Here is a 141103-nt window from a genome sequence, read left to right on the forward strand (position 1 = left end):
AATCTGACAGCATATGAATTTGTGCTGGTCTCCAGGAAAGCATTCACGTTGTTCCTCTCACCAGAGCTGTGTATAAACAAAACTTCCCCTCTCAAGATTTTGCTCAGACTGTAACAGCTCCCCTTGTATTTGGTAGGTGTTTTGCCAACATGCCTCAAAGACACTCTGCACTGGGTACCCCATAAGCCCCTTCAGGGCTTCTCTTGCTAGTGTGAACAGATGTGTCATAAAATCTTGATGCTCAAAAGGGTCTGGGAAGGACCAGGAGGGCATCATGTCTGTTAGTAAAGGACTGTCTTACCTCCCTCAATATCAGGCAGCTAATTCCACACCCCAGTCTCGCTCCTCTGGCCCTCCTCAGTCTGTCAGCTCAGCAGAGATGAGGGTCTGCTTCACTAATATAACGGAGCTTGAAAGTCTTTCCTGTTAAATCAATTTAGAAATTAAATACTGTAAAATCTGTCATATGATTACAGTGCTGCTGTAAAAAAAAAAGGCTATGTTTAAATGGCCTTTAGTTATATGCATGGAAAATTAGAATAGATTTTAATAAATGGGGGATAATAAAACCAGCGAACAAGGAGAGGTGCTATGCTGGACCTTGTTCTCACCAACAAGGAGGGGCTCATGAGAACGTGAAGCTCAATGGCAACGTTGGCTGCAGTGACCACAAAATGTGGAGTTCAAAATCCATAGGGCAGCAAGGAGGGCACACAGCAAGCTTGCTACCCTGGACTTCACGAGAGCAGACTTTGGCCTCTTCAGGGATCTGCTTGGTAGAGTAGCATGGAGTAAAAGCCTGGAGGAAAGGGGGACCCAAGAAAGCTGGTTAATATTCAAGGATCACCTCCTCCAAGCTCAGGAGCAACGTGTCCCAACAATGAGGGAGTCTGGCAAAAACAGCAGGAGGCCCGCACGGATGAACAAGGAGCTCCTGGACAAACTCAAAAAGGAAGCCTATAGAGGGTAGAAGCAAGGACAGGTAGCCTGGGGGGAACACTGAGAAATTGTCCAAGCAGCCAGGAATCAGGTTAGCAAAACTAAAGCCCTGATAGAATTAAATCTGGGCAAGGATATCAAGGGCAACAAGAAAAGTGTTTATGGGGACATTGGTGATAAAAGGAAGGCAAGGGAAAATGTGGGCCCTCTCTGGAAAGAAGCAGGAGATCTGGTTTCCTGGGATACGGAGAAGGCTGAGGGTACTCCATGACTTTTTTTGCCTCAGTCCTCACCAGCAAGTGCTGCAGCCACACCGCTCAAGTTGCAGCAGGCAAAAGTAGGGACTGGGAGAATGAAGAACCACCCACTGTAGGAGATCAAGTTCAAGACCATCTAAGGAACCTGAAGGTGCACAAGTCCATGGGACCTGATGGAATACATCCACAGGTCCTGAGAGAACTGGTGGATGAAGCTGCTAAACCACTCACGTTTGAGAAGTCATAGCAGTCTGGTGAAGTTCCCATTGACTGGAAAAGGGGAAAAGTAACCCCCATTTTTAAAAAGGAAAAAAGGGAAGACCTGGGGAACTACAGGCTGGTCAGTCTTATTTCTGTGCCCTGCAAGATTGTGGAGCAGATCCTCTTGGAAACCATGCTAATGAACATGGAAAATAAGGAGGTGATTGGTGACAGCCAACATGGCTTCACCGAGGGCAAGTCATGCCTGACAAATCTGGTGGCCTTCTACAACTGGGTTACAGTGTTGGTGGATACAGGAAGAGCATCTGATGTGATCTACCCGGACTTGTGTAAAGCTTTTGACACCAGTGTGACATCCTTGTCTCTAAATCGAAGAGGCACGGATTTGACAGATCGACCACTTGGCAGATAAGGATTTGGCTGGATGGTCACACTCACAGAGTTGGGGTAAAAGGCTTGATGTCCAAGTAGAGGCTACTTACAAGTGGCATTCTACAGGGGTCGTTGCTGGGACTGCTGCTTTGTAACATCTTTGATGGTGACATGAATGCTGGGGTTGAGTGCATCCTCAGCAAGTCTGCTGATGACACCAAGCTGTGCGGTGTGGTCAGTACGCTGGACGGAAGCGAGGGAATCCAGAGGGACCCTGACTGGCTTGGGAGGTGGGCCCATGTGAACCTCATGAAGTTCAACAAGTGCAAGGTCCTGCACCTGGGTCAGGGCAACCCCCAACATCAGTACAGGATGGGCAGGGAATGGATGGAGAGCAGCCCTGAGGAGAAGGACTTGGGGGTGTTGGTTGATGAGAAGCTCAACATGACCTGGCAATGTGCGCTTGCATCCCAGCAAGCCATCCGCATCCTGGGCTGTATCAAAAGCAGCATGGCCAGCAGGTTGCGGGAGATGATTCTGCCCCTCTGCTCTGCTCTGGTGAGACCCCCCCCTGCAGTGCTGCATCCAGCTGTGGGCCCACCAGCACAGGAAGGACACGGACCTGCTGGAGTGAGCCCAGAGGAGGCCACGGAGATGCTCAGAGGGCTGGGGCACCTCTCCTATGGACACAGGCTGAGAGCATCGGGGCTGTTCAGCCTGGGGAAGAGCAGGCTCCAGAGAGACCTCACAGCAGCTTCCAGGGCCTGAAGGGGCCCACAGGAAAGCTGGGGAGGGGCTTTGGACAGGGGCATTTACTGCTAGGACAAGGGGTGACAGCTTTAAACTGAGAGAGGGCAGATTTAGATGAGGTATCAGGAAGAAATTCTTTACCATGAGGGTGGTGAGGCACTGGCCCAGGCTGCCCAGAGCGGCTGTGGGTGCCCCATCCCTGGCAGGGCTCAAGGCCAGGCTGGATGGGGCTGGGGGCAGCCTGGCTGGTGGGAGGTGTCCCTGCCCATGGCAGGAGGTTGGAACTTGATGGCCTTTAAGGTCCCTTCCAACCCAAACCATTTTGTGATTCTGTGATTGATCATGAACGCCTGTAATACAAATTATGATGTTCTGTCCAAACATCACTTGGCATTATCTAGCAAGAATCCTTATTTGTATCTTGCACATATTGTGGCAGAACCTTCTATTTATCTGACCTGGAAATTTTGCCTGAACAGGCTGTCTATAGTTTACATGCAGAATTGGCAGTTTTCTTTCTCCTCTTGGCAGATATTTAATAGCCACGTATTGCATTTCTATGCTAGTAAACCTTTATTATACAAAATGTACTAGAATGTTATGAAGAAATATCTTAAATAATTAAGTAGAAACTATGAGTGACAAAACAAATGAACAAAGTGCAATTTGAGCTGTGTTATTCTTTCCCTGTTCTATTCACTTATTTGCTAATTTGCTGAACTTACTGAACTGCAATGGGTCTTGCTGTGATTAGAGAGAATTTGCCAAGTTCCTTTGTAATTGTTTCTTTGCAATTAACTAAATAATAGAATGTTCAGTGCGTTGCTCTCTGGGGAAAGGAAAGGAGCGGGCAGGTGCTTTTGCAATAGGATTTCCACGTCTTCCACCCATTTCCCTGGAACTCACCAAGTATAAAAAGATCGATACAACATGAGAGAGAGAGAGTGTGTTGCCTCAGGACTGGAAATGACAGAATTAACCTTTTCTTATGATTTGTTTGAGTTTGCTTAAAGTGCTTTTTATGCTGGTCCTGGTTGTGGCTATTCTTTGTTTAAACCCAAAAGTCCCTAGGAGAACTTCAGAGAAATGCAGTGAAGACCCAAATGTATGTTCCTGTCTGCAGCCACCTCCACCCAGGGGAAATCCTTCACGCTGGGAGAATTCAACTGGGAAGATGCCCAGCAACATGACTTTGCTGGGAAGAGCAAAGGCAGGGGACTGAGCTGTCGTGGAGGGAGCAGCAAAATCTGGGTGAGGCTGGAGAGCAGCCCTGGCTTTGTTATTTCCTTTGACTTTTAGCACAAAAATACAGAGGAAGCCCTGGGAGGAGAGGAATGGTAAGCTTAACAGAGGCACAGTCCAGCTCAGTGGGAAGCAGGCACAGCTTGATGTAAGGGCAGAGTTTATGGAGCAGCAGAGGCGAGCAGGGCGGAGGTGTTGCCTAACAGTGGCAGCTGAGTGCTGAGACACAGTTGTCTTGCTGACCTCCCTCTGACTGTCCATAATTTAGTCCCTAGTCTCAAGAGGGTACCTCATCCATCTGCTGGACCTGGAGTTCAAACTTGCCTTTTTTTAAAAAAAACCTGTATTGTTGGCTAAAACCTTTTATAACGCATGTTAGGTCTGACGGTCAGGAGAAGACTCCTCACTTCACAGTATTTTAAAAGCTGAATTATTTCATTTCATAGTGAATCAAAAATGCCAGGGGTATGGGACTGCTGTTCTAAAAGGTGCTCTCATTGCAAGTATCGTGTCAGCAGTAAGGATGGTCTGGAGTCAGAGAGAAGCTTGTGAGGAGTGAAAAATGGTACATTTCTAGGAGTGCTTTTGCAGACTGCCTGGTTGTGTCAGGGGGACAGGGGACAGCACTGCCTGCCTTATTTTGGAGGTTTAAACTAGACTTTTTATCTTCATTGTCTTTAATTCAGAACATTTCTCATTTGCCCATTTTGTCCAGCAATTCTTTAGCAAAGCCACTGTCAAAGCAAGTTAACAAATGCTAATACGGCTCTTAGGGTTACTTTTCAGCAGGATTACCAGCTAACAAGCTGACATTTGCAGTTTGCTCTGGTTGATTGTAGAACAGTTTTCCATGCAAGGGTGATTTACTGTTAGTTTTTATTCCTGGGATGTCACAGCAGTGGCTTCTCTGTTCATTTTACTTCGGCAAAACAGAGTGTACCTGTTTGTGTGGGGAGGGAAAAACACTATCCTAAACACGAGAGCTTTAATAACTGTCTTGTCATGTAATCAAGAACTACCTGAATAGAATCATATGACTCATAGGATGGTTTGGGCTGGAAGGGACCTTAAAGACGATCAAATTCCAACCCCCTGCCATGGGCAGGGACACCTCCCACCAGCCCAGGGTGCCCCCAGCCCCATCCAGCCTGGCCTTGAGCCCTGCCAGGGATGGGGCACCCACAGCCGCTCTGGGCAGCCTGGGCCAGTGCCTCACCACCCTCACGGTAAAGAATTTCTTCCTGATACCTCATCTAAATCTGCCCTCTCTCAGTTTAAAGCTGTCACCCCTTGTCCTAGCAGTAAATGCCCCTGTCCAAAGCCCCTCCCCAGCTTTCCTGTGGGCCCCTTCAGGCCCTGGAAGCTGCTGTGAGGTCTCTCTGGAGCCTGCTCTTCTCCAGGCTGAACAGCCCCGATGCTCTCAGCCTGTGTCCATAGGAGAGGTGCCCCAGCCCTCTGAGCATCTCCGTGGCCTCCTCTGGGCTCGCTCCAGCAGGTCCGTGTCCTTCTTCAAAGGATCAAATGAGAGATACCAAGCATCTGAGAAATACAAACACTGCTTTGTGGTGCAACAGGCTGAAGTGCCCTGCCATGGGAAGTATGGCTAGTGCTAGATCCTGCGGTTTGTCTCTTATGCCTAGTTTACTGAATTCATTTTACTTTTTATTTTCATATTTTCACATATCATTATAAGTAATTGTGGGGGTGAAATTAAAACTGTTGATGCCTCTGTTTCTCTCTAATCCCAAATCCTCATTCAACTATAATTTAATCCAGTTGCCTCCGCAGCAAATGGCTGTGAGAGAGACATGCACACCAGTGCTGCTGAGCCTGCTCCCTTTCCCACTTACCCCTGTCCCCTGTATGGCACCTCAAACTGCCGTGCTGACACTCCAGTGCTTATACCCCCATTTAATAGCATCCAGCTTTTTCTGTCATTTATTCCAATATGTTTTGTTTGGTTTGATTTACATCAATGCTGTCAAACATGATCTCAGTGCGGAGAGCTTGCTGCATCTGCTTCTATTCCGTGTCCATCACTTTGCTGACAAAGGTACTTGGACTTGCAGCCTGGTGGGTTTTTCTATCCAGAGGCCTGTGGCAGCCGTAACATCTGCAGGATGGATTCCAGCCTTGAGTGTTTTAGTGCCAAACCGCATGAACTCTGTGGCATCAGTGGCTTATGCAGAGAGATCTCTTGCCCCAAGCCTCTGCTCCTTGTCTTCGGGTTGTTTGAACCGGAGGTGAAATATGTTAGGTCATTGGGCTTTAAAATAATTCCTTCTTCATCCTTGCTGGCACTGTGGGGAAAAAAAAGAGGAAAAGGAAAAAGAAGAAAACAAAATTGGCTGTCATTTAGCTGTCCTCCTGCAGAAAAATAAAAACTTTCCTTGGAGAAGGCTGGAGGGAGTTGAGGTCTTATATCTTGTACTTTTGCACATAGTGCGTGGCTGTGAAATCTCTGTGTCTTAATGGTATTTGTGAACGATAAGATTTCTTTTAAGCTATGTTGATAATACTCATACAAGAATCCTGTCCTAGCCAAAAGCTATTAAAGATGATGTTACATCTCAGAACATAAGCAGAAATACGTTGATTTGGTCCTAATGTGTTAAATAGCTCATTTTAGCATTTTTGCTCTCTTTATTTATAAAATGTATCAGTGAGGACAGCATAAAGTCCTAGCTGCATTTGGGAAAAGAAAATCAGACTTGCAAAAGAGATGTCTCTACAGTATCTGCTGACCTGCCACCATTTAGGAGGAAAAAGCAGCTGGTATTACCGTGTTTTTTTTCCAGTGGGATACATAGCGCTCCGCTATTTTTTGTGTTTTCATGGGCTATATGGCTTCTAATTCTAAACAGTGCTAATTAGATGGGGGTTTCTCAAGCCTGTAAGACCTGTCAGATATTTGCTTGAAGTCTGTTAGAAGGCCGGATGGTCCTTTTCCCCCTTCCAACTCCGAGTTGCATTCAGTGATGTTTAAAACACATTGCTTTCAGTTTGTCAAACCAGCAGTGGGTGAGGTGTGCGGCTGCAGCGCTGGGATGGAGTGACTTTGGTTTGTATGACTGTGGAGAGAGCAAAGGCCCAGGGATGAACGGACTGACCAAGCTGGAACTCCTGCCTTAGGGCTGGGCCATACTACGTAGAGCTGGACTGAAGGTATTTGATGTATTCCTTTTAAAAGAAAACAGCAAGTATTTTTACACATTTCAGTTGTAATAGAAACAGTACAATCTTTCTAATGAAGCCAATGAATTTGGGATTGCTGCTGCTTACTGTTACCTTTGCTATTTTACAATGCTATCCTAAAGTTATCCAAACTATTTATGTACCGCTTACTGGTTTCTGACACATGCCCCTGAGAGGGTATGCTTGTATTTTTTACCTTTAAGTCTAAAAATAGTTTGGTTATGTTCTGATTAAGAAGAAACAAAAAGTTTTTGTCCTCAGGTCGGAGTGTAATCCTTGGGAAAGTTGTTCCCACGCGGCTCTGCGAGGAGCAGTGCTCGCACCATGACGGCAGGCAGGGCCTGATGCGGCAATAGGCTGCCGCTGCTTCAGCATTGAGGGGTTTAATTTGCAGTAGCTGTCAAAACAAGCCGACAGTCCCAAGTCCCTTGAAGCCGACAAGTGCTACAAGTGGCTTGGGCGAGGCTCTGGGGGCAGGCCCGGCACGCCTGACGGCTCTGTGGCACGAGGGAAGGCCCCGTGCGCTTGCACCCCTTCCCCGAGGCGCCCGTCTGAATCTCTAGGCACCTCAGTACTTCTAGAAATTTCCCCCTCGCCCTTTGGAAAAGCCAGGACCGTCTGGGGAAGCGCAGAGGGAGCCAGCGCCGGGGGAAGAGGCGCAAGGTGTTGGCACCGGAGGCCCGGGAGCAGCGCTTCGCTGCCACGCTAGGCGCCCGGGGCCGGCTCCCCCTCGGGCCACCGTGGCGGGAAGGTGCTGCCGTGAGGGCAGGGGGCAGCGTCCGACGCCGGCTGGGGGACGCCCGCCCTCCGCCACACGCGGCCCCGCGCCGCCATGTCGCAGCACGGGTGGCGGTGGCAGCGAGGCGCGGCTGCCGGGGCAGCGGGCGGCACCACGGGCTGCGCGGCCCGGGCCGAACCGAGCGGCCGCGGGGGGCGGCGGGGCCGGGGCGGTGCTGAGGGCCGGCGGCGGGCGGGGCGGGGCGCGGCGCGGCGGCGCCAATGGGAGCGGGCGGGCGGTGCCGGGCGCGGGGGCGGTGGAGCCTCTCGGCGAACAAAGAGGGAGCGAGCGGCGCGGCGGGAGGAGGCGGGGGGTGCCGGCCATGCGGGGCCGCCGGCCGGGCCGCGGCTGAACAGGGAGGCGAGCGGGCGGGCGAACGAGCAGCGCGGGCGGCGGCGCTCCATGGCCGGTGGGTCGGGGTGAGGTGAGGCGAGGCGGCATGGCGGGCGTCAGCTACTCGCCGCCCTGGTGGGTGAGCCTGCTGCACCGCCTGCCGCACCTCAGCCTGCGCTGGGAGCTCACCGCCGCCGACTTCCGACCGCACGACGCCGAGTACCAGCAGGTGGGTCCGTGCGCGGGGGCTGGGGGGGCTATTGGCGCAACCGTGGGCCGCCTGGGGCAGGGGGTGCAGTGGAGGAGGAGGAGGAGGAGGGGGCCCCTCGGGTGGGTGTCTGTGGGCGCCGTGGCCCCCCCAGTCGCCCGCCCCGTGAGGGGCAGGTGTGGGGCCGGCTCCCCGCCGGGCGGGAGGCGGGGTGAGCGGGACCCCCCGAGCTGCCCCCTGCTTGCTGGAAGCCCCGGTTCTTGGTAGAAGGTGAAAGGACCCCCGGGCCGGGCCCCGCGCAGCCCCCCGCCGGTAACCGGCTCCCGCCATCGGCCCGCAGCGCCGCGCCAGCACCGGCTGTTGCCGCCGGGCAGCGGGGGATTCGGTGCCCGGGGGCGCCGTTAGCATCAAGTGCACGGGAAGGTGCTCGCACAACACTTATGTGCCGCCGCTCAGCCTTTTTTTTTTTTTTTTTTTTAAATGCTGCTTAGCCTGTATCCTGTGCTTGGTTGGCTTGGCTTGTAATTAAAATGATTGTGGAGTGAATCTGTGTGCTCTGACATCTGTGTTCTCTGCTGTCGTCTTGGAACAGAGCTGCAGTGGCTCTGCTGCCTCGTTTTGCCACGGTCTCTGGTTTTGAAAACACCATTTTGCTTTTCTGAACATATTTGCGGTGTCCTATATATGCAGCCCGCTGTCATGCACGTGGGCAGAAACGCCAGGGCATCTGAACAGTTCTCATTTATCCTACAAGTAAAAGGTGTTGAAAATACTTCAGGAAGCAGCATGGTTTGCCTTTTAGCTTTACGCAGGTGAACAGAGCTCTGAGCTGAAGCTAGAGCAAAACATGAGCGGTGTGTTTAAAGACCAATGGGGGATGCAAAGAAATATCTTTAAACCTGTAAACAAAACAGGCTTTTGACCTAACTTTTGTATTTGGGGCTTCAGTTTGTTAATGTCTTCTAGTTCCCTTGGCTCAGCAGAGTTCAAGATGGCCACACGCAGATGTAACGCTGCACAGCAGTTTAACCGTATTTCCATGACCTCAGAGGGTAGCTGCCTTTAAAACAAGGGATATGAGATGCTGAAGATCACAAGTTAAGAGGTCATGGAAAGATGTTCTTGGGAGCGTGTTATCGTGAAACAAACACTCATTGACCTTTGAATAGAGAGCAGATGTACGTTTTTTTCACTTAAATTGTTTAAAGGCGCTCCTCACAGAAATCTGGGGCTGTGTTCGTTTGTCCGATAATTTTTCTACAATTATAACTTTCTGACTTAAAGCCTTCTGCTGTCCTTCTGTGTAGCTGCCTCCCCTCCCTTGATGATATTAAGGACTTCTTGCACAGCAGTAGATGGCCTTTAAAGTCTTAGCATCAGCTTGCAAGAGGATGTCTTATCAAATCCAACCCTGAACGTCTGTGTTACCGGAGTGTCTGTTGTCAGGAGGGTTGTTGGAGCAGCAGCAGCTTTGCTGGTTTCGGCGTCGGTGAGGGACAGCAGGCAAGCTCCAGTAACGCAGCCGTGGTATCGGTGTCGCCGGTTACATAACGAAGCTGCTGTGGCTCTGCAAGTTGACTTGGGAGTTCGTAGCCACGTAGATTAATTCTAATGCAGTGAAACAGGGAAACTTAATCCAGGAGCGGGAACTGTAATGCTAAATGCTCTCTCATGCTTTAAATTGGTCCGAAGGCCTTTTGGTTTAAATTCTAGCATTTTCTATTAGCTTTGTTATGATTTTTCATCTCTTGCTCTAGTTTGCAGCCTATGCTGGCATAGTCTCCCCTTTTCTTTGGGAACCTTTTGTATTTAGTGGCCAAGATCGTATCTGTCCTGAAAATAAGAAAGTCTATTTCTTAATTGAAATTATGCTTATTTTTTCTCTTCTTTGTAGGTCTTATTGGCACAAATTGTGTGTATTTCTGTTTTCTGTTCCATTAGTGGTTGATACCTTGGTTCTTAAGTATAAACTGTTAAACTGCATGCTTGTGTTTGGGTTCTGCAGTGGCTGAAGAGATGTCATTGGGGGATGCTAGCTGGGAGCTTGTGGGGATGGGAAAGGGCAGAGTGTCCCTAGTAAGGAAGGATTACCTTTACTAAACTGAAAATACCTCTTAAGTTTCCATGACTTCAAGTCATTGAGTAGCTAGACTGTTGTCATAAATAAGCATATGGCAGGGCTCAGTGTCCATTTTTACTCTGATTTGTTATGGGGAAGGAAGCAGTGTGTCCTTTCTGATTCTTCACTGCCTCTAGAAAAGATTTCCCAACCCATGACCAAGAGAAAACATTTCTCTCCTTAGGAAACTGTTTTCTTTAGTAACATCTTCGTGAAGACCTACTTTTTTTTTTTTTTTTCCTTGTACTCATGTTTTGATGATAGGGTTTGAACTCGTGCATCAACTGAACATCCCATTTCAACAAAAAGTGAAATACAGTGGCTTGGATTTGAATGTTGTCATATCACTTGTTGCTCCCACAGGTGAAGAGGCTGCTGATTTAACAGCCTTTCCACCTCCACCTAGCAAGGATTACTGTAATGTGCAAGCCCCTATTCCACTGAAGCAGCAGACATGCTGTTGTCCCCTGAAACCTGCCTCAAGCACATGTAGCTCACAGATAAGCACATGCTGCTGGTCTTTGAAGTCTAGGTCTTTGTTTTGTCTTCTGGGACCCTGGATGGTGGGGAATATCAGAAGGATATAGATCTAGTGGCTAGTTATGATGTTCTGTCACATGTAGTCTCTTATGTCAGAGCAGGAGGGACACCCACTGTGTACAAGCCTGCCTCAAGGTGGCTGTGTCCATTGTGTACCAACCTACAGGGGCTTCCTTCTTTTGTCTGAGAGCATGAGAAAAACTTATGGCAATGTTGCTGCCAGGGGCTGAGATCAATGCAGCTGCAGGCTTTGGCTGCATACCTTTTTCACCTGAATTGGTCTCTAAAATGCTCTCTTGGTATTACTTACTACTTATCTTCTCACGTTAGGTTGGAACAGTGTGTGCAAGTGTGGAGGAACAGAACAGATCATTCCCTTCTGGACAAGATTCTTTAAAAATGTCTATGTATATGTATGTTCTTCAGATGCTTCACTTCTCTCATGGCAAGCTGTGGACAGCAGTACAACTAGTTGTTTCCTTTTTCTGGGAGAATGGAGGTGAGCTTCAATGTAGCATGAGCTGGGGTTGTGATCCTTCTTCACCGGGGGGGTTGGCATGCTGGTGAGTCCTGTCAGAGCTGCTTCCTTGTGCTTCTTGCAGGGCTTGCTTCATAGGGTCATCCCTATAGAGGATCTTATCAGACCAGTTCTTTTCCTAATCCTCCCATGAATCATTTGGGTTGAAGATATCTTGATATGAACAGTTTTGTTCTGGCTGTATTCTCATCTGAGTCATACTGCAGTGCTCTGCAAAGCCTTTTCATTGTATAGTGAGTCACAAACTGGAGTGAAGGGAATGTAAAAATGGAGCAAAGCTCGTGCTCCTTCTGATGGCATCATGCTGATACCAGTTCTGGTCTCCATGCCTTTTCCTGCTGAATAAATGATGATGATCTTACCAGTACTGTCCACTTACTTTCCAATTCGTTAATTGAAACAGTAAGATGGCCCTGAGACTGCTGCTGTGCTAGTTTAATCTGTTTAGTAATACAAGTACTTCGACTTGTGACTTAGTTGCATGGCATTGAATGCACTTCATTTCTCAGGGTAGGGTTGCTTAAGAGCCTTGAGGTAGCGTGGAGGCTACATGCTGGAAAGAAATAGAAAAGCTGAATAGCTTTTTAATTCGGCACAACAACAGGTAATGGAATATCTGCTTGAGACTCTGTTTTTGGTACCAAAAGAAAAGGAGCCTACAACATTTTATTGTAGCCCTTAAGTCTCACTGTATGCTGGAAAGTGTACTATAAACAGTGAAGAAGGGGCTGTAAAAGCTAAGCTACAGAGCACCTTGACTCTAATTTCTGCTTTTCTTGATTGCTGGAAAATGGCAACATTGACCTGAATCTGTGTAAACACATGGGTTATGTGTGAATCGGGTTAGAATAAAGCAAAATTATCCAGCATCTGTGAAATTGTTTCCTTGCACCACACTCATGCTTTTTCTGTGAGTCAGAACTGCAAATGCATGGGTAGTCGGTGTAATGGCAACTGTATGTGCTTTGGAAAAAGACTGGATGATTGATTCATGCTAATTAAAATGCAGAACCAAGCTAAAGGAAGCATTGAGAAGAACAGGGGTATGTTCTAGTCCTTGGTTTTGAGATGGTCTCTTCAGTGTTGTCACCCAGGAGTTTGCTATTTTGCTATCATACATCTGTCAGTGCTTTTGTGTTGTAACATTCTTTTTTCTACTGCTATATATGTGTTGGGGGGGACCTAGCAGTGAAAGGTGCTGTGTAAGCCCAATGATGCTTCCCTTTTTTTGGCTTGCAGACTCTAATCCAAGGCATGTGTGTTTGAACCTGTAGCCAAAGGTTCAGCAAGGAATCGATTCTGTCAGGTACTTTCTGGCTCTGTGAGGCTGTTTCCCTACACATAACAACTAATGTCATCTTTGGAAGTATTTCTTGGCTGGAGAAGCATGATGGAGCCTAAACTGCCAAAAAACTTGGATTATAGAGATTGTTTTAGAACTTCCTCTACTGTACTGGCGTCTTATTTCAATTTTGAAACCCAGAGTCTTTCTGTAAATTGGAAACATGTGTATAAGTCAAGTTGGATGACGTGTTTTTGTCTAGTTGGCTTAAAGTCAGAGGGTAATGTGCCTTTCTTAAAGGGGTTAGAATGAAGGGCTCTTTCAAGAATAGGTGGACCACTTCCAAGGTCTGATCAGCTATCCTGCTGTAGCACTAGTTTGCTCATGTTTCCAGAAGGGTTGGGTGACCCTGGTTAGTAGAATGCAATGTTTTCTAATTAAACTAAAGTTGCTTTTAGGTTTTTAAGAACTGAGAGTAAATCCCCTCTTCCCTTTACTCATTGGTCTTGGTTGTATGAGTAACCACGCAGTAATGCCTCTTATCAGCAAATTGGTGCTGTAGTCTGATTCCTTTTCCTTGATCTGGAAGAGCCTTTAACAGGGAACTGCAGCATAATGGATAACCAAAAATTTAGAATAAAGACAATTTCTTTTTTACCAAAGATGGGCATACAATGGCTTCTGTTGACCATACATCCAGTCATGCAGCAGCATATGGTATGCAGACAGGCAGAAAATCAACCTTTGCCAGCTTTCTGTCTGCAGCCCTACTTTTTTGCTGACCCGTGCTGTGCTGCTACGTTTTCAGATGGTCTCCTGAGAACTGGCAGTATCTGGAAACCCTGACTGTAGATTACCTTACTCTGGTCAAAAAAAGTTAACTGTTCTCAGTGTAAGGTTTTAGCAGACCAAAGTACACACAGAGGGGTAAAAGGTGACTTGGAGAAATGTGAAACACGTTGTAGGGGGAGGAGAGAAGGAGATGCAAGTGAGTGTGCAAAGATGTAAACCATGCTTGCTTTGTCTGGGTAGGATCCTTAAAGTTAATCCTGCACAGAGAAGGTGCTTTTGCCAGGCCTGGTGAGCTTCTCAGTCTTGGGAGACCTCTGTGCGGCATATGGCGCTCTGAAGGTATCGTGCTGGTCTTAGCTGGAAGAGCAGAATCAGAGTTAAAAACATTAGTCTGGTCAGGTGGTGGCCTGCCACTGACGCCTTGGTGCATCTGCACCAAGACATTTGTCCTCTTAAATCCTATTTTATTTTTTTTAATGAGAGTTTAACAGCTTATGTCTCCTGGCGTGGAGGTTATCAGGTAAATCTTGGGGTAAGCGCGTACCTCCTCTGTGCGCTACCTGAATGTTGCACTTACCCTGTATGTACACAAGTGTTTTTTATCAGTTTGGAGGAGCTGACATTAAAGAACCTTATGTTTTGTATTTGCTTTGGAAAAAGGGAGTCAAAACAGGAACTGAAAATGCAGATGAGGGTTTGTAACCTTCAGTTTGCCACCAAAATGATGCAGGTACTTAAGAAGCTTATCTTGGTGTCTAGCTGCAAAGCCTGATCACTAGTGTTCTGGAGAAAGGACTATTCAAAATTAGTTTAGTCTTACCATCTCATCCCTTTATATTTTTTGTTTTCCCCCTTCCCCTCAATTCTTAATGCCTCTTTGAATAGAGGAAAAATCCTCGCTCTTCAGGTTAACAAAAAGCCTTTGTTTAAATGCAGATTCAATAAAACAAGCAGTGCTTCAAGCAGCTGTTGGTGTGGAGTTTTAATGCTTCGTATTTTTCATTATTAGGGAAAGTGAGAAATTCTTACCTAGAAAAACATATCCCGTTAGGCATGACTGGGGATTAAGGATGGGAAGTCAGGTGCTTTCCTCTGATTCAATCCCAAAGCTTTGAATGTGGATTTAGGGAGCTGTGCCACAAGTAGTCTTGATCGCTTACTTGTATTTTGGTATTAGTTTTAATTCTGAGCCTGTAAACAAAAACCTGTCTGTTGAGAATGAGAGATACAAAAGTTACGTGCCCCTGTCACATCAGGTTTCTTAAGTGTCTTCAGAACGGACAGTTGGAAGGACAAGCACCCTCCAATCCCTTGGCATTTCTTTCCTTTTTTTGTTTTTTTTGTTTTGTTTTTTTTTTTCTCCTTTTAGGGCAAGGCTAGTTTTACAGCCCTTCCCCCCCCCCCCCCCCCCATCAGCACACTTGCTGATGGAAAGGGTGAAGTCTAAAATCGGTGATCATGCTCTTTGTGTTGATGTGGCAAGACTGTTGTGGCAGAGCTTGCCTGGTCAGCTCCTTTCTGGGGACACTTCTGTACCTGTAGGGATCAGCACGCTGGAGACTAACCAGTGATGGCTAATGCTTCTTCTGAGGTTGTTCTTTATTTTCTTTGATGTCAAGTGAATATGCTTGGGTGGCTGCAGGCAAGCACTGAGTAAGACGGTGCTCACTCGTAATTGTCTTGAGATGGAGGGGAGTCAGCATCTTGTTTGCAACTAAGCTCTTGATGATTGTCATTTCTCCTCTTGATTCTGTTTTATCTTTCAGTAATAAACCTTCCACCAGTTAGGCTGAGATTTCCCATTCCCCTTGAGTGGGTAGGAGAACTTGGCTTGTTTTCAACTGAATGTAATTCCCATAGCTGGGGGAAGGGACGTGATGTCTGGGAATTTATTTGCTCTAAGATTCAGATGAGACTTGAGTAACTTGAGACTTGGAATATATCAGGATTACCTTCTGTACTGAACTCTAATTCTCACTTTTAAGACATAGATAAGACTCAAACATGCTGATATATGCTGGAGAGTTGTCTCTAATAATAAGAAAATCAAAACCCAGTAACCCTGCTCCTCTCTCAGCAAGGCTTGTCTGTACTTTCTGGGTATGTCATCCTACCAGTTCTTTGTTTTAGCTGATGATGACAATTAACAAGACAGGTGAGCCAAAATCAAGGAGGATCAAGTTCACACAAGATTTTTTGCCCTGGAGATGCACTTTCAGATGACAGTAGTTGTATTGCAGTGGTGAAAAAACAGGAATTGGTTATGTTTATCCACAAGCCAGAAATAACTTCTGCTGTGTGGTGAAGGGGTCTGCAGGTACCTAGTGGATTGTCACTGTGGGGCAATCCATGCTGATGCTATTTCTTTTTCCTAGTTAATTTAATATAGTAAGAACAAAACACTGCAAACCTTTAATTTCAAACTTCTTTACGTTTCTGTATAACGAGCCACTTGTCATTTTTGAGTTTGATCTTGTAATTGTGAGAGCTAACATTTGGTAAGCCACAAATGTGTGTTTCCTTCCAAAGTAGTCATTTGTGCGCTTACAGCTGCAAGGCTGTTCTCTTTCAAAAAAAAAAAAGTAGGTTAGCGTGCAGTACACAGACACAGCAGTTGGTGTAACTCAGTTGTATTACCTGTACCAATTTCCTTCTCTAAACACTTGGATATGAGGGTGACGTTTGTAATAATGTGTGCTTTCACGTGGTTATCGGGTTGCTTGCTTCAGCAGATATAATACGTGCCAGACTTCTTTTTAAGTTTTTATTTTAACAGATGAACATTTTTTTTTCCAATAGTAAGAGCAGCATTGAAATCATCCAGGGAAAAGAACTGACAGTCCCCTTCACCCTCACTTAAACTGGAGCTGCACCCTCAGATTGTGATTTCCTCAGTAGGTGCTAAATGCTTTTTCTGGCAGACTTCTCAGAATGGTGCCACACGTGCATATGCATGAAAGTCCTTTGTAGTGTGAAATTAGGGATGAAAGATATTGCTAATCAGTCCTAACAATGCTGGATTTATTCCTGGACGAGGGGAAACGGGAATGTGGGGAATGGATGTTTCACAAATGTATAACACATTCAGACACGTTGTTGTGCCAGTGTTGGTGTCTGTGCATGGACACCCTTTTCAGTCTGTAAAATGCTGCTGTTCATGCAGGGAATTTAAACAAGCCTTCTATTCAACACCGAAATTCAAAATAATGCCAAAATCCAAATGGAGGCACTTCAGTTGCATAATAGTGTCTGTTACAAGGAGGGCTCAGTGCAGTAGATGATGTAATGCTCCTGAAGATAAGGCCCAAGCTGGGGGGGAGAGAGAGAAGAGGGTGTCAGTGAAGGAACCAAGAGTATTGGTACTGGTGTCAGAGCTATCCATAGGGTGTTATTAGCAAACCCGAGTAATTCCAAAGGTGATTGGGTTCCAACTGTACATGTGGAAAAAATGACCCATTGCTTGGTACTGCCTGTTTTCTTTGATAATTATAATTGCTTTAGTGTTACATAGTAGATTTCAGAATTATGTGGTGGGCAGAGTATGACCTCACTGTACTTCATGCTCTTGGAGTAGACTTTCCTGCAGTTTAACTGTGTGCTCAAGTTCCTGTAGCTGATAAACCGGTAGTTTTGATACTTGCTGTAGTACCAAAGAGATGCTTTCTGTTGCAATGCTGAAATTGTTGTGCTTTGCATCAAGGCTGTGGCTGTTGCCTTGCTATTTAAGTGCTGGTTGTAACGGATGATGTTACTGTTCTGAGGCCTCTGGCAGTTTGTTATTTTCCTTCCTCCCTAAAATGATGTTTAGTATATACTTATTTTCTTCAGTTTAGGAATAATCCTCCTTTATGTTGCTTCCTTGCTGCAAGTGCCTCTGTACTCTGTTCTCAGACTGGCACGGTCAGAGGGGTGGCGTATGATTGCTTCCTCGCATACAGCCCCCTGCCCCCTTTCTCCCTTGTTTTACAGTATTCACTCCAGGAAATGCTGAGAAAGTAGAGAGTAATGGAATTCATGAAATTCAAGCTGTGCTTCAATGAAAACGTGTTTTCAATTTCTGCCTCCTTGGGAGCCTGAGACTGAACTGTAATTGTTGGCGCTGGGTGGGGGCTGGGGCCGTGGATGAATGAAAGCCGTGGAGTCAGCGCTCTGCAGAGCCTCTCGCCCGGCATCTCGCTGCTTCTCGGCGTTCAAAGGCTGGTGTGTGCTTTGTGGCAGCTTCAGGAAGCGTTTTTGTATTCAGCTGTCCAAAAGGCCTAGGCGTTTTCCTGCTGGGTTTGATCTGGCTGTCAGGGTCTGAATGACAGTGACACGTTGGACAGGAACATGATGGGGGATGCATCAGCTGGGGGTGGTTTATCCCCCCTCTCTGCTCTTGATCCTGCTCACGCTGTCCTTTGAGTGTCCTGCTGCTGATTAAGGGTGAGAATTATAATGGTGACTCAAAAGCCTTTGGTAAAACTCATTAATTCATTCCTCCTTTAATTAGATACCCAGCCATGGACTTATAATTATGCAGCTGTAATAAGCTGTGCTGCATCAGTTGCACAAATCGTAGATTTTTGGCGAATGCAGATGTGGCGAGCCTTTACTCGGTTTGGCTTTTGGTGAGGAACGTGGAAAGGCAGAGAAATGAAGCAATAGCCGAGAGTGTGTAGCGGCTGACTTCTGGCTGTATTTTGCCTTGTGGTGTTAACTAAGAGGAAAGGGTGGAGTTGTCCTGCTTATAAATATTTCTTTTCCTAGGGAGGTGTAATAATGTAACTTTCAAGGAGAGAAAAGAGGAAGGAGAATCTAATGAAAAGTTACACAAGCATCTTTTCTTAAAATTTTAGCACCTGAGGGAATTGTGCTTTTGGAGTAAGAATGTAACAGGAGCAGTTGCAGGCTCTGCAAACAGTGCCCCTTCTGCTGTTGGGAAATTGGGGAACAGATGAAAGTACCAGGTACACTTTTTTTTTTTTTGTCTTCTGGGGTGGGAGGCAGGGGGGAAATGAATAGTAAACTTCTATTATTCTGTAATCTCTTCTTGTTTCTGAAATACAAAGGAAGGTAATTTTCGGAACTAATTTATGTGGGTAAACCCCAGCAACAGATGACTGGGGTCTTCTGAGAGAAGTTTGTGCTACTTCTGGTATCTTTGAAATACTTGAATAGTTGTGTGACTTCCCGCCACCCCAGAAGTAGAGGGAAGGCTGAAAGGACTTCAGGGAAGGACTTGTTATTTCTACCCTATTGCAACTCACTTGTTACGATACCCGTAGATGCAATAGTAGACCCTGAAAACATCATCTCCATTTAGCTTTGGACTGACAGACTGTCAGGTGCAAGCAATATCAAAAGGCACAGACCTAGGGAAAGGCTAGGGATGGAGACTGCTGGCTGTCAGTAGGCTTGCATGGATACAAATAGAAAGACAGGCTTGCCTTTTTTTCTTAGGATTTGAACTTGAGTAAGGTTAGACAGACTGCCTTGGACTTGAGTAAATGTGAGCTGTTGCACAGGACTAGATTGGAGGTGCTTCTAGTCAATGGCAAGTATTAATGTTCATGCTCCCTTAAGAGGGAAAACGTTTCACTTGTAGTAGGAGGCAGGGGAAAAAAATGGATCAGCTGTGCTTTAGGTCTTTTTCTATCTGAATTTAGTGGAAAGCGCAGATAACGCATCCAGTGAGAATGGAATGATTTGCTTGACACTTTTCCTGTAGCAAAACAGAAGTCTTTAGATGAGAGTGCTATTTTCAAAGCACTGTACAATGCTTCCTGTGTGCCTTAGTATTTCAAAAGGTGACCGATGTCTTCTGCTTGTCCTTCTTTTCCTCTTCCCATGCACTTTGAGCTACTGCCAGCTTATGAGACTGAGTAGTGCATAGAGCTTAGGTAGGACAGGGTTTCATCCTTTGTGAGGCCAAATATGCTGGATCACTGGCTGTTCTTTATAAGAATTTTGGATATATACATCTATAGGCTAGACAACGGATGTTGAATCAACCTGAGTAGACAAATTAGTGGAAGCAACAAATTTACATGGTTAAAATAGCCTTTCATTCTCATAAGGACCAACCAGGTAAAGATCCTGGTAAAGTTCTTGGCTGGTCCTGGAGACCATGTTCTGGAGCAGTTTGAGTGCTCTAAGGGTGACCCTCTTGATCGCTGCAGGAGTTGTTTTTCGACCTTTTTCGGATTGACATGCTGCAAGTTAAAATCTCTTCAGCATTTTAAATGCTTTAATATTAAACGGTAAACTAAAGGTGATGAATGTGAAATGTGTCTAATGCTGTTGACAAAATTCTCTGTGTGAACAAATGGTATTCTGGGATGTACTTCCAATGCCTGTGCATTACAGGCAGCCCTTGGAGAAGCCATATGAGTGATAGTAGATGCTGGGAGCATTCTGCTGAGGTGTAAATAACAAGATTGGACAGTTTAGGCTAGCTCTGCTGTTTTTATTAGTGTAGCTTAGCTTTTGCCTCGGGTGACATGGAGGTTATGGAAGAAGGAGGAAGGGACAAACTGAGCTTGCCTCCTCTCCCAGCAGAAGATGATGAGAACATGTGGGGATCTGGTTACCCTAATGCCCCTTTGGTGTGTTAAGATACAAATACATGGACCTGAAGAATTAAGTCTGAAATTCTTCCAGGGGCAGCTGCTTGCTGGGTCACATGTGTGTCTCAATCCAGTGCCCTTTCAGCCTTTTTGGTGTTTGTGTATTTGTTGCAACTCTTAAAAGTTAGTTGGCTGCAATAGCGTTTCATTGCTGTTAATTTTGTTCTCCAGAAAATGTTGCTCTGAGAAGCTGCTTCTTGTATTTGGGAGCAGTAATAAGACTTTTTATAGTTATCTGCTAGCTATTGTGTCTTCTGCCTGTGATTAAGCCACCTCTTAATATGTTCCCAGTGCTGAAGAGGACTGCAGATCCAAGTTTGCTTGGTGAGTAGATCTGAATCACCTTCTGCTGCTGTCAGCTGCACTGCAGCCTGGGAGAAGATACTCCTCTTGGACCATAGCAGGGGCATTTCCAATAGGTGAAATGTAGTTCTGCAGGAATAACCTATGACCAGGACTTCCAGCACTGACTTTAAGTATCAGGCTTAGTTTACTTGTGCTGGCTTCAGTAAGTGATCTGGATTATTTGGTGTAATAAATGAAATATAAGGTTCCTAAGAAAGAACCAGTTTCAAGGATAGGCCTTGAATGCTCATCAAAGTTTGAGTTCAAACCAGGCATGTTTGTTTGTTTTCCCCTCCAAAGCTGAAATTTGCTATTTGATGTCTGGTGTAGTGAGTGCTGAGCTTTCCTTCTAACATCCATGCCCTCAGATGGGATCCAGCAGCGAATTAGTTCTTTTCTTCCTACTCGCAAACACATACACCACCACTTCTTTCATACTAAAACTAGTCCTACAAGACTTTGATCCTTGGAACTGTACTCAGCTAGCCTTTGACATGTTGTCTTCTGACGAGACACTGGTCACTTCTCCTGGGAAAACAGAGATCCTGAGTATTTTGTGTGTAGCTGCACTTGGACGTTGGTCAGTGAGCAGTCTCTCCCATGTGCTGTGAACACAGGCTAACTGTAAGCAGGGCTGAGAGCTTCTGGAAACTACAGCACAGTCCTTGGCTTTATTCTTGGTGAGGAATTTTTTTTATTCCCCTGTTTCACACGTCCTGTTCTAACAGAACTGTCACATTGTTCTAATCCTACAATAAAGAAGTATTATGTGGTGCAAGGTTTGACGTTAACTGCGAGTTATATATTCTTCTTGTAGTCCAAACATTAAATATACTAGGATAAGAATCTTGTTCTTGGTGCAGCTGTGGTTTGGATTATACAATGGCTCTTTGGGTTCTACTGCAGTATTTCTGTATTGCCTGATCTAGGTAAGCGTCCTGATGGCTGAAACTGCGCTGCAAGTGAGAAGGAGTTCAGAGGCATGCATGTGTACATACATAACACCATCGGTTGGGGGAACGATGCTAGCTGTTGCATGTGAGCGTCAATGCTGTCCTTGGGGTGCTGGCTCCTTGTACAATCCTGGCTTTGAAGATCTAAAGCTCCTCCAGTGCTGCTGAGTGGGGTCTCAGTAGGTAGGGAAGTGTCTTGTTTGATTCCCAGCTACTTGCAAGGAATGGGGTCTTTAAGCTATTTATGCTGCACTCTTAGCTGTTGTGTATTTAACTTCCCGGCAGCACCCAGATAACCCCCTATGCTTGTGCTCCTGGTGAATAGGCTTCCACGTGGGGTTACACATTTTAGGCACGTACACTGTCCTGTTCTGCTAGCTCAAGCTGGGTTAGTCATGCGTCTCACAGAGCGTGGCAGATTTGAGACTGTCTGTCTCTCTTGCTTCTGCTCTCTAAATCCTTGCTCTATAAAAGGCAGTAATCAACAAAAGGGCAGTTAGAGTTGTGGAGCTTGGTTATGTGATCTTGTCACTTCTTTCACCCTGATCTTTGGACTAAAGAGATAGTGTTTTGATATAGAAGAGTTTTCAGGGTCCTAGGGAAGTGGCTGGGACCGTACTGTTTAGCTGAAAGGGCACTGTGTAAAATAGTGGGAGCCAGTGATGGGAAAATGACAGGAGAAAACAAACTGAAAACTAGATGCTATGCTATTCCTGGTGGTCATATTCTGCATCCAGAAGCTACTGTTAAAGCTCCTAGCCATTATGTGTGGGACTGCACTATCATGTCTTCCAATATATGCAAAAACCTGCTCAAGCTCCTTCACTTACAGGTTTTCTACCTGAAGGTATAATCTAGTGACAATATAATCACTTCCATAGCAACCAGAGCATTGTAAACAGGATTATGGTGCCTAGTAAGGACGAAGGGCAGAAAGAATTTAGGAAGGAAGTATCCCCTCATGTAAATACCCTCATTAATGTGGAGCAGAGGAGGCTAAATACAGGGACGTGCAGAGAGGAGCATCCCGCTTCATGTGCTGCGTGGCACCTCGGGGCTGTCACAGGGAAACCAGGAAAGGAGGAAGGGCACATATGCATGTGTGTGGCATGAGGTTTAAACTAATGTAAGAAGGTCTTAAGAAGGCTGTTAGCAAGCCAAGGTAAACCCTACAGAGAGCTGTTACTGATCTCAAGGTGTAAGTACAGCAGGCTGCCTTGTCTGAGCTAATGTGATTAAAATCCTGAAGGCACCAGGGACATATTCTGGCTGTCTTTCTACCCATCTTCCTTCTTTCCACACCCCCTTCTCCAGTCTGGAAGAGTAAGGTTTGTCTGCTACGGAGTACTGTGTTTTCTCCCCCACTAGTACTGTCTATAGACTTAAAATGCTTTCTCAATACACATTTAAACTTGCTTTCTCTTTTCAGTAAAAACTTGAGCTGGCTATTTTATTGTTAAAGATGATGGGAAGAACCAGCAAAATTGAAAGCTTCTCTCTTGGCTCCATCTGCAGTGAAGACTAATGATGTCTAGTGACATTCTTCTGCAGACCTATAAAGGAAAGAGCTACTTTACTTGCACACAGTTACTGCCCGAGGAATCGTGGTGGGGTTTATGCTGCATAGATTTAAGTGAGAACAGTTACAGAATGCTTTGTAAGAGTGTTTGAGCAGATGCTCTGCTCTACTTTGCTCTGCAGTTTATGCACCAGTTGCTTTCATTCAATAAAAAGCAATATGAAGACATGAGAGTTATTGCAGATATTTGTTTTGTGGCTTGAGGTTATCTTATCTTGGGGCTGCTTAAAACTTTTCTAGTGAATTGCTCTTGCTTTTTTTTGCCATCTTTGGGTGATGTAACGAATGGTTTGATTGCTTCAGCGAGTCAAAAGTACTGCCTGGCTCTTCCCCAGAAGCTTCAACACCTGCTAAAAGGGTGAAGAATTCCTGGCAATTGCTGCCAGTCCTAAAGTGCTGTAAAAAGTCGTGTCCAAGATCCAGTTTTCTGTATAGGCTGGGAGTCAGATAACATTCCCCACTAATCTAATGTGATTGGCTGGAGCGGATCTAACTCTGTATTGTGGCCCAAGCTACTTTTCTTGTTGGTGTCTTTTCTGAGTTGCCGTTGTGGCAAGGTAATAGTGATAGCTGGTGGTGATACAAAAAAGAGGTGATGGAGCTAGGGAGGGCATGTCTGCTTTATAACTTCAGAGAATCTGCTGTGGATGTATTTTTACTACTGTTTTTGTAATTAGTGAGGTCTGCCAGCCCCACCTGGTTAGAGAATAAGCTTTGGTAAGAGATACTGGGAGTCCTACACTGGAGCTTACAGTTTTTGATTCTCTTTGTTCCTGATTAGGATGCTTTCTGAAAATAAGCTCACAAATGAGGCTTAAAATACTTGTCTACAAGGAACAGAAAGAAAAATTCCTTGTAGGGAAGGGTGGATCTTAAGTTTGAGATCTTTCAAGTGCAAGTTGAATGTCTGGTGCAACCTGGCTTAAAAATATTTATAAAAAGATTCACCTGGCTCCCTTCTGTGGCATCTTTTATTGGAGATTTCATAAACAGCCTGGGGAATTTCTGCTTACATATTGGTGAATCATTCTTTGTGGCAATGTTTCAAACAGCCAAATTGCTGATCTGCGCAGGTAACAAGGTGCTTGGTGTTTTGGAAGAGCCATTTTCAAATGCAAAGTTAACTGTGAAGATAAATGTAGGTACTAATGCTGAAGGTTATTATAAAACTAAGGAATGTGATTCACCAGTCAAGATAGCTGGCTAAAAGTCCACCCAGCCGCAGTAGTGAACTGAAAGACACTGAATTAAAAATAAACTAAGCAGGACATGGTTGGCAAGTAGCAAATAAGTAACTAAGCACCGGTTCCTGGTGTAGATCTGATGCAAATGTTTCAGGAACTGCAACGGTCAGAAAAGGTGATATCATTCAGCATTGGGGAACCTCTAACTTGGGAGTGCTGGTCTGGTGGCAGCCGTAACAGCTGTTCTTAAACAGCCCAGTTGTTGGGGTTTTGTAAAGTTTCTGAGAGCACTCCCTGGAGGATTGGTAAATGTTATTTTTGTTGTTTAGTGGAAGTGGCCCACCTTGGTGGTGTTGCAAACATACTGAAGTCATCGTAAAGCACCACAAGGTGCATGTTGGATGGCTTGCCGAACCAAAGGTCAGAGGTGCCACAAGGATGGTTCATAGCGGGAATGGCCCACTGCCCAGCTGCTAGTGGCTGTGGCCTGGATGTTGTGCTGGCAACTAGATTAAATAGTCCTTTCCAAGAGTTTCCAGGCCAGCAATCTATCCTCACTCTCTAGCTTCAAAATGCTGCAGTACACAAATGCATAATAGTAAGTGGATGAAGCAGCTAGCTGTCCACTGTATTTCTTCTTCCTTTGCTGGATCCCTCCTTGTACTTCCAGTTTGAATGTCGGGGACTGTGTTTCCAACACCAGATGTGTGGTTAAAAACAAAACAGCAGTGAAAAGTGTGTGCTCCTGGCTTTTCTTCCTGAAAGATATTGTATTAAAAAAATCTGTCATTCTTCTGCCAGTCAGTAGTTAAGTTGCTGGAGGAAAAGAGCCTGGTTTGTGATTAGGCGATAGTCACTCACGTGGCCACGTGAGGACCTGGTGAGCAGGGAGCGCCGCAGCCTGGTTCTTCAGCTGGGCTGGTGTCACCACTCAGAGTCCTGCTCTGGTGTCTGCTCTTACTCGTGTGCCAGAAGCAGACACTGTGACAGGGGTGCGTTCACAGCAGCTGTTTTGAGTGAAGAAGCCTTTCCCTTGAGGTCTGCCAGATGGCCCTGCAACACCTTGGACTTGACTTGTTAAGTCAGCTGTAGTGCTTCTGGCTTGTCGCGGTTCTTCATGGATAGAAAGGGTTCATCTCAAGCACTGGGTATTAAGCTAAAGGTAGCACTGAGAAGACAGGGAAAATGCAGTATATACATGGAAATGCACAGTAATTGCAGTATACCTAACTAGAGAACAAAGAAACGGGGGTTGGTGGGAAGCATAGCTCAGGACTGCGCTGTGAGGAGGGAACTATCAACTAGGATGTGAAAGAAAATGTACTACTTCGTACTTCTTTGTAATTTTGTCCTCTGAGTAGTGTTGCTGTTGCTATCTGAAGGAAAGTTTCAGTGTGTTTAAGTTTTTCGAGGTCAAAGACACAGGGCTTCTGACTAGTCAGACTGCCCATTGGTGGGAGGATGTGATGCTTTCAAAATGCAGATCTGCAGTGGTGAGATGAATAACCGCCTGGTGGGTGGAGAAATGCAGAAAGTCTCCATATCAACAGCAAGTGTCCAAAGTGGCAACAATTTCCCAGTGAACTACAAGGTGAGAGGTTGTAAGGGGTAGGTTGATCACAAGTGGGGAAATAAATTTGCAGTCAGCACCTTCTATAAAAGGCACAAATCTTGCTTTTAGCTTGCAGGGATCACTTTTCTTACTAGACAAAAGTTGGCATGTAGTGCACCTCTGCATCAGTAGTAGTATGTAAATTATGCTTTGAATGGTCTTAAAAGAACAGTGTTGGCAGATGAAGGCATGTCAAGATGATGGCTTGCCTCTCTGCAGTTATCAGGTGTGACAATAACAACAGGGGAGCTGTTTGCTGTTATCTCAAGTGCTGACACTGGGGGGGGGGGGGGTGTCGGCTTTGGAGCAGCAATCCCAGGTAATGAAGCATACTCGATGGCTGCGTCCCAGTGACACACGCACAGAGGGCTGGGATGGCACATACTGACAAGGCTTCATGGATCTATGAAGCTCTAAGCAGGTAAAGCTTCAGCAGAGCGTATGGTGTTGGTACCTTTGCCTCTAAAAGCGATCCAAGTAGTGATCTGCTGGGAGGTAGATGCTTTGCAGTAATTTCTTCCCCAGATGTAGCTGCTATGAAAACAAGTGTTGAAGGACTTATTTTTTCACAACGACCCTCTCTATCAAGGGCGCTTCAGTGTTCAGAAGTTACTGAATTAGCATAACAGGGGTGGCTTGAAGCAATGCTGATAAGAGCGGAGTGTTTCCTGCTAAAATTATGACCGAGTGACTTAGAATTCTGCTGTCTTGCACATTTTTCAATCGTTGACTTAATAGGAAAGTTTTGGCTGCCTGAAGTGTCACCACTTCCTCTCTTGCATCTGTAAATTGCAGAAGGGTTTGGTGGCATCCAAGCCTGCAGTGCACAGACTGGGGTTGGTGCTAGAAGAGGTCGCTCTTTGTTCTGGGAACTGTGGAGCATTACACAATGTTTCCTCCCTTGTGCTGCGTTTGGAAAGACTGTTCTTGCTAATAACCAGAAAAACAGGGTGTTCTGAAGCCCTGTGCAGTTGGGGTTTTTTTTTGTGGTGTTGTTTTTTTATTGACACTTTTTTTGCAATATGGTCCTTAGATATGTTTAAAGAGTCCAAGAGAAAACTTACTATTGCCACTTTCCGCACAAATTGGACATAAGTTTTGAAGCTGTTTAAAAACACCAAAAAAGCTATCTTTATATTGTGGAAGTCCATGCAAACAAATGGACTTTGCCAATTTGTACACGGAAAACCCAGGAAATACCATAGTTATATGCAGTCCAAACTTTGCTGCATGGTTTGTACTTGTTATCTGAATGTTTGCAAAATGAGTTCATTTCTGTACAAGGGGGGCAGATCTCTTCTAAACATCCACAAACTGCTTCTGCCAGGCAGGCAATGACAGATTTTGAAATTTGTGTTGGAAATTGTGCTTGCATAATGCACAGGAGAAAGTGATAATGCACTGCACACAGGTAACCTCTGCTTGTGGTTGAACTGAGCGTCTTGGTTCTGTAACTGTGTTCAGTTCAAATGTGCTGGAAGGTGGCAGCAAACAGCAAGGGTGGAGTGTGCTGTTGCTGGCATTTCCTAAACTGCCTAGAAGTCAAAGGTAGTACGCACCCAGTTATTTGTTGGTGAAACAAGGAAAGCAAAAAGCAAATGGAAGTTAGTATCCATCTCCAAAGAAGGTTGTGGTGAACACTGCCCAAGAGTGCGCAAGCCGCAGTGCGAAGCTGTTTGCAGCCAGATGCGGTTGATGAGGAGCAAGGTTCTGACTAGTGCTTTCTGGCATTATCCATAGCTGTGTGCTTAAAGTCTACTTACTAGCTTTTTCTAATTAGCTTTTTCAAGTCTTTTGCACAGAACTTGGCCCTGAGCTGCAGCCTTGAAAAGCTGAATTTTTATTTTTTCTTCTTAATGGCATCAAAGACTTTTTTTTTTTTTCTCTCCTGAACACCTGGGGAATGGCAGCAGCTGTATCACTGTTGCAGCGCTAAGACCTGAGTGCATTGGTGAAACTGATTCCAGCACCCATTTGGAATATATATATATATATATGCATATTCTTTGTGTCACAATGTTTCTGTACAGGAGAAAGAGTTTGGTAGTACTGTATTCTAACACTGAGCATGATTTAAAATCAGATTTGAGCTGCGAACATGGATGTCTGTCTGCACTAAGCCTCTTCAGGCAAGACCTCAGTGGAGACATAGTGCAAACCGTAGTTGCGGCGTTATGCCTCTGTGTAAATGGGACCTCAGCCTGGGGAATCCTAAAACTGATGTGATTGTTCTATCCCTTGTAAAGTTTGCAGCTTCAGACCCTTTAATCATACCTGTCTGAAGTGGAAGTTTGTGGCTCTTGAGGTTGTGGTCCAGGAGAGTGGCTGGGACACTTTGCACTCGGGAGCTGCTCAGTGGTTAAATCAAGGAACTGACCTGACTGAAAACAGGTTTCAACGCCAGTGCTGAGGTATGTCTGATTCAAGTTATAGTTTAACTAGCCCTGGTGCAAGAAGAAGCAGTCCTGCTAATTAGTGGCCAGGGTATTTGAATGGCTGCCCAGTAAACCAGATGGAGCACCTGATCCAGGTGTAAAACAATGTTTCCTCTTGTCAGACAAGTTGTGACCTTGGTCTGGCATAAACCTGGGGCAGGAACAAAGTACCTCTGCCTCATAGTACTTCAGTGCTAAGGGTTGAATGGGAAAATGTGGGACACGCAAGGCTTGTGTTGAATTATCTTCCTTTTGGAATATTTTGGGGTGTTGAGTCAACAAGCAGAATTCAGGAGCCAAATAAAAGGTTCCTGTCTGACTTATGTCTCCATGTGACCCTATAGTTCTTTCTAAACCATCACTGAAAAAACACACCTCTTGGTTTGGCTTACAAATTACCTGTTTCCTGCCCTTTATGGCTTCTTTCTGGTTTGGAGCCAGAAACAATGCTGAAAGCTGGTAGAACAAACTACTGTACCCCTAGCGAAAGGGGTCTGTAATAGCATTTTATTTCTGGTTACTTTGTGACCTGCAGAATTGTAGCTGAACAGGGAGTATTACTATTAAAATGCTAGCATCAACCCATCCTTTCCAGAGCTTATTCTTTCTTCATTTCTCTACCTAAAGATCTCTTGATCATTGTAGGGGTCTTGAGCTGTTCTTGTTGCTGCATGAGCAGCTGATCAATTTTTCACTTCTACAGCAGTAGATCATGTATAATGAGATGCTCTCATTGGGTGGTGTGGTGTGCGTGCATCTCCTCCTCAAAGTGCGTTAAAGCTTTGAACATGTCCTGTGTCATAACAGGCAGCCATGCTGTTGACATTGAGTGTCTAAGGTGGTGGTGTAATGCCACCTTACAGCTGGAGAAGCAGTAACAGAAATGACTGCCTTTGCTAGACCCCTGGAGTCCAGCTGTGTGTCTGTAACGTAGCTGCAGTTCCCACCTTCCCTGCAAGTTCCTCTGTTGCAAGTCTATCTCTGTTTTGGAGCCCTTTGCAGAGTTGTACCTCTTTAAAAGAATAATGAGGTTGAAAGCAAGGTGCAGGGCTGTGTGACTAGTTCAGGCTCATCCATCTATCAGGGAAATTGTTTTCTAGTGCTGCATACCAATAGAAAGTGTCAAGTCTAATAAATATGCTTGAGCCTCTTCATTCTCCCTAGAGCTTACTTTCTAGAGAGAAATAAAATATTGGAGATACTCACCAGGGACCAACCTGGAGTGGAGACAGGGCAGGAATATTTTAGTTTGAAGCTGGCTGGATAAACGGTCAAATGAACAAACAGTTTATTTTGCTTCTATGAAGACTTTATTTAACAAAAAAAAAAAGGAAGGGAACCGAACTTCATAAACTGAAGTGTCTGGGAGGGAACATCCTTTCAAATGTTTGGTGTGTTGAAGATAACGGCACCCTTCCTTTAATCAGTAGCCTTTTTTCCAAGTGCTTTTTTAACACAGTGCAGAGTCAGTAAGTCTGGGCTTTTAGGCATCTTATTTCTGTGCTCTGGTTGAAATAGCTCTTCCTGCTGGAATTGAAATAGGAAATGACCTGAGCTCCACATGCTGAACAAGAGGAAGATGGGGAGTGGCTTGCTGGCTGGAAACTTGTTAGTTCTGTTTATCTATTCAGTAGCTCAGAAATAATTACTTCTGAAATGTTAGGAATTTGGCTAGTGGGAGCATTTTTCTCTCCTATCCATGGAAGTATGATGCTGGGGAAAAAAACTGTAGTCTTTGTAAGATTTCAGTTACAGTAAAAGTTGTGGCTACAATGGTTATAAAACTTTATCCCCCAACATGACTGATAGAGTTGCCTTGCATCTGCATCAGGAATATTAGTCTGAACAATGATTTCTACATGTCTGCTGAACAGAACGGCACTCGGATGATCCTACGCATGGGAGATGGCTGGGCATGCTTTAACCCCAGTCACATTGGCTTGCAATGTCACATTGGTCACTTACAGTATTTAAATGTTATGCTGTTATACCTGGGGCTCCATGGATGAAATTTTCAGTTAACTTTAGGACAAAGAACATCTTGAATAGTTTTTTTTTCCATTAAAATATCAGCATACAGGACAATCAATATTCAAAAGAATTGCTTTATTTTAAAGGTCATTAGTTACGTTGATACTTTTGAATGCTTTAGTCTGAAGTGCATAAATATAAAAAGGACTTATCTTAATTTTGTGGGAGTAAATTTTTCCTAAGGCCTATTTGCTAGGGAGTAGGCAAAGGATTTATATCTTGGCTATGGCTTAAAGTTTGTCTTTTCAGTTGGGGGGTGGGGGCAGGGGGGAGAAGAAAAGAAAAAGGATGTCTCCGAAGGACAGGCTGAGGTGACCAACATGTCTTAAATATAAATTATGAGGTCTTCCTAGATGTAAATTATTTGCCTGGCAATCTGTCGGTGCTTTTATATTTGCTTTAGGGTGGTTGTGATCTTCAGACTGGCAGTAGTTCTCAGGGATGGCCGTCTTTTCCAGAGGGACAAACTTTTTAAGTTGAAGAACGATTATAGTAAAGGAGTTCTGCAATTAGTAGGCTTTTCCTCTACCTAGGAGAGCCATTTTTGTACCTGGAGAAATCACTAAGGCCAAAAGGACAGAAGACTAAACCTAGCTTCTCTAGAAATCACATGCTCCACTAGAGTGAGGATTAAAAATAGTTTGGGGAGCCAAGGTGGTCTTTGGTGCCTACAGCAATGAACTACATGAAATAAGCCGGCTTGAGTCCTGGGACATCAGAGGCTTACTTTGAGCTGACCTCCTGTTAAAGGACTTTAAAAGACAGCCCTTGCAATTCAGCCTGTCCAACTTGATTAGATTTTTATCTGGAGCCTGATTGAATTTGTGGACAAGATTATGAAAAGCAACATGACTGTCAATGAGGTGAGCAGTCTTTTAAGGGGAAATTCTCTAGTATCCTAGAGGGTAGTGCTTTTAAATTCTTACGAATATTGGAATCCCTTGATTTGGTTACAGGTTTTAATAGGGCATTCTTGCTGCTGTGCTATCAATGATACTAGTTTAATGCATAACTTGCATGGTGCTTGTTATCCTGAACTTGGTGTTTGATTGAGTCTTAAATATCCTGAAATTGGAGGATTTTCTTCCCGTCTTAGCTGTTACCAAAGTGGTTTTAGCCCCTGGGATCATAGTGTTTTAGGGAAAAGCTTTGATCCTCAAGCACAAAAGCAAAAATAGCCTTGCTTGTTAGGGTGGAGTTGTGTCTGCAGTGTTTTGCTGCTCCAGCAGGCCAGAATGGATAGATGATGACCTCTGGATAGCTTGCTTAAACAACAAGTCTTAGTATTTGTGTAGCGGCTATCAAAGTCAGACTCTCATTTGAGGACATAGGGATTTATAGCCTTTTTGTAAGATGGGAGGAAAATGGAGGAAAACCTTGTCTTCCTCCTGTGGATGGGGTAAATGATGAGTTTTAGAAGCAGCAATGCTGCCTACTGTTCCCTTATTTTCCTGGCTCTGTTTTAGTAAGTGTGGCATTGCCTACAGCTTGGAGACCCTACCAGTGGCATGTTGAGTGATTGTCTGAGCCCAGTGAGAGCCAGCCTACCCATCACAGTGCTGAATTGTCACAGCTTTTCACGTTGGTCCTCTTGGTTTTTTCTGTTGGTAAATGTTCAATTTGTGATGCTGGAGAAGAGAAAGAAAAATCTGACACCATATATAGCAGCAGTTGTTAATGGGGAAAGTAGTACTTTGTCAATACTGGGAAGATCTTGTTTGTTAAAACTATACTTTTTACATCTTTTTTTTTTTGTTGTTGAAGTAAAAGCAAGTTGATTCAGAAAAAAACAGTAACTTATAAGCTTGAGAACTATGCCCATATAAATGATTACAAACCTTTTTTGACTACTGCCAAGTAATAAAGAAATCTAATCCTTAGCTGTCTGCTTATTAAATGTCTTTACAACTAGTTTTGCTGTATGTAATTCAAGGGACCTAACAAAAGATGTGACAGATTTTCAAATGAATTTGTACTTTTTGTCCCTTAGGTTTAAGAATGTTTTTGTACTGGGTATGCTGGCAGGAGCTACTGCTTCTCTGACAAAGTATATGGGGAAGGTGCTGTATTTCTTGGAGATTTTTCTCTGTCTGAGACACAAAACCATTGCTGCTATGGTTATGTATGTGTGCATGCGGGGAATCTGTGATTTTTATCTTTAAGATATTAAATCTGCTCTTTGCTCTATCCCCAACAGAGCTGGCAGCATGGATTGCCTCAAGGGCCTCCCATTTCACTGCAGAGGTTGATCGTCTGGAGCCAGGCTTACCTGTTTGCCTTCATGCTAGTGCTTCTCATCTGCCTGAGTGCAGTGTGATCAGCTGAGGGGCAGGCGGTTCAGGGGAGGCAGTGACATAAACCATAGCTGTTTCTGCAGTGGTTTGACTTCTGGTTTATAAATAGTGGGAAGCAGGCAGTGGTTGTAGGCTGCATAAACAATTGCTGTAGTTACAGTTGTGTGATGGCAAAAGGGGAGGGATGCTAGTGCTTCTGCACCCTCTAACACGCTTCTCTTTGCCAGGGTAGAGGTGAAGGTGACAGTGTGTGGGACTCCGGAGGTTTGTAGCAGCTGGACCATTGTAAAAATCTAGGAGTTGTATGTGCCTATATTCTGAAATACTTTCTCTCTTTCAAAAAATTCCATCATCTTCCCCTGCCACATGCTTGTAGCTTACCTGGGATTTTGTACAGGCCTCAGTAGTAGCCAGCATCAACTTGTCACACTCTTTGTACGTTCACTATGCTGCCCTAAGACCTTGCTGTGGTTTTTGATTTTGTTTTCAGTGGCCAACTCTGGAATGTGACAACAGAATTTTGACTTGCTTTCTTTCAGAAGTGGTAGAAGTTGGGCTGTTTTGCTGTTCAGTTTTCAGCTGCTCTCCTTCTGTTAGCTCTGCTTTTCCAAGCTGAGAGTCAGCACTGCAACCAGGCGCTGTCAGTGAAGATACACCTGGTCAGAAGTGACTGCTCAGAAGACAAGCTTCTCCTGTACATGCTGGGAAGTGGGGCAGAGGAGTTCAGGACATCCTTTGCTTGGCTCTAACTCTGAGTGCTTCTGGAAGATAATGATTTTTGGGTCTGGATGGAAAGAATTTCAGACTTTCCTTGTGCTAGAGCCCACTTTTTTTGTGTGTGTCTTAAATTATTTTTTTGCTTGCATCTAATGGTGATTTGGTTTAGGTGGTTGTGCTAGAGGAAAGCTGTAACAAGCTTTCCTGCTGTGAGCTGTCGTGCTCAGACACCAGAACTAGCTTTACACCTCCACATGCATAGCATGCTTGATTTGATTGTGGCTGCAGCGGTGGTAAGCTCAAGAGCTGGATGAGCTGCTTTTCCACATGATGCCAATTTCTTTACTGTCCTGCTTGTCCTTCTGTGAGAAGCTGTGATCTTCTTTTGTAAATGTCGGTATGGTTTAGGACCCTGGGATTGGAGCCCCTTTTGTAGGAAAGCTGGGGCTGGGTAGCTTTCTCTGTTGTGACACTTTCTCCCTCGCTTTCCTAAATTAATGGGGTGAAACACCTACAAGAGCAGCACCTGTGCTGTGCAGTGCTGCCTTTTGGGGAGTATTAATACCTCTTGGGTGTCAGCACTTCTCTGACCTGTGTCAGACACAAGCACAAGTGCACATCTTGCCTTTTCCCTTCTACTCCATCCCTATTTCTGCAGTACCATCTTCCCGCTCACCAAGGAGAACCTGAGTTGTGGACTGAGATTGAAGATGGGATTGTCCTATACTGCTTTTGTTGAAATAACCCCGTGTGCCTGCTCTGCATCAACCCTGTCATTCATTTAACCAAGGTCCTGCCTCCTTTGGCTGTCTCTCCCTGATTGCGCTTCCCCCACGAGAGGTCAATCAATATTGCGATTAGCCGGAGCACGGGAGCAGTAGCCGTGCTCGTCGGGTTGGGCTGTGGGGATGCAGAGGAGGGGTTGAGCGGGGAGCTCTCATGCGTGCTGGCAGCATCCCACCTCCGGGGCTCGTTGCTGTGCAGTTCTGGAAGGCAGCAGCCAATGGGATGCATGAGCATCGATGCAGTTGGGCTTGCCGAATAATTCCCGAGATGCCTTGTTTTCAGTCTGAAGCATGTAACTTCTCTACTGCTGCTTTTTTTTTTTCTCCTTTCCTTACCTCTCCTTTCCTCCTAGCTCAGCTGTCTCATTTTATTGTTTTGAGGAATAACATCCATGCTGTTGTCTCTCACTTGGTCTCAAATGGTACTTGCTGCATTTCTCACGCCCACAGAGCAACTGTCCGTGCTGTTCAGCGTGGGGGAAGATCTGTCACCTTTTGGTGCTTTGTGACTCTGTCAGGCGGGGTAGGTCATGCAACTGGAGGCAAACCTGAGCTCTGAAGGCTTGTGCTTTGCCTAGCCCTCTAAGCAAGCTGAAAATAGCCCTAAAATGGAGTCATCAGCCATTTCGTGTGCATGGGCTCTTCTCTAGTTATGTGTGGCAGCATGAATGCTGTGTAACTGCAGAATTGTTTGGGACCCCCGTGCAGGAGAGATGCGGATGAACAAGCATGCCTGGGGAAGGCCACTGAGACGGCTAGAGCTTGGCATGTAAAGAGAGGCAGGGAAGCTTGGTGGGACCTTTCAGCCTGGAGAGGAGGCGGCAAAAGGACAGATCTGTGAGCAACCTTCGTACACTTGAAGGAGGGACTTGGAGAAGGCAGCACCAGGCTCTTCTCAGAGGTGTCCTGCAAAAGGACAAGTGACAACCACAGAAGTTGCAATGGGAAATGGCACTCATGCAGTCACTTATGAACGCTTTTTATTTGTAGTGCTGGAGCAGAGGCTGAGACAAGCTTTGGAAACTCTAGCCTTAGAGACACTTGAAACTTGCCTGGGCAAAGCTTTGAGCAACCCCATCTATTAAATTAGCCCTACTTTTAGCAGCAGGTTGTGCTATAGTGACCTCCAGAGGTCTCTTCTAGCCTATTGTTTTCTATTTTATGGCATCTATGAAATTGAGGTTTGTCTCTGAGATCTCATAGCAGTAACATGTTGTCTTAGCGGAGCAAATGCTATAAAACTGCAGCTTTAAATGTGGGCATTTAACATTTATGGGAATTAATCTTTCAGGACTTTGTGGTGCCTATTTTCAAGTTACTGGGAAAAGAGATGAGATGACTAGACAACTGAATACTGCTTTCCCTTTCCCCCTTTTCTGTGGGTTGCTGAGTTAAGGCTGAACGGTGCTGTGTTTTCTGACTTACCCCCCACCACTAGTGTGATCTCTGTTTAAACAGTATGCCTTACCTTCCCATATTCTTCATATAGTTCTTTCAAAATAGTCAATGCAAACACATAAAGAAACAGTTATTCCTATTTCATCTTTAATAAAGTCCAGTGGTGTGCAAGTGGGTTACAATCTAACTGTAATGAAAAGCTAATCATCAGCCTTCTCCACCCTCTGGGATCCCAGGAGGTTACTGGAGCGGCACACTGCCCCAGTTTCTCCTCCTTATGTATGTGATGATTGATTTGTTTTGTTTTGTTTGGTGTGTTAAGCATGACTCTTGATAAGCTAGTTTGATAGTTGGCTGCTGTGTGTAGTGCCAGCACTTGACAGATGACTTTAGAGGGGGAAAGCAACTTAAGTAGCTTAATAGGATTTAGCTATGTCTACACTGCCCTGCCAGAGCATGTTATAAACCACTTTAGTGTGATTCCTTCTTAAATATAGCAGTGACATTAGTGTAGGCAGAACCCCTAAGAGAACTCTGGGAACTTTCTTGAAAAATCAGGCTCAAGATGCAATTCAGAAGAATTGGTGAATGAATGGATACCTATGCAGGAGCTTGAGGAATCCCACCAGCACTGATCTCGTGAGCTGGATAGAAGAATCTCTGAAGGAGGGCTGTGTGTGTATTAGTTTACCTATAAAGTGCATTGATTTCTAGTGGAAATGATGTGACTGTTTTGGGAAAAGCAGAGCAGCTAATAAAAAAAAAAATGGACACAGTGGGGCAAATACCTGTTGCTTAACTGATGTAACTGCTATTACAGCAAAATAGCCCTGCATCCCCCTTATTCCCAAAACTTGGTGGTAATGGAAGCTGAAAGTGAGATGTGTTTGTCCTTAAATAGCTGATACAATCCCAGTACTTTAAAGTTTTGTAGGCCAATGGTCCATGACAACTTCCAGCTTTGCAGGCAGACAAGCCCCAAGAGACTTGAACAGCTTTGCTCCGTTGAAAGAAGACAGTTGCCTGTCTTCCCCTGACCTAGTCAAGAAATGGAGAAACTGTGAGAAGAGCTGCTCAGACCTGAAGCTGCGAAGTGGGATGCCCTCTGGACATGGACGTTGTGGCACCATAGTTGACTTGTAACTGCAGGTGTTTTAGTCTACACGCACATCTGCTGTTAGCTGTTTCCCTATTCTCATAAATGGCCTTCAGGAGGTGAATTTAAAAAGTGTATGCTCCCCTTTTTATCAGCGTGACAACTGGGCAGCAGAAGTGGAGGGGGAAGGCTGCGACTGCTTGCCAGAACGCTGCTCTTGAGGGGGAAGCATCTGACTTTACCCTGGCTGCTGAGAGGGCCATCTGCAGCTCGGCACTGCTTAATAGGGAGAGAGCTGTAAAGAAAGCATCTCTCTTCAAATTCTATTTCCCTTCAGTATAGCTGCCGGAGGCCCTGATCCCTTCTCGGCATTTGGCAAGGAGCCTGCGTGAGGCCTTTCTTTGCTTCCCTCGCGCGGGCTGCAGCACCGAGCGGAGAAGTGGTTAATGACGCTCCCAGCCTTGTCAGTGGTGCAGAAACACAGGCTCCAGCTGTGACTGTGGTGGGTCTTGGCTAACTTGGATAGCTTTTTGATCTGCTTCCTCTGTTAGGCTCTCTATGGTATATTTTTTTTTTCCCCTGGGTTTGAAGGTTCTCAATAGTGAATATTGGTTGTCTTTGTCCCTGAAGTTTTTTGAGCTTTTTTTTTTTTTTTCTTTAAAGAAAGAAAAGGAAAGACCCCAAAATAAAACCAAGGAAGACTCAATGTGGAAATGCTTCCTGCACATGAATGAGCCTCTTTTAGGGTGAGGAAAATGTACAGCTTTAAATTGAAGGAAGAGATTTTCTCCTTCTTTTTGTGTTTGGTTGCTTTTTTATTTTGGGTTTGTGGGGTTTTTTAACCCTGACTGCAGCAGTCTTCAAAGAGGAAGTTGAGTGAATTTATGGTGAGAAGTGTGGCACTTGTTTGCCTCTGACAGTTAAATGGCATGTTTGCATTGTTTGTGCAAGGAGGTCAGCTCAGGTCCACAGTCAATAGATGGGTCAGAGGTCTGTGTTTCCCCCTTTCCCAGCTTACGGGAGGTATCCCTATGGGATATTGCCCCTTTCTAGTTCTTTGCAGCCTCTCCGCATGACTGACATACTGCATTAAAGCTGACTTCAAATAACAAATTATTTTAAGGAAGTTGTCATATGGACTGCTAGCTGTAGCACAATGGGCTGTGACTTTTTAAAGATGTAGGGCTGTTTGCCTTTGGTTTTGCTCTTTATCCCTTCCAGAGGTCAGCTGTCAGGGCAGCTAGAACAGTGTAATTTGCTAATGTCATCAAGAGTGCTGTTTCTCTTGCCCTGCCATAGACTTAACATGTGTTGTGAACTACACCAAGTTTTTGCTGTGTAAACAGCATTTTGGCCTGCTTCAGTTGTGTAGACAAATGCCAATGAAGCTGAATGGGGTAAGTATCAATGGAAAAGCAGTGTCCCATTTATTGTTGTCATTTTCTTGTTTTTCCAAACTTCTCGCTCTTGAGTCAGAAGATTGACTTCAGGTTGCACACTGAGCACAAACTGGACATGATCTCCATGTTAAAGCACCAGCCTAGCCTATTCCCATCACTACTGTATAAAACCAGAAGCCCAATTACAGCAACTTACTTTCCTGTCCATTCAGTGATAATAGAAGCAGGTTATGAAGCCATTTGTGGTGGGTTTGTTATCTTGGCCAGAAAGTATCTCTTCCTAATTAATTTTTTTTTTTGGCATTTGAAGGCATCTGAGTTAAAGTGTATGCTAGAGCTTCTTGCTGTAGCTTAAACCTTTTCCTAATTAGCTGCTGTTTAGGAAAAGACCTCTTCATAGTGCTGATAATATGCAACAAGTTACAAATGTTAGCAGGCACCTTAAGGTCCCTTTCAAGGCTAATCTTAGTAACAATTTAATGTTGGAGTTTCCATGCCAATTTGGACTCTCTCTCAAGTCATTCTGCATTGCTTGTGGTTCAGTGCAGCAAATGTTATCCTTGAGTTCTTAGTGTGCAGCACTAGATGCATGGCACAGAAAACTCCTAAGACATAAATGTGGTTAAAATGGTGCCTGCAGAGATGTTGCCATTGAGAATTTTCTGGGCAAGATGTCATTCTGCAAACGAATTGGGTACAACCCCACTGGCCCAGTGATGATCATGTTTTCTGTGTTTGTCTTATCTCTTGGGTTTCCTCATACTGTCTGTGTTCCTCTGTGGTACAGTTCAGGATGCTCTTGTAGTCCTTCTGATAGTACTAATTCCTTGTTTCTGGGTATAGCTGACTTAAACTAAGTGTTTAATGTTCTTTGCAGATCAGGGTCTTGCCATAAATTATTGTTCTACCCTGAACAGTCTCCTTAAAAATGAGCTTGGTCAGTATGAGTAGACATTGGAGTACGTTATTTACACGTAGGGCTTGGGAACAAAGGTAAAGTTGCTGCTTCTGTTAGTCTTGTTGTTGTATTTCTCCCCAAAGTGAATGAGCTTCCCTACCTGTTTGGGCATGCCTAAGCAGATCCTGGTTACGGTCCCGTCAGAATTACTTGGCGGCAGAAGGTTGCAGTGAGTCACGAAGGGAATGGGGTGCCATGCACAGTCCTGTAGTGAAAACCCATGAAAGGCAGCATGCCCTAGCTTTCCAGAATCACTCCAGTCCAAGTGTGATGGTTAAAAATATCTTCTCTTAAATTTCCACATGAAATTAATTTTTTGGAGACAAATCTGGAAACTCAGTGTGGGTTTTTTATCACTTGGGTGGACTGGTTTTGCCTGGGTTAGAGTTAGTTTTCTTCACAGTAGCGAGCGTGGGGCTGTGTTCTGGATTTGTGCTGGAAGCAGTGTTGATAACAGAGGGATGTTTCAGTTCCTGCTGAGCAGGGCTTACACGGAGCCAAGGGCATTTCTGCTCCTCACCCCACCAGCGAGCAGGCTGGGGGACACGGCCGGTACAGCTGACCCCAGCTGACCCGAGGGATGTCCCAGACCATACGGCACCGTGCTCTGCATATAAAGCTGGGGGAAGAAGAAGGAAGGGGTGGATGTTTGGAGTGATGGCGTTTGCCTTCCCAAGTCACCGTTACACGTGATGGAGCCTGGCTTTCCTGGGGATGGCTGAACACCTGCCTGCCCATGGGAAGTGATGAATTAATTCCTTGGTTTGCTTGTGTGTGTGTGTGGCTTCTGCCTTACTACCAAACTGTCTGTATCTCAGCCCATGAGTTTTCTCACTCTTATTCTTCTGATTCTCTTCCCCACCCCAGTGGAGGGGAGCGAGTGAGTGGCAGTGTGGGGCCAAGTTGCTGGCTTGGGTTAAGCCCTAACATTGGTGTAGACGAGGGGCGGCCCTGCTGAAACTGTTTTCTCTGAGCTGCTTTGATATGCCTGCAAGTCACAAGCTGCATAGAGAAGATGCCAGAAAAACATAGTGAGAGGAAGAATGCTTGTGCTTGCATCCTGTTCAACTAAATGCATATGCTGCTAAAAAATCCAAATAAATCTTTGCCCAGCAAAACTTCTTAACTAATATAAGTGGTATGATACTGTATCACTGAAGACAAACAGCAAGTTCAAAATAATGGTAGAAGCAAGCAGAACTGCATTATCTACAGCAGCCATGCTTATGGAAATACTGCCATCCCTGATGACGGGATGGGATGGGCTAACCCTTTTGATGGATTGATGTACCTTTGGGAAGAGTTTCCACAACTGGGACAAGTTTTAATTTTCTGTTCCACTTTGGGGTGGCTCTGCTTATATCCGCTGCAACCTTCCCCTCTCTTCTCAGTCTCACCTTTATCCCCTTCCAAATAAAAATGATGTGTGGAAGCAGCCTGGCTGCCTGCTAAGGGGGTACTGCATGGTGTATGCAGTTTGTAGTGCCTTCCCTGCCAGACTTTTCCTGCTCTGCACATCAGAGCTGAGGGTTGAGCTCAGTGTCTTCAGACCTTGTAGTGGCTGATCTCTTCCAGCTTGGTTGGCTGGTTTAAGAGGACATGATTAAGAAGCTGCTGTGAGCCTAAATAGGCATTTAATCTTAACCAGTGCCATGTCCTTACCTATCCAGCCCTGGAAATAAGGTTTAGGTCCTGCCAGGGAACGGTAGACTTGTAGATGATGCATGTAATCATCTCTACTGAAAGACCCTATCTTTGTGGAGAACTCTTGAAATGCACAAGAGCAGTACGAATATTTGGGTTTCAAACCATATCTAATAAGAACCAGCAACAGCTAAAGAGCATCTAGCCTGCAATAAAGCACAGGGTTCTTACAGCTGGAGTCCTGAAAGAAAATCCTTGAGGCTGGCGTCCACAGAGTATGCACGGTCAGCATAGGTAGTTTTAATAAAAGATAAATATGCAGCATCCCAGCACTTCGCCTGATAGTGTGTAAGGATAGGCACAGAGGAGAGTGTGTGGGGGTGTCCCCTCTAAATGAAGTGTATTGTCTCCGAGAGCCCATGTTTGTAGGAGGGGGAAGGGAAAAAGGATGGAAATTGGATTAAGTCACTGGGCTTCAGGCCTAAGCATTTCCTGCCTTTTTTTTTTTTTTTTTTTTTAATACACCAGTACTGCCTAGCTCACATGCTGGGCTGTGCAAACGTGCCCTGGTCCCTGTCTGTGTGCAACAGGCAGCTTGGCAGTGCCACGTCTTGCCTTCAGGGAGTTCCAGGCCAGCAGGAGCATAGCTGAACTCCCACCACAGAGCCGGGGATGGGGAACTGTCGTGGCATGGGAATTTGTTCAGCACTTGGGCTTGAGCCAGGTAACGCAGGCAGGGCTTGCTTATTCTTGAGTTGTAGGAGCACTAAATTCATACTTCCCTTATAGCACGGGGTTTCTTTCCATTATCCAGTTTGCTGGAAAATTGCCTTGCAAGGAGATTGTGTTTTAAGACTTTAATGGATGATACAGCTTTCTAACCAAGGAAATAAAGCTGCTTCTAAAAGACCTCAGGAAGAGGAGCTACTGCTGAGGGGGAATGTGTGAGCTAATCTGTTGTGGGAAAGGAATGTCTTGGTGAAACTCTGCAGATCTGCCACAGGTGAGCTGGGCAAGCTAAGCGTGGACACAAGCAGTGCAGGAGACCCACTGAATTTTTCCAGCTATCCTTTCGGTGCCCTTCACCTCAGTGTTCCAAATATTTATCTGCTTCTTGCCTTTAAACAAAGTTAACTAATGGTCTTAAATTTGTCCAACTGGCAATACTAGAAGGAGTAAAGTTCTAAAGCTGAAGGCTTGTTCCCAGAAGGATTCCTTACACATTTGGCTGTTCTGGGATTTGGGGCAAAGACCTGCATGAACACTGATGCATCTGTGATGGCCGCCTTTTTTTTTCTTTCTTTCTTTCTTTCTTTTTTTTTAATGGAGCCCTGCAAGAGAATTTGCAGAATCCCCAGAAAGGAAATCCGCCTTTTCAGTGAGAATGCTCATTTGACAAGCTGCCAGTTCTGAGCTAAGCCTCATTTAATAAAGATTTAGTCTGTGGGGACCTGTCAGTGGAAACTGAATTTGGTGAGAGTGTCTCATTCTTTTAATCACTGTAGTGCATAGAGGCTTTCAGCCAGCATTATGGAGAAACTAGGGATAAGAACATCCAATTTAGAGGACCCCTTACCTCTGGGAACGTTTCCTTGCTGTGTAAGATGGAGATTGCTGAGTTGGTAACAGCTAAGGGAATAAATGGATTGTTATTTGACTTCAACCCAATAGGACTTCAGTGTTCACTGCTGATTAGCACGGCTTAGATCTGCATTCGTGGGCAGGAAAAAAAAAATCCAACCCAATTGTTAAGCAAATCCTTTCTGCTCAGTGTGTGCCATCTCTCTTTGGTTTGTGATGTGAGATGCTCTGATGAATTCTAGCACCTGCCCCCATGTAACCTGTGGAAGTTGAAGTATGCAGACGTACCTGTGCTACACACCATTTAACCACAGCTCTCCAAACTGGTGGTGATTGTATGGCATGTTGGTCACTGCAATAAAGTGAGTATCAGCAACATTGTGTCTTTTTGGCCACTGCATTGCTGGCTTCTCTGAATTGGACCAAATATAAAAGCAGTGTTGAAAGTACTTAATTACAAAATAAGGGTCAGAATGTTAGTATGGAGGAAACGATGAATCTTTAATCATCCTAGCCTCCTTCTCAGTCATTGCCTGCACAAGGGCACTTGAGAAATTAATCTGAATTAACTGGAACAATAAATTCAAAACAGATTAGTTAAACCACTTTAAATGCACTAAAGTGAATTGAACTACACTGAATTAAGGCCATTCTAGTTAAACTACACTAAAACCCTGTGTGAACACTCATTTGTAATTAAAGTGGCTTTAGTTCACAGCTCTAATACTAATTAACTGTGGGATGCCTTTACCTGTGTAGATAGCTTCTCAGTGTTGAGGAGGCTAGCCTGTTGGTTTAACCAACTTGGCTAAATGGATTTGAGCTGTCTAGTGATGCTAGGATATGTTTCAACTGTAGATCTGTTTTATTTTTATGTCTGCTGTATTGTTTTAAGGTGACTTAAAAAAAAAAAAAAAAAAAGCATGGCATAATATCTGGCATTTTCTCTTTTTCCAGAAAGGAAAACCAATAGCTAAAAAAAACAAGCTAAAGGCAAAATGTTGGCCTATGTTGCTTGCTCTAGTGTGGACTTGCCCTAAATATATATATATATCTACTGCAACGGTGTGCTTTCTCTGGGAGATGTCTGTACAAGGAGAAGAAATGGTAGAACCTTGTCCCTGTTTCCATGGTGCTCTTCCATGCTGTTGAGGGATCCCTCATGAAGGAGAATACATCTCCGTACCGTGGGAAAACCTCTTCCACAGCATGTTTCCTGCCTAGCCTTGCTCCTCTACTGTGTTGAGTGCAGTAATTGGCCTGGGAAGGCCTGTCCCCCGGGTGGAGGAGATATGGATGATTTAGTGCTGAGATCAGCAGCGGTTTCCACATCCTTCCCCCACGTTATGTTTGCCAATACGCAGTTGGCTTCATTCCCTACCAAAGCCTGCATCCTTCTGTGGAGTCTGTGGGATGGAAGGCATCCTGAGACACTTGAGCATCTCAACAGCCACCAAGTACAGCATTTTTCAGAATTGAAAATCAAGTCTCTGAACACACAGTAAGTTCAGAACAAGTTGAGGGGGTCATGTCACCAATGTTTAAAAAAAAAAAAAATCAGTTTGGTAGGACATAGTTACGCATCATCTATAAGTATGTAGGCTTCCTAAAGATGTCGTGAAGTCTGGGGGGAAAAAAAAAAATGGTGTAGGAAGTAGTGTAGGCATGATGCTATCCCACAGCAGTTTCTCTTCTTGCTAAGATGACTTCCGTCCTTCATGGAATAAATAGATGAGTGCTCCTTTGGCAGCAGCCCAGTTTGCTTCATTTGTTCTTCTGGGTGAACGTTTTTCTCTTCCCACACTCCTTTAACCTCTTCTCTCTGTTTTATTATCACAATCTCAAGTCGCTGCATGGAAATCCAGAAGGAACACTAGTTGCAGATTCAGTGGAAAGCTTAACTTTTGGCAAAAGTTAACTTTGAGGTAAAACTACATACAGTTCTCAGTCTGGCAAAGATTAAGGCAGCTGTGTTGTTGCAATGCTCAAAAGCTGTAGCTATTTTGTCCTGTGGGTTAGAATTACAAAGTTTTAAGGTGAAATACCTTATAAAACTATTGGTGGAAGATTAAAAGCAAAACTGATGCTTTTCAGGAACCACCTGAGTGCCTCAGCTTTGCTCTCAAATTTCTTAATGAGGTTTTAGTAGATTTTCTAACTATAGTAAAATAGCAGTACTGTCCAGAAATCGCTATCATCTATTCCATGCAAAGAGCTGCTCACTATGCCATGCTGCTGTTAGTACAGTTAAGGTCTAAAGAATGTGGTAATTGGAAGTTGGATAGGTTGAGCTGGGTAAAACTTGTACTTCATAAATACATGGATTATTTTGAGCCCATGTGTATTCGGAATGAACTTCATAAAATTCTTCTGCTGCCAGGACTTCTTGTACCAAGTAACCTTTGTGGTAGAGGGGGCACGGTAGTGTGAGGAAGGGTCCCCAAGCCAACACTCCTCTCTACAGCTGAGTGACAAACAAAGAGCACTTAAGGCAGTGCTAAGCCTTGACACTTACTGTGAATGCAACCTGGTGTTTACCTTCCACATGAGTGTTGTGGCTGGTTGTTTACCTCCTGCATTACTGTGTCATGGCTTTTTTTTTTTTAGGCTTTCCCTTCTAAGGAAATAGACTCAAATGTATCTTACATATCCCTTTTTTTTCATGTTCTTATGTAGATAGCTTCTCTTTGTGGCTGCTGGGATGGAATGGAGTATACACACATCCCTTAAGTGCAGTTTCAGCACCTAAAATTAGCCTTCCAGGACCGCGGTCCACAGATGCATTCAGTGAACTAATGATGTGGATCACAGTTTGGAACTTGCAAGCTGAAAGTGGCTGTATCCTTTGTATAGACATTTTTCATCCAGTAGACAAGGCTGTATGTTGGTTTAATTGATCCACAGTAATGTAAGGTGTGGTCTCAGAGACCAAGGGGTTTTGCTAACTGTAGGCTGATCTATGGGTGTATCATTAGGTATAGTATCAGCACCTATGGGTGCCCTCATACTATGTGGAAGCACTAACCAGCCCCTGGGTATTTTTCCAGGGGATGCTTTTGCCATTCACAGTGTTTCTTACTGTGGTGGTGCCTCTCTCTGTGCATGGGGACCTCTGTGTTTTCTGCCCCTTTTTTGCTGCCTTATTCCCAGCAAGAGAGTAAATACCATGAATTCTGGCAACCATGCTAGAGTTGAGAAAGTCTATTAACACTGTAGCAGGCTGTCGAACACCGTCCCTGTACAAGACTGAATGTATTCAGGTTTCATGGAGCCTTTCCAAGCTAGCAATGTTGCGTGTGGTTACTTCATTGTGTACTGCTATTAACTTTTATTTTGAAAGTGCTTCCTAACACTGTAGCTTTGTCTCCTGCCAGTCTGGCTGATACCACTTGGATTTACACTCATTTTCAGGGACTGGTCTGTCTCTACTTCTGCCATTAGCGTCAGCATGATGGTAAAATGTTGCTCCTCCAAGTTGTCCCCATTTTCCTGTAAGGGCAGTTCATGCATCATTTGCTATAAAGGTTCTGATAGCTCAGCAAATGTTCAAAGATGAAGTGATGCTCTTCTGTGGCAAAAGGCCCAGTGCATAGTTTTACATTTACTTGGGATAACGTGGGCTTGGATAACAGAGTCTCAGATTTACTGTTGCAGAATGGAGTGTCTGAGGATTTATCCAACCTCAGCCCCCTTTTTTCCTAAATACTGTCGTTTAATCCTGACAAGCAGGCACCGGCATATCTTTGGTTGCGACCAGGCTTTCACTGCCAGCCAGTCTCTGGGTCCTAAACTGACTCATCAGTCAGCAAGATTAATAACTGCTCTGCTGGATGATTTCACTTGTTGTCATGGCACGTATCCATTAATGGAAAACAAATATTCTCTGGAAAATGAAACACAGATCATGGTGTAGTGGCCAGCCAAGTCCCTTTGGCCAGATGCATAAATTAAAGCATAAATGAAGTGTCCCTTCAAAATGAGAACTTCAGGTTGCTTGCTGCGTGGCAGTCTTTTAATTATTTTTTTTTCTTTTTAGTATTTCTTTTTTTTTCCTTTTAATGGAGGCTGTTCCCTTACATCTGGAGCTGCAGTGTGAATTTTTGCTGATGAAGAGTTGCTGGGAGGATGTTTTCAGCTGAGTTCGTCTTTCCAGCAGTAATGCCTTTTAGCTTGTGCAGGAAGGTTTGAGGGTGTGAAAAAAGAAGTGCAGGAAAGCTTTGCATTACAGCAGCCTGACATGTTTAAAAAATAAAGAATATCCCCGAGGAGCTTTGGTATGCCAATGTGTTAAATTAGCATTGAGTGCTCATACATGGCAAGGCTTCAGAAGTGGGAGAACGTGGGGCTGCAAACGCAGCTTCCCTCTCGATGGCCCCTTTTTGCTCAGGAACTCGAATAGTGTGCACACCATCTGGCGTAATCATGGGAAAGGGGGATAGGGCTTTTTCCCTTCCACCTCCACTCTTTTCTGTTCAAGATCCCACAGTTTGCGTTCTACAGTGGGACAGAGTTTCTGCTGGTTAGTTTGGGAAAGTGGCACCTGTAAGCTCCCCCCATCCCAGTGGGCTTGATGGGCTTTGGGTGGGTTTCTTAAGGCTGGGAAAGCAAACAGTACGTGGCTACGTGGAGTATCTCTGATGCAGCAGTTAGGTTTAACTGGTGTGGATCTCGTTATGTATGGCTGATGGGACCTACAGCCTGCACGCACTGACGGTTCTTGGCCGGAAAGTATGTTGTACGGCTCGTATGGTTTGCCAGGATAATAACTCAGCAGGGAGTACCTGTGGAGCAGAGCTGGGGCAAAGAAGGGGAAGGAGAGCCTATGAAGAGCAAGTTACTACCAGACCCTGTTAGAAACAGTCTAACAGTTAGAGTTTTGTGTAGAATTTTGCTTTAATTGCAGCGTTCTTTGTTTTATTTCTTTGACCAGGAGGAGGTGGTTGTTTCAATCGGGAGGAAGTGTATGAATGTTCTGTAAGAAATTTCTGTGTGGGGAAAGAAGAGATACTGATTTTAAAAAACCCAAACCTTTGGTTTAGGTTTGGTGATACAGATCTATGTCTGTCTTCCCAATATTGGGGCAGCAGTAGGTGCCTTAGGTGCTTTCCAGGTAATTGAGTAATTTCTAATAAGTTGACATTTGTCACCGCTACCAAGGATTTATGAAAAAAAGCTTATGGATGAAATAATGTCCTTGTTCTATTCACATGGGAAAGTGTGGCTGGGTTTGGTGTTAGAGTGGATTTAAATTATTTTTTTACTTTAACAAAATTGTTTTGCATGGGTTTTTTTTATTTCACCTAGGATTATCTGAATAAAAAAAAAAATTGGAATGGAATTAAACACTGCTTCCTTTCCTCCTGGGAAAATCTGAGTAGAAATAAGTACAACACAGTAATTCAGCTTAAAGCCAGTATGTCTGTAGCATCCACGTTTGTTGTACCTATATATGTGGATGGTATATGGAGGGGTTTAGAATTTATTCTAGGTCTACCTTGAACAGAAGCATTGCATGGGGATTTGGTTTTTTAAAATCAATCTCACGCACGTATAATAAATTCCACCCCCTTTCAAACCCACTCATGCACTTGGATTTCTAATGAATAAGCCTGCATATTTATTCATGAAGATTAAAGAACTGTACAGATAGAGGCAGCTGGCTGAACTTTTTTTTTTTTTCCCTTTAAATCTGCTGACCTCCGCTCAGGAGTAAAGAGGAAGCCCTTTCTGATTCACTTAGGCTATTTGCAGACTGGGATCAACAAAATGGCTTGGCTGTTTATTGCTTAGGTGCAGAACATGGTTTCATAGAGTGTGATCCAGAGGGGAGAAAATGGGGCTAAAAATCTCCTGATTGCATTTTAAAAATATACAAAACAACTTGCTTTCAAGGTGTGCTTTCAGAAGTGCTGTCTTACTGCAGAGCCCTCAAACATCTGGGCCCCGATTCCCATCCCCTGCTGTGGCTGTGCCGTGGCCAGATGTGATGCCCATCTCTGTTTTCCACAGGCCCTGTTGCTGTTGGGTGGCGTCGCACTCTCCTGCCTTGCTCTGGACCTGCTTTTTCTCTTGTTCTACTCATTTTGGCTGTGTTGCCGCCATCGGAAGAGTGAAGAGCATCTAAATGCTGACTGCTGCTGTACAGCATGGTGTGTCATCATCGCAACCCTGGTGTGCAGGTATGGTCAATGCCTGAAAGATCTTCCTTCTTGTTTGGGATGGTGTTTTCGTACCTGGTATGCTGTGTCTGTAGTTAATGAATGTTGGCAGTAATCCCTCTTTCCAGTTGGTATGTTTTAAACATCTGTAATGGATTTTCTTACTTCCTACAACTTGCTGAACTGCCTCATGGTTTGATCCATGTGAAGAGTTACTGTCCTCCCCTTTGGTACTTTGCAAGTGGTAAATCAAGGACACTTGGGAGCTTATCGCTGAAATAGGATGGATACAGTTGAAATATTTATCAGGTTTAGACAGTTTTCATAAAATGTGGTGTCCAAAAAGAATGAATACGTGGGAGGGTAGATTAGGAAGAAAGAGGCACAGATGATTCTTTGGGGTTTGGAAGTATTGGTATTTGACGGGAGTGGGTATTGAGATTTTGCACTCTGTGGAGTCACTGCTGCGTTTCATTATCTGTATTAATATGCCATCACCAAAGTGTGCTAGTAATGGTGCTAGTGTTGGCAACACTTCATGTTTTGACTGAGCAATAGAAGCTTTTGGAGGTGAGGTGAAAAGGGTTGCTGAAAACCAAGAAAAATTTACATTTTGTTTTTCTGGCGTTTGGGTTTGGTTTGGTTTTTGTTGTCAACACAAATGAGGATCATCTTTCCTAGAAAGTTAACGATGGGGCATCTGAAAGCAGTGACATGTTTGCAGACTTCTGGAAGGAGCCTTAGACTTAGTTTGGTTTGACTTGGGCAGAATGAATACTCTGTACTCTACAGATGTGTGCCCAGAGGTTGAGCACTGTGTGTCTTACGATTCCAAGCATTGTCTACTCTTGCCCAAGACTCCAGATGGGTATTAGTTGCCTCTCTGCAGGGCTGGGAGCAGTCCCCTATTCAGAGAGGAGAAAACAATGAGACAGCTGTGGTTTTGCAGCATCTTGTGGTTCACTTTTCATATCAACGGATGGTAGGTGGTGGATCTGGTGTGTGATCTGTTTGGAAGCATGTTTTGTGCCGGCAAGGCTGAGCTGTTCAAGGGCTGGATCGTGCTACTAATGCGTTTGTGTGTTTGCTCTTTCGTGGCACATACTTAAGAGAATAGAAAACCCCTGACGTACTGGAACAAACGTTGCAGAGCACACATTGTGCTGTGAGTTTAGCAGCTGGGGATGGAACTGCCTGTAGAGGCAGGGGCTCAGTGTTGAGGAGAGCTAGTGCACTAGCCAGTATTGACATCTTGGCAGGGAGCTCTTCTGCTTTGCTGACTGGAAGTAGGTGCCTGGCATGGGAAAGCAAACCAGAGAACAACTTGCAAGGAAGAAATCTCAGCCTCCTTCATTTTTATTTTTTTTTTTTTAAGTGATCTTAAGAGCTTCAGCTGCATCCCTTCCAATTCACTGATAGTGCTGTGGTCCTAACCCTTTCTTACAGAAGCTCTAGCTGATGCTATTTATAGGTGCTGCTTCTGCAGGCTCTTGTTAGCTATTGTTATGCAGCATATGTGTCCACGACAGCTGCTGCAGGATGTGGTAGCCGTGTTTGGTTTTAATTGTAGAAAGGGTGAGAAGGAGGTATTTCGCACATTTCTCAGAGCATGTGAGAGACAATTTAAAGTTGGAAGGTCAGCATATAAATTCTGGTAAACTTGATGCGACTCCCAGTCAAGTCTGCAAGCTGGAAAACCTATCAGGCTCCCTCAAAATGGGAGCCACTGGTTCTCATCCTTGGTGTACTGATTGTTTTTGCAAGTATTAAATGCAGGAGTATCCTTAAAACTAATATTCTACCTGAATCTACAGTGATACCGGATGAATGTTTGTGGGATTTTTAAGTTTTAAATTTCCACTCTGAAGTCAGCGTGCTTGAGCAATAGCAGGTGGTTGCCGTCCGTTGTGAGTGAAAGTGCTGCCCTAGTGCTGCTGCTCTCCTGCAAAGCTGAGGTCTATTTTCTGCCCTTCTTAACAGCAGCTGGATGTGACAGTGCACTCTGACTGGTGCCTCTTGGTGTTCTGTGCTCAGCATCTGGCTGGGAATGCAGATAAGGCTTCTGACAAGTAAGGAATGTAATCTGTGCTAGCAGGAAGTCCCAGTTAGATGCCAACAGGTAAAGATTAGTCCACAGTATATATACTATCCTAGCTGTGCACTACATATAACAGAAGTGCCAGACCAGTAGATGCTGTTATGTTTCAGAGTGATGGGGCATAAGGCTGTTCTGAATGTCTGCCTGACAGCAGGATGACCTGGGAAGCAGTTTGTAGCATCATATGCAGGAGGAGAGAGGTAGCTTGGATGCTGAAGCAGCAAGAGTTTCCAAACAGCAGCTGGTCCTATCTGTCAAGAGTACTGTGAATCATAGAATCACGAAATGATTTGGGTTGGAAGAGACCTTAAAGACCATCGAGTTCCAACTCCCTGCCATGGGCAGGGACACCTTCCACCAGCCCAGGGTGCCCCCAGCCCCATCCAGCCTGGCCTTGAGCACTGCCAGGGATGGGGCACCCACAGCTGCTCTGGGCAGCCTGGGCCAGTGCCTCACCACCCTCACGGTAAAGAATTTCTTCCTGATACCTCATCTAAATCTGCCCTCTCTGTTTAAAGCCGTCACCCCTTGTCCTAGCAGTAAATGCCCCTGTCCAAAGCCCCTCCCCAGCTTTCCTGTGGGCCCCTTCAGGCCCTGGAAGCTGCTGTGAGGTCTCTCCGGAGCCTGCTCTTCTCCAGGCTGAACAGCCCCGACTCTGTCAGCCTGTGTCCATAGGAGAGGTGCCCCAGCCCTCTGAGCATCTCCGTGGCCTCCTCTGGGCTCACTCCAGCAGGTCCGTGTCCTTCCTGTGCTGGTGGGCCCACAGCTGGATGCAGCACTGCAGGGGGGGGTCTCACCAGAGCAGAGCAGAGGGGCAGAATCATCTCCCGCGACCTGCTGGCCACGCTGCTTTTGATACAGCCCAGGATGCGGATGGCTTGCTGGGATGCAAGCGCACATTGCCAGGTCATGTTGAGCTTCTCATCAACCAACACCCCCAAGTCCTTCTCCTCAGGGCTGCTCTCCATCCATTCCCTGCCCAGCCTGTACTGATGTTGGGGGTTGCCCTGACCCAGGTGCAGGACCTTGCACTTGTTGAACTTCATGAGGTTCACATGGGCCCACCTCCCAAGCCAGTCAGGGTCCCTCTGGATTCCCTCGCTTCCGTCCAGCGTACTGACCACACCGCACAGCTTGGACTGGTGTCTTCGTAGCTGAGAACTAGTTAACTCTGGTTAAGTCCAGCTGTGCCTTGTACATGCTTAACTAGGTAGTACTTAATCCCAGAGGGCTGTTTGTACTGTGGATCACTGCTTCCTAATGACTTGATGTTTCCTGCTGGCTCAGCAGGAAGACAAAACTGGTTATCAGGAGCTCTCCAACAAAATATTTCTCCAATGGGTCTTCCCAGTTTCTCTAGCCACAAAGCTTCAGGAATTACTTGCCCAGATTATTCCTTCAATACTTAGTTCATTTAATTTCTAGTCCAATTTTGATAGGTTTCTGTGTGGGGGCTTGTCTTATAAATCATCTTATCCAGCAACTAGATGTCCCTAACTCTCTCAGGATGGAGCTCAGCTCTGGAGGTGGGTAGGAAGCTTTGTGGTAGAGGATAGCTAAAAGAAATGGGTACAAATAGATGGTGAGAACTTGCTTTCTCAAGTGCCAGTAATAGCGCTTTCCCTCGTGCGAAAGTGCAAGGTAGTAATTAGTCAGACAAATTAACATTCCTCCGGAGAGCATGAAGTCTAAAAAGGGCTCTCCTTATGAAGTTCCTGTAATTAAAGATGACTTGGTGTAGTTAGATTACTCATTTCTAAGGATGTGATGTGAATGGCTAGTGTTCACCATTTCAGACTGGTGACTGGGTACCCAGAGGGGTTTTTACTGTGTGCATGTGTATTACAATGGGAGCATCTTGCCACCAGAAGGGATGTATATGCTCTCTGTATCAGATGAATGCTCTGCTGTTCATGTATACCTTGTCACCCAGAAAACTTTTTTTTGTAGGTCATGTTGCAAGCTAATTTGGAATTACACTTTTTTTTTTTTTTTCTGGTTCCTTATCAAGGGACGTCTTAAGCCCATGTGACTCTTGCATGCAAACAGCAGGGAAGCTGTTCTCCAGACTTGAATTCCTGGAGCCTGCAGTACTTTAAATCCTACTGTTGTACCTGTAGGAGTACACAGAAATCATAGCATGCTGCTCCTCCGTCTTGCATCATGCAACTTTTTGAAGAGCTGGTATAGCACACTGTCTCTTTCTAGGGTGTTTCTGTGGGTGTACACTGGTGGTGATAGTGTTAAGTTCAGGTGTGCAGTGTTTTCTTGACTTAACAGAAGTGGGTTTTCTAAAACTTATCAAAATGACTGGGTAGCCAAGTGACTTTTGAAATGCAGTGTTGAACAGCAGGGGCAACTTTTTAAATTACCTTGATGGATGATTTAAATTTTTTTTAAAATATTCTTATTCAAAAACATGAGTGAGAAGGAAGACAGGGGAGAGGCGGGGGTAGTGGAAGCAACAGGAGGCTGACAAAGGTCGATTTTGGAGGAGTAATTGAGGATGGGATGCTGTGGATTCAGGAGAGGCGTGTGTGAGTGCTAGGGAGGGGAGTGTGACAGAAGCAAGAATAGCAGAAGTGGAGATGACTTTCCTATAGAAACATTGAGAATGCATTGGAGTATCTTCCAGAGGGTGCTAGGGTGGAAAAAAAGCTGTGTCATTCAGGATTGCTGTTCTTGTATCCATGCTGCAGGACAGAAATGCAGCCTTCCCCATTGGGTGGTGATTTTGTTATCCCATACTGGGAGATGGATCTCTTGTATCTTGGGCTGCTGAACCTCCCGTGGTTTGTGCAAGAAGCCACGTGATTTGTCCTGACCTCAAGGACTTACACTGTTGGGTTAAGATGAGTTGATCTATTTTTACTTTAAAAGAACGTGCTTAAGTAGGAGGAGCCCCTCTGTTTCCCTTTAATCAAATAAAAGGTGGCTGAAAACCAGTGTAAATCCTTAAATCTGCTTTAAACAATAGCGACTTACACCGGTGTGTGTAGGCAGGGATTTGAAACAACTGTTGGTTTTAGGTGAAGCCAAATGCAAGCAGACAACTGAACAGCAACAGTTCTCTTCCCCCAGCCGCAGTTCCCCTGCTGCCTGCCCTTCAGCTCTGTCCCCCCAAGTCACACTGTGGGTCTGGGCAGCTGCCCCCAGCCTGGGCTTCAGGGATGGTTTCCTTCCCCCTCTAGTGTGATAGAAAGGGGGGGAACTGCCACACAAATGTACAGCTTGCTCCTAGGAGCAGGAATGGCTGTGCAAGTGGCCCTTGCTAGCACAGGGCAAGCAGAGCTGGCTTTTGCTGGGCAGTAATGGAATAATTAATGCTTTACGCGTAGTTTCCAGTGAATGTGTGATACCCGTGTCTAGAGGAATTTATGACTTGAATTAAATGGCTTTTATCTCAATTCCTGTTGCTCTAGTGTTTTCTTTCTGGAGTAGGGACTATGCCTGGAGGCTTAAGGGCAGTCGAAGCTGTGGTTCCTCTGGGGCTGGATAGGAAGCCTACTGGAGTAGTTCTGCCTTGAATAGGGTAACGAGTTTCAAGTCACTTTTCTGTCATTGCTACTACTTCATAAACCCTACCTTTGAGTAAACTGGCTAATTTGCCTAGCTGTGCTGCAGCTTTAAGGACAAGATGACTGCTGCTGCTTGAGTGCAGTTTCTGAGACTTTTCCACCAAAACAGTGCTGCTGTGCTTGGAATACTGAGAGCCGGGCAGCAGGTTTTGGGCGCTAACCAAGTCTTTGCTGAAAGAATGGGCTTCTAGTAGCTGTAACAGGCTGAATAAAAATTGCTCGCTATTCAATGTCAGGAATGTTCTGGAATTTATTTGGTGTCTATAGTAGAAACAACTGCTAGTGTTCTGTTGCTCAGGAGAGTGAAAGGGTCTCTGAATTTGTTTGCTCTAAGCCAAGGGGAGATTCAAGCCACAGGTTTGTAGTTGCCACCATGGGAGGCTGAGTTGCTTTATGCTGGGCATAGCTCTGGATCTGTAATCTCTCTAGTTTGGGGTGTGTGTGTGTATATGTATATGTGTGGCTTTTTTTTTTAATCTCCTCCACCCCTGTGCATCCTAGGCATGCGTTACCAGGCTCTGGTAATAGCTGCAACCAGGGAAGAATGCAGAGGGCTTTTCTCCTTTTAATTATCAGTATCATTTGCATTAGGAAAATGTTTGAGAAATGGCGTTCATGAAGAAAGCGGCTGATTTAGTATTAACACTAAATATTAAGAGTTACATATCTGCTGCCTCTCTTCCTGTTAATGATGTAGGCTGCTTACTGTCTCTGGAAGAAACTCTTCAGCTGAAGCTTTTATGGGCCAAGCTGTCTATAATTTATGGGGATTCAGTTGTTGGAAAAATCTGACACAGATTTTCATAATGGGTTCATTTCCAGTGCATGGTCTCTGCTTCTTGTATGCATGAGGAGAAAGTAGAAATGCAACCAGGTGAACTATCCTGTTGTGCTTATTCTTCCTGAAGTAGATGAGCCCAGGAAAGGGGGAAAGGACGACTGGTGTCTTCCTGCAGGAGGGAAGTGAGAGCCGAAACAGTCCTTCGGACTGCAGGTTGATATATATGCCAGGGCAAATCTGTGCAAGGGTCTGTTATCTAGACAAAGCCTGCTCTGGCCTGTCTGCTTGGGTTGATTTCCCAGCCGGGTGGTGATGGTGATGAAGAATGCCTCATGTCCTTTAGTGACCCTTCCTGTTAAACAAAGGCACTATGCTTACTTGTTCTGAAAGCTGTTTGGCTTGTTTCCTTCCTCTCTTCCTTCAAACCGACTCTGTGAGGGCAGTGCTATAACCCAAGCACGAAGTTGTTGGGAAGAAATTAAATGTTTTATCCAGAATAACTCTAGATTTACACCAAAACCACCACCACTTTCCACTACCACAAACACAACCTTGGTGTCTTGAGAATCCTCCTGGAAAAGATCCTGGGTGCTCTGAAGCTAATAAATGTGACATGAGAATAGGGAATTTGTACCTTGGTGATGTTTGTTTGCCCTGAGTTTAGTTGTGTGACCCCTTCACAAGTTCTTTCCCTTCTATTATTAGGGAAAATGGACTTGGGAAGAAGAACTGTGAGTTCTGCAGTGATGTGTTAGTAGAAGAGGTATCACTGATGTGCATGAGAACCTCCTACTTACAACTCATTTACAGGATCTTCCTCCTTTAAGTGAGGTTTAAGCTAATATGGTTTACTTCATAATTGGGGCAGGCTGATATGTGTGGACAGTTAGGGCAAATCAGCTGATAGGTGGTAATTTGCTAAGCAGCTGGAGTTGAATTGTGTCTATAAGCCTGAAATTTACTTGCTTTAAAAATAAGTAAGCTTTTTGTCCCAGTAAGTTATTAAGCCTTCTTTCTCAGTACTCTAATTGGTGTGTAGATGATGTTCATACATTTTCCATGCCGTCTCCTCTACACTGTGAAATATCTATCTAGAGGAACCACCACCGTGGGCAAGTAGTCAGTGCACTCTTTGTGTCCTGCTTTTAAAAAATGTAAGGAAACAATCTGTATTTCATGTCTGGAGAAGGCATGTGTCTCCTGACACAGCAATGAGGAGCCTCTTGCAGGAGCCACTGGAGAGTGGCTTGGCTGGCTGGATTTCTGGTACCCATGGCTAGATCTGAACTCTTAACAGTTCTCTTAACACATTTTCGTTATTGTACCATAAATGAAACATACGTATTGAGGAGGGGTGGTATTTTGCTGTTCATTTTATGGATGCTATACAGAGAATCGGTGGCTGTGTGGAGAACACGGGTGTACACTTACAGGTGAATTTTTTTAGTGGTTGCTGAGGAGCACAACTACCCCAGCTACCCTTTGGGAGGCATGTGGCTTCCCTTTCTGTGGAAAGTGCTGGTGTGACTACCAAGGGTGCTGCAGTGGTAAACCATGCATTAAATAGCTTGCCTTTTAGCTTTAACTCTACCCTTTCTTGCTTTCTTTCCCTGCAGTGCTGGAATTGCTGTTGGCTTCTATGGCAATGGAGAGACCAGTGACGGCATTCACCGGCTGACGTACTCGCTACGCCATGCGAACCGCACTGTGGCGGGTGTCCAAGACCGGGTAAGCACTAGTAGAGGCACGCTAGAAAATAGGAAGTGTGGGAATAAGCAGACTTGCTCAGCACCTTTTCTCTTGGATCTGGCTGTGCTGGTATCTCTTCCTATTTTTTGTTAGTCTCTGGGCTTAAAGATGTGCTAAAATTTCCGCTAACAGAATGGTGATTTCTTCAACTCTTCTAAAAATATTGAAGCAAACACAGCTTGTTAAATGAAGTCTTCTCTTTGCTAGGTTTAAAAACAGCTTCCGATCATCTCTTTTCCACACCCAGAAGAAGAGGCAGGCCAAAGCAGACAAATCTTAGTAAATTGTATCATTTTAGTACAATCAGTTGTTCGTGTGCTACCTCTCATTTCGTGGTATCATACTGCAACCCTGATGGCTGCAAAATGTGTACATGTGTTAAGGGCTCAGCTGAGGTGCCATCATTGGACTACTTGCAAACAATCTGTTATAGATGCTTATAAGTTGCTTTTGAAAGGTAAGTAGTCTGAGCCTCTTAAGACAGAGGACTGGTAATCTGGAAGCTGTCCATGACTCGCTAGTAAGAGTGAATCCTCTTCTACTATCTTCACTTCCTTGTCCTTCAATTATTTTTCTCTTTTTTCTTTGTTCTTTCCCATACCATAGGTACTAGATACTGCAGTGGCTCTGAACCAAACAGTGGAACCAAACTTGCTTGTCCTGGAGGAGATGTTCACGAAGCAGACAGACTACCTGCATGTTATCCAGAAACTGCAGGGTCTCTTGGATGATCTAGTCAGGCAAACAACTGAGATCCCCTTCTGGAAGAATGAAGAGCTGTCTCTGGAGGAGCTCGCAATTCAGATTGACCTCTATGACTGGTACAGGTGTGTAGCATGCTGTAGTGTAGTGGTTGTAGCATCTGTTCTTGCCTGTTTTGCAACAATTATGTGTGTGTTCTGAGTGGCTGAGCCAAAGGCTCTCTATATTACTGCAGGTGCTCTTGGCCCACCCAGCTGATTTGTTTGTTACAACAAAACTGCATTTGGTTTAAATCCAATTGCATAACAACTATTTTCTTAACTGTGTTTATTACCGGCTGAAGGGAAACTTATTCTTAATGTACAAAATCTGTGGCTTGTGTTCTAACACTAAGGGGGGAAAAACTAGCCACAAAGATAGGTACTGTTGGGTCCTAGTAAGTGTGTTGTAGTTGCATGACACATTATTTTTGTTAAACATATATAATAAAAGTTTGCATCAGCTGTACTCCACAAAAGAAAACGTTTATTCATACATGTGGAATAAATAACTGAAGCATTTTCTAATAAATGTCTAGGAAGTTCAAGAAGCTGCAATGCCTCTTCTCCACCTGATGGTGTCCAGTTGCATGTAACTTTACACTAGAACAATACTAGTAGTCTCATTTCTCAACAACTGTGTATGCTGGGTGCACTGTGTAAATGATTTTACCTGCCTTGACTCTAGAGCCAGCAAATATCCAGGGTTCTCTGAAGATGAGTTGCTACTGGTGCCTTTTACTTGGAGAATATGGCTATATTTTTCCCATGAGTCCCACTAGCTTCTTGACCTGCACCATTTATACACCAGTTTTCCTTTGCAGACTATGTTTTTGTTTGCTGCAGGTGGCTGGGGTACTTGGGCCTGCTCCTGTTCCATGTCCTGATATGTTTGCTGGTGCTCTTTGGGCTCATTAGAAACTCCAGGGCCATTCTTATGGGGTAAGTCCTGACCCAGGCACAGTGCCTAAAGGCGGCCAACTGAATGCAGGTCCCTGCTAGTTTAAACCTCTGGACTGTTGTCAGTTGATATCAAGGACTTACAGAACTGAACATATTAAATTTGCCTCTCCACGTAGAAAGACTTTGTAGAGTGTAGCTCTGTGGGTAGGATTAGGGCTATGTATGAGAGATGTTCACAGGAAGGTTCTTGGGCTATAAAATGCAATGGTACTGGTGTCCATTGCTTTCTCTCCAAAGGTGAAGAACTCATGTCGGTAGTTTGCTTTCCACTAGGTTAGCGTCGGTAGCCTCCAAATGTGAACATCCACCCTTAAATTTACAGGGTTTAAAAATCTTGCTTTAGTTCTCTACAGCTGTGAAGGCATTTGTTGGTTGACGATAAGCGTTGCATGTGTCTGCACAACCTGGTAGCATGCCTTTTTGCCTTTTGTGTCACGATCTGCTCTTGTTTACCTTTGGCTGTCACACCTGAAGAAATGTTAAACAGAACAGGCAATAATTTGTACAGTTATGAGGAGGATTCTCGTTGCCATGGTACTGCAATACTAACACATGTCTATTTTGAAAAAGCACTACAGATGCTACCATGCTTGGGCCTCATTACAAGAAAAAAAATACTGCTCTCCCTGTCCTGTAGTTTGGTGTAGCTTGGCATATTTGGCAAAGATACTGGTATCATAAACATAGTGACAGTTTGACAACTGACATGGCCAAGAGTTTATCCTGGTACATGGTGATGCCATTAATAATTGGAATGCATATTCAGATTTATTATTTGCCAGATGACTTCATACCTGGCAGGTTATAGAGACAAAAGTCCAAGTGTGTGCACAGATGGTAAACCCAGGGTTTAAATTAGAATTTCATTCCCTGTTAGCCAGAAGTTCATATTAAGGCATTCCCCAAAGGGAGCACGTGGCATAAAGAAGCAAGTGTATCACAGCCAAGCAAGATGGTGAAATGCCAATTTTAGATCTTCTAGCCAAACAGTCAGTTACTGACCCAGTCATCTCTATTTAAAGTAGAACAGCAAATGTGTCTTATTGATTACCGTGCTCAGCTGGAGGCACCAAGCCATGTTATCCTTATGTCACAACCACAGAACCTTGCTGATCTATGGCTGATAATTTTTATGTCCATTTGGAAAAAGCATAGTGAAGTCTTTAGTGTCTTACTCAAGTGTTGCACAGAGGTCAGTCTTGTGAAGCTCCATTACTTCTGCAAGGTGAGCCATAGATCCTTTCATAGAATAGGGATTACTCAGAATTAAAGTTGGTAAACCGAGGGATAGATACTTTTTTTTTAAATGGAGACGCATAGATTCAATTTCTTTAAAGCTCTAGTCCTCAATGAGACAAATGTGGCAGAAGAGGTATGTCCCTTTCTTACAGAGATGCTTGCACTATGTTTGAATAAAGAATATCTTTGTTATAAGCAGGTGTTTTTTTTGTTCAGGGTGTGGGTGGGAGGGAACCTACTTGTGTTTCAAAGCCTGAAGGAAAAAGCATCCCTGAGAGAGCAAGCCCAGCTTCCTTTACTTTGAAGATAAGGATACATAAAACGAAAATGCCTATTAGTCTGCATCCCCGTACCTGAGGGAGTTGGGGAGCACTTTTGCCTAAATATCTCTAGCATTTATACTGACAGCAGAGGTGAATAGCTAATGTGCTGGTTGGAGAACTGCAAAAGCCTTTCCCACTCGTGTGTGCTAGCTGAACGTCACTGAGACCACTGTTCTGTCATCCATCTGCCTTGTAGCTGCTTGATAGCAGACACTTCCCCCTATTTCTACTGGTAATGAGGTCCAGTTGTCAGAACAAAACGTTAAAATCTGTGCAGAGATGGACTTGCGTGGTAGTGGTGGGCACCTAAAGTGTTGCTCTGAACTGTTTGCCTGCAGGTGACTGTCTCTCTCCTGGGCTGTGTGGGATGCTTAGATGCTGTTCAGATAGATGCACACAGCTTGGAACCAGTCAGGTGTCCTGACAGGGGCTGAGTGTTCCCTCCCACTGTCTGTAGCTGTGCAGTGCTTACACCTGACGCCCTCACTTAAGCTAGGAACAGGAGGGATTTGTCCAATTTTGGATCAGTATGTTTTTGTAGGCGTTTTTGATACGGCATGTTTTTCTTGGGTATCTTTGGACACAGAAAGTGAAGTTCAGAATGGGAATAGGGAAAGCGAGGGGACTGTAGTCATCCATCTGCCTTCCCTATCGCCCCCCTGTGTCTTTGTGCCTTTGGATCTCCTGCTAGAATCAGGGTAAGACTTTGCTTCAACTTTTTCCTTCCCCTGCAACCCCACGCCAGGTACTGTGGAAACTAACAGCTGGACATAAACTTCTGTTGCTGCAGTCCAGGACACATAAAATGAGATGGTTTATCTGAAGAAACAGTGGTTGATAATTTCTTGAGATTGGTAATTGCTTTGGACTCCAAATAATACAACATGTGAAAGGATCTGCTTGAAATCAGAGCTTTTACGTCTGCCATCTGTCTGTCTCCCACAGGGTGTGCTTACTTGGGGTGTTTGCCCTCATTGTCAGCTGGGGATCCCTGGGTCTGGAGTTGGCTGTTGCTGTGGTAAGTGGCTCTAATCCAAGTCCCAGTGCCCCTTGCTGCAGGTTTGTCAGACATGAAATTAGTGTTACACTGTGCCTGTTTTGATAGCACATCTTGTTCTAAGTAGCTGTCCCAGCAATTTCCGTCTATGAAAAGTACAGAGCTCCTCCTTCCTCTGTGGTGTGTTAGCTGGCACTCCAGCACTGCTGCGGTTGTGTAAAGCAGTGCTAGTGGGGGTGACAATGAGACACTTCAGCATCTGAAACGCCCCTACAGTAAAGGGTTCCCTGATGTTAGCCTGGCTCAACTGCTCTTTAATACCGGTGTTCTTTGATACTCCTTTTCTTTTTTGTCTTGCATCTGTCTAGGGCTCCAGTGACTTCTGTATTAACCCAGATGCTTATGTCTCCAAAGTGGTAGAAGAGAATGCAGTGCTTGGTGCTGGTAAGTGCCGGGACTGGCTTTGGCATGCGGTACTGTGGCTCCAGCTGTCATACAGGAGCATGGCAGTGGCTGAGAATTTAAGGCTGCGTTTGAAACAGATGAGCTTGCATACAGTGGGAAAAGCATATGTGTGTGGAGCTCTGGAAACCCGATGTTTTTCCCTAAGCAGTATTTATACCTTGGTCAGAAGTGTACATGTACACTTGTTTGGTTTTTTTGTCAGAAGAACCTTTAGAACCTTTCTTCTCTCTTGGTCCTTAGGTGGAAATAACTGATAAGATGGAACAGCAGAAGTTCCTGGATTATTTTGCTTTAAATGATGCACTCTTGAATCTTGTTGTCCTCTCTAAGCAACAGAAATGTGGCAACAGCAGCGTGTAGTTGGTTGTCACTTTTAAAACTCGCTCTTGAGTCTGTATTCCTGAATCTGGAATACTTATTTGTATATCTGTTAACAACAAATATATTTAACTTTTTCTCTTAATGGTGGCTATAAGTAGTAGTCTCTTTAAAGCTCATTTAGAGGCTAAATACATGGAAGCTGCCGAAAAGAAGTATGAATTTCCCTTTCCATCATAAATGCAGGATTTTGACTGCTTTGTTTATCCTGTTCCATTTAAAGCAATATGCTTGCATCACAGTGGCATCCAGCTGAAGCACTGATGGATTTTTGGGTTTGTTGCTCCTAATTTAGACTGAAGTGGTTAGTGAGATGAGGGGAGCCTCCGATTTGGACCTCAGGGGGGCAAAAGTGGCATTCAGAACTGTGGGTTAACAAAGTGGTTGGGTGCCTGCCAGCAGAGGTAACACAAGTGCTAAAAAGGAAAAGGATTTTTCAGGACTGAGTTGGCTGCTTAGATAACAAAATTAACTTTTCTTTTCTCCTACCTCCCCTCCTGCTGGTACTTCCTCTCTATATTTCTGTGTGTGATAAAATGCAAATAAGCAATTACACTGATTTGCAAAAGGAGCCACTTGTGTTTTTCCTGGTTCTTACTTAGTGGAATCAGAGAATCTTTGCGTTGTGTACAGGTCTAGTGTATGGCTGTGTGCTTAGCCAAATGCTGCCTCTTACTGTGCAACTGATAGGAAGTCGGGTGTGTAACTATGGCTGAGGATGCAAGGTTTGGAAGCAATGAGAATTGTTTATGTCTGGAGGCAGCATGTAGTATAAAAGAGTATGTACAGGTTGATATTACCACTCTACAGCTTATTTTTGGAATGCCTTATTTATTGATTTCCTAGGAAGGAGAGGGTAGAGCCAGGCAGCTATCTTTGTAACAAAGAAATGCAATAAGGGAAGAGAATGAGTGCTTAGTGTCTCACGAGATAAATCCTCGCTTGGCTGTGAAAGTGACAAAGATGTAGCTTCAAGTACCAAGCTAGCCTCCTAGTTGTTCAAGGCAGCAAATGGGTCAGTGAGGCCAAGGGGAAATATCTGATGCTAATGCCAGCTGCGTGCTGTAATAATTTGGTAACCCAAATCAGCTCTGGAGCATGCTTGGTAACAATTAGATTGACCCTGGGAAACTGAAGGAAGGCCCCTTTGTGCTGCTTTTCCGTTCCAGTTGTCCTTGTCTGCTTGGCTCCTGCAGTTCTTCGTTAATCAGTATCGTTCGTTTAGAGGCTAACAGGGAGTGTGGGACTGACATTCTGTCCCTCCTCCTGCTTCCCCCAGCAGGGACAGTCAGCTCCCCCAAGTGAAATCGGGCTCTGTTCTGGCAGCACCGCCAGCTATAACAGTTGTTACGGCTCCATAAATAACAGTGAATGGGTCTAAGCGAAATGCTGAAGAGGAGGAAGAGCAGGTGTTGTCACAGGCTCGAGTTGGAAGGGTGGCCCCTTCCGTGGGTTGCTGGTGTGTCAGCTCCCAGCCGTTGAGTGTTCCTGAGCATCTTTTCTTGTTTTTCGGAAGGAAATCAGTCTTCACTTCTGAGTCTGCCATAGTACTAGGCAGCTGGTTGGGAGATGATGGAATGTTCTGCCTTCCCATGTGGATTTTCACTGCTGTGTCATAGTTTATGATCAGGAAACTACAGAAATAGCTCTTGGTCCCTGATGTTGGGACCCTTCTGTGCACCTGAGCAGGGAGGAAAATTATAAAATGAGGATTGCTCAATGACTCTTTAATCCCAATAATGGCTCCTCGGCAACATCTTTAAAAGTCTGAAATAAGTGTTGGTATCCCTTAATATGCTTGGCTGTAAATTGTAGCAGCTGCTTTGTGATCCATTGAGCCATATATACAACAAGAGTAATGAGCTCACGGAGACAAGGCAGGCAGCTGGGAGCCAACATTGATGCAGTCGTCTTGGAGGAAGATGCCCTGTTTGGAGGCTTCTGGTTCTGGTGCATAGACTCTTCATGTTCTCTGATTTGCTACTTTAAGATTGCTCCAGCTGGTTTCACCACAGTGTACCCAACTATGCATTTTTTCGGCTCAGAAAAGAGGTAACTAAGAGCAAGTGTCAGTGGATGGAGGGGCTCAGCTAGTCCATGGAAGAAGAATCCATTGGGAGTTACCCTATATGTAGGAATCTCACTTCTTTGGGAAATCAGCTGAAGTTGAGCTGAGAGGGCACTCGTGGTTTCAGTCTTGCTTAGGTATCTGCTTTTGGCCAGTGCTGGGGTATGGCATACTGGGCTGGGTGCTGCCATCTTTTTTTTAAGGAAATAAGAGCCAATGAGTAATCTCAAGAAGCTTTGTAGTGCTGGGTCAATTTTCCGCTTTAATCACTATTTTTAGTTGTTGTTTTTAAATGCAATGTGATGTAGTATTCCCAGCCCTGTGCTCTGGCATTCAAACTAGGACTGAGTCATCTGGATTTGCATATTTGCAATGCTTTTTTGTTCTTGGTGGTTATAGTAGTTTTCGCAGAAAAATAGCTGTGTTGGATACTGGGCAACTAGTATGTTAATATTCCTGTTTGTGTATTAATTTGTTTGCAAATTTAAATAGAATTAATGGAGCTGAGAATAATCTGATTAAGTGCATTATTGTTGTCAGGTTTTTAGCTGGAGAGATGTCCTTGTTTTGTAGATATTGTGCTGCATTATAAAAAGGGCAGGGGGGAGAAGGCAGGGCAAAGAGCCTTAATGCAGGTTTCATGGAGGAAGAGAGACTTAAATCATTTTGTAGAAGAGGCTGATGCATGTGCCTAACTCACCCGGTATTCATTAATTGAGATAAAGCCAACGGAGTTGAACAGTGGCTGTATAATCGTCTCCTGCTGCTAGTAAAAAGACTTGGTGCAGCCAAGATGTTTATTTTCCAAGCAGGAGGCTGTCTTCTAGTCTCATTCATTTTCATTGATATTATGTTATTATCAGATGACTTACTGCATAAAATTAAATAAAAAGGCACAATCTGTCTAAACAACAGGAAGAGCTCTCTCCAGATTCTCTTACTAGAAATCTGCGTGGTGACCAGCTACTCACTTCATCTGAAGGAACTGCAAACCTCAGGGGATGGATAATGGAGCCTTTTACTTTGGGTCCAGCCAGGGTGATCAGGTTGGGTGCTGAGACTTAACTCAGATACAGGCAGCAAGTGTTCTTGTCGCCCCCAGCCTCCTAATTGGCCTCTCGCTGATTCCTTCTCATCTCGGAAGCCCAGAGCTGAATGAACTGGAGAACTGACACTGCCACCACCTCCCTTTCCTTTCTAGAAGTAAGGTCAGGACAAAACCACATGTGGTGGTTGCACAGTTATTACTTGAGCTCATCAGGTGCTGCAGAAGAGTTTGCTCAGAGAAGCACGCTCGAGAATCCTGCTGAGGTTGGTGTTGAGAAGCTGTGTTTTCCTGTGTGGTTTTGTTGGGCTCCTGATTACCCGAAAGCTTTGAATGAAGGGCATGTGGGATGGCTACAAGCTCTTTGCTGAACGCTCACAATGACCGATTTCACCAGTACAAGAGCAGCATATATGAGAAATACAGATGTTATTGCAGGTACCTCACTTTGCTGTCAGACTGTTGCCTTAGGGAAACAAAGCTCCTGGTGGGAGGACATCTTACCTGGGCAAGAAAAGCCAGCCAAAAGATTCATTTTCCTTTGACACCACAGGTGATACACTTCAACTTTCTGTGATGATTGGACCCACAGAGACAGTCTCATCTGGCTGTATATGTAAAATCCATGCTGCTTAGAGAATGCTCAAATAGAGATGAAGAAGGGCTGGGAAAAGCTGTTCTAGGTATGAGGAATTTTTTTTTAAAAGTAGGATCTTTTTTCTGATGGCGCTTTACAGACCTTGTTCACCACCTTTTGGAGGGTGCAGAATGCCGTTTTTGCATTTCGGCTGGGCTTTGAAATGAATAGTAAGTCTCCATGGTTGCAGAAGCAGTAAGTAGTTCTAGCAGCTGAAGCTCTCTTTGGTAGTCAGTTCTACTTTCCTTTCTAGGAAAACAGATTTTGCGAAAATAGAGCATTTTGGGTAGTTCCCTTCCTTGCCTTCTGCTCCTACACTGCCTGTGTACCAAGAGAGTGGGTCAGGAGGATTGCTGCTAGCAACAGCAGGCATAGGCAGCTGCAAATGTGACCCTGCCTAACCCTTCTCCTGCAAACTAGACTGCCTAAAGGCTGGCTTCAAAAACCAGATCCAGCCTTGAGGAATTTTCCTTGAGAGGAAAAAGCATTGGTAAGATAATTATAGAAGGAAATTGCCTGGAGCTGTTAGTGGAGTGCAAATGATGGGTTTGCATAGCTATTTTTTGGAGGTTTGGTGTTGTACAGGATAGCTTCCACTAGGTTTAAAACTGCTGAAGGTGCCTCCTGCTCCTTCCTCTTTTTCCCAGCCTGGTGATAGGGAGGCAGGGGTCACGCTCCTCTTAATTTCCAGGCTTTGCAGCACAGGATCACTTTAAGGCAGCTTTGTTGCCTATTGTAGGTTTAGCTTTCAAGCACCACAGCTATTAGCACGCTGGGTTCAGTGCAGGGGAAAGCTGCTCCTGCTGGCTTTGCCATTTTGGAAAGCACTTTTTATGTACAGATTGTCATACTTGTCAGCTGCAAAGCCAGTGCTACCACAGTGAAGCCTTGTTGATCCTGCCTTCCAGGGTGAAGCAAGGGAAGCACTTATTTCGCTGTACTGCTTTTTGCTTCACTTGTAACCAGCAATCTTTATCCTGGGCTTACGAGCTGCCAACTATGATGATATTGGGAACTCTCATCTGTAATCTGCCCACCAGGGATGATCCTGAAGGCCCTCAAGAAACATTTCTAGAGCTGCGTATTAGCAGTATGTCATGCAACTTAATGCACTTATAAAGGTGATGTAAACTTGATACTGCTGTGAGAGCCTAAGAGAAACTTTAGTGGCTTGTGGGTTTAAAATAAATAGGTGACAGGATCACACAGCTCCTTTAGGTCACCCTGTGTGATGCTGTGGATTGCTGTTACTATGTTGTTCTCTCAGCGCAGGTGCGTTTTAATCCATATTTCTGTAGCCATCGAGTGTGATGTATGAGCCTGGGAGAAGCAGTTCTTTCCTTGGCTCAGTACTTGTGGATGGTCATTTGTGTGGTCTGCCCAAAGTGAGACGCACAGAGCAGCTCTTGATGCCCTCCTGTCTGCCCAGACTTTGCTAATTGCTGTTTAGAGCCTTGGCTGGGAAGATGTAAGTCATCCCGGAGAAAGAGTCAGTGGGAGAGAGATGGAGCAGCTGGCAGAAGCTGCCCCAAAGTAGGCTAATGAATTATAAATAACAGCTGTCAGGTTGCATTGCCAGTGTGCAGGAGCTGAGAGTCTGTGTTGTACCACTTGGTCTCCAGTGTGTTGGCTTGCCGAAAGGTGCGTTCAATATTTATGGGAAGCACGGCAGAGTCAGGATACAGTCAGGTCTGCTCACTTGTCGTTGTGCCTCTTACTGATTTGCAAGTTGGGACTGATTAGAATAGCTTTTGCAGCCTGGAATATGCATCACTGAAAGTCACAAAGAGAAGATCAAAAAGAATGGAGAAAAGGATGCTAGTGGGGGTGGGAAATGCAGAGTATGTGTGTTTGGGGGCTCTTGTAGTCTTTACTGAGCCAATGTCACCCTTGATTTTTCTGAGCTGGCGCGCTCCTCTTCATCTGAAGAGGAACTGTAAATGTTTGAGAAATAATCTAAAGGTGTTTGGATAATCAAGTATTTTAGAGCTCCCTCCCTCAGTAGTATTATTGAGAACGGCAGGGGAAAGCCTGGTATTTGTAATTCGTGCGTGCTGCAGTTGGTGTGGTGTTATGGAAGATGCATGAGGGCACCAGGCTGTTTTCATAAACATCTGAATGAGGAAGAATAAAACTGTTTTCGAGCTGAAAATAACTGATGATGCTAGCAGAGCAATGTCACAGACTTATCTGGAAGTTTACAAGTAAGTCTTCACTCTACCAGCGATAGCTGGTAGAGCTACTCAGTATTAAGACTAACTTTTGGGATGTTACCAGCAATGATCCGAGGTCCCTTGAACAGATAACGCGTCGCTCTTATCCTAATACACGGTAAGAGCTTTCTTGCCTGATCAAGTCTATGGTATTGACTCAATACCAAAAATACCTTTTTTGTGTAAGTCTAAATTTAAAGGATGCGAAACAAATAATGGCACTCTTTTAGTTAATTAAACCCTTGTCATCAAAGTTGAATAGTGTGCAAGTGACACCCATCAGAAAATAGGCTACTAGTTACTTGTTCAACCCTAATACATGTCAGAAAGACAAAAACTTGTCATCCATCCATTTCCTCACTTGTTTTCAAAGTGATACCATTTTTAGGAAATTATATTGCTGAAAGTTATGATTTTCTTGAATTAGGACTGACTTACATTCTTCTACAGAACACTGCCTAAACCCAGCCTTTCCTTGAACATGACAGAAGAATCTCCAGTTGTGAAGATGTCTTGTTTTGGTTTTTTTTCTTTTTTTCTTCCCCTTTTTATTTTCAATGTTTGAACTTGTGTATTTAGGAAGCAGTATATTCAGCATCATGCAGTAGCGCAAGGATGTGTGTATGTACCTCCTTTGGCCCAACAGCATGCTTCCACTGCTATTTTTGATAGCAGCCTGTATTTATAACACTGCTGCTAACTCTTCTGTGCTAATACTTTGTGGCTGTGTAGTGACCTAGCTGGTGAACTGAACTGGCTGGAAGTTGAGTTGTCTCTGTGCCCTAGGCAGCAGTCTGTGGTTGCTTTCAGTGACTGTAGAGTGTTATTTTGACACTTGGAAGTTGCAGAAATTAAACATCCAATTGAATTTATCCTAGACTGAGTACTTGTCTGATGTTTATACAGTGAATGGTGCTGACTTCTGAATGAAACTTTTTGGATGTTTCATCTAAGTGTTTAAGTGGATCAGCCCCATTGCCTTTTACTGTTGGGGAAAAAAAAGTTAAGATCTTTCTTTCCTCCCCAGAGGCAACTTACATCACTTTCTCTAGTGCCATCCATGCACTGTAATCCTACACAGAGAGCGGGAAGTGATTCCATTTATATTGCATTTTCATTTTGTGTACTGCTTTCAGAACTTAACGCCTCCCTTGTGGCAGTTGTAAAATACTACAAAGCTGGAACAGTGTATCTAACGTGACTTTCTTTTCTTTTGTCTTTGTAGATATTCTCCGCTATTACATTACCTGTAGTGCTGGATACCCCAACCCCTTCCAGCAGGTGAGTGTAAGCATCCTAGCTTCCTTCACCCCTTCTCAGCATCCTGCAGAGTATAGGTTAAATGCTCAATACCAGCATGCAGCAAGGTGTTAGCTTTAGGGAGCACTCCACCTGTTGGTAAAGCTTTGGTAGCTACTTTCCAGCTGTGCAAGGGGTGGCACTGTGATTTAGTAAGCAGTTTTTTCCAATTTCATCACTACCTGCATAGCTTCAGGTCCAGGGTGCCCTCTTAGAAGGGCCCACATGCAATGCGGTGAGGACCGTGGCTTTGTGGTACCTCTGTTTACATCGCACTCTTAAGAGCAGCGACATGGAGATGGAGCACCTGCAATTAATGCCGGGGTGGGAGACTGCCTACTTCCTGCTTTGAATCTCATCTTGCAGGTTCTTTTGGGTTAAGCAGTGGCAATGCTCCACTCCAGATATGCAGCCACTTCTGTGAGTGAGGGAGTGATTCTCACATATGTCTGTTAAATCCCTTGGATGTTGAAGGGTTTGTATCCTGCAGTATAAATGTGAGTCATTATTCTTTTGTGTGGGGGCTGAAGAACAGCACCTGGGCCCATCCCAAACTTTGTCCTGTGTATCAGAGGCCAGAATGAGCCCACACCACCCACCATTTGGCAGACACCAGCTGCTTCACTATTTATATTTAGGATTTTTTAAGTCTTGTCTTCCTCTGTTTTAAAGGGTGGGTAAGAACACTTCAAACTGTGGTATGATGCACCGTTGCCATCTGTTGCATTTCTGGTTGCTCAGTATACTCTGACATGCTATTGCATGTGAAATTCCCATGGATACTTTAGTGGGATGTGAAGGCTGCACCCAAATACAAAGAACTTCTAGTGTTAACATTAAGTCTTTCTCAGCCATCTGATTTAGTAGGAAAATCCAGCTGTGCTCTGTGGTGAGAACATGAGTGCTTTGTGTCTTTTCTTTCTCATTCCCCTCTGTCCTGGAGCCAGCCCCAGCTGTGTGTATGGTTTTTGTCTATGTGTATGCATTTTGTTGATTTGGTTTTTTCTTCTGGTTCCTCCTTTCCCCTTTTCATTCTGTCTGTACTTCTTCCAGGTTGGTAAAAGTAAAAACTTCACCCTATTGCAGCTGTACCCATGGCAGTTGAGACATTAACTTGTGCATTCGTACAGATGATGCTTCAGTATTTGGGGAATTAGGATTGAAGTCTTTTTCCCAGGAGTTCTGCTGGTGCATGTAGCCTGAATTGCTAAAACATTGCATGTTTTGTGTTGAGCAGAAGCTGTCGGGAAGTCACAAGGCTCTGGTAGAAATGCAGGATGATGTTATGGAACTCATGAGGTCAGCAAGCAGAGAGCATCCCACCTCCAAGGTAACTCTACTGAAGTTTGATCTCCCTGTGCTTTCAGGTTTACCTTTGTACAGAACCTAAGATCAGCTTCTGCTAAGCTATTTCCTTGCAGTAATCACTAGTTTGTTTCTTACAGGAGTATCTTACTCGGATCCAGGAGGTTTTAAATTCAACAGAGATCAACTTGCAGCAACTGACAGCTTTAGTAGACTGTCGGAGTCTGCATTTGGTGAGTACTCAGTAACTGGGCTTCAGCTGAGAACAGAGCGAGTGTAGAGCCTGTAGTATACTGATTATTTTGGAGTTTCAAATCTCTAGTGTGCCAGAACAGTTTACAACAGGTTTTGCTGATTGATTCCAGCAGAAAGGAAAATGGGAATTTGGATCAAGTTAGCTTTCTGTTTAAAGATCAATATAAGAAATGATAACACGCCTTTATACGTTACAAGCTGCAGCCCTAAGGTTTCAGGGGCCTTCAGATTTTGATTTTTTTCTATAGCACATAGCTTGTTGCCTTTCCCATGGGGTGGAATGCCTTATAGCTGTGGTATAGCATGGCCTATGAGGGCCATGTTGCCCTAGCTGTATCTCTGAAGGCAGAGAAACGGATAGTCCATGCTTGTGTTCTTGGGCAGTGGGACATAGGGAGGGAGCTGAGAGGCTTAATGAAGTAAGGTGGTTTTTTTTCATTTTTTCTTTTCTCTCGGGTCTTACTGTATGGGGTTGAAACTACTACCATGTTTAAGTCCGAGCTGGGCTTTGTGAGGGGAAATAAGGGTTAGACCAGTTATGAAAAACGCTTGAGGTCCCTGAAATTAAAAGGGAATTATGCTCTGGAAAAGAGACTACTATCTTAAGTTGTTTCAGAGAATGTAGTCTAGGGGAAGGGCTTTTGAATTAGAGCTCAATGTTAACTCTATGGTGATCAGGAAATTTTGCTCATTTCTCTCTCCAGGATTATGTCCAGGCTTTGACGGGCTTTTGCTATGATGGAGTGGAAGGCCTCATCTACCTGGTTCTCTTCTCCTTTGTCACAGCCCTCATGTTCAGTTCCATTGTGTGCAGCGTCCCACACACTTGGCAGCAGAAGAGGTATAGAGAGGGTTTAGATCCTGTAGCGCTATAGAGCTCTTTCCTAATGAAGACTGGCTATTGGATTTGTGCCTGCGAGCATATGCAGCTCTTTCCCATATGATCCCAGGAGTGTGAGGGATGAGGCTTTATAAGCACAGGTCCAACAGAAAAAAAACTGTTGGCTTTTGCTTTGGCTGTAGTTAATACTTACATCTGAAACTTATTGCAGTGGAGTATTATTGCAGTGGAACATTATGTGTGCAAAGTATTCAGTACACTGTAGGACTACAAGTCAAGTCAGAGTTGGACGATTACAGCTGTAGAGAGGGGTAATGCTTGAATTATGTGCCATCTCTGCAAAATACCTATTCTTTTGCATTGCTTTGAGGCATTTGTTGTAGTACGGAGAAGAGAACTGGAACGAGAAGCAGTTCACACTTGCCTTTTTGGCTTTGTTTGCACTGGGGTGACCGACTTGCATAGCTAATAGAAACCAGGAACTATCTTGTTGGCAATAGCACGGGCAGATGAGATACTTGCAAATTGGTGGCAGTCACCTAACAGCAGAGTACTTTGGAACTAGCATTAATGATGGTAACCAGGCTGATCAATAAGTCTTGAGCAAACCTTCGCTTCACTGACTGTCTGCTACACCACATGCAGCTATTAAAATAGTTTTGAGTTTTCTGTTTTTGCAGAAGAGCAGTAGACTGTGCAGCAAATCCTCTTCTGTGCTCCTGAAACATGACTTTCGTGGCCTAAGCCCATGCTAAAGGTTCGGAGTAAGATGGAATGTCCTGAACAATAGCAGGAAGCCAGAGCCTGCCAGGCCTGCGTTGCCAGCAGATGCGTCAGAATAGCACTTAAGAAAACGGCTGGCTGCCTTACCTCTTCCTCATGCAGCTGCAGAGACCTTACCGAGGGTGGTGGTCTGCCTGTATGAAGGAAAGTTTTACACGGTGGTGTGTCTTGTGCTGCCATCCACGGTGGGCTGCTGCCTGCCCTGCCAGCACCAGCAGGCTGGGGCTGCTGCTGTCAGCTGAAGGATTCCCTCTCCATTCCCTGGAGCACCATTTCGTCCCGTGCCTCCCGCCGGGAGGTGGAGGCTGTCACACTGTCCTGCCCGCAGGAGACACTGCAGGCTGCAATTCACTGAATAATTCTTCAGTGCCACCTTGTGGTACCGGAGCTGCAGGTGACGTTTGGGATGTTCCAGCCATGGCCATGCTGTCTCCCCCAGCAGCAAAGTGCTTCCCGTAGAGCCTTTTACTAGAGAGAATAGAAAAAAAAAAAAAAATTTACTAGAGAGAATAGTCGAGGGGAGAGAGAATAGCAGTGTATGTTATACAGGAGGGACAAGAGAGTACTATGGGAAGGGGGGAAGGAACCAGCTGGCAAAGAGCTCTGCTCTGCATTAAAATTGACTTAAAATCCTGGCATGTTTGAGAGAATAAAGCCTTTAGACACAAATATTGCAACTTAGTCTCTGTAAAGACTTTGGAGATTTTGCTAGAAGCTGAAGCAGACCCTCTGTAACCAGAATAGGAGTTCAGAGGAGTCTACAGAGACTTATCCTTAAAAGCTGTTTGGACACGGCCACAAGAAGTGGAAGGACACAGACTGCAGTTTTGAAGGATGCTTTTTGTAGAGTGCGTGGCACTATATTCCTGCTGCCTTTTTTGTTGTTGTTGTTTGTGCTGTGTATTTCAGGATGTGTCCATCCTTTGGTTGTGTGACTGGGCAGTTGCAGAACTGCGCTGTCTGCCAAGCCCTGAGAGAAGACTGTAGGGGATCACGCAGTGTAAAAGTCCAGATGGTATCAGTGGGAGGTCTGAGTCACTGTGGTGTAGGCTGTGTTTGACACTGCCGCCCTGAGGCATCCCAAATGGGTATAAATGTGGAGGTGTGGAAGATGGTTGGGAGGTTCCTAGGATTACCATGGTTTCCTGCAAACCCCACATGTGGGGTGATTGTAGGGTTCTAGGAGGAACTTTTTCTCCTTCTTGCAGAAGCTCAGATGATGATGGGGAAGAAGAATCAGCTGCTCAAGGGAGTAGACAAACACACGATAATCTTTACAGAGTGCACATGCCCAGCCTCTATAGCTGTGGGAGTAGTTATGGCAGTGAGACCAGCATTCCAGCAGCAGCACACACAGTCAGCAATGCTCCTGTCACAGAGTACATGTGAGTATCCCGACAAGAAGGCTGTTGTGGCTTGTCCAGGTTGCTTCACTCTCACTTCTGTTGTTGCTAAGTGCTGCGAGACTGGCACTTTCAACCAAGCAGCAGAAAGTGACAAAGGACTTTGTCCAAAGTGTCAAAAGGAGTGTCTTTGGCATGTACTGGGAGAAGGGAATAGCTTGAAAGTGCTGCAGTAGAAAGAGTTGTGTTAGAGAGCATGCTCCAAAATGTGAACAGCTTTCTCCTGCAGGATTTAGAAATCTGTCTAGGGAAAAGAAGTAGGAACGTATTGTCTGGGATCTTTATTACACAATGATTCTGATCACCAGAAGATGTAATTCCTCAGACAGAACTGTCTTGCCAGAGGATTTTAAGCTTCCTGAGAGACTGAGAGCCAAGACAAAATCTGCACGCTCTGTCCTTCCACAGTATTTGCAGTCAGCTCTGATATCTGTTGCAGTCTGGAGCTACCTAGTCCAGGTGTGATCTTCAGAGCTTTCTCTAAAAGTCCCTAAATCTGATCACACTTGGACTGCCTTCAGGACCTATCTCTTTTGGGCTGGCACATCATTTTGTTCTTCCCCTTAGACTTTGTCCTCATTTTATCTCTGTTCCTGCAGCTTGGCAGTTCTGATTCTGCAGGGAGGCAGATTTTCACATGGACCTATTTTTAAATCACTTGACATGGTTCAGTGTGGGCCCTTCTGAGTAAGAGTGTAAAGATAGTGCTCAATGTGAGGAAAATAATGCTAGTTTTGTGCCCTTGTCTGAAAAGGGGGGATCCACCTGGCCTGTAAGAAAAGCTTTGAGGGAGACTGACTTGATACGGTAGTTGTGGGGGTGCATATGCTCAGTCCCATCTCACCATCAGAGACCTTCCATAGAGAAGTGTGGCACGTGTCCCCTGTTACCATGTGTGTCTTCCTTTCCTAGGAGCCAGAATGCAAATTTCCAGAACCCCCGTTGCGAGAATACCCCGCTCATTGGCCGGGAGTCCCCACCTCCCTCAGTAAGTCTGTCTTTACTGCTCCTCTCTGCTTCAGCAGCTTTGGGGAATACACATTTACCGTTCCTGTATACTCTCAAGGGAGCTGATTGTGCAGCCAAACACAGGATCTGGCCCATAAATGGCAGCAATTTGAATAGACAAGCCATGTCTCACCTGCCATGGAGAATAAAACCCTGCTATGCTACTTTGGACATTGCACATAAAAAGACTAAAACTCATTCTGTTAACACTGGTAATCCTATGGGCCCAGTCCTAGCACTGCTGAAGTGCATGAGTATCTTGGTGCATGACTTCAGCAGGATGACTCACTTGCATGCAGTGTACTTGCTGTCTGTGGCATTGATTCCTCAAGTTTAAAAAGAAACTTGTTAAAACAGTACATTCAGAGTTATCGCTGAACCTCTCTCCTTAATCTGCCCTAAAGAAATAGCGGGATGAAACCTGTATTATTTTTTTGTTGAGATTTTTCTTTTAAATCTTTCTTTTACAACTGTTTTACTTTCTTTAGAATCTATTTTTGTATTTAATTTCCTATGGAGGAAAAAAAAAAAAACTTTCATGGAAGGTTTTGGTATTTGGAGTGTCCTGACAGCCTTTCTGTGTGCTGGATAAAACATGGACTTGCCTTAATGTCTGTGTAAGAACTAGATGGATCTTGCCCTCCTGCACTGGATCCTGTAAGCCTTACTTACACCAGAACTTGGAGAACATGCCATCGCAGTGCTCACTGACTTGGTGGTGTGATTACAGAGGATGAGTAATAGCATGCTTAATAATCAACCAGTCTTCAGGTATAGGTAAAGAAAATACACTTTGTGGTGCATGGTTCAAATTCATGGGAAGGGGAGGAAGAGGAGGTTGGATGAAGGAGTAGGAATTCTGGTGGAAAAGAGGACATCACATTCATGTTTTCACTTCAAAAGGACCTGTTCATCTTGCTGTAGAGAAAGTGGAAAAGTGGAGAGTTGCTTCTTGTCTCTGTACTTGGCCAGACCTCTTTCAGCCTTCACAAAGAGTTTAGCCTGATCCCTGGTGGTACTCTGATTGTGAGCTCTGGGAGCATCATCCGCTCTTGGCAGTGAGATGGTCCTCAGGATTAGAGCTGATGTGCTGCACACAGCACCGTGTGACAAATGCCTTACTGCTGGCGTTTCCCGTTGTAGGAAGGGCACTGTCCCTCTGGTACTGCCAAGGCATATGTTCATTCGATGGCTGTAGACCAAGGTCCTGCTTCCCCTTGCCCTACAGCTCTTCTGCTTCAGAGAAAAAAAGCACACTCCTTTCCTCAGGGGTTTTAGTTATGCAAGAAGTTTCCTAGTTCTTCGGTAGCTGTTCTCATTACTACCCTGAGAGGGGATCTGAGTCCTGCTGCCTTAGGCTGGTTTCTGAGAGTAGATAAAGATGAGTTTGTTGGGGTTTTTTTCTACAGTGACTTTACTTGGCAGACATCGATACAAGCTACAGGGAAGAGCAGGAGGAGAGTGCAGTGCTGTACCGATAGACAAGGGGAGCATCCCCCTAGATGGGGCAAGGAACAGGAGGAATGTGTTTTCTGGAGGGACATGGTACATGGGCAGCGAAGAGAAGAAAAATACTCTCTACTCTCATATTGGCAGCAGCAGGGAAGGGGGCTTTTGTAGGATTTTTGTATTCGCAGCTCTCCATAGCAGGTGGCTGAGACCATACTGAGGCAGAAGACACTGTAACTTTTCATAGCACATCATCTGTGGGAAGAGAAAGATGAAAAGGGAATACCAATGCACGTGTCTGTGTCTCTCTTTTGGGAGGGTGGAGAAGGGGATGACAATCTAGATAGGTTATGTCCAGTGGATGGACAGAGCTGATGTATTCCATTTAGCTTTCTGTGAACAGATGGTGAAAACTAAGATGTGATGATCCTGCTGCATTGTTTGTCCGTTACTTTTCCTGGCTTTTTGTTTGTTTGTTTTTTTCCTTCTCTCATTCCTTCTGTTTTCTCCTTCTTGCCACAGGGCTATTCCCTTAGGGTTGTAGAGCCCACCTTGTTGCTGACACACACCACAGCGTTTCACTTGCTTGCACTGTGTTTTTCATGCACGTTGAGGCTGCACTCTCTTTTTCTCTCTTTCTTGCGTCATCACAGTTGTATTTGGCTGCCATGGACAGTAGCAGCCATATGAGCTGGCAGCTTAAACCCTCGGACAGTGCACGGACATACTGGTAACAGCGCCCGCAAATGGAACAGGTACTGGAAAAAAGGTCCTTCTTGCTCAACCCCTTCTCCACTCCCAACCACTCCCTTCATCCCTGCACTGTTTATCCCAGGCCAGTGCCTTTTATTTCTTCACATGCCTTCCCTCTGCACCTCCCACCCCATTCCCTCCTGCCAAGGGTTGAAATTGAAACCAGTTTTTGCTCTGGTGCAGACTCAAGAAGCAGTATCAACCTTGTAAAGGCTTCTGGTGCACGTTGTGAGGGTTGCAGGTGCCCGTGCCTCATAAAAGCAGCAGCTTCAGCTCAAAGTCCGCACTTGAAAACAGCTTGACCACTTAGTACTGAGTGCTGCTCAAATGTGGAACTAACATTGCACTTCAAATGCAGAATAGAAGTTCTGTCATCGCAAGAAGCCGTTTTCTAGAAGAGAACCAATCTAGCAGCTTATCAGTCAGGACTGGCTGTCTTATTGCAGCTTTTGGCTTCCCTTGAGCCCTACTGCTGTTCTGTTTATCTTGGCTGGTCATAACAGCATGTGCCCAAAACCTCAGAGACTTACCTGCCACAAGCTTTTAGCTCTTCAGTAGGATTTTTAATCTGTTGAAAGATCCTAGCTGGTAATGGTGGCCTGTCCTGAAGAGTTACTTCATAGCCTATTAGTTCTGTGTGCAGCTTCTCCTTTTATCTTTGCATTTAAAGTCAGAAAGGAGCAAGTTAAAAAACCAAGCTTCCCTAAGGGTCCAGACATAAGCACTAAGCTCTGTTTCACTCTGTCTAAAAACCTTTTTACTGTTTTGTTTGTTCTGTGTGTGTCCAAATGATCCCATCCATGTCCCACAGGGCTCTCCTAGTACCATTTCACTGTCTGAATTCCTAATGGGCTGTAGTTGCCGATGATCTACAAGATAGCCAGTGTTTTGTCCCTTGCAGTGGTCCATGACAAAGCCACGTGCCTACAGAAAGTAGGTGGTCTGCATTAGGTCGTCGGGTTTTCTAGCTTGGTTGAGCGCAGGGTATAATTAGAGCTCCCAGGCAAACCCCCCTGGTATGAAGGACAGTGCTCCTTCAAGGGAACGACAGTCACGCAGTAACTGGAAGGTGCTGGTTCCAGTTGGAACAGAGGGCCCATTGCTTTAGCTCATGCAGTCAATGACCTGTATCTTGCATTCTGTTCCCAGAAACACATGTCCATAAAGCTGCTGTTCCTTCTTTTTCTGCCATCCTTGTTGGGACTTTTTGTCAGCCTTGCATTGGATTCCTTTCTGTCATGTTGCTGCTTGGTCTGCATTCTTGCTGCCTCTTGCCGTTTGTCTGCCTGCCTTGTGACATGCTGGGAAGGGTGCTGTCTGAATTGGGTGTCTTGATGCCCTCTGCCGTGGTGCATGAACGCAAACAAAACTTGTCTTGAAGCATGGTGCTGGCACCCTCGAAAGGGTTACAACCTTCTTCAGTCTTAAGTCTTGCAAAGACTGCTCTGGGGCGTCAGCTTTATGGTGGGTTTTCTGCTTTTTGGTTCCTGCAGGTGGTATTGTAGAGATGTTAGGTGAGTCTATTCCAGGAAATAAAATATTGCTGGGGGAGGCGTGGGAGAGTTCTAGTGTCTTCATTCTGGACTTGGAATCTCCTCTGGGCTGAAACAAGACCTGATCTCAGTCTGCGCTGTCTTCTGTTACCTAAGCTCACACCCGCAGTTTAATGTGGCTGTCTGCAAGGCTAAGAAAAAGGCATAGCATTCTTTCCAAGACACTAAAAACAAACAAACAGAAGCTCTGTTCTCTTGACTTGGAAAACTGAAGTTCCTTTGAATTCAGAACCCACTGGCTGCAATTGCCTGGTCCTGTGCATCTTGTACCTCCCATGCATAATGGTACCAAACCCTGTGTGTTTACTGTGCTCTAGCTATTTGAGAGGTGGATCAACCTTTAAGGACTTGAATCCAGAAGCTTTGGTCTTTATTGGATTAACTGAATAGCTCTGGCAGGGAATCAAAGTCAGGGTAGCTGAAGAGAGAGATATGTGGGGGTTTTAACCACAAATAGTAAATGGTTTATACTCGCAGTCATGGTTTCATATGGTAAGTGATCTTCCAGCATAGCTCAATTAGCTGTGAAGTACTCCTGGTTTGCACAGTTCACAGGAGTCAGTAGAACTTATGGTCTCTAAAATTAACTGATTATTCCCATTAACTTTTTTTTTTGCAACCAGTGATTCCTTTATACACAGGCTATAAGTTTTAAGCACCTAACTGGTATGTGCTGGCAAGCCATACCTATGAGGGTTTATACCTTCAACAAGGCTGAATGTGAAGGAGAGACTTTTTTTATTTTCTCTGAAGAAATGCAAAAATGAACTTGTGTGCATCAGCTGTGTTTGTCCTAGCTGACTGGTAAGTGACTGAGAGGCGTGCTGTGTCGAATAGCACAAGCCGCCAGGAGAAATGGTAACAAGAATTCTAGGTATTCTTTTTAGGGTAGTTAGCAGTGTGGGGAAGGTATGGGTTGAAACTTGTCCTCCGTGCTGTTTGTGAAAGGGTGAATAGGCACATAGGTACTTCCAGCGAGAGTATGGGATGAATGACTGCATTGTGCATGTTCTTTAACGTTCTATGAAAGCTCCTCTTTAAAGGAAACTAAATGCAACTGTGTACCTTATAGCCGTGTCAGGCACTGTATGCAGGTTACCTCACAACAGAGTCCAAAACCCCCTTAGCTCTGAATTATGCTCAGGCTTTAAGTACTTGGAATTATTTTTTGAAGGAGCTAAAGACTTGGTTATTTTAACTATGGGTAATAGAGTTTGGTTTCATATCCATGTGACTGGCAAGTGTCTGCTGATACATCTTCATCTGCTGGCCTGTCCAGATGTTGGGATCTGTGTATACCACAGCATCTTTCCTCTGCTTCCCAGCAGAGGATGTACTGAAGGACTTGGATGAGGGACTGCTGTCAACAGCATGTGGAGCAAAGCATTCGTACCTGGAGTCTAATACAGTGACTGAAGATCCCGCGCACGCTGCTAGAGCTGTGCGGGTTATGAAGGGCGCGCAGTGAAGCGTTAGCTCTCTACTTCTAGGTTTCAATCGTACTTATCATGGTCATTAGAAGTACACTTCAACAGAAGGAATATCTGGTTCAAACTGTAACAGGAGAAGGTACAAAGGTGCAAAAATCCTGAGTTAAGGAGAGAACATCAGCCCTAACTCTGACTACTCTTAATTGGTTCCTTGTGGTGGATTGCAGGTAGGTTTGAATGTAAAATGCCCTCTGACTGTCCAAATCTCATGTTCCTGACCACTCTGTTTTAGTGACACTTAAACAACTGTGGAGTGTTTTCTTGGTGGAGGAAGGAGCGAAGTCTTCTCAGCTTCTCCCTCCATGATGGGTGTACTTTGTACATCCTTGAAATACAGTTCATCAAGTGGCCCTTCTTGATTTTAATGCTCTAAAGAAAGTTGGTGTTGCATGTTGTGTGCTGAACCTATATGACTTGTCAAGGAAGATGCACAATAACCTTCCATGAGCTGAGATTTTATTTTCCCTAAGTACTTCTTACAAAACCTTAACACCTGGAATTTCTCTATTCATAATCATCTCCTATCACATGTCACCATACAGAACAGAAATGGAAAATGAGCGATCAAATGCATTTTTCCTTCTAAGACCCTTGTCTTAGCATGATGGTTGTCTGGTAATTTCAGCATTGCACTACCTGAAACGTGCCCTACTTTCTCATAAAGTTCTCTGACTTCTAAGCCTCTCTGAGCCTGTTGGGTTAGGGCATTATTAAAATACATGAGACTAAACTTGATTTCTGAAATAGTAATCACATTTAATAAACTGTATAGAATATAGTCCTTAAACTGGCTCAGCTTGGTATTTTCTACCTTTTCCCTTCTTACTGACAAAAAATAGATCTTAAAGAGAAAGAACAGATGTACCCTTTGTCTTCTAAATATAGATGCCATTTCTGGGCCAGAGTTTTATATTAAGATCAGTGTTCTGCAGAAAGTTTTCCAATTATGGAAGACACTAAAAGATGAGTGTGCAAATGAGCCACAGGTGTCTTAATCTTGTGCCTATGGAGTCAGCTCTGCTGAAGGAGCAATTCTCTCTTCTGTTGTGCAGAGGTTCAGCCTGGGTCAGTCTGTGGAGGAAAACTGATAAAATACTGTTAATTCTCTGAAAACCCCTTTGGACAGCTGAACTTTTGACAGCCTAAAGATGCCTCATAATGTTCTTTCCCAGTGGGCAGGATACATCATACCTCCTGGTGTGGAACTGCCGTTCAGTTGTCTCTTTGCTAGCTTAACCGGCTATTTTATGTGGTTTGGTTTTAAAGGTGGTAAAAAGTCAGTATGCTGCAGAGCACTCTTGGGAAGTAAGATGCGGGTATTACAGAATTATTCAAGCTCCAGCGGGTATAAAAAGAGGAATAAAATGTCTGTCGTCATTGCTTGGTTGTTACTATCATGGCAGCAGAATCCCAGAAGCAGTAATATGGTCCCAATGAAGGCATTGAACACATTGGTGTAAAGAGGCAAAGTCTTTTGTTCTTGCTTCTGGGTGTTATTTACATGCTTTTCGGCTCGTTATGCACAGCTGAATGGCATATGTTACCTTAGTAGCTTTTGGGAGCTGCTTAGAATAAAAAAAGAAAATAAGAAAAAACAAACCCCCCCCAACCCAAAGTAACCTTCCATCTTTCTGACTTGCTCATCTCACCCCCAAGCTGGAGTCTTGTCTACTACTGCAAGTACGCAGGTTGGATCCCAAGCCACAGTAGATTACCCATCAGATAACTGTTAGCTAATATCGTCTTGTTGGATTGGTGCCCTGTTTCCAGCCTGGCAGGGTCTGTTCTTCCCTGGGCATTGAATTGTTCAGAGATTCATTCTTCCACACTTTTTTCTTTCAAACCGCCCATCTGTGATGCATGCAGTCTTCTGATGCCCTCATTGCCATAAAACGCAATGCAAAAATGCAGCGCACATCCATTTTCTTCTCAACCTCCTTTTCTGGCATGGTTGAAAGCAATAACATGACTAAGAGAGGATGAAGGTGTGAGGTGGGTTTTTACATCTGCATCATTTCCATTTCCCTCTCTTCTCCCAAGCGAAGTATGGCATATTTTGACTCTGTGGCTATTGGATTTCCTTCTCGGTAGAGAACTTGGATGAATCGTTAGCCCATCTGCACTGACCTGGCCAGCATCCTCGCATTAGGCCGAGTATGTTACTCGGCAGGCTGTGCAGTGACTTGTGAATCTTTCCTTGTCAGACTGAGCCAGCATCTTCTTGATATGCTTGCTGTAAATACGGATAGCGTTTACGTGAGTCATTTTGACTTAATCTTCTGTTCTGTTTGTTTGTTGTTTGTCTTGTCTTCCTCCAGTACACCTCCAGCATGAGAGCCAAATACCTCGCCACCAACCAACCTCGTCCAGATGCTGGCAGTGTGCATTAAAATGAAAAAGCAAAAGCAAAAAACCACAAAACCCACATGTGCAGTCAGACTAAACAGTGTGCCAACTGCTGTGCCCCTGTGCTGTCCTCGTAGAACAATCCTGCTGTTCTGCCCAAAATCCAGTGCAGCTCCTCCTGTTTCTCCAGTCCAGACCACCCTTCCAAACCCACTACCTGCCCACTGGAGTGGAAGCCCCTTTTGAATTTAAGCCTTCACCTTGTTGTACCTGATGTGCCAGAGAGAGCAAGTATGTGCAGGCAAGAAACTGGGTCCACCTGTTTGGGGAGCAACTTACTGGAGTAGCCTATCAGAAAAAGTTGGTGAATATCTTCTGCTCCCTTTTTCCCCCCTTCTGTTCCCCGGAGGGGCTTGGTGAAAGATGGTAGTAGATCTTCACTTCTCCAGTGGGATCAGCAGTCTGTCAAACACTGAAGAAGCAGGGGCTCAGTGCTGATGACTAGTGTACAACAAGGGAACGCTGAGTCGATGCACCGTTTTGGTGGGGGTCCCCTGGTCCAGTGCCCTGTGTGAGGGAGTAGGGAAACTCCTGCCTCATGGTGTCACTGCATATCCACTGTAATTTGGGAGCCTGGGGCTTTTCTAGAGCAAACCATTCTACTACCCTGATTAACTTTTTTTTAAAAAAAAAAAAAAATTGACAGTTGCCACTCAATCTAGGATGTGAATTCTTGAGGAGGAGCAGGAGGTCCAAGTACCAGTCACCTGCCCTGTCCATTGCTCTGAACCTGACCTCTCTGCTCCATCAGGGAAGCTCAGGTACTGGCAGATGGCAGTCTGGGTGCTGCCTTTACAAGGCTGACACGCAGATCAGACAGGAGCCAGCCACCCACTTCGTGCCAAATTTTTCCAGGAAAAAACTTGTAAGACTTTATGGGGTGTATTTTTGCACTAAAGAGTTTCAGCTCTCTGATGCTAGATCTTAGGGGACAGTCAGCTTGCAAAAGCAAGAGGGACTGGAAGCACCAATGAATTTATAGCAAATGCAAGCTCTCCCTGCAGGAGTGACCTGTGAACTCTGCTGGACTTTTTATTTTATTTTTTTAAATAATTATAACTTACAGCACAGGGTTGCTGAAATGGCATTGGAGGAGGTTTTTGAAGCCTGTCCTAACAAACTCACGAGATTGTCAGTCTACCTTCCGTGTTCCAGAGTCAGAAAGCCAAATGACATCTGGAGAACATTGTGACTGTCAGAACAGGTTTTTATTGTATTCTCTTTTAATTTGTTTTGTTTTTCAAGGCACATTGCTAACCACTATCTGACCACATTAAGGCACATGTAAGGTATTTTTCTAGACATGAGGCAGAACAAGGCTTGCAAAGGGGCAGCTGGATGCCTGCAAAGGGCAACATCCTCCATTGGTGCTGTACTTTCCACTGAAGAGCGGTGCTGCAAAGGGCACCGACGGCTTCCTACTGGAAGAGGAGACTGCCTCTTGGGAGGTACTGTAGAGTACTGCCCTTTCAGTAGGGTAACTTTGATGTTCCTTTTTGTCTTTTTACCCCTGAGCAGGGGCGTCTTAGTGTAGCTGCTGAGCTTTACATTAAATAACTGGCAGAGGAAATAAAAGTGGGAAACGTCTCTCAAACTGGAGTTGAGCCATTGGCAGAGGCAGTTAGTCTTCACCTCAGTGATGTTCAGACTCTGTGTCTGTTTACCCCACGTTTGCTGTACGGGGCACAGAATCTACCAATCTGCCTTTACTCAAGTTGGTTGCCTTCTTTCAGTGAGGTGGGAATTGCTCCTAGCAGGCAGCTAACTAGGATGATGGTATCTGCTGTAAAATGGTACCAGCCCTGTGGAAGAGCAAGCGTTGAGACCCCTCTTAAGATAGAAACCACTAATAGACTGCAAAAGCTGGAGGCCAGCTATTGCTGTTCAAAGGAGCAAGGGAAACAGGGAGGAGGCACCACCAGGCAGACAGGAGGAGAAGGTTTTGGAGAAAACGTCACACTTCACCATAAATCTCTGGAAGCAGGATTTTCTTGCTCAGGACTTGAGTATGCCCTTTCAGACATGTTTGATGGGCTTCACACTGAAACATACCTCTGTGTTATCAAATAAAAAAGGGCAGGGAAATGTAGTCACAGGTGGTATGGAGGGACACTGTGGCTCATGAGCACCAGGTTTTCCACCCTGTCTTAAATCCTACCGCGAGAGCCGGGTGTGCGAGCATGTGGCAGGGCCTGAAGCACGCAACTGCTGTCTGGGGGGGAGCCTTCCCCTGGCTTTGAAGAAAGAAGCAAGAGCCATATTATCCTTATTAAGACTAAGTTGTTCTGCCATCATCTCTCCTTGCAAGGATGTTCTCGGGTTGCTACTTACGTTATCAGTTTTAGGGGAGCTGCCCTAAAATCTGTGGCCTGGTCCTACTCATTGAAGGCAAGTGTTTTGAAGGCTGGAGGGTGCGGGGAACCCTGTGAGAACAAGTGCTTCTGTAGATCGACTCCTCTGTATACAGACCGCATCCTGAGCCTGCGTGCGGCTGCGCTTTGGGTTGGCTCTGAATTGTCACAGTGGTACTGTCTGTGCCACCATGGATAACGGGGGGAGCGAGCCTCTGCCTTTTTGTTTGCAGCATCTAATGGAGCAGCCACCTTGACCTGCTTCCTTCCCAGGTCTGGCAGTGCCACTCCTAACACCCAGAACAACTTCTGACAATGTTCGGGGCTTGCAGCAAGGCACAAATGTGGAGGTATGTGCTCTGTGACTTCAAAATATAACTGGAAAGAACGTTACGGAGATAACATTTTGCTCTCTGGAGGCCAGCATAACGTGACTGCAGTGTGAGCTGTGTACCTTTGTCCAGCCAGCACTTCCTTTACTTGACATGGATATTGCACTTTTGTAAAGCATCCTGGAACTCTGCTGCCCCGCTGCATGCTGTGCAGAGCGCTGGATAGGAAACACAGACAAATGGGTTTCTTTTGGTTTATTATTATTATTAGTCTTTTTTTTTTTTTCTTTTCTTTTCTTTTTTACTGGAACCTTGAGCAACAGCGTGGCATTTCCGCAGGCTGGTCTGAACGGATCTGCTGAAGAACAGATGGCCTTTGCCTATTCTTATGGCTGAGACATAATCAGTCTCATCCATATGGTCACATTTTGTCTGAGGAGCGGACTTTCAAAAGCCAAAATCTCCCAGACTCTGTGCCTCCCTCTCGGGTGAACAGCAGGTGCTATCTGGCGAAGACTCATCTGTTCTAGATGGCATTCATGGTTGAAGGAGTCCAAACTCTTCAAGCTGAAGGAGGTAAAGCTGTAGAGACTGCTCTCTCTTCCAGTGTGTCTCTTTTTAACGTGACAAAATGCCAAGGCCATATCACTTGGTGTGTCCCAGCTGACCTTATTGGAATGTTACTCGTGTTACTGGTTGCTAACAAAAGGGTCCAGAATTCAGGGGAGATGAGATTGGCCTCTGGACAACCTCATTGACTGCAAAACAGAAGGCAGCTTGCCTGGTTGAAGGTGACTGCATCGGTGAAGACACTTCATGTTACTTTTTCAGAAGCACAAATGTGGTCATTGGCTTGTCTGGTTGGCTTGGTTTATTTCCACTGCATCATCATGTGTGAATGACACTTTCTTTTGGAACTGAGGACTCTTCCAAGCACACAAACATCTCCACAATGTGAAATGTAAATAGCATGTTGGACTCTCGTGTCCAGTGTTCAAGACTGCATTGTAATTGTAAAGGAAATCGAATCAAGACTTGGCTGTGAATTTCTTGTGCTGTCTTGGGAATATAACTGTAGTGTTTGTATCCTGTATGTATTATTAAACTGAGTTCATTTTATGTGCTGATAAAAGGGTTCAAGCTAAGATTTTTAGCGTACATCCATGTTTCCGAATGTGAAGGATGGAGTGCTCCCTTCCCCTCCTGTCCTTTTTTAAGTTTTCTCCATTTGATAGGTGTTAATTTTCAGTGTACAGTCATCTCAGCCAAGATGCAAGGATGTTCATTTGAGTGCTTTGAGGGGGACACAGTGCATGGGGTTTGAAGTGATCCTAAGTTAGGACTTCCATAGCAGTTCCCTGAAAATACATGGGAAGTTTGGCCTTTCTGAGAGTAAACTGTTTCTCGGGGGCTGCTTAGCCATCACTCATGAGAGCCTTGGGTGCTGCAGGGTGATAGCAGACAGGAGTGGGTGGGTACCTATAGGAGCAAGGTAAAGGTTCCTGTGTGGATAAACCCATGCTTCACTTGTGGTCCTGCCTTCTCTTCCTTCTAGCAGCAACTGAGATACCATGCTGAACCCTTTGAAGAAGAGAGAAGTGTCTTGGCTTGTTGATTCTAGCCACCCCACCTGATTCAGGAGTAGGTGAGGTGCGTGGGTTTTCCTCTAGCTAGGGCGAGGAGCTGTCTTTGAAGTACTTCCTACCTGGGGACTAAGGAGAAGCCAGGGTCTTCCCCAACTTGACAAGTCTGTTAGCATAACTCTGGGACCACCTCTGGGTGGGAGGGGGAAAGCCCTCCAGGGAGATACTAAGGAGTAGATCTAATGCCTTGAGAGAGGAGACCTGAAAACACTTAATCAGTACCTTTAACCAGGTGGCTTCTTTCGTCACAGCCCCTTTTCTAGAAATTCTTTGTGTGCATGCTATGGATGGCTTCCCTAGTCATTCCAGGAGGCCCAGCAGAAGCGTGGGGTGTTTTGAGAGCAGTTCCTAGATGGCTAGCAAGTGGTCTGTGCTTTCTGGGTGGGGAGTGGGATCTCCTGCCCAGCCGTGATGGTGAGTGATGCCCAGCTAGGGGAGAGAAGGGATGCGTTACTGGTGGCCTGAAGCTCCCGGGTGCTCACCCAGCCCCTGTGGCTGCGTGCATGAACAAAGTGGAACATAAATTGATGTACAACCAGAAAGTTCAAAATACTTCTTTCCTAAAGAGGATAACTGTAGCATGAAGCTCTTAGGTGCTCTGCATATTTGATACCACAATGCTCCTCACTATGCAATTCCCAGCTCCTTCCTTCCAGTTCCTCCTCTAATCTCACACCAAGACTTCTCCGGTGGCCTCTGCCCACAGGCCACTGAAGTCCCAGAAAAGCTTCATTTCTTTCATTGTCCTCCGCATTAGGTCCAGCTGCCCAGCCGTTACGTCGTGTGCCTCAGGTCCCTTGTTAACGGGAGGCCCCATGACTTTTATTCACATCATTCAGAGGGAAGTTTATTTTCTTGGACACTGTGCACAGAAACCTAATGGTGAACATGTACCTGGCCTTTCTGTAACTTTTCTGTTTTCTCTTCTTAACCATAATGGTTGTATATCATACCACTTTATATACATATATAATATATAAATATATATAATTTTTTTTTAAAACTTCAGACCTGCTAGTTTCTGTCAAGTGTTCCTGCACTTACCCAAAATGTTTTTAAATTGTGAGGATTAAAGAGGATTGAGCCCATTTTTGTATCTTTACTTTTAATTCTGTAGTTCTATTGATTGTAATGTAGCTATTTTTTACTGTAACTTTTTGGTTTGCAAATACTAAACAAAAAACCTAAATGTAATTTCTGTGGTTTCTATTCAGCTTGGGTTTCATGTTTTAAAAATAAATGATTTAAAACCACTCTTCCTATTTATTGATTGTTATTTTCTCTCTTGCCCTCTCCTTGCTCATAAACCTGCCTGAATTTTTGTTACCTTTCATACCTTGTGGTAGGTCTGTGAAGTGAGGATGGGTGCTGGAGCCGTGAAGTCTAACAGCTAGTAGAGGGTGGAAGGAGTAGGAAGGTGAGTGCCCAGTACTACAGAAATCAAATTATTGGTGTCAGTGCTGCTATGTGCGGTGAGGTGTGCGCAGGTAGCGGCAGGGCTGCTTTCTTCCTTGGCGTGTAGGTCTCTGCCTGATCTGGTGGCTGCTCAAAATCAGGCTTGGGGATTTCTAATCCCATTTGAAGACTGGGCTGTTGTAATTGAATTGGACAGCTTCAAAAGAACCTCTGAAGAAAAAGGATTGATGTGGATGTTTCCGCCAGGGGAAGCTGTGCTCATCATGCTTTAGAAACGTGGCTTATCCCCCTTCCCCCCTCCCCAACAAGGTCTGGAGCTGGGGGCCTGGGAGGGTTGGCAGGGGCGAGCCTGGATGGGGGCACAGAGCCAGACTGGTACCTGCTGCAGGGCTGTCCTCGTACCGGCGGCCTCGGGGGGCTACAGGCACTGCTGCAGAAGATGCTGGAGCAGCAGAGGGATGCATCCATCAGCCCGTGGAGATGGCCACCCCACACACTATGCCGGTGGTACCCCCCAGGCCCCCTCTGCTTATGCTGCACTGGAGCAGCAGCACACGCAAGCGGTTCATTTTCACCAGCAGAAGTACGAGTGTGGAAGACCGGTGCAGGAGGGTACACCCGCTGAGCCACTGCGAGGGTGTCCCTCTTCGGGAGGTGATGGAACGTATGTACGTGATGAAACGTATGTACGTGCCTTCGGTAGCATCGCATGGGGAGCCGGGGGAGCCGGTGCAGCTCGGCGTGGGCTCATCTTTCTTGGCTCAGCCCCAGGCTGTCGTGGCTTCCTTTTTACTTCTTTGATTGTGCTGTTCTCTGATCACGGGCCCGCTCTACCGCATCTCTGTCAAGCAGTGAACTAAAGCCGTTACCTCCCTGTAATCCTCTCAATCTCTTTTCTGCCCGATCCTGCCAGTCAAACCGAGGGGCTGGTCTCCTGCCCCACTCCTGCGCTGTTCTTGGCCCTGACCTCATTCCATCCTGGGCCAGCTGTGGGTCTTTGGGAAGCTCACCACCACCAAACCCCAGTAAAGCCAAACAGCATCTCCTGCTGCTGGATAACCATGCATGTGAACTTGACCCCTAGAACGAGGGCTGGGAGGAGCAGAGCAGCTCCTCGTGCAGGTGGATGGGTCTTCTGGGGGAAGAGGAAAGAACTGGGGGGTGGGAAGGGGTTTGGTGACAGCAGATAGCTCCAGCTGTGCTGATTGCTCTTGATCCGATTGCAGGTTAAAACAGAAAGCTCCTGTACTACCCAGCGGTGCTGTAAGGACCAGGCTGACGGTCCTGGATGTCACTGCTATAGTGGCAGAGCCAGCCTGAAGACCACTGAGAGGAGACCACATCTTGCAGCCCTGCGACCTGAGCTGGGCTCCTTGGCACCTCCTCGGTGCTGCTGGTCCTGCCCTGCTCCCCATCAGAGTATATGTGCCCAGGTATGTCCTGTCCCCTTGGAAGGACGGAGTAGTCTAAGCAATGATTTAACTGTCTTTGTTAATGCTCTAAATTTTTTTTAAGTGCTGTGTGGTGTTTGTATGGCTGGAACCCACACCCATGCTCTTGAGTCTTGCCCATCAGTGCAGTGCCGGACCACAGAGGACTGCTTGCTGTGCCTTTCACCCTCATGGCTGTGCATCTCAACAGACACCAGTTTTCCTCCCTTCACTAATAACTGACCGATTTGCCTCCCCTCTATTTTTTTGTCCACTTAAAGGAGGAACCCTGATGTGAGATGATTAAACCTGCTCTCTGGTGCAAAGGGCTTGGAGCAGTCAAGGGAATCTGATGGCATGAAAGAAAATAAAGCCACCATCAGAGATAGCACGTAAATATTTTACCAGGTTTATGGGTTCCCACCAAGGATGGGAACATGCAAAGGCCACCTGCCCAGTGCCCGTTCCCAGTGCTTTCTGGCCAGCCATGCCCAGCAGCCGCAGGCTTCGCTCAGCCTGCTGCACCGCTCCCTTTTCCAGCAGCAGCAGCAGGGCAGGGCTCTCCTGAGCAATGCAGAGCTGGGGGGAAAGAGAGGGGAGGGCAAAGTATGTGTTTGAAGAAACCTTGCCTTCTGATCAGCCTTCAGTAGTGGTCTGTTAGATCTCTGTCCTAGAAGATAAGGCAGGGAGGGATGCCCTGGGGAGATGCTTTCAAACGTATTTGTTCCTGCGTGTGCTGAGCTGTGCGCTGAGCTGTGCGAACAGGAGCGTTGCCTCTGGGAGCTGTCGGGGGCTGGCAGATGGAAAACCGGCAGGCAGAGCTGGTGGCCGCGGCGTGCTCGCTGGGATGCAGTTACTGGCTACGTGCCCCATCTCCTGTCGCCCCTTGGGGTGGGAAAGGGCCCGTGCTGCAGGCAGTGTTTTCTGCTGAACGTGGTACTGTGCATGCAGCATCTGCTGTGCCTGCTGAGGCTGGATGTGCCCAGCTTCTGCCATCGGGTGCACTTGAGAGCTGGATTCATGGCTGTCCTTGGGGAGGGTCCTGTCGGGACTCGGACTCCCCATGTGTCTGGGAAGGCAGCAGGCAGCTGAAATTGCATCTCATCTTGTCTAGCCCCTTCTGAAGCACCCTTGCCCCCAAGGAATGACCCCATCTCCCCCTCCCGCTTTGCCAAACCACCTCTGCTTTCAGGAGGCCATGGCCATCCCATGCAGGGCGAGCATCCGCTGGCCCACCAGCTCGGAAAAAAGGCTTGAACAGGGAGACTCTGATCTGTCTGACCGCATGGGGATGCTGAAGTCCTGCTCTTGGCAGTCGGAAGGGTTTGCAAATGGAGGCAGCCACAGGAGGCTCGAGGGGAGAGATGCTCCAGTCCAGCTGCAGCCCCAAGTCCTGTATAGGAATAGCGGGTCACACTGCTGTGCGCTTGTGCCATTGCGCGGTGGAGAGGGTATGGATGGTGGCAGGAGCAGAAGGACTTTTCCTTCTGTGGCTGATGCTTCTGTTGCTGCAGGCAGGACCGCAGGGCTGTTTGCCTTGGCTCTGCAGGCAAGAACGACTTTGCCTGGAGCAGGCACTGTTTCTCACCATGATCTCAGCAAAAATCCCTGCTCAGGGAATTTTTTAAATCCCTCCCCGGTCCTTGGAGGGGAGTGGGTGGAAGTACAGCTCCTTTCTCACTGTGAGGTGTTGCAGATGCTGGTGCTGGAGCCCTTCTCCCACCCGCTTCCTCTTCCCACCAGCAAAACGCCATGGGACCTGACGTTTGCACCCCATAAATCACTCGGTCACTCATGATCTGCACCAAACGTGGCTGCTCTGGGTCACTGGATGGGCTGCTCAGGCGGGGAGCCAGCATGGCCCCTGGCTCCCCAAGGGGTTTCAAACTAAACAGCCAATCCTGTGCCCCCCTAAATAACAGGGGGGCTCACCAGGCTGATGTGAACATAGCTGGAGCATCAGCCGGTGCTCACCACCGCAGTGCCACTGCTTTGCTGTGCGGTGTCACTGCTGCTTTCAGTCCCCTGCCCTCGACAGCCTGGGTTGGGGGGGATGGAGAGGGCACACATCCACCACGGAGGAAGAAGGGGTTGGGAATGGGGCTGTTGGGTGATGCCACAGCTACGCTCATCTGGCAGTGCCGTGGGAAGTGTTTCCAGCTGCTTTTAAGATGCTCAGTTCATCTCCTTCCACTCTTGTCTTGCAAAATGGCTGCAGCAGAGCTGGCCCTGCTGGGCAGCTGAGGCACACCAGAAGCAGCGGGTGCTGGGAGCTCTGGGGCAGCTGGAGGGAGGGAATTGGTTTATGATAAATGCAAGGCTGGTCTTAAAAGTCAGGAGAGAAAAATAAACTTTGGAGAACTTGGGGAGTATTTCTTTTAACCACCTGTGGGTGATGCAGGGGTGGGAAATAGTAGAAAGGTGAAAAAAAATAAAGAGGCTGTGGGTGATGGCTGGGAGCTGCATTTGAAGGGGCTACCCTGCACGCCTCAGCACCAAGTCACAGCCCCTCGCTCCAAGGCAGATGCTGCAGTGGGGTATTCAGTGGCCTCCAGCTGCACAGAGGTGGTGGGTGTAGCTCGTGCCTGCCCCAACAGGGACCCAGTGCTCTCCCATTCCAGCACTGGGACAGGCAACAACCAAAGCTGCAGCTGGAATGTTGTGTGCTTTGCTCAGGCCCTGTGATTCGGCTGCTTTTATGTCCATTTCCCACAAATATTCCAATTTGCTGGGCCAGAGAGGCTGGAAGTGGTGCTTGGAGCTGATTCACACAAGTTTTGTCATCTCCCAACACCCCCTCCCGCCCCAACTCTCAACTATTTCTCGCCGCTGTCAGTGCCAGGAGGGGTGTTCATCCCATCACTGCAGACAGCAGCTCTCCAGTGGGATGTCCCCACGCTACAAAGCTCCCGTGCTGCAGCTGGGCTGGGAACACAGAGATTCACACAAAGTCCAGGATGGCGAATGACCCAAATGCAAATTAAAAAAAAAAAAGAAGAAGAAGGAAGTGGGGTAGCCACAAAAAGGACTAAAACAGTGTGTTACTCTCTGCCCTCGATGCTGCAACCACCCAGGGACTGGGAACGCCTTTGGTTGGGCACGATGCTGGAGCATCCCTTGGCACAATGGTGTCAACAGCAGCGGTCCCTGCATAACAGCAGTGTCCCCATCAAGCCAGGCTTGTCCCCACGCCACTGCCAGACACCAGCACTCTCCAAAAGGTACAGCTGCCTTATCATCTGCCGCGAGCTGGCGGGAGTAAACAGGACGTCCCACAAGAGCACCAGGGTGCAGATGAAAGCAGGCTGGCCTGACGAGCCTGCCAAGTGTGGGAGAGCAGCAGGCTTTGCTTTTGTTTTCCTTGTGTTTATTAATGTGTGTATTTATTTACTTTTCGGCCCACGAGTAGGGAGGGAGGAGGGAGAGGCTAGGACCCTGGTGGGGGACAAACTGGAGAGCTAGTGTTCTGCCTGCCCCTGCTCCCAAAGGCTCAGTGGGTGGATTTTATTTTATTTGGTTTTATTTTATAAGCCTGTCCAGGTGTTGCACCGTGCCCAGCACCCTCCCAGCCTTCACCCGTGCCAAGGGGCTCCTGCTCCTTGCAGCAGCATCCCAGCCCCACACCACAGTCCCTGGCTCCCCACTAGCTTGGTGGGCACTTCACGCAAGATTTGAGTTGGTCTGCTGCAAACAGCATCCCTGCACCCAGCCCTGCCTGGGGTGAGACGGGTGCTGCCCTGTCCTGGCTGCATCACCCCATCCTTCACCGGGGGGGGGGCAAGGCAGAGCGACGGCCCCCGCTGCCGGGAAGTGCCCACGCTGCCAAACCCGCAGCCCCGTGAGCAATAGGAAAAGGCGTGGGCGAGCGGTGGGTGGCACAGCTTCCTGACCCCCTTCCCTTGGCTGACCCTGCGCCTGGGGCGGTGGGGCACCAAACCCTCCACCCACCACCCCATCCTTGGTCCCAGCCATGTGCTGGGGGAGGCAACATGGCCACTCGCCCTCCCCTTTCTCCCTTGAGGAGCTTTTTGGCCACCTATGGATTGTTGTTTTTTGTTTTTTTGGGGGGAGGGGGGCAGGTCAGAGCAATATTCATTTTCCTGGGGCCAAAGCCAGAGGACCCACTGCTGGCAGCACCCCAAGTGCTGCAGAGTTCGGGGGATTTTTGATTTTGGGGGGCTGTCTGAAAGGTGTGCGGGTGTTGGGAGGAGGGGTTGCTGCTTTAGCACACGCCGACTTCCTGCTGGGTTGTATTTTTAGCAAGGCCAACCCCTGATAACCCAGAGGTTCAAGCAAAACTGTGAATTAAATAAGTGTGCCTCAAAAAGAAAAAAACCCATAGATGCTGGGTGTGGAGGAAGGCGAGGGGAGGAGGATGCAGGTGAAAGCTGGTACCAGTGCAGCACAAACAGGGCTGGTTTTAGGAGTGTGAGGGAGCAGATCTCACGCAGTTGCCACAGCCCGTGGAAGCTGGAGCTTGTTACTGGCAGGTGGGTGCTGGGTGTCAGCCGAAATGGTGGCGGAGAGGGCCAAAGGAGGGCTGGGAGGGAAGGGGCTCGGCCCCCCACAGCCCCCAACCTTCCCACGCACACGCCTGCCGGCTGGCTGTTAACAACACCCTGCTAACAACCGGCTGGCACCTCGTCCCGCCACCTCCGCTCCCACCCGGAGCCTGGGAAAAACCAGCCCCGAGGCGCCAAGCCATGCCCCAGCCTTTTGGAGAGGGAAAGGAGGAGAGGACCCTCACCCCCGGGATGCAAATGGCCAGGGGATCCCGGTACCCGTGGGAAAAAGTGAGGGATGCAGGCGCAACCCCTCCTCGATGCATCCCTGAGAACTTCATTAGAGGTGATAACATCCGCAGGGTGAATAAGGGGTGTTCAGCACAGCTCATCCATAACAACACGCCAGAGCCCAGGACCAGGTGACTGTGGTCAGCAAAAAAGCTGGTTTATTGGTGACGGCTCCCACGGGAACCCCGTGGCAGCAATCGGGTTCAAGTCCCTGAGAACACACTGTCCATGCTGGTTCCCCATCCCACATCTATTGCCTTAAACACATCCTAGTTACAAAAAGCACAGAGTGATGTTCCAGATACTGGAACATATAAATTAAGGTAAGTGATAGTTACAAGACATCGCAATTTTTTTTTTCTTTCTTAAACAGATTATCAAAGACCGGGGATTTTTTTTTTCTGATCCACAGAAAATGTATAAAAAGCATTTTAAAATCTACATATTTCTCAATGTGTTTTTTTTTCTTAAAAAAAAGGCACAGTAAAAAAAATACTGGCTCAATAACATATTTACAATGCACCCATTATGGGCTATTTTCACTCAGCTTCGGGTTGGAAACGTTCAGCTCCAGCTCAGCCCGCTTACCCCAGGGCACAGGGCTGGTGGCAGCAGACAGGGCGGCCGCAGGGGGATGCAGGGTCCTTCTCCCTCTCCAGCTAAATCCTCCCCAGCAGGGCGAGAGCAACAGCCAGGCACTTCTTGGGTGCTCTGGCCACCCCAGCAGCACCCACAGCCAGGCCAGGGCTGGAGGATGCTCTGGCCCCACGGCGGCAGCGGGGAGCATCACCCCCACAGCCCCCGGCCAGACCTTGAGGTGCTGCTTTGCAAAGGTGCTGGGCTGCCCGTGTCCAGCCTGCCCGCACCCACTAGCCGGCTGGCGAGCAGGCACGAGGCGGCACTGAAGGGAGACCCAGTACACAGTGCCGGGAAAGCCCTCCTCCTGCCCCCCGTATTTATAGAAAGGCTTTACATTAAGTCTATAAATAGTGCATAGATCAATGCTGCCTGCAACAGTTCAGCCAGGCAGGAGGAGCTCTGGGAAACAGAGCCAACGCCAATGCTGGCTCGCAGCCCACCCCACCATCTCCTTCCAGTGCAGCCGCCGGGCAGCCAGCAGCCTTGCAGCACCCTGCAGCAGCGCTCACCATGGCCGGGGGGCTCCCCTGCCTGCCCCCTGAGCCGGGGAGCAAAACTCATCGATGACCCTTCACGTGAATCGGGAGCCGGAGCTTTGCTGCTGAGATTTTGGGGCTGGGAGAGAGGATGGGGCTTACAGGAGCCGCGGGGTGGGTGGGTAGAGGCCGGGGGGGGGGGGGGCGGAGCACACATACCAAAAAACTTAACATTTGAAAGGGAACAATAAAACAAAAACGGAGAAGCAAGCCCAGGGGAGGCGGAGAAGCAAGCCCAGGGGAGGCAGAGCCCCGCACTGCGGTCGCTCCCCACGCATGGCGTGGGGCTCACCAGCGTCGCGGGGTGCCCAAGGATTAAGTGCTCAGGACCCGACCCTCTGCACCGCCCTGGCCGGAGCGGGCAGCGGGCGCGGGCAGCCGGGCAGGGACACGGGGCCGCACAGCAGCCTTCAGTACACACACACTGTGCAATACCACAGCAACGACGTCTGTCCGTCCATCCGCCGGACTGACACACCCGCACACAGGTCCCGCACGCCCGTCGGATACCGGGGAAATTCGGGACGAGGTTAAGGGGACACGCGCCTCCTAGTAAACCATGTTGGCGGGGCACCACGGCGTGTCGGGGTACAGCAGGCAGTGCACGGAGCGAAACCTGCGGAGGAGAGGAGCTAGGCTGAGCACAGGGCAGCGGCGCCCTGTGGCACCCCGGCACGGGAGGGACAGGGTGCACCCATCTCACCTGGATGGGTCCTCCTCGACAGAGAAGGCTCCCTTCATGTGGATGGAGTTGCGCTTGTTTTCAAACATGCCGTAGCTTAGTGTCACCTGAGGGGGGGAAGCACAGAAGGGGTCAAGCAGCCGATGTGGCCACCAGGAGCAAGCCCGGGGGGCTGCAACATTCACCCCGTTTCCCAAAGGCTCCAGTCACACTCTGCATCACCCCGCAGGGACGGGCTGATGGGACCTTCCCCCTCCGCTGACGTTTGGCCGCGTGTCAGTCGGTATCTTAGCTGCGATGCCAGATATTTAGGTGACAACATGGGATACCTGTTTGTGGATCTCTGTCTTGGGCACCTGGTGGAGGTTCTCCAGGTGTGAGTGGAAGAGGTTGCTCCGGATGAGCTTCACCCCCAGCACAGACTCGATGATGTAGCCGATGGTGCAGTCGTCGGGCAGGCGGATCTTCTCCGCGGTGCTCATGAAGTGGCCCCCGCTGCGGGGAGACAGAAAGGGGCTGCAGAGGAGCAAAGCCCAGGGGACGTGCATACCCTGCAGGGTCAGGGCTGGGCCCAGTCTGTGCCCAGCTCTAATTAAAAGTCAATTAGGAGGAACTGAAGTCCTTCCCAGCTTGTTTCCAAGCCCCCTGCAGACACCCCCAGCAAGACAAAAAGAGCAAAGTGGTGGGACACGGTCCAACGTCCATCCCCAAAGGTGTCGCCGCTCTGTGCCCCACTGGGACCGTGACGAGTCCCCACGGTTGAGCAACGCCAACACTCTTACCTGGCCCACGGGCTCATCTTCAGTGCCAGCCCCCGGCTGATACAAAACCCTGCTCCGCCCGTGGCAAACCAGAAATGCACAGGGTGCTGCGAGAGAGGGGAAGCAGCGGCAGTGAGACCTCCTCCTGCCCACTGGGGAGCAAACCCCAGCCCAAGTTAAGCCAGCCCCAACCTCTCGCCCCCACCTCACCATCTTGTTCTCGCTGATCCTCTCCGTAGCCTGGATGGGCCGGTCCAAGCTGGGCTTCCCAATATAGATGTCCTGCGTGTGGGGGTAGCTGGAGAGCAGCTTCACCAGCGTCCGCACGTTCACGTAGTTGTCATCATCCACATGGCAGAACCACCTGCGGTGGCAGCTATGTCACACCGAGCCAGGGCAGCTGCCCAGACCCCACACTGAAGATACAGCCCCAAAAATGCAAAAATGCTTGCAGTGCCCCCCCTCGCAGCCCTGCCACCCCCCACAGCAGCCCCGGGCACTGCTTACTTTCTGCCAGACTCAATGAACTTGTCGTACTCCACCGCCATCTTGCAGGACAGGGCCTGGCGGCTGTGGGCAGCTGAGCAGTTGGTGTTGATGACGTTTCCTGCAGGAAGAGACGGGGGTCAAAGCCTGGCATCAGGGCATCCCGTGCCTCCCCGTGCACTAGAATGGTGGCATTTCACTACACACACCCCAGGTATGCCAGGGGGGTGGAAACCCCACAAATGTCCCTGATGATCGGTGGCCTCCACGCCACATCATTTTGGGGAAAGAATGAATTTTTGGGGGAATGGTTTTTGGGTCCATGTGAGATAAGGGAAGCGATGAGCAAGGGATGCAGATGCAGCAGATGCACCAGGGTTGAATCGTATCCCATGTGCTACACAATACATCCGTACATCACCTTGCCCAGCCCGGGACCATGCACCAGCCACCCTGGGAGCGAGGGGGTGTCTGTCAGCTGGCTGCTGCTCCAGGACATGATAGCCAAAATCCTGCCCTACTCCTGCTGCCTTTTCCCTCCAGCGGCCACCTGTTATTTGCTTTCCAGCTCAAAGGCAATCATGTCCCAGCCTGAAAAGGAGTCATTTGCATCGGGAGAATAGACCACGCTGACCCTGGCCCCGGGGAAGGGCTGCAAGGGAAATGCTCCCATCAAACCCTGGCTGCCTTGCCCATCAATCCCAGCTCAGCTCGCCCCAGGGACACAAAGGCCCTCACCCCTGCACTCCCCAGCAGCATCATGCAGGAGGTGGACTGAGCTGACCAGGGGAAAGCAAACCCCTCCCCAGGTGGGGCTCCTGCGCAGAGGGTGCTTTAGGCACAGTGAAACAAGCTGCCTCATTCTCAGCCCAAGCCCCTATGGCAAGGGCTCCCGAGATCAGTGTCTAACCAGTGCCGTTTTGGCCATTTTGTCAGAGTTCCAGGGCCAAGCTCCAAGCCACCCACGGTCCCCAGGCGGGGGCTCCTCAGGGGACCTGGCCAGGTCACACATGCAAAGGGACAAGGGCCACAGACTCACGTGCTTGCTTCTTCAGCTCCTCATCCTCCCCGTCTGTGAAGATGAAGGTCTGAAAGAGAAGACGAGGCACCTCTAAGGGCCAAGGAGCCAAGGCCACGTGGCTCTTAATGTGACACGACATGCCTGGGCAGCACTAGGGACTAGTCCCTCTGGGATGCTGGTGGTGATTTCTTCCCCCTCACCAAAACCCAAAGCGGTACCAGAGAGCCAGGCATCCCTGTGACATACTCGGCTTCAGACCAAGATGGGTGCTGAGCCATCCCAGCTGGACACAGCATGCAACGCTGTGCCTCACCAGGGTGCAACCAGCCCCTCTCAGCACCCACACTGAGCACCACCCTCTCGCCTTTCCCACGGGGCTGCAGCAGGCAGGGAGATTCTGAGCGATGTAAGGGCCATTCCCCAGCACGAGGCAGGTGCACGGAGAGGTGACAGGGAGCAGGTTCAGAGCCTGGCTCGATCTGAGCAGGGACTTCAGACTTTAGCTGGCACGGCCAGCACGCGTGGCCGGGGATGCCAGAGCAGCCGCCTGGCAGCTCTCCCTGCTCAGGCAGGTGTGTTTGCCCGCCGTGCTGGCTGCCAACCACATCCCCACCTGTGTCAACAGCACGTGGCCATCCCCAGCCACTTGCACAACACCCCCACAACTCCTCTCTGCTCCCTGTCCCCCCGCAGCGTGGCTGAGCCGGTGCCGGTGGGTGCCTCTCTCTCGCCAGCCCTGAGGAGGGGACGGTCCCTCCCTGCCCACCCCAGCAGGGCACCCTGCCTCCTCCCCGGGGCACCCGCACTGCCACCCGGCTGCACGTCTCTATTTACACAGCTAATTCCTGGCATATGCCACCCGGGAAGGAATATTTGGGGCTGGGGGGGGGGGGGGGGGCTGCTGTTGGCCTGGGATTTGGGGAAGGGCGAGAAGCCGGAGAGAGCAGGGGGTGGGAAAGGCATTGCCATCAATCAGCGGGCAGCAAACAAAGCTGGAGGAGAGAAACCACAACCAGCTGCCAAGCCCTATTAAAAACCAGACGTGTACAAAAGGGCAAAGGAAGAAAGACAAAAAGGCTGGGGGAAGACAGGAGGCAGCAGAGGGGGGACGATGGAGCCTGAGTGCTGGGGATGATGAATTACAAGTGAGCTGGAAATTGGGTGCCACCCCACAGCCCGCCAGCCCCGGGAACACGCTGGGGGTTTGTGGTTTGTTTGTGGAGGTGGGTACAATAAGGGGGTTGACTTTACTCAGCAGAGGAGAGTTAAGCGGGCAGCAGTGGTCATTAGCATACAGCTGCGCTGGTTAACCCGGCCGGCCCGTGTGTTTGCTCTGTGTTTGCTCCATCCTGAGCTGGGAGGCTGGTGGAGAGAGCCCAGATCTGTGGGAAGGCTGAATGGGAGGGGAGGAGGGCACGTTCCTGGGGACAGGGCTACAAGTGACCTTTGGGGCTTGAAAAGGAGAAAAGGGCGGGGGGGGGGGGGGAAGAAAAAATATAAGGATGGAGGAGGTGGGAAGGCAAGTTATCGCAAATGCACAGCCTGCCGTGCAGCCCAGCTTTTGGGGACCAACAGAGTTCAGCCCCTGGAGGAGTCAGGAATGCCTTGAGCAAAGGCTCAGGGGATGGGGGACCTGCCGATGAGGAGGGGACAGCTGGGGGACAGGGACTAAGGCCATCAGCTGCAGGGCCAAGGATGCCCGTGATCATCATCACGGCCCCAGGGACACATCACTGCTGGGGTGGGAGCAGGTCAGTGCTGTGCGTGGAGGAGGAGGATGTCACCCCCAACCAACACAGGGTCCAGCCAGCACCTTGGGGCTGGTCCCCATTTCCCCAGGTGCTCAGGGGTCAGGTAGCTGTTGTGGTACAGCTGAACCAGGGCAGCAGACCATCCAGGGATGCCCAAGACAACCCCATCACAAGTCCTTTCTCATCCACCCCAAGACACACGATGCCTCAGCACATCCCTGCCAGGCTCCAGCCCTGCCGGAGCTGGGGACACAGCCCCTGCACGGGCGAGACAGAAAATGTTTGCTTGATTAGCTCAGAAACGCCGTCCAGCAACTGCCTTCAGCAGCTCCAAAAATAACCCCGCAACTAATCCTCCAGCACAGCTGCTATAAATAGACCACAGGGACAATTGTTTATTACTCGCCTGCACCAAAAGGCTTCATCCTAACGAGGCATCTTCCCCTCAGCCTCTCCCCACATACTTCCCAGTAATTCTCCTGGTACAGGTGGACCAGGTGGCACCTTGGTGACCAAGACAGGGGCACACAGCCTTGCAAGTCACCTGATAGGGGCTACCAGTGGCCCACAGGTTCTCCACCTCCCTCCCAGCTCCACTACGATGTTCAATTAGGACAAAAAAATTAAAGCCTTTATTTTTTAATCAATTCATCTGCATTTCTTAGAAGGGGAGCTGCACCCTTCCTGCATGGCTCCCTCACCCAGGGCTGCAGGGGAGAGGAACAGAGGTACCAGCCAAGCCTGGGAGGAGGTACAAGGCCAAGGAAGGAAGGGGACAAGAAAACAGTGTCCGTTTGACAAGGAAAAACCATAGATCAGCCTTCAGCATCCCCAGTGTGGGGCAGCGGCCATCAGGGCAGTGCCCAGGTTACAGCGGTGCAAGAGGGATGGGGCCCTGCAGCCAACATCCCTGAGCTGTGACCTACTAAGCCACCATCATCTCCAAACCCACCAGCAGCAGGGCCAGCCACCACCCCACCACCCCTCCCAGCTTCTCCCAGGCAGAAAGCACCCAAATCCCTTACACCCTCCCCTCTCCACCTCTCTCCCACTTGGCCCCCATGCCAGCTGTGGCACTGAGGGGTGCCAGGACCTCTTGGCCACCCCTGCAGTAACTTTTCCTGCGGGGTGCAGGAGAGGAAGGGCCCACTGCCCCCCCCAGCCCCTGCAGGAAACCTCATTGTTCTCAAAACTGCAGCTTCAAGAAACACAGGATGCCAAATCCCTCCCGAACAATAGCTGCCACCGCTCCACACAGCCTGCACAATGCGCGGCCTCCACATGCAGGGACCGAGAGGCACCCAGGGTCCCTACAGCCGGAATGGGGTCAGCCCCCCCAGCTGCCTGCAAGGAGCCAGCCAGCCGCCGGCAGCCCCCCACCTCCTCCTCACCCTTGGGCAGGGCCCATTTCTTTTTTTCTTATTTTGTTTTCTGCCCTCCCCTTCATTTCTCCTTTTGCGGTGACTCATTTCCCCCTCCACCGACAGAGCTCGTGGGGTGCTCATGGCTGGGTGCTGCGCAAGGCATCCCACCAGCTGGGGCCACGCCGGGGTCACCCTGCCACAGCCTGGCCCAGCCAGCTTCCCAGGGTGACACACCTTCAGCAGACCCTGCTGTCATCCCCACCTTCACCTGCCAAAAAGAGGAACCCCAGGCAGGCACCCCCATGGCTCCAAGGAGGACAAATCCTGCCCCCATGCCAAGTCTCACTTCCCAGTGTCAGGAGAGGATGGAGCACCCCAGCACCCACCTACCAGCACCCGGGGGGGCTGTACCCCCTTCCACCCCACGGACAAGGGGGAAGCAGTCACCTTGGTTGGGTACAGGGGGAAGGAGGCAGCAAAGAGGTGCTGGGAGGGGGTGGGGTGGGCTGGACCTCCATCTGTGCAAGGGGCTTCAGGGGGAGGCAAGGGTGCTGCTGGAGCAGGGCTTTGTGTCCCCTGCAGCAGTTTTCCCTCCAGCCTTTGGGGGTAGGAGGGGAAATCCCCACCCTGCTTCAACAGGTTGGGAGCAGAGTGATAGCAGCATCCCCTCAATGGCAGCATCCCCGCGCCCACGCAGCTGTGGCTCTCCCCAGGCTGGGGGTGATGCTGGGGGTTGCGTGTGTGTGAGTCTGTGCTGGGACCCGCAGAGGCGGGGAAGGGGCTTGCAAGGCCGCAGGCCTTTCCTCCCCCCATTCCTTTCGGCAAGAGGAAGAATCTTCCACTGTAATTTTAAATGCTATAATTTTTTAATAACCTCCTCGCAAACAATGAGCTTATTGTGTGGGTAGGGTCCCCCACCCTCCCGCCTGGTGCTCCACGCACGCCGCTCACCAGCTCTGCAGCTTTTATGGACCAGGACAGTGACACCATTGGGGGCAGGCAATTAATGGGTGCCCACCCCCAAACCAAACCCCACAGGCTGCCCAGGGGGCAGCAGGGAGGGACCTTTCACACATGAGGTGAGTTCAGCAGTGCTCAGCAGGCCCTGGTGCACAGCCCAGGGCCGGGGGGAGCCGGCCGCACTGCAGAGCTGGTTTGGGATGAGCAGCCCCCCCAGTCCCAGCCACTCCAGTGGGAGCCCAGGTGGGACACTGTGCTGCCACACTCCATCACAGCCACCCCGGGGCTGGGGACCCTGGCCAAGGTGCTAGAGAAATCTGGGAGCCACCATCACCAGAGCACGCTCTCCAGAAGGCAACCCTATTCCCTCTGCCCCCAGAGAAGGAATTTTTCAAAGCCTGCAATTACCGCACCGGATCCCAGCCCAGGATCCCAGCCCAGGCCCCCGTGCCCAGCCGCCCCCGGGGTGCCCCGGGACAGGGATGTTTCTTATGCAACTCTGCCACTGCAAATCACCCTACTCAGCAGGAAAGCAGTGGGTTTGGACTTGCTCCTGTCCGGGATTTCTGCCTAATGGCCATTTTCCTCCGCCCGCCCCCCCCCCCCTTTTTTTTTTTTCCCCCAGTACAAAGTTTCCCCAGACTGCACTCCAGCATCCTAAGGATACCGAGACAGCTGGAAACTCTCCCCAAAGCAAGGAGGGGAAAACTCACAACTCTCCTCTAACAGCAGCTTGTCTGGCCTGGATTGTGCAACCCGAGGAGCCGATTTAGAAGGGAGCAAGGATCTGCCCTCCCCGTGCAGGGAGAAGCAGGAAGGAGAAGGGGGTGCCCTTTGCAGTGTCTTGGAGGGGACAGAGGGCAGGAAACAGGGACTATAGTGGGCAGAACAAAGAGCAGCCAAGGAAGGACACAATGGCTATCCCCCCTATCAGCCAGGGTCCAGCCTGGAGTTACCTGCTGAATTTAACCCCTTCTCACCAGGGTCTGCATCCCTCTTGCCCAGAGAGCTGCCTGGCTAAGGAACAGCCAAGAGGGTTGTTGGGGTTTGATGTGAGAAGAGGATCAGAGGAAGGAGAGACATGGCATGGGGGACTCCCACCCCTTGGGCAGGAACTCCCCCTTGTCTGCGAGGCAGCACACGTGCCTGAGCACCGGTAGTGAAACAGGAGCAAGAGAGGCAGGATGAGCAGTCAGGCCTGACTCAGACCAAGAGAGGCGTTTGAGCAGAGGCAGCGAGCACCCCGCAGTCACCAAGCCACCCTCCCGGGGCAGAAACCATGGGGCCAGGCAAGAAGAGGATGCAGGAACTGCACAGCCCCCTAGGACAGGGAAGCAAGGGAAAGGAGCCCCACAGCACCAACCCTGCACTCCGCAGGCAAGCGACCCAACTTGGTGCCAAATCCAGGGAAGCCCAGGGTGCCCCAAAGCTTCCCAGAGACAGTGGGCAGGTCAGCATGGGAAGACCAAAGCCGATGGCCACCAGCAGCGTGGCTTCATCCCCTCTGCCTCCACGTGTCCCTCCACAGCCCTCGCTTTGCTCCGCAGGAGTCTGTGCCGCATCCAGCTCTCTCGGCAGCTCCTTGTCCTCAAGTGCTGTACAAGAGCCGTCACTCAGCGCCTTGGCTTGTCAGGCGGGCACCTCGCTGGGCTGCAGCCCCCCTGGCTTCATGGCCCCCATCTCTAGGCAACCTGACCTGGACACAGCCAGCTCCGGCTCCCCCGTTCCCATGGAAAGTGCCACACAAGAGGCTGCGAAGCCTTTTCTCTGCGCCAGGAGAAAAGGGGCTTTGTTAGCTTGCCCAGGGGGACAGCGTGAGAGCCGAGCCTCGGGTCTCTGGGAATCCAAACGGACAAACGAAGCACAACAAAAAAAAACCTAGAAGAAAGCCGGAGCTCACAAGAGGGAGGGAAAAAAAAAAAGAGCAGCCATTCCCAGGATCATCTGTAGGTGCTCAAAGAGCGTTTTCCCCACCACTACTCGCCACCCCCTCGCAGTGACAGCAGAGCATAAAAGAGGTTTCCATTAAACAACTGTACCAGGGAGAAACAGCAGAGCCACTGCCAAGCCCAGCAGACCTGAGAAAAAAAAAAAAAAAAAAAGACAAGATTCACAGCAGAAAAAAAAAATAGCCAGATAATGCCTGGGGTAAGTTGCAGGACCCAAGACCCCACAGGGTCCTGCAGACGCAGGTGAAGGAGGCAGGGGCAGGTTGACACCCACCACCCCCTTCACCTCCCTCCTCTGCCACGCCAGATTTAAAAAAAAAAAGTTTGCAAGCGAGAAACACGATTCCAGACCAGGAGGAAACACGTGAAGACAGTAGGATGAAAAGGTTAGGACCAGGCATAACTTACTTGGGAAGCTGTCTAAGGATAGAAAAAAGCATCTTAGGAGCAGATGGCAAGGCAAATTTCCTAAGGAAGCAGCTTTTTTTTTTTTTTCTCCTTTTCAATTTTGCCTCAGTACTTGAAGGACAGAGTAATAGACTGCCAGGGCTCTGGGCAGGACATCAGGAAGGTCAGGAATTGGGACTGGCTGGAACTGCCCTGGCAAGGGTGAGCCAGAGCAGACCTGCAAGAGCCCCCAGCCACTTCAGTCCTGCCCAGTTCCTGGCAAAGGGACCAGGAGCCTCAGCACATCCCAATGCTCTCCCAGCCCTGGGCTACTAAAACTGGATGTCCTCCGGGCAACCCCGTGGGGGGCACCTCGCGGGGCCCTGCTAAACCTCACCCGCAGCCCCGGAGAGCACCCGCAAGGCTGCCGCCCCAGCGGGCCGGGAAGCATCCCTGCACCGTGCCTCAGTTTCCCCCGCGGGAAGCAACTCGGGGCAAGCCCTGCAGCGGGGGGCGCTCCTGGTGGGACCCAAAGGCTCCGGGGGATGCTGCGTGCGAGAAGCCCGGCTCAGGCTCCCCCCATCATCCAGCCCCCCCCCCCTCACCCTGCCAACGCTGCATTTCACACACACCTCTGCCCCGAAAGCGCCACAACAGCTCGGCCACCGTCGGAACACCGGCGACACAGGAGGGAGGGGGGCGGCGGCGGTAAGAGGCGGCGGCACGTGCCGGGTCACGCACCCCGCGGGCCCCCGCGACGGGCCGGCTGGCACCCGCGGGCGGCCCCGGCCTCTTACCATGTCGCGATTGCGGGAGATCCAGGTGTCCAGCAGCAGCTCCAGCCGCGCCTTGTGGAACTTCTTGGTGGTCTTGACGGCGATGAAGACATCGCGGGGGGAGATGTCCTCGGCCGGCGGCCGCGGGGGGCTCGGCGGGGCGGCGGGCACCTCCCGCCGGGCTCGGCTCAGCCGCCCGAAGTAGTCGGCGAAGCTGCGGAGGCCGGGGGGACCCTGCGCCTCCGGGGGGGCCGCCGCCGCCGCCGCCGCCGCCCCCAGGCTCTGCAGCGCCCGCTGCGCCCCGCCGGCCTCCCCCCGTGCCAGCCCCGGCCTCCCCGGCGGCTCCACCATGAGCACCAGGAGGCAGGTGAACATGGAGCCCACGAGGGACAGGAGCAGCTTCCTCCCGCAGCTCTTCAGCATCCTCACTCCTCGCCGCGCCGCCGCCGGCCCCCGCCGCGCCGCCGCCTTTAAACGGCCCCCGCCCCGCCCGGGGAGGGACGAGCCCGGGGCCGCCCCCACGCGGGGCGTGGGCAGCCCGAGCCCGGCCCCCCCGCCAGCCCCCCACACGCGTCCTGCCCGCCCCCGGCCCCTGCCCGGCCCCGCTCCCCCCCGCCGGTGCCCGGCCGCCCTCCCTCCCGTCCAGGCCCGGGGGGGGCCGTGGGGCAGCGTGCGGGGGGGGTAACGCGGCTCCCTGCCGCCCCCGCCGCGCCGGGAGCATCGCTCCCTGCTCCAGCCGCAGCAACGGGCTCGTTCCCCTCCCGCTCACCCCGAGCTGTCATTTCCCAGAGCCCTGCACCGAGGCTTGCTCCCAGCCGTGTCCCAGAGGTTGCCAGGAAAGCTGACCAGCCTGACCAAACTCCAGGCACTTTCCCATCGGTCGAGGCCAAGCGTGATTCCAAAACCCCAACCCAAACTCCCGAGAAACCACAGCACTCCTCTCGCCTCCACCAAGCTCCAGTTCGGTGGGTAAAACTGGGAGCGGGGTGCTGGGTGGTCTGTTCCCATCCCTGCTCTGGGACACCCAGAGACGCTCCCAGACCTGGCTAACCCCAGTGCAGCGCTGTGCTTTGGACTGATGGGCAGCCCCAAGGTACAGCGGTGTCTAAAAATAAATGCTACCCAGATGCCAAGCAAACCCCTCCAAGTGATTGCTAACCATGATAGCGATGTCCTGTTAAATGAGACACCGTTTTTCCAGCCAGGCGGTGGAAGAAGAGGCGGCTGCAGGGGAAAACTGGGTTGAAATCTGGTCTGGGATGTGCCACCAACCTGCTGTTTTGCTGATGCCAAACCCTGGGGCCTCTTCCCCCCTTTAGCTCTGTCTCTGGAGGCGCAGAGGTCTTGGGGTTTTCTCTCCCAGCATGTGCACAGCTACAGGGAGGTGGGTTGGGGTTTGGGCCTGGGCTACAATGTAATGCCATAATCAGGGGCTGCTGCATTTTTGGGCAGGGACCTAGTCCAACTTGCATTTTTCCTGCTGTCACGTGCTCCATTCATCTGTGGCACTGGATAAACAATACCGTAATACCAGGCAGGACAGAGCAGGGAAGCTGCTTCCTCAGGCAAGTCCCAGCATTTGCCTTCTCCTGGTTTTCGGCCATACATTCCCCTGGGTCAGCCCTTGAACCATGGCTCCAAGTTAGAAATGCTCAGGGAGGCTGTGGGTTTTGTTTTTTGCATGGTACTGCCTACGTCTGGGGAGAGACCTGTGCTGCCAAAGAAGCCTCCCATAATAAAAGGAAAAAAAAGAAGGCAGTTAGAGCGTACAAACACAGGAACAGAATCCCACACTCCCTGCTTCCCGCTATTGCTCCAGAGCCCAGCCTTCCAGTCTCAATTTGCTTCTTTTTTTCAGGCGCCCTTTGTCTCCAACCCGATGGCACAGCAACCGCGGCTCAAGAGGCAGCTGAAAAGCACGATCGGCAAAACCCTGAATGAAGAAAGAACGCCTTTCTCCAGGAGCCAAAAGGGAAGGAAAGGCACTTTTCCCCCGACCAGCTGCTCTCCCACTCCCGCAGCCCGGGAGCTGGCTGAGGACACGCGCCGTGGCCAGATGTTGGGGTCCGGGCTGGCACCGCGGGGCAAGTGACAATACGGGCTCTGTGTGCCACCAGCCCCCGAGCGATGCGGTGGGGTCTGCCGAGCTGCTGAGCTGCCGCCAGTGCCGGCACAAGGGCTCTCCCAGTCCCCTCGGTGCTGCCTGTAACCCCCATCCCAGGGCTGGCACTCGGCTCAACCCGGCCGCCCGGGGTCAGCAAGCCGCAGCAGCAAGGGGAAGCGGTTCTTTCAGCAACATTGTCCCACTAGTGAGACTCCCCCGGGATTGTCCGGCTGCTGGCTGCATCCCCACAGGCTTCCTCTCCAGGCGCCTGGCCTCCTGGCTCGGGCCTCGCCTGCCACGTGGATGTCCCCAGCGAGGCACTGCCCCCCTTGGGGTAATGGTGATGGGGTAAGCAGTTGCCCTGCTTACCCCTCAGTGGGCACAGGATGGTACCCAAGGGGCAGGGAGCAGGAGGCTGCCATGGGGAGGATGCTCTCAGGAACACCCTGTACCCAGTTTTGTTGGCATTCAGCCGCTCTTCTGGGTACAAAGAACCTAGCCGTACCCGGGGTGGCCCTAGCACCAAACAAATTTAGGTGCCCCATAAGTACAAGGGCCAGGAGAGAGGGATGGTGTCACAGCTGCTCTGCAGGAGAGATGCTGTGGCTGGACCAGGAGGGGCATCTCACTTCCTCCCCTGGAAAGGATCTCATTTTGGATATGGCCCATAACTCATCCCACTGGCATGTCTCAGGGTGAGCCCGGCTGTGGCTGTGGCGTGGTGGTGTGCTCCCTGCTCCGTCCAGCTCTGCAGGGATGGGTCTGAGCCAGAACCCACTGCCCAAGTCCCCCAAATCTCAGGGATATGCTCTTCGCAGAGGAACCCCACCAGCTCATTCCCACTGCAAATTAATCTCATCAAAACCCCGTACTGGTTTTCCACTGGACCTGGCCAGATTCAGCCCCACACCAATCCAGGGCTGAGGCCGCATGTGGGGCATCTCCCTCTCAGCCTTACCATGGTATTAGGTCGGTTTAAATTGGTTTAAACCCTCCACATCACCCCCGCTCGCGGCGTGACCCCGGCACTCAACAGGTGGTCCCTAAGAGGCTCCCAGGTTCTCAGGATGGCTAAAAATGGTTAATAAATCCCCAGTAATAAAGTGTTCAGGTCATCCGAAAGAAACGCCATGCTGGGGCTGCAAAGCTGCATTGTCCGCCTGGAACAATTTATGCGCTTCGTCAGACAGGGGTTAAAAGCTCTGTCAGGCGCCGACTTCCCCGCCAGGGGGTTGTGGGGGGTATTTTACGGGGTTGTGGGGAGTATTTAACGGGGTTCGGCCCGACGTGCAGCCAGGCAGCTGCTGCTTCGAGATGTGCAAGAGGGATGGCTGGAGGAGGGCGGCCCGGGAGCCAGATCCTGCCCGCAGTCCCCCTCTCACCCCCCGCTTTTTCTTTCTGGGATTTTCTGAGAGCACAAAAGAGACTTTGCATCAATTACTGGTAGGAAAACGGCAGCGCCCCGCGGCAGACTTCTGTGCGCCCCAGCCCGGGTTTGGTTAACTTCCCATTGTCTGATGGGCTCTGCTATTCAGGGCCAGCACGAGGGCTCAGTTTTTTCATCTGCTGGGTTTTTTTAACCACCCTGGTTACAAAAAACCTTCCTGCCCTCGTAGCAGAGGGTCTGGCAGTGCCATCGGGGTGGCTACAGAGAGTGAAGCACGCTGGTGCCTCTCTGCCCAGCACCTAAAGCCCCTGCAGCAGGTGCTCGTGATGCATCTCCTGATGCTGGACTGTCCTTGTCCCCATTGTCCTCATCGTCCCTCGACATGCTCCAGCTCTGGCACCGCTCTACGCCGGGACCTGCTGCAAACCCCGTCCACCCTCCGTGGCCTCAGACCCTACATCGTTTTCCCCCTCCACCTCGGGGGACTGCAGGTCCCCTCGGCAGGGAGGGGGGGACATGATGCGATCCGTGAGGGGCACTCTGAGATCCCACGGGGCCAGGGGGCTATACAAATGCAAAACGTTATTATTTTCTCGGGGCTGAAGCAGAGGCCTGAGAAAGGTTGAGTGAGAGAGGCAGCGAGCAGGGAACAGCGGGGGATTTAGCTCCTGAAAAGGAGCCGGGGAAAAAAGCGGGCGAAGAGCTTCATTGTGCACTGGGCAGAGGGGGTCACGAGCAAGTTAAACTGGTTAATGTATTGGAGCAGCTTCCTCCGAGCTGCTGGGAGCAAGCAAAGCCCTGCAACAAAAGGCCGAGGGAGCATTCTTGCGGGGAAAGTGGGCTCTCTTTAAAAGGATTTGATTTCTTTTCTGTCACTTGAATGGAATTTGGTGGTGACTCCTCCAGGTCTAAGAATCTGGAGCTTTGGCAGTGGCAGTGGCAGGAGGGGATGGTCCCCGTCCCCCCCTCCCCGCTCCCGCATTCTTCTCCATCTCCAAGCCTGCTGCCCCCAGATTACAGCCCCCGGTGTTGCGGGGGGAGAGGGGCTGGGGGAACACAAGTGGCCCCATAGACGCTCTGATCCTGAAAGAAAGCGAGGGGCACAGGGCCATCCCTGCCCAGCCTGGTTTCTCATGCTCCCTATTCAGCCCAGGGGAGGGGAGGTAGATGCGGGGAGCGGGGAGGCTGGAGGGGCGGCTGCCGCTGATTTAATGCCTCTCTTGGGGCTTCACTGTCAAGGTGGATCTCAGGGGAGGTTTGGCAGTGTGAGCTATGTGAGGGGAGCTTTCCTCTCCTTCCTCTGGAGTGTGAATTTTTAATGTTAAGACCGTGGAACCAAGGTAAAAACAGGAAGGAAAGGGAACCTGAACTAGTGAAACCAGCTGGATCCGACCCCGCTTTCCCACAGCCTGTGCATCTCTATTCTCCCAACAGCAGCTCCTGGGGCAGCTGAGGACTGTCCATGCAGACCTGGCTCTCTCACCCCAAAATCCCGGAGCTGGTGGGCAGAGGCACCCCCTTTTCATGGATATACCCACAGGGCCATGGCAGAGGGGACCCTGCTGCCCACCAGGGATGCTGGGCTGGATGCAGGCTGTCTCTTGCTGCAGGTGTCTCAGTTGATATCGACCCTGACAGCAAACTAGGGAGCTTTAGACCTGTCCTGGGCTGAAGCCTTGCTGTTGCACACTGCTCAGATTTAACTGGCAGTGTGGGTTTTGCAGGGGGTAAAAATAATAATTAAATAAGAGTTTAAGTGACTGGTGGCACTGCATGAGCTATTGCAGAGCCAGAGACTTCAGCAGTATTCAGTTGGGTGGGCAGACAGACAGCCAGACAGAGGTGACTGGGGCAGCAAGCTCCCACTGACTGTGCCCAGCTCACTGTGCCTCAGTTTCCCAAGAGCTGACATGCCTCCGGCAGAGATCCCATGGTCCCTGTCCCCTGGGCAGCTGCCTGTTTTGGAGATTCCCTTATGGGCTGACCACAGAGCCCATACGTGTCCGCCTGTACAGGGAGGGCCAGAGCACAAGCTGAGATCATGGTTTGCTGCAGATGACGGCCAGCCTGTCCCAAGCACTTTCAGAGGTGGGGTCAGAGGAGCCTGCAGCTCCTGGCCTTTAATTTCTGGCCTCTCTCATTCTTTCTGGCCCCAAGTTTTTTCACATTCCTGTTCTGAGTGACAGCCTCTTCCCGCTGCCTTTCTGAAGATGAGCCAGAAGCTGATGTCAGGGAAAGCATTTAGAGATTACCCCAAGGAGGCGGCAGGAATCAAGTCTCGTACTGGGCTGGGCTGGACTGGACTGGAGGAAGGCCCAGTGAACCCAGCGTCCAGTCTCCAGCAACAGCAGAACCGAAGTATAAGGAACAGCAAATAAAGGTAGGCTGCTCCCAGACCCCATCCCAAGCAAGCCCTGCGCTGCGCTCGGCAGCCACTGCAGTGGGTCCTGTGTGAGGGGAGCAGAGACAAGAACACTCTGTTCCTGCCCACAGCTACCTAGGGCTCCAGGTCTCCAAAACCTCCTGGGGAAAGGGAGCCAGCGAGAGGATCAAGGGCATGTATTAGCTCCCTGCCAGGACCTGAGCATCTCAGTGCCCACAGCTCGCCCCGGAGCAGCAGCAGCGGTAGCTCCCGCACCACCTGCACGCACCCTTTGCATCCCACCCAGCTCAGATCCACGTGCCACCCCAGCCCTGATGCGCTCCTGCCAAGGCTATTGCCAAGTGCTGGCTTCTTCCTTGCCCCTGGGGTGTCCTGATGAATCAAAGGTGCATCAGCGAGTCAATGTTCCCCCACCGCTTCCCCTGCCTTGTCTTACTGGTCTTCAAAAGCCCGTTCCCCACTGCACCCCTGGGAAATCGCTCACTCCCTTCCCACTCCCCCTGCAAAAGGGATTAAAAGCAACAGTTCATTTTTCATGTGATGTTAGTTTAAATAGGAATTTCGCTGCTCTGGCTTCGCCTGGTTTCCGGGAGCCAAAGCTGAGAGAGGGTGGTATTAGTGCTGTGCGAGGCAGGGAGAAGGAGGGAGGTGGGAGTTGAAAGGCGGAAAGGCGGGGGGGGGGGGGACATGCGGGGGTGAAGACGGGATTAAAACATCCCATTAGAATTTCTGTTTTTGGAAAGCTCACAAAAATGTTGACATGTAGCATGACTAACATAGTGCAAATGTCAGCCCAGCTCTGCGAATGGGGGCCCGCGCTCCCCTCCCAACATGCTGGCCCCCTTTTAAGGCAAAAATATACAATGAGCTGCACAATGGCCGAATTCCAGAGAGCAGCGCTAATTGTTCCTCGCTCACGTCGGCTAATTGCTTCGCTGAAACCATTCGTGCCTGGCCTGGATCCCACGTGTTTTTACCATTTAATTAGGAGAGAAAATCTGGGGCCAGGAAATGGGATGAGATAAAGGCAGGCAGAGATGGAGGACAGGTCGGGTGCCTTAACCTGGAGAGAAGACACACTATGTACGCTCCGGCAGGCGAGTGGGCAGGGAACAGCCCCTGCTCCACACCAGCCTCTGGCAGGATTGAAGCTGCGCAGGCACCAGGGATAGGAGTGGGAGAATGGGATTGCTCTTGAGGCTGATGAGACCAACTGTGAGATGGAGAAATGCAGCCAGCAGCAAATGTTTACAAGAAACACCTTCGTCCAGCTGCTTGGTGACTGCTTCAAGGCTATGGACAAAACAAGGGTGTGCATGGCTTCTTCACCAGGTGCCAGAATTAGAAGGCCTGTCTGTTTGCAGACCATGTGTAAAGCTTGAGCAGGACTCAGGCAGGGAAACAATAGATGGGGAGGAAATGCTTTTTGATGGCTGCTTATTGTCTTCCACCTTCTGGGGGAACTGGAAGTTTAACTATAGTCTTCCTCTTTCAGGTATTCCTGAACAGCTTCATCCTCGGAGGATGCGCCTGGACCACAGCATCATCTGGTGCTGGGCTCTATTGTGCTGAGGAATGTGCATGTGGTTTTCCCCTTGAATAGCTCCTCTGAGACTGCGGTGACCCAGAAACACTGCAGGGCCTCAGCACGTTCCCTCCGGGGGAGAAGGGTTTGCTTACGTCTCCTCCGAGGCACAGCATCTCTGCTGCCTCTCACCCTGCTGTTGTGCTGCAGGGGATGTCACTCCCCATGTTGTAAACAGGGCTGGGTGCACAGGGTTTAATGCCAGCACTTCCTTCCCTTTCTCCCCATCCGTCTTACTGAGCGCCACTTGCTCTGCAGCATCCTCTGGGAAGCCTTCATCCAGGCTGCACTGTTTCATAGGCAGGGAAAGCCACTTAACAGATACAGTCTGACACTGAAGTGCAGCATCTTCGGGGGTGGACCCTGATGGAGCTATCTATGACTCCTGGAGGCATTTTGTCTCCCTGTCAATGTAAACAGCAGGGGATTCCTCCACTGCCCATCCACACATCTTCTGGTGAGAGCAACCACCAAGAAGCCACCAGCCTTGCTTATTTGATTCACTGGTCTCATGCAAGTCTGTACCATCCCTCACGTCCCCACGAGTGCTCCCAGCACTTAGGATCACGGCAATACAATTTACACTTGGCAAGCTCGGTGTACTCAGTGGCCTCTGTGTCAGAACAGCTCTTGGCCTTCTAAGCAATCCTGCTGGTGGGTTTGGGCACTCAGCATAATCGTTTCAGATTAGTGTGAAAAGATTGTAGCACAGTTCAAAATGCAAATCTCAAAGTGAACCTGGCGCCAGCCTCCACTAGTGCTGCAGAACAGCCCCAGGAGCATTGCTGATGGGCTGTCACACCCTGTGAGCAGAGGAGCTGTGACATCTGTGGCTGGAGGCATTTTCTGGAGGTGAGGGATGTGCTCAGACTCTGCATTGTTCCAGACCCAAGGCTCTTGGCTTTCAGTCTCTTGAAAATAGGAAGCATTTTGCCCAACTGCAGATGAAGGAGGAATTAGCCACACAGAGCTCAGCCATGAACAGTTATGGAAAGCACTGGAAATGGGGAACCCAAACTTCAAACATTGCCCAGAAAATCTGCAGTTCTCTGTCCCAGTATAACCGAGGGTGATCTTCTCTTTGTGTTTCCATGAAAGCCCATAAGAGCACACCCACACCCTGAGGACAAGGATGTTAACAAACACTGGAATTTACAACAGCAATTTATTCAGAAGAAAAGGCTCCAGGTGAAAAGAACTGATACTTAAACAAGAGAGAAAGAATTTTTCATAGATGCAAATGTAATACTTGTAAGTCAGTATTTGCTCTTGCAATATTGGCGCACACAGAAACGGTTTTCCAACATGAATAGGTTTCAGCCCAGCTGCTTCAGGATTGTGTTGTTCAGAAGCATTCAGATCCACTTCTTAAACTTCATTAAAAATGGGCTTTTTTAAAGCCTTTGGGGAGCTAAGAGTCTTTTATGACAAGTCCTTCTAGCCATTGAAATCCACGAGCACTATGGGGTGGCCTCATGGTAGCTAACCAAGAACAGATGATCCTTTTGGGAAGAGAATATTTAAAACCCCCAAACATAGACAAGTCAGAACAAATCCATGTGGCATTAGGAGAGCTGAGAACATTTCTTCCCAGATCAGTCAGTCACAAACTCTCAGATGATACTTAGTCTGGGACTAGCCCCCCACCCCACACGTATTTCCATTTCCCTCCATGTGCTGGAACCTCACACCAAGATGCTCAACACTGGTCACTCATGTGATGTTTGGAGCAGTGCCCTTGCAGTTACTGCCAGAGCAGGGTGCCTGGGAAGCCCAGGTGACATCAGGACCTGCTGGCCAGGCACAGCCCATGGATACTGCAAGCCAATGTCCCTGCCTCAGCCCCCTATGCCTGTCCCACACACACACAGTAGGGAAGTTCCCAGGTAAGGGATGTGGAAAGATGCTCCCAACACCCAGGGAGGCTAAGAACCTTTTTTCAGACCTGGATTTATTTACCACAAAGAAGAAACATAGTCAAGACACTGGTAATTTAATTTTCCTATCTGTGAGGGGAGAAAATAACCCAGCCTTGTCACCACACCGGCTGCTCTGGGAGCAGCTGTCCCAGCCTGTGAGGTGCCCTGGGACTCATGAAGGGCCTGTGTTCCCTGTTATCCTGCTGTAAGGAGATGAGCCAAGAAGTCAGCAGGTGTAATGTAGGCTGGGAAACCAAGATGTAGCGGAGAACTGTGCAGTATTTCTCCATACCACCTGGGAAAACCTTAGGTCAGTGATCATCAAAACCTGGTAGCAAAAAATGAGGAAACTCCTTATTCCTGTTCCCCATGGCTCAGAAAGGTTTGTGTCAGGAAGGGTGGAGGCAACGGGTTTTGTACTCTTGGAAGGGACTAGGCGTCCTCGACAAAGTGATTGCTCCTCTTGTTGCTGCAGAACAGAGTCTGTCCTTTGTCCCATGAGGGTCTCCTTTGTCCCCCATTCCCTGACCTTAGACCACATCCAAGGATGACAAGGGGCATTTCTTTAGGGTTTATTTCAAGTGTTGCCCAAATAGAGAATTAACTGCAATCTCCATTTAGGAATAGCATCCTGGGTGTGGGTCGTCCACTCTGGTGGAGAAAGGACATTCTTCAAGAATCATTATCCTGGTTTTTACAGTCAGAATAACGTGACTTTTATTCTGGAATAAGCTGGTTGCTGGCTGCTCCTCTGGAACAGGGTGCAGGGAGCGTGCCAAGCCCATGGAGGGGATGCAGCCACCTGCCCCGTAGGAAGTGGGACGGCAGCCAGGCACAGGGTTTGCACACACCGCTGGACAGGCACCCAGCAGCAACAACGTCCTCCACTACCGACCTGGGCTGGTTTCAAACTGGCAGCTGAGAGGGAAGAGGAAACCATATTCTATCGTTATCGCTCACCTTGCTTCCCTTTCGTAACAACCCCATCCCTTTGCAAAACAGAAAAACACACCAGGGCTTTGCAGGGGCTGCTGGAGCCCATGTGCTGAGCTGAGGGCAGCCAGGGCTGGAGCTTCCCTAATCGAGGGCCGTGCACAGCCAAGCTGTCATTTCCCGAAAGTGGATCAAAAGCAAAAGAGAAAAGCTCAGGGAACAGCAAGACTTTGTTTCCCAGGTCAGATTCAGTCTCTGCAGGGTGGGATGCTGTTGCTGACACGTTTGCTCCAGGAGGCAGGACCATGTTCCTGCTGGTGGGCTGCCCCCAGCCTGGAGACCCTGTGGTGCCACCTAATCACTTTTCACCAGTAGCATAAATGACCAAGCATATGAATCAGAAACATGTGGGGAAAGAGGGACTAAGTTCCCGAGATGGTTGTCAACGTGCTCTCTCCTTGCACGACAGTTTAAGCTCCTGATGTCTCAATCCCCGGGTGTAACGGAGCGCCTGGCTGTCAGCGCTGCCCACCCTCACCCATTCATCCGGCTCCTGCAGAGGCTCTCGGGAGCGATGGAGCCAATTTCTCTGGTTTTCACATTGAGAAAATTCATGAGCTGGTTTCACATTTGTTTTTCTTTCAGACTTGAGGCTTTGCAGATATTAAAATATAATCCAGGAAGAATTTGCTTTGTGAGGGAAGAGTGTGGGATCACGGAGGGGAGAGGGGTCAGTGGGGGAGCGCAGGGAGGTGGGGGTGGCAAAGAGATTTTCATTTCCCCTCTGTGTCCCATTAGGATTGAAGTTTTTACCTCTCTGCAAACAATACTGGCCAGTATGGGACCAGTTAGAGGCTCTGGGGGAATCCAGGCTCCCCTGAGCTGGGACTTTCTGTTTGCAGCAGAAATTTTAGACATTGTCCATGGTGAGGGCAGAAGAAAAGCTCTTTGCAGGTGCTAAGAACTAGGGAAAATGGCTGAGACCATGGAGAAATAAGTAGGAAGGAAAGAAGAAAACATCTCTCCTAGTACCGACTTGTTGCTCTGCATTTAAAAAAAAAAAAAAAAAAAAGAAAAGCAAACAAATATATTTTGTTATAGGTAAACAGAGGAACTGGCCAGGCAGGACAGGAAGGCAGGGCTCCGTCAGAGCCCCGCACCGCACAGGGAGATAAACAAGAATCTTAGAAATGTGGAGAGAGGCTTAAGGTGATTGCTCACCGCGTGAGGAAATATGGGGCAAAAGCCAGATATCAGAGAGAGGAAGCTGGGAAAGGGCAGGCTGATATAAGCGATGAGGTCAACACTGCAAAAATAGTGCGGGAAGGCTTCCTGGAGGCAGTGAGCTGGCAGGGCGCACGTGCCCCGCGACTCCTCCTGCCTCACATGCGCAGGTGGCAAGGGCTTAGGAGCCCAATATTGGGTTAAAATCACTCAGTGGTGGTGATTTCAGCCCATCAAAGGCTCCTAAGCTGCTAAATCCCACATCCCAGCACCTGCAGCTGAGCTTTGTTTCCAAGGGAGTGCTTCCAGACTGACAGAGCTCCGTCAGCAAAGTCCTGTTGAGTTGCCCTAGCTGAGGTCATCACCCAAAAAGCATGAGGAATGAGCGGCTGCATCCACTCAAAACAGCCATTTTTCTGGGATGAGTATAAAACTGGCCCCGGCTTGCTGTCAAGGCGAGCACAAGACAGACAGACTGCCCTCCTGGCTTGGGTCTGATCTCCAGCTCCATTGCGTGGTGAGCTCATCTCTCCTAGACTGCAAGGCACACTGCTGGGAGAGCAGCCAAGTGACCTGTGGCCCTGCAAGCACTGGCAGCACGGTTTGTTTGGGTTCCTGATATGCCAGGGGTCTTGAGGCTTATTTTGATTTCATCTCAGTTTGGCAGTTTTGATGGATTCTGCCTTTCTGGTCTGGTCACCAGCAGTTGGATGTTCATACCGATCTTGCTCTAAGACAAACAGCGTCTATAAATCTCTGACTGAAGCCAAGAGAGTCTTGTCTTTCATTGCTCCGTGCTGTTCCCTCAGTCCTTTGAACCCCCAGTGCCCTTACAAGCATGGAACTCTTAATCGATGTCCCATCAAAAGGAGCAGAATAAATCTCGTTATCTTGTGAGACAAGGTCACACTCCCTGTGTGGCCCTCTGGCAACAGATGTGGCGGCTCCTTGGGTTGTCTTCTCTTTGCAGGAAGTCTTCTATCAACTCTTGCACTGTATGAACTTCTATATGTCTCCAAAACGCAGTTTCAGCAGTTGTCCGTGCTGTGACTTGTTCAGCGGGTCACACCGCTCAAGGCAGAGGACTTGCCATTACGGTCCACCCTAGCAATCCAGGAGACAATATGGCATGCTTCCAGCCTTGCCCCCAGGATCTCCCATTAGGATCCTATGCAGTATTGAGTAATTTCTCTCATTTCTTTGAAATATGACTGTTTTTTTTCCGTTACCTATAGAACAAGGGGTCTCTTTCAGGATGAGGCCACGCGTTACAGTCCCTTGTGCTCAGTTGAATTGGTTTCTCAAGCTCATTTGCCTTCTGCTCCTGCTGCTCTGCCTCCTCCCATGTTGCCAGTGATTTGTTACAAGATCGCACCAAAGCCTGACTCAAACTGGCTCTAACATCAACGAGTCTGGGTCAGACCTTGAGCCTGAACTCACAGAAAAGCCTGTTTCCCTGCCCCATTGCCCTGGCCCAGGCATGGACCTGCTGCTGGGGCCGGTGGCCCTGGGGTGCCAGGGGCAAGGGCAGCCATGCTGACACACACACACACGTGTGTGTGTTTGGCCCATTTTCTCCTCCACCCTCAGGCAGGGAAGAGGATGGGGACATTCTGTGGCTGCTTGAAGAGGATGCACAGCTGATAGTGACCGCATTTGTGACAATGTTTATTTGCATTTCCAGCAAGCCTTTGACAAAGCATGGCTCCTGCCTGCGCTGCCCAAGCTCTAGGGACCATGGGAATGCCGGGAGGACCATCTGCCCATCTGGGAGAGGACACAGGAGAGCCAGTGACCAGCCCACTGGCCCAGCGGCACATTCAGCTGGACACACATCCCCTTCAAGGGACAAAGGGGCTCGTTGAAAGGAAGAAATCATGTGTGGCCTACAGGAAGGAGGGGGCTGAAGAGGACTTGACTTCATCGGCAGCAGGGAGGGAAGATAAGGATGGAAAATCAGATTGTTTCCAGCTCACGTCCGGGCATTCCATGGGGAAGAGGCTATTGGATCCATGTGTGGTGTGAAGGGCCCGGAAGCTGGGGGGATTTGGGAGAGCCTCCAGGGGACCTTGTGAAGCCTCTTCATCCCCGGGAAGGTGACGTCTCTTGCCACAGTGGCAGTGGCACGAGGAGGATCTGAGCATGGCAGAGTGAAGCCAACCCCACCATCCCCCACTGCCTTCCACAATCTTGCCACAGTTGTCCTTCTTAGAGCCTGGAAGGGATTTTATGGGGAGCATCAGACTACCTCAGCCCATACAAAATACCATACAGGGCAGCTGGAGAGACACGCAGGAATGACTGCGCCTTTCCCCTTCTCCTTGGGCACCCTCCAGCCACGTCTGCTTACGGGGCCACCAGCAGCAAGGAGCTGCTGGGCAGAGGCGTCTGCTCACCCTCCCCAAGAACAGGGACCCTTTTCTGCCTGTCACCCTATAGCCATGACCCAGTTTCACTGAGGCATTTCTCAACCCCAGGCTTTTTCCTTTTCATCTCCTCATTCGCCATTCCCCTCCCTCCCCTCCAGCACCAGCATTTGATATTTACTTTCAGGCTGGGAGGGACAGAAGAGGCCTTTCCTTGCGTTACCCCTACATTGTTCTCTGCTGGTATTTGGGAACAAGTGTGACATTCAGGGGAGCTGGAGCGGACAAAGCCTGCCTGGAGGTAATCATACTGCAGGCAGCCGTATCGGGTATCCGTGGACGCAGGGCATCCAAGAGCTTTTGACTGCGTCTTTTTTAGGAAGAGCTTTCTCAGCCTCGGTATCTCTCAGATTGGGTTTTGTCCCCAGGGGAGCCTGTTGTGCCTCCATTGTGGCGCAGCTGTGGGAACCCGCGGCACGGCTCGGCACCGGACTGGTAGGACAATGCCGAAAGGCACCGGTGCTCCTGACCTATCCAATGGGCGGCTCTTCCTGCGGTCCAGAGGGACTGATCGCTAACGAGGAGGTTGTGTCGACATCTGCTTCCCGGCGCTTTCTCTTCTGTACTCAGATGTCCACAAAAGAGCAGGTATGGATGGAAGCCCTGTGCCCTTGGCAAACATCCCTGAGCCCATGCATGGAGATGGAAAGGCTGAGTCACACGCACACACACGCACAACTGGGGAGTGGACGGTGACTGGTACACCACGTACACATCTGGGTCTGTGCTTTGGATGTGCGAGGAGGAGGCAACACAAGGAAACCATTTTTTCACCTCTGACTCTGTGCTGGGGGAGCAGCAACAACCTCAAAAACTCAGCGATGACTGGGAAAATGCAGAGGAACGGCCAGGGCGGTCTCCGTTTCCTCCACACACCCCTTGGTGTGGCCAGGCAGAGCTAGTCCTGGGTGCAAAGCACCTACAATCTCTTGCAAAAAGTGGGAGACACTTGCCTGACTGTCTCTGACTATCTTTTGCACTTTGGGATTTGCAGGGATGCTAAATGCTTCCCTGTATTCCCTGTAAAGAAGAGGTATCAGTCCTCAGTTTCTGCTGCAGCACAAGCTGGTGCTGCCAGGTGTCCCAGCTGAGGATGTCCAGCCCTAGCCAGCACAGATGAGCCTGGCTGTTGCATGACCCTGCCTGTCCCAGGATGGGATGACATCTAGAGCACTGACAAGTCCAAGGAGACTGCAGTGTCTCTTCTTCTCAAAGAAATCAGCACTCACCCCTTCCCAATCCCATTAAAATGCCTGATTTAGTACAGATACTAACTGCATTTAGTCCATGTAAAGCCACTTCTGGCTTGTCTCTGCTGAGGAGCTGAGTAACCCTGGTGAAGCCTCGCTGATATAAACCAGTCACTGACTGATCCCTTATCTCCAGCCTTCTCGTGCTGACTGATTGGTTCCTCCTTCTCTCAGCTGAGCCTCTGGTCTGGATCCGTACAGACTTTTCATCACTTTTAAAATCCTGGCCCAATAAAACATTAAAGCACTTGAACATGAATGGGACTGTTTACTTGCTTAAACCTAAACATGGGATGTGGTTGGATCAAGACCTTTCCTTTCCTTCCCAGTGCTTCCTCCTCTAGTGTCCTGGCTGCTCTTCTCAGCATCATCTGTGGTTTCTCTCTGCTACGGTGCAATGTCACGGAGAATTTGCAGTTTCCCATTTGTGACACGCTGGTTTTGCCTAAGGTGACAAATGACCTCCTCCCTTAGTGATAAACTGATTTACTCATCCCAAACTGCATCTGCTGGTTGGTCACAGTCCACCCTCAGAGCCGACGCTTTCAGTTCTGCTCAGCATCTGCACTCCAGCTGTTTGCCATTGACTTTCCCCTGTTGTCTTTAGCACCCAGCCACTGGCTTCCTACTGCACTTCAGCTCATTGCGTTTCCTTTTGTTATTCTCAGTTCTTTAAATGGAGCTGGCTCCTTGCTCTGTCTTCTGGGAAGAGCAATCCTCCACCAGACCGTGAGGCAGCCCTCAGCAGCTTGGTGTGATTGAGCATGTTGAATTTGGTGGGAAATCATTAGGATTTCTGGGGATGCTGGGACAGGCAGGTGGGAGATGCTGCTAGTGTGGCTGCCAGCCAGAAGAGCTGGCTGGGGAGGGGACGTGACCTGCTGCCATGTCCCTGGATGGGGAGAAACATTCTTGGATGGGGAGAAATGTCCATGCAGCAGCTGGGCAGTGTGGTGGCGAGGCCAGCACGAGGCTGGTCTCTCCCCGACGCCGCGTGGGACTGGCTGCCCGCAGCTGCTGCAGCCTGCACGAGCGTGCAGCCCATCGGACGTGGCCCTGACCTGGGTGTCTGGGAGCAGGTCCAGGTTTATGTGAGCCAGGCTGGCTGCCGAACACACGCATCCTCCGTGCAAGGAAAAGATGTCTTAGCAAGGGATACAAAGTGCACGATGGGCAGGTCCCTGGATGAAGCCACTTCCCTCCAGCACATCTGGAAAATTGCTCCCATCCTCTGGTAAACAGACTTCCAGAGGAAGATCTGTGCTAGTGTTGTCCTCCCTTTGGGACGTAGTGGAGCCAAGGTAGGAAAATCCAGCGGGATGGGAGGATATAGGCTCTCCTAGAATAACTTACAGCTGTCCTGGAAGCTTAGAGACCTGGAGGGCTGAGGAGCATGTGGGCAAAGTCATGGATTTCATCAATTTTCTTTATTCTTGGCAAGGGGCCTGGGGAAGACATGGTTTCTGCAGGATGACAGGGATGATGGAGGTCCTTGTTGAGCTCAGCCTTTTCTTCCACCTCCACAGACCCAGAGGAGCTGCAGCACAGGGGAGTCTCTGGGTTAGGCTCAAGAGAAAGCCTAGAGGAGCCAGCACAGCTGGTCCTCCTCCTCCTGAGCAGAGGAGGTCTCAGGAACCCTCAGTGATGTAGTATCTTTAAAAATCATTGCTGAACAGCCGGCATCACTGAGAATGGGTTATTGGTTTAAGAAGCTGGTGAAAAGAGAAAAGAAGGGGTGTCATGGTATGTAGTCCTCCAAGGAAGGGGAAGGAGCCAAGAGAAGGACCCTAGGTCCTCAGCCCTGGAGCAGAAATTTGGAAGGGGCTATTTCAGGGGTCCTGCTTCAGTGCAGGGAGAAGTGGTGAGAAAGTGTTACAGTGCCTGGAGAGCAAAGGGAGGGTTTGCTTAAATCTCTGGTAACAATAATTATGTCACAGCTGCTGAGGAGATGGCCCAGAGCTATTTTGTTAGAGATTGTAAGCCCAGATATGGGTAAATCAGGAAGCTCAGCTCTCTTCAGAGGGGGATAAGCAAGGAGGTTGTTCTCCAGTGGAGATGGACGTGAAGCCCTGTGTTCCCTCCAGGCACCACAGACAGATGTCACATGTGAAAGAAAACAAACCAGAGGCATGATTCATGGTATATTGGATGTGGTGCTGAGGTCCCCCTCCAGAACTGTGCTTCAGCCTTGCCCAGCAGCCCCAGGCAGGGAAACCTCCTGTGTACTGGAAGAAGACTCCTCTTAGGAAACCAGGAACCTGCTAAGTTCAGCTCTGGTTACAGCCTTAAACCATCACACCATAAATCTTCTCTGCGGCATCCTTGGCAAGGGTGTTCCCCACCAAGTGCCTTGCTCAGCAGCATGGCAAATGTGGCTGCTGGTTTTGGGGGTGTATCTCTGCTATGGGAAGGGCAGTCCCGAAGCAGCCTTCAGGGCACGTTTCAGTGTTGGGAGCCCAGCATTGTGGCCCCAGGGAGGTGACAGAAGATGTGACTTTTCTAGCCTCCCCAAGGACTCTCCTAGCAGGACCCCCCAGCCCTTCCCAGCTGAGCCTCCCCAGGCAGCAGTGACGAGGCAGACAGCACCGGACGTGTGGCTCTGAACGTGCCAACCCTCCTTCCAGTGAGATGACGTGCCCAGGCAGGCTGGCCAAAGCCCGAGCAGTCTGTGCTCCCCACACCAATGCCCACGCACTCAACGGCATGAGAGCCAGGAGGTCCCAGTGCCGGTCCCCTGGGAGAGAAGTGAGCTGGTGCGAGGCACCACTAAAGACTGGGGCTCTGAGTTAAGAGCCCAGCACTGAGGTCTGGAGGGGTTTTATATTAAAAAAACAGCTACAGGAGCCTGCTCAGACTGAGCAGTTTCAGAGCTCTCCCAGGCCCCTCTTTCCTGCCCCTCTCCCTCCCCCTGTGCAGCTCAGCCCTCTCTCCTGTGAAATCTCCAAGTGACAAAAGGCTCTTTGGGTCTCAGCATCAGCCACAACCCATCGCCCGCCTGCCTGGCCGCATGGATGGAGGACAGGACCATCTGCTCCAAAGCAAATGAACCCCATGGCCAGATGCTCTGCTTTGCTAAGGAGGCTGTAAACGCCTTGGACCCGGTTCATGGGAACTGCTTTGCTCTCCCCCGCCTCCTCCTCCCACACGCATTAACCTCTTTACTGCCACTGATGTCTTTATGGCAACATCTGAGAGAGGAGAAGGTGGTGGGTGAGAAGGCACGGGGGTGGAGGGGCAGGATGCTGCGGAGGTGCGCTGGGAGCTTGCCTGACACGGGGGTGTGAAGTTTGCCATCCTTCCTCCCCGCTCTGGGAAGGTGGAGAATGAGAGCCGCTTGCCGGTGGGAGGCTGCAGGCAGCACGGGAGTGGGTGCGGAGGCACCACAGGGGTGGGAGGTGGAGGTGGCAGGATTGGCACTTGCTTTGGAAGTGTCACTGCGGGGGTTTGCTCTCCATTGCAGCCGATTCCCACGAGCCGACTGAGCCCCATCCCCCAGAGCCTGTCCCAAGGTTTCCATGAACCCTCCTGATGGTCCCCATCCTTAGGGCAGCAATGAAGGCACACAGTACCTGCTCCAGGTGCTCTGGCTGTGGTGGAAAAGACAGGAGGGACCGTGGCTACCCATGGGTCTCTGTGGATGTGGTCTGCAGTGCAGCCCGTCCCTGCACCAGTCAGCTGCTGGGAGGGGGAGACACACAGCCTGGCGTGAGGAGCTGGGTGCTGCGGTCCAGGGCTGGGTCTGCCTGGCCGGTCACAGCTGATGTCCTGTCTGCACAGTGTTGCTAGCAATAGCACACATTTGCAATAGCACATGACATACATTTGCACCAAACAGGATGGTTTGAGGGGGCAGAGGGACCCAGAAGTCCTGCCTGGTAGTCCCTGTCATGCTGCTAACTGGGAAGAAGCCACATAACCTCTATACTGCCCCTATTCCTCCCAGTGACAGAAAGCAGGTATCGGTCCCACCTGGCAGGGTGCTCCCACACAGCAGCCCAGTTTTGGGCAGGGCTGATAAACATCTGGGCTGTGAGGACATGCCACCTGCATACTGCTCAGTGCTACAAAGCCCATGGCATAGCAGGTGAGCAACTACTGATCTGGGCTGGATCCAACCCTCCTCCCTGGACAGGGAGGCTTTCAACCTATTAACAGATATAGGGTGATGCAGCTTCTACTGCAATGCTGCATCTGCCTCTCCCCTCTCTTCCCCACATGTTTTCTGCCCCTCTAAATTCACTTCCAGTCACCCAGGCCATCAAGGGTTAATGCTGCCCTGCTCCGGTGGGCTGTCTTGCGGGGGGGGGGGCGGGGGGGGGGCTGGAGTGGTGGGAATTGGGGACATCACAGGTGGGATGCGAGCTTGCAAGGCACGGTGGCCTGCTGGAAAAGACCTTGACTATTGAACCCTGAAAAATCTCCTCCTTTCTACCAGAACCTTCCTTGCCCTGGTTCCCACAGGGCTCCTCAGCCGCCCCGCACCTCCGGGAAGGTCACACGCCGCTGCTGTATCTCGCCCGGCGCGGTGGGAATCCGATTAACAACCGACCCCTGGCTCTGGGATTGGGCAACGATGGGCGAGAGAAGGGCCCCGCGCCCGGAGAAGAGCTTTCCCACACTCTGTCCCCCCTCGCCGGCGACGGCGGAGGAAATCGTCCATATCTAAATGTGTCCTGATAGCTGCGCTAATCTAGGGCTGAATGCGCAGCTCAGGGTGGGCTCACCGGCAGCATTAGTGCAACACATGGCCCGCGTTCAGCTCACACAAAGGGCCGTATTCTTCCTCGCCCAGCTCCGGCATGCTCGAGTGGAAAAACAGAGCGGTGCTGGGGGTGAGGGAAGAGGGGAGACCGTTGAGATGGAGCAGCTGGCTCCCCTCGGGGACGCGGGGGGATTTCTGTCCCTGGGGAGGTTTTGCTCTTTGCCAGATGCGTGTCCCCACCAGACAGGCAGGACTGCGTGATGCTGCATTTGCAGCTCTGAAAATTTGGCAGACAGAAGGGAAAAATGGGATTTTCTAAGCAGCAGAGGTTTTTTTGGGGGTGACTGCATGGCAGACTCCACCCCTGGTTTGCAGGGGTGCTGCGTGGGATGGGGTTTCTCTGCTCACTCTCTGCAACAAAAAAATACCAAGGAAAAAAATGTTGGCAAGACGTCAAAAAAAAGTCAGTTCAGCTCAACCTGAGACATCCCTCCAACCAAATCTGCAAGGTTTTCTTCCCTTTTGGGGTCTTTTTTGTACCTTTTTAACCCTTCTTCTCCTTTTGGCTTGTAGCACTGTTCAAATAGGAAAAGCTGTTTTGAAATAAAGAAGCCAGAAAACCCGTTTTGTTTGGAAAAAATGTTGAAACAAGATGTTTCGACATCTTCCAAATGATCTCCCTCACTTGTTTTGGCTGAAGCCCTGCATTTGCATTTGACCTGGATTTGCACATTGTTGGTTCCCCACAAAAGGGCACATTTTTCAGTGAACTCAATCCCGTTCACCAAGAAGCAGCAGAGCTCTGGGGCCAAGCTTGTGTAAGCAGAAATTTTCAAAATGATGGACTAAGTGGTTGGTCTGGATAAAGGTGAAGATCCTTTTTTCCAAAGGACCTTAAAAAGCACCTCTTCACAAAGTTCCCCTTTCCTCTTCCCCTTTTTCCTGCACTGCCTCTTCTCTTTTTGCCTCCATGCTCAGACCAACCTCTCACCTAAACCTCTTTCTTCCACAGCCTCCCTTTTCTGGGGGTAAATAATTGCTGCTGCCAGGCTTGGATGCAAATTCTTGGAGCCCTGGAGAGCCCAGAAAACCGTAAAGCCCAACTCCGGGATGGGGTAATCTCCTTTTAGGGACTGCTCTTGGCTACTGGAGAAACTCTCCAGCCCTTGATAAAGGAAAATTTGCCACTGTGAAGAGGTGCCCTAGCCTTGCCCCCCCCCCTCCTCCTGAGCCCTGGGGATGCCTCGGGGCTGGGTGTGAGGCAGCATCGAGCAGGCGCACTGGCACACACAGGGATGCCAGGGCTGCATCGCCTAATCACCCTTCAGCTCACATTAGCAGCAAAGTCCCCACCCTCACTTGGAGCCCTGTCGTGCAGCCCCCATCACATCCCCACCGTGTCACCAGCGTGACGAGTTTCCTCCTCCTTGCTGGGGACCAGCTCCTTCGCATCAGGGCTAGTGGGTGCCAGTGGGGAAGAAAAACCCCCACACCAGAAGCTGGGAAAGCAGCGACCTTCCCGATTTCCACTGGGAAGGGCGGGGAGTGAGGGGAGGCAGCCCTTCCATGCCTGGCAGATCCTCCACCGTCCTCTTTCTGGGCCCTGTCGAAATCTGCCTGCTTTAACTTGTCTGTACGGCTCACTGGGGAGATGGACTGGAAAACACAAGGCAGATCCAAGCAGCTTTCTCCACGGGGAAAGCTTTCAGCACATAATAGTCTGGGGCTTGTTTGATGCCTGGTGTAAGATGCAGCTGAATAAAACCATGTAGAAGGAGCTTGAATAGTAAAGGGCATCTTGAGAAACAAGCAGCCTTTTCTTCCCTCTGCCGCTGCAGAAGCTGCCCCAGAGCTGCTCTGTGTGTGGGGAGAGGGGCTAGTTCCCATTTAATCTCAGGATGAAGGCTGCCACTATAAATGAAAGTAAATATATAATTCCTCCTATTCCTGCCCGGTTGCTGTGGAGACCACAGTTTAATTGACCACAATGCTGATGCCCTGCATGCCACAAAGCTGATGCCCTGCATGCCACAGAGCTGCTCGGGAAAATATTACAGATGGCTCTATATGTGTCAGTCCTATGTTCATTTCTCAGTTTTACTCACTTCCAGAGCTTGCCAAGAGTACTCGATGGGCGCGTGGTGCAACCTGGCGTCATCATTGTACAAGCCATGCTCACAGTTTCCACAAGGGCTGGACCGAGAGGGCACCTGGATTCCTTGCTATGACGCGCAGGCTCGTTGGAAAAACCCATACATGTAGGGAATTTCCGGAGAAGAAAGGGGAGAGATCAACCCTGTTTAGTCTTCCCAGGACTTCACTTGGAAAATCCATGGATATACAGCTAGTGTGATCCCAGTTACTTTTGTCTTGTGGACTGCGGCTTGGCGGGAGGCGGTGGAGCGGGTGCAGAAGGCAGCTGCACATCTCACCGTGCAGGGTTAGCTCCCGAGACAGCCTCCAGCTGGGCTCTCGGGAAACCTTTGCAAGAGGCTGGGCTTGGAAGGGGTTTTACCTTCCTACCGGAGACCTGCTGGAGTGTTGTTTCCATCACACCCAATCTCTAGTTGAGGGCTGAAGCTGCTCTGCTCTGCCCCAAGCCCCTATTCCCCTGCAGTCCCTCCCCATCAGGCAGCACGGGTATGAATCCATTGGGAAAGCCGCCTGTGTGGCAGGAGCTTTGCAGACCCCTCTCTGCACCCCAGATTTCTCCAGATGCTCATCTCCAGGGGAGCAGCAGCCCCAGGATCTGCGTGGGGACTGGGGAGAGACCTGCGGCAGGGAGCTGGCACAGGCACAGGAAACCCAGCTGTCAAGAAGACTCCAGCGTGCTTACCCATCCCTGCCTCCCGGCACCTATTTCTGGTGTGCATTTGTGTTTCAGACAGCGCTGATCCTGCCGGCCAGCCCTTACCTGCCAGCATCTGTCAGACACCGCAGTAAAGAGTAGCCCCAAGGCACGAACAGCCCGCCATAGGGGCCACACCTATATCCACCTTCGTGATGCAACGTCTTGCTGCGCAGCTGCTCACCTCGCTGCCAACAGCCCCCACGGCTCCGCCGGAGAGTCTCCAAAGTAGGAGCTTTGGCACCCCCCCAGCTGTTTGCTCAGCCCCGGTCTTGAAGGTGAATCTCAACAAAAGTTGGCAAAAGCCTCCTGCTCCGGGGAGAGAAGTCCCGGGGTAAAGGCTTGACTCGGTCAGTTGAGAGGAAGAGCGATGAGCGATATGAAAGACCTGTCCCCACAGCCTCACAGCTGCTGTCACCATGCGAGCCAGGGAGAATAGGAAAATTCTCAGCTTCTGTCAGCAGGGTGAGATCGAAGCCTGGAAGGCCACCCTAGCTGCTGTCACAGAGACCCCAGTGAAGGTGCACCATGGTGGGAGGTCAAGCTCTGCCCTTGCCCCTTAGGGTGCTGTCATGGGGTGTAACTGCAGGGCTTGGTGGCAATGCCATCAGCTGTGCTGCATGTTGTGTTCTGTGTGGCAACATATGCCAGTTAATAAATAAAAGAAGGGCAACAGGCAGGGTGCTTACAGGGTCAAATTTAACCAGCCAGGTTCTGGTGAGATCTGTTGCAGGATAGCTCTGCTGTTATCCCAGCAGTAGAATCCACATGGTTTACACTGGCATTACCACAGGGTCTCGCCCACATCCCTGGAAGCAGTGTTAGCACAGAGAGAACTGCAGAAACCCAAAATTCAGCCAAAGACATGGGAGACACAAGCCCAGGCCCCGGAGGAACAAAGCTGGGGGACTGCAGAGGAGGACGGACCATCTGGTTGCTCCAGACTTTCGGATCATCTTGCCCTCATCAAGAGGGACTCACCTCTCCGGCTCATTGGAAGGGTTTATTTTTCCTGTTGGAAAATTTAGACCCTCATTCCCATTTCCGAGCTCCCTGGAGTGCTGGAGGAGTCCTTCACTGTTTTGACAGTTTGCGTTGCTTCCCCTCGCTCTTCTGTTTTGCTTTTCCTCTTCTCCATGACATGAAGCTTAACTAAACTCTGGGGAAGGGAAAGGAGATGGGGGAACAAGATGCTAACTCTGGCTCAGCATTTCTGTAAGACCGCCAGCGATACATGCGTGGTTTTAAGTGCCCTGCAGGGTGCAGGCAGAGGGAGAGCCGGGGGATTGTCCTTAGAGCCAGCCAGAGCTGGCTGAGTAATTCACATCACCCTTCTTCACCTTTTCCAAGGGACTTTCCAGTCTCTTCATCTGGGCTCTGATCTGATTGTGCACGCAGCCAGGATGGCTTGGAAGGATGTGTTTCTCCAGGATGGTTTCACTTGCACTTTCTCAGTGCAGGAGGTTGCTACCAGTAGAGTTTCTGCCCTTTCTGCTCTCTCAGGTAAGATATTAGTATAGCAGGGGATTTTTCTTGCTGAAGAAACCCATAAGATGCTCTCAGTGAACTGCAGCTTGGTGGCTAGGAAGCCCGTCACAACCTCACCAGGCTGCCTGCTACGCTGCGCCGCAATGGGAAGCTGACACCCCTTTAGTCAGTGTGATGGGAATTGAGCCAAGGATCTCCAAAACACAGGATAGCTTTAAAAATCTGGTTAGCAGGGATAGTCATCATGACTGACCCCCATGGGACATGCAACATGCAGAGCAGCGGGCATCCTTCCAGGCTGGGTTTGGTGCATAGCAAGGCTGCTGTTTTCGGGGCAGGTATTGCACTATCAAAATACACTCAGTGCCTCTTTGGTGGCTCATCCGCCAGCCTGGGGACAAGGGGAACAGTACTCTTGGGAACAGCCCTGTCTTGAGGGCCATAAATCACAGCCAGCGGGAAGAACAAAGCCGCCTTGTTGGATGGGGTGGGGGGCAAGAGGCATCGCTCAGGGCTGCCTGAATTTATGGCACCCTCTGGCTCCTTTAGCAATGGATGCTTTCGACATAGGACTCAAAACAACAGCCTTAGAGGGGTAGATAAAAGGCTGGGAGAAAAGAAAGGATCATCTTTTTTCTCCTCTTTCATTTTTTTTTTTAAATTAGCAGAGGGAGAGGAGGCGCCATGGCAACACCAAGCTTCTCGGGTGGGATGCTCGTGGTGGAGGCCCCATGCTAACCACCCTTTTCAGATCGCACAGCCCTCAGCAAACCCTGCTGTGAGCCCATCCCTGCCTCTGCTGCCCCATGCATCAGGTACCCATCGCCAGCACTGCCTCCCTGGCTGGCAGGAGAATCCGTTCCCAAGGACAGGATCAGCTACTGCCTTGGCTCCTCGGTGCAGAGGAGGCGGCAGGGAGGGAAGTGAGGAGGAGGGCGACCCTGTTAACAAACCTCGGCTAAACAGGCTGCTTGGGCTGTGCAGGCAGAGCCGATGCCTTCATTGATATTGAAATCAGGTGCAATCCATCACAGGGCGAACAGGCTCCTTCCATGGGAAGCTGAAAAGAGCCACTCTCAAAGGGAGGGGGAAAAACTTGTCCGGGGAAGGGCAAACCAAAGCGTGGCAGGTGTGGTATGGAGAGGGATGCTGTCTGCGCCAGACGGTGATTCATTGCCCAGCCAAGCGGCGCCGGGCCATTGCCAGGAATTGGAGGATGCAGAGTGCAGGCAACAAAGTGTCCCCTGGATGGCTGGAGGACAGTGGGCATGGGGACACGTTGGGTTTTGTCAGGGTCTGGCGAGGATGCTGGCATTGCTGAAGGAAAACAGCTTTGTTTTGTACCCCAGCATGGGAAAGTCCCTGCTGGAGGAGTCAGCATGAGCAAGGCAGGCAGTTTGTGGGTGTTGGGAGAGGAGGTATCATTGAGCACAGCCATGGGACATCTGTCTCCTGTGCCACCCAGACTCCTTTCACCTTTGACTGAGCTCCTGTCCTGGTGAGTGAAAATGAAACTTCACTTTCACCCATGGGTGCTGTTGGGTGCCCACGGGACAGCCCAAAGATACTACGCTCAGGGCGAGTTATAATGAGCCTTTTTGTTCCTCATTTTAATCAGCATCCCCACAGCTCTGGGGGCCCAGGGGCTGCCACCCACACTGAGGGGCAACACTGAGACTCCCCCTCGGGCTCCTCGGGCAGGGATGGAGACCAGGTGGCAAAGACCCTTGAACTTGGGTTGCTCTCAGATCTGTAGGTCTAGCTCAGCATTTAAAAAATAATAACAACCCAAAGTGAAACTGAGCTTCGTTTCCTGTGTCTCAAACAAAGGAACTTTCCACCAAGCTTGAGGGCCACCACTGGCTTTGGCACAGCCTGATGTGATGGGGACCGCCTCTGTGGAGTGGGGCGTGAAAGTTGGGTCAGTGAGAGGAGAGGACACTGAGGATGGGGACCAGCCTCGTGAGCTCCCCAAAACTGCCTCCCTACTACAGACAGCCCGTGGGCTCAGGGCACGGTCACTGTCACCCCACGGGGTCTTGTCTTTCAACATGTGTATCGAGGGTCAGCCTGGAGTCATCCCACCATAGCCAATGCTGCTCAAGCAGAACGATGCCAAATCTGTCCCAGCATCTCAGCGTCTCAGCCTCCGGCCTCGGCTGCCTGCACCTGGACGCAATCACAGAGCCGGATGGAGAATGGGAAAAAGCTGTCGGATCCAGTTCACCAGCAGCTGCTGTTTATTTACCTGGGATCCTTCCTACCCAGGAAAGATAGAGCAGGGAACGAAGCACTTCCCACCCTGGTGGAGCTGCCATGCCAGGAGCAGCTGGGTGTGGATGCCCGGCGGTGGGGGTGACGTTCTCGGCAGAGCTGCGAAAAGCCCGTGGCAGATCTGGCCTTTCCCAGCGCAGCGCTGGGGGCCCGGGGGAAGCCCACATCTGTGTGCGGGGGAGCTGGGCCAGCACCGGTGTCCTGCGGGGGCGGGCAGTGAAGGAAGCCAGCCACGGGGCTGCAGACCATGCTACCCGTGGAGGTGGGGAGTGTTCTCAAAAATTGCATTCTTCTCTGCTTTTCATTCTTCTCCCCCCCCCCCAAAAAAAAAAAAAAAAAAGAAAGAAAAGAAAAGAAAACCATACAAGCTCTGGAGTAATTAAGCAAAGGACAGAGAGGCTGGGATGTGCTGCGGTGCTCAGCTATGAAAGCAATTCTGCTCCAATGGGAAAAGGGTTTTGCTTCTTTGAAGGTTTCCCCTTGCACGGCATCATGCTTTTGCATTGGCCATGGGATGAGCCCTGAGGCTGGCAGGTATTGCTCTGTGCCCCCCATGAATCCCCCAGACTGCCTCTGAAGATCATCATCCTGATGACGTGAGCAGAGAGCCAACCTCAGCTTCAGCCACTGCCGTAGAGTTTGTCACCACAGCAAAGAGTGAGTTATAGTGATACCAAGCCATGTCCCCGCTTCATGCCTTGGTTTTCTCTCTGCCTTTTGCCTACTGCATATAAACTATTAAAAGTTTTTTGGCAGAAAGCTCTGTACAGCACCTTTGCACCCATAGTGTGCTAGTGAGACTTGCAACACTCCCCCTCAAACTTTGAACAGTGAATTCAAAGTCACATGAGACAGGAGCCCACCAAGGAAATCTCCTCTTCTAGCCCTGGGATTAGGACATTTGTCCCAGGATACAGGCTCTGCCACAGAGGAGCAGGCAGGCATCCCTCAGGGAAAGGAGAAACATCCCAGGCTTGCATCTGTGCCGTTGTGCTCAGCTGGATGATGGGAAGGGGAGTGAAGGGGAAAATTAAATTTGTACCCTGAGCCTGGAGATTAGTTTCCCCTTATTGTTGTTGGAATAATTAAAAATTGTTGGCCACATTGTTCCTTTTCACCTTCTCATAACCCACTTGCTGTATTTGATTCCCCAACCTCCTCCTGGTAATTACACAGCGCAGCATGTTTTTACAGTCCTGTACATACCCTGTGACCCTGGGCTCTTTCTCATTGCCCCCTCCCTTTCACTCTGCCACTTGCTGGTAGCACTTAGCCCACCTGCCTGAGCGAGGGTCCCTCATCCCTCAGCACTGGGCTGGGAGGCCAAGATGGGTCCCCATGGACCAACACAGGGCAGTGATGGATGTTCACATTGCCCTAAATAACCAAGCATAGGTATGGAGAGGACAGAGCCACTTCCATGTGATGTTCTCCTGGGCTTGCTGAGGAGCAGAGCTATCATCCTGGATGGGTTACTGTTGCTTTATTCCTTCCCATGTTGCTGGAGCTGGGTTTGACTGGGCTCTTCCTTGGCAGCAGAAAAATGTGGAGAAAGCTGCTATCTGGGGAAAACATGCTCCTGGCCCTGTGGATCAACAGTGTAATCCAGGTGGGAAAGCACAAGCATCACCAGGACGAAGGATGCCAGGTGAGTGGGCTGGTGGGCACCAGCCCTTTTGGTCATGGTAGACACACACCAAGCCCCAGGCTGGCAGGGGCTCACAGGCAGTGACCGGTGGCAGTTTAACAGGTCACCTGTCCACCGCCGCTGCCATCTGCAACTGTAACCTGCAGGTCCCCAGGGCTGGCAGGAGGCTGCATGGGGGGGTCCCCAAGGCGATGGGGGTGGCAGGACAAGGAGGAAGAGGAGGGAAGGCTGCCCCGGCAGCTTTGGGAGCAGGGTTGGCTTGCGGCTATGAGCGGGAGAAGGCATATTCTGGCAGAATGATAATGAAAATAAGCCTCACTAGACTTATTTTTAGCCCTGCTGCTGCTGCTGGGATTATTTAGAGGCTGGCTGACACTGGGATCTGGGGCTCTTCCATGAGCCTCAGTTATCTTGTGTTTTGTTCTTCGATCATAAAACTTGGTGGGAGAGAAAGAATCATTTCTGTGTGTTGGTCAATGACCCCATGCCTAGGATGCCTGAGCCCTTTGGTGTGGCAAATAATAAATACAAATACTGATTCACCAAGAATTTACTATGTCTGATACAAACTATCCCATTGCTCAGATGGGGAGAAGGAAATCTGCAGGGATGGCTTTGGTTAGTCTAAGAGTGAGGTGGGTACAGAATCCGGCAGGTAACTCATCAGAAAAGAAGGCAGATGTTTAAAGTCTTTTCCAAATATGCATGTACAATGTCAATACAATAAAACCCCACCTTAGTGGAAAAGAAATGAGGGTCAAAGAATAAGAAGAGGAGGCAATAATGTCTTGCTATGGCCACACTGGAGAGGGAGATGGGGTAGCCGAGTTTAAGTGATGATGGCAACTCATTAAACCATGCATGTTCCCATGAACGGACAGAGAGCAACAGTGATGCTATCCTTCTCGCAGGGCACAGCCAACCCCCCAGGACATGTCCCAGCTTTGCTGCGCAGGGTCAGGAAGGTTTTAGAGTCAACATGATGCACAGCAAACCAGTAGCTCTTAGATTTCAGTCCTTGCAGCAAAGCAAATTTTAGGGAAACTAACACAAACCATTTTTGTAATGGCTTTAAACCCTCCCTGCAAGACAGGGCAAACACATGCAGACCCATAAATTAGCTGTACTAGCTGAAGCCCCATTGTGTAGGCAATGGCTGGAAGCACACAACAGCTACTCCCTGTTAACAATGCGAGGAAAGTCACTCTGCACATTTTTTATCCTTTGACACAAAGTGCAGCTGCAGGAATACCTCAAGTGGGATTTTAATAAAAGACAATCATGTTCTTACAGCTCTGCACATTTGAGAACGAACTCGTGGAGATAACAGGCCCAGGCTCACAGTGATAAACATGTCAAGATAATTAAAATTATGTCTTTCTTCTAACGAAAAGGGCAAGATCCTCATCTGATGCGAGCTGTTGTAGCTCTGTATGGTCAGTGGAGTCAGTCCCACTCACCCCACTGGAGAACGAGCCCACGGATTTGGCAGCAATGAAATGGGATCCAGTAACCAGGCAAATGCAGCATGGTCAGAGAGGTTGCTGTTCGGTTGTATGTGCCAAATTCTCATCTTCCCCCATCCAAAATCCAGGATTTTTGTATGTGTGTGCAAGTGTCATTTAGGAGGAAAACTGAAGGCAGACAAGCTGCCTGTGCAATAGTGGAGCCAGCTTTCAGGGGTGCAGGCAAAGCAGAAAGGACTGGGTGCTAAGCAAAGTACCCAAATGGATCTTCAAAGTGGGAATAATGCCGAATTTGGCCGGGAGGCTGTTGCAGGGAGCAGCGGCAGCAGGAGAGCAGGGTCATACACAGGCTTGGAAAGGGCTAAGGGACAGCTTTTGCTGGGGTGAGAAACCCCAAAGTCTGCAAGACAGTCTGGGCCAGGTCCTGGAGGACTTTCAGGCAGGGAGAAGTGCTGGAAAATGGCAGCCTGAAGGAAGAAGTCTGGAGAAGCCTGTGGCAGCAGGAGGGGAGAGCAGGCAGGCAGGATTGCCCTGCAGAGGAGGAGCAGGAGCGTGCACGGGGCTGGTGTCAGGGCTTGTCAGCACAGAGGAGCATAGCAAAGCTGCTATTGTGGCATAAAATATGCTGGAATGTGGACACGCCTATTCCAGAATAAAGCTGCTTTTTCCTAATTTAACTTAATCCACTATTTGTTTTTATTATTTTTATCATCATCAGATGCAGCTAATTTGGAAAAGCTGTTCCAATTAATTTCCCTGCATAGACAAGCAGTTACACGCTACAAAGCCTTTGTCTGTTCGGTGGCAGCCTGACCAGCAGCTTCTATTCATTTCAAAACTAGCTCCTTTCTTCTCCCCTCTGACCATTTTTTCTACTTTGTCTCATCAGACCGTGAGGGGAACAGGAGTGGGAATTTTTTCCTGGGAGTGTGGAGCCTGGTAGCCCTACTTAAGGGAGGGAGAGCAGGAAAAGTAAGTGCTGTTTGAAGAGAGGGAAGACAAGGACCTCAAGAGAACAAGAGTCCAGGACAATGGTCAAGGAGGCCACGATGACCTCATGGATGGCCACAAGAGATTTGGTATGAGGTAGTGCCTGCCATCCACTCTCTTTAGACTATTTAAGCCATGGGTAGTGCATGGCCTGAGACCTCAGCAGGGGGTGGCAGGGGACTGGCGTGCACTGGGTTGGTTGTCCATGCTGGAGAGACTCCCAGCTTGAATCAGGGCCAGAACAACAGCTGTTGGTGGCACCAAGACTATTCCCGGGACAAGCAGCCCCTTGGATGCATCCATGGCACTGGACAGCAGGAGCATCCCATGCCCAGGGGGGCTGTGGCCACCACGCTGCTTCCAGAGAGGCAGAGCCAGCTCTTGCAGAGCTCAGATGTTGCAGAGGAAGCTGCTGAAGAATGATCCATCCTTTCCTTTGGCTCGGAGATGAAAGCAGTTCACAGGAGCTCAGGGCTATGAGCGAGTAGCTGATTAACCAGCACTGCAGCCGCTGGGCTCTGCAGCCGCTGCGAAAGCCTGCTCCTGCGCAGCTCTTTCACGGGTCCCTCTCCAGCTTTTGGTCAGACTGAGATGGGACTGGCGGACCTGCATGCAGGGAAAAGCCAAGACACAAAGCCCTGTCTCCAAGCTGATTTTCTCTCTCTGATTCTGCAGTCTGTTTCTTCCGCTTTTTCCTCTTCTTCCACCCTTTTGCCTTGGGACTCCGCCATCTCCGCACTCCATCCCACGTGGTCTTGTCCTTTGGCACTTCAGAGACTTGGCTCATCCTCCTGCCGACTGGCAAATGTTGGGAGGCCACAGCTACGCATTTGTCTCCAAAAGCAACCTGAAAATGGTCCAGTCCGTCATCCTCTGTGGTCCAGGCAATGGAGTCGGTGCCAGCAGAGAGAGCCAAGTGTATCCATTGCTTGTGTGGCAGGGAGCTTTTGAAGGAGAGGCACTGGGGGAGAAGGATGCAAGCTAAAAACCCAGCTCTGCACCTAAAGAGATGGCAGTGGCTGATATTGGAAGGAGGGGCAGCCAGCTTTTCTCCCTTCCAGGCAATTTCTACACTGTTTGTGGAGTCTCTTACCTTTCCAAGGCTTGACCTTCAGAGAGACTACAAATGCCTCAAAATCTCCGTGCAGGACTGTTGCGAGCTATTTTGGCATTCAATCAGGTTATTGTTTGGTACAGTGCCTCTGTCCCCTTCTTCCCCTCGTGCCTTCGAGAAGGCTGTGCTGAGGGGAAGCTCATGGGTGAGGGTGATCTCCCTACGCCCAGCCTTTGATGAGTCGAAAAATGAAGTTTCTGTCCCACCAACATATTTGGTCCCTCTCACCCAGTGCTTGCTGGAGCTGCACCTCCTTGCTAATAAAGCCCAATACTTTGTAAGGGCAGGCCCACAAGAAAACAACAAACAGCTTCAATAAATGGGATGTGCTGCCAACCTCCCTCCCTTCGCCCACGAGTGTTTGTATGGTCCTGATTTCCGCACAGAGACTCTGATCTGCAAGTTGTATTTGTGACCATAAAACAGAGATTAGCTCTTATCTCTGGCAGGCAGCAATATCAGGCACCAGCCCTCACTACAGAGCCTTGGCAGCCAAAGACCAGCCCAGCACACGACAATGAACTTGTTGGAAGAGGAGGAGGTAAAAGACATGGGGAAAAACAGTTGTGGGTGGTGAAGCTGGAGGATGGGATGATGCCAACCTGCCCTGGGCTGCAAGGGAGCCCCGAGCCTCGGTGCAGGGTGAGAGGCAGGGGAGGAAGCGGTGATTAGACACCAGCATCTGCAATCAAGAGGCAGGAAGCCCGATCGCCGGGAAATACTCGCCTCTCTTACCATGCATGATAAGCTGCCGAGTGCCCCATGGAGCTGGCACCCAGCCCTTCCGTGCCCCCCTGGCAGAGCTCCCGGTGGGCAGTGCCCGAGCCCTGAGCACGCAGGTCTTCGCCGCTGAGCTGCCAGCAACGTTTCCCCTGGTTCCTAGTGGCTTGTAATTGCCAGGGCTCCTACAGAAATCCCCAAGCCTCTTGGCTGGCAGGAGGGGTTCTCAGCATCAGGGCTTTCCCTTCCCTGGCAGTGGGGTATTGTCGTACCTGCACGGAGGAGCTGGACAGACAGGCAAAACTCAGGGCTGGTTTGGAGTCCCACTCACAGCAAGGCAAACACTGTTTGGCTCATGCAGGGGTTTGGACTGATTTAGCAGTGGGGTGTGTGGGAACAGGCTTCAGTCATCAAATGGCTGCGTGAGAAAAAGGGAAAGAGCAAGAGAGGGAGAGTGAAAGAGAGGAGGGGGAGAAGAAAAAAGAAAGAGAATGAAAGCAAACCAAAATAAAAGAGGAAGATAAGAGAAAGGAGAAGAGAAGAGAAGAGAAGAGAGAGAAAGAAGAGAAGAGAAGAGAAGAGAAGAGAAGAGAAGAGAAGAGAAGAGAAGAGAAGAGAAGAGAAGAGAAGAGAAGAAAGGAAAAGAAAGGAAAAGAAAGGAAAAGAAAGGAAAAGAAAGGAAAAGAAAGGAAAAGAAAGGAAAAGAAAGGAAAAGAAAGGAAAAAGAAGAGAAGAGAAGAGAAGAAAAAAGAAAAGAAAGGAGAAAAAGAAAGAAAGAAAAGAGAAGATAGAGAAAGAAAAGAAAGAAAAGAGAAAGAAAACCCCTTTTGAAAGCCTTAAACCTGCCTCTTTATCTCCCTAATCTGTATTTCCCTCCCCCCCCCCCCCAAGCCTTTTTCTGTACAGGATGAAAGCAGATTTCTCCTCTTTATTTTCATTTTCTGTGTCCTTTAGGAAGGCATTTGCTCGAGACTAATTGAATTTTCTGCCCGTGAAGAGAAAGACACGACACAGAGTGAGTTAAAGTCCGACACCAGGACAGGGTGCAGGAGCCGTGTTAACTGGTGTGGGGGACAGCCCCTCACTTAACAAAAGTGTTTAATTCTGTCCCCTCTTGTTAAGAAGGGGCGGAAGGAGGGGATATTTATTCTGTTCTTTTCTCAAGGTTTTTCCTTTCGGGTCACAAAGTGCCCCCCACGCTCCTGGCCCCCCTCCTCTCCCCGCTTTTGTGACAGCAGCAGCTGGTGGGTTGCAAAGGGGACAGGCTTTGTCTTTTGACACACTTGAACATTTCTGCACAGAGCTGGGGAAACCTTTCCCTTCCCCACCTCTCGCCTTTCCGGGTGAGGAGGAGGGAGCGAGGGGCAAGCAACGGAGTTATGACCGAGGGGATAAAATGGTACAAAGGGTTGCAAAGCCACGGTGGACAAGGGATCGGGGCTGGGCTGTGTGGGGTTGTGGCGAGCAGATGGTGATGGGTGCTGGGGAGGGGGTGGGATGGACCCGAATGCCAGGGAGGCTTGTGTGGAGCAACTGGTTGAAGGGAGAGGGGAAGAAAGCAATGCAAGAAGCAGCGGTGCCATAAAGGAGAGTGCAGGGGCTGCCTCTTCCCAAGTCCAGCAAAGAAGCTTCTTCTTTCCCCTTGTCACCCACGCAGGGATGGATCCCAGTTAATCTTCCGGCCATGACACGTGAAGGATTCTCTTGGTTTGTGCTACAAGTCCATTAAAAGAGCTCTTTTTTCCTACAGGCAGCATCCTTGAGTCCTCCATGGAGGGTGTGCAAACCCCTTGGGCCCTCCACACCTCCTCCAGGACGGGGACACTGAGGCTGATCCTCAGGAACAGGTGCAATACAGCCTCATTTGACACCAGGACGTGACGAACATGGTGGTACAACCCAGCGGTGGTGACCTGGAGCTGGAATGAGATCAGGCCCCTCATAGGCATGAGCAGGAAATTGGGGCTTGACCCCTGAGCTAACCCTGCAGCAGTTACCATAACCTGCCTGCATTCACCCCGTACCAGATGGGTTTGCAGCCTGGGAACGTCCCCAGAACCTTATCTATCCTGGGCAAATCTAAAAGTCGAAAGCTAAAAACTGTCTCTCTCATGAGCTCACTGCTTGAATAGAAGACTGAATCTCTCCACTGTCTTCACCATGACCAAACAACTCTAATGAGACCCCCAGCCCTTACCCTGGGACAACACCACATCTCTATTCTGCAATGAAAATCAAGCCCTCACAGCCTAATTGCTGTTACTGGGTGTTTACTTACAGTGACACCCAACAGCCTGCACTGGGAGCTGGTCCTCCCTTCTCAGGGTGAAGATGGGAGCATATGTGGACACTGAAGGATAAGCCGCCCAAAGTGCAGCCAGTGACCTGATTAAAGTCCATCCAGTTCTCCCTTACAGTGATGCAAGCTGGCAGCTTCAGTGGGTGGACACTGGGTAAAACCAGTATGAGGTGAGTGAGAACAGCGATGTGAATTTTAACCTTCGTGCGGCACCGGACATCTAGATGAAGCTTTGGGAAATGCCTGCTTCCGCAGGAGCTTTCAGGAGAGTCCTTATGAGTGGAAAATAAATAGATACATTCATTATCCAAATTGTCTTATTTTTGTGGTGCCTCTTGACTAAGCCCACTTCTGAGTCTGTCCTAATTGCTTTGCAATAGAGCAGAGATAAATATTTATCAAACAGCTGCATCAGGAAACCACAGTTCAGAGAACCAGTATCGGGCGATGTGTCTCGGAAAGGGTGAGCCTGAGTGGTTTGAGCTTGCTGACCTGTCAGGCTTCCTCCCTCGCACGAGGCAGAGCTTCACCCAAGCCCGGACCCACGTGGCACCACAACAGTCCCAAACCACCACACGGAGCTAGTCACACAGAGCCTTTGGAGGACTCTTCTTCATGCTGGAGTCACCCCACTGCCCCGTCCCATTGACCCGGTGTTTTCTGACACCTTTTCTTCCTCTGGCTTCATGGCCTCACTCGCTTTCTATTAAAAACCCCAGAGAAGTGGCCCATATTCCTCTGGGAGCCCCAGTGCTAAGAGGCCCACATGCAAATATTTAGCCACACTATTATTAGCGCAGGAACATCCAACCAGATGGCAACGTTTCTAGGTCTTGCTGTGCAAAACTGGCTCTTCAGAATAAAACAGGCTGGGACAGAGCTCCAGGATCACCCGCCGCTCTCTG

At 48.8% G+C, this 141103-nt stretch overlaps 2 protein-coding genes across 4 annotated transcripts; one reads left to right on the plus strand and one right to left on the minus strand.

The window, feature by feature from the left end:
• The first annotated feature begins 8066 nt into the window (after window positions 1-8066).
• Window positions 8067-85876, plus strand: TTYH3 (tweety family member 3). Of its 3 annotated transcripts, XM_037387334.1 has the most exons (15): window positions 8067-8317; window positions 48194-48363; window positions 56416-56527; window positions 57155-57375; window positions 58135-58230; window positions 60759-60831; window positions 61179-61254; window positions 68842-68897; window positions 70153-70245; window positions 70361-70453; window positions 71180-71316; window positions 73308-73484; window positions 74415-74490; window positions 76613-76714; window positions 82074-85876. In XM_037387334.1, the coding sequence occupies exons 1-14, from the start codon at window positions 8195-8197 to the stop codon at window positions 76691-76693; spliced, it is 1584 nt and encodes a 527-aa protein (XP_037243231.1). In that variant the 5' UTR covers window positions 8067-8194; the 3' UTR covers window positions 76694-76714; window positions 82074-85876. The 3 variants fall into 3 exon arrangements, with proteins under 3 accessions (XP_037243231.1, XP_037243233.1, XP_037243232.1); XM_037387335.1 differs by lacking the exon at window positions 76613-76714 and having other exon boundaries at window positions 8069-8317; XM_037387336.1 differs by lacking the exons at window positions 73308-73484; window positions 74415-74490; window positions 76613-76714.
• Window positions 85877-94258: 8382 nt separating this feature from the next.
• Window positions 94259-105901, minus strand: LFNG (LFNG O-fucosylpeptide 3-beta-N-acetylglucosaminyltransferase). Its single transcript, XM_037386212.1, has 8 exons — window positions 105460-105901; window positions 98270-98318; window positions 97252-97351; window positions 96955-97108; window positions 96766-96851; window positions 96313-96478; window positions 96005-96090; window positions 94259-95917 (listed from the first exon to the last, which is right to left on the minus strand). Exons 1-8 carry the CDS (start codon window positions 105859-105861, stop codon window positions 95851-95853), a joined length of 1110 nt encoding a protein of 369 aa, XP_037242109.1. The 5' UTR covers window positions 105862-105901; the 3' UTR covers window positions 94259-95850.
• Window positions 105902-141103: the final 35202 nt, after the last annotated feature.

This window comes from Falco rusticolus, chromosome 4, assembly GCF_015220075.1.
Source record: "Falco rusticolus isolate bFalRus1 chromosome 4, bFalRus1.pri, whole genome shotgun sequence".
NCBI lineage: Eukaryota > Metazoa > Chordata > Aves > Falconiformes > Falconidae > Falco > Falco rusticolus.

What these genes read in the sequence shown, in the direction of transcription:
- TTYH3 (XM_037387334.1), top strand. Translation starts at nt 8,195, where the DNA reads ATGGCGGGCGTCAGCTACTCGCCGCCCTGGTGGGTGAGCCTGCTGCAC. An exon ending in GAATGCAGTGCTTGGTGCTG is followed by an intron (nt 61,255 to 68,841) that starts GTAAGTGCCGGG and finishes TTGTCTTTGTAG; the next exon opens with ATATTCTCCGCTATTACATT. An exon ending in ACTGTCGGAGTCTGCATTTG is followed by an intron (nt 70,454 to 71,179) that starts GTGAGTACTCAG and finishes TTCTCTCTCCAG; the next exon opens with GATTATGTCCAGGCTTTGAC.
- LFNG (XM_037386212.1), bottom strand. Translation starts at nt 105,861, where the DNA reads ATGCTGAAGAGCTGCGGGAGGAAGCTGCTCCTGTCCCTCGTGGGCTCC. An exon ending in TCTCCCGCAATCGCGACATG is followed by an intron (nt 98,319 to 105,459) that starts GTAAGAGGCCGG and finishes CTTCTCTTTCAG; the next exon opens with ACCTTCATCTTCACAGACGG. An exon ending in GGATCAGCGAGAACAAGATG is followed by an intron (nt 96,852 to 96,954) that starts GTGAGGTGGGGG and finishes CCTCTCTCGCAG; the next exon opens with CACCCTGTGCATTTCTGGTT.